At 41.9% G+C, this 123,383-nt stretch overlaps 2 protein-coding genes across 2 annotated transcripts; one reads left to right on the top strand and one right to left on the bottom strand.

Moving 5' to 3' along the window:
• The first annotated feature begins 8,207 nt into the window (after nt 1-8,207).
• Nucleotides 8,208-69,000, top strand: BCAS4 (breast carcinoma amplified sequence 4). Its single transcript, XM_065415003.1, has 5 exons — nt 8,208-8,336; nt 21,795-21,866; nt 33,112-33,213; nt 36,559-36,693; nt 68,860-69,000. Exons 1-5 carry the CDS (start codon nt 8,208-8,210, stop codon nt 68,962-68,964), a joined length of 543 nt encoding a protein of 180 aa, XP_065271075.1. The 3' UTR covers nt 68,965-69,000.
• Nucleotides 69,001-77,315: 8,315 nt separating this feature from the next.
• On the bottom strand, nt 77,316-105,671 carry ADNP (activity dependent neuroprotector homeobox). Its single transcript, XM_065414481.1, has 4 exons — nt 105,574-105,671; nt 85,774-85,886; nt 84,180-84,272; nt 77,316-81,526 (listed from the first exon to the last, which is right to left on the bottom strand). The coding sequence occupies exons 1-4, from the start codon at nt 105,608-105,610 to the stop codon at nt 78,386-78,388; spliced, it is 3,384 nt and encodes a 1,127-aa protein (XP_065270553.1). The 5' UTR covers nt 105,611-105,671; the 3' UTR covers nt 77,316-78,385.
• Between the last annotated feature and the right edge of the window lie 17,712 nt (nt 105,672-123,383).

Genomic DNA, 123,383 nt, shown 5'->3' with positions numbered 1-123,383 from the left:
ATAAGCAAAGATGTGTGCTACATGTCTCATTAAAACACTGCACTACACCTAGGAGAGATCTTCATTGCAGAGTTAGCTTGGACTCTTAACCAGATATTGCCTCTAACCAATCTCCTTCCTATCCACATGCCCTCTCACCTGGGCTTAGTGGTGAGAGCTGGCCGGTCTGGGGATATGGGTTAGAGCCGGGATCTACTTTCACCTGGGCTGGCAACCTGCCTACTTTGCAGTAAGGATGCAGACTAAATCATTGTGGTGCTGACAGTCTTCCAGTGTCGTGCTACATCCCGGCCTGTGTGCCCAGAAGGACAGAGCAATTCTTCCACAATTTGGTAAGAGAGAATCACAGAGCGGTTCAGCTTTCTGCAGCACAAAGAACCATAGCATTCATCCCCAGAAGTCCTAGCAACATACTGAGTTGAATGCAACACCATTGAAGTCACAGTAATTTGGGTATGGCTTTGCAGTGTGGCTGTTCTCACCTGGGTGCTCGTCTCCTGGGCTAACTGTAGTGAAGACACTCTTAGATTCTTGTCCGAGGCACGTGCCAGGAGGGAAAAACATCCACTCCCCAGAATGTGATCGATAGAAGCAGCTGAATTGTACACATACATATAGCAGAACTGATTAAACAAAGTGTGTACTTTTTCTGCAGTCACAATAGTGGAATCTCTTTCATGTAGGTTGAGAAACCGAATCCTAAAGGAAGATAAAAGCACGTCACTCATCACTACAGCCACCTCTAGGGTGGAACACAGCTGTTGAGTACATAGCAACACTGTGCAACAGATAAGAGAAGGGAGGGCGGGGGAAGTATCAAACCAAAACTGCAGGGGGAATTTAAGCCTCTCTGTTTATAAGATAGTACAAGGATATTTCCAATGACAGTGGTCAATATCTCTCTTTTATATATATGCTGAGATTAGTCTCACAGCCCCCTGTTTTTCTAGACCCTACAACATGAGGTTACAGGGCCATCCAGCTACGAAGAGCCCTTAACTGTTAAGATTCCCAAATCTACATCCTTCTCATGACTCCATGTGGATGTGAAGATTCTGCACCTACAGTGGATTTTACATCTCGCATGACAAACTTCCATTCAAGGGAAGAGTGCCATGTATTGTATCATCAATATCCATTACTGCTTATTCTTCCCTCCAAATAGCAATTGAACTCACCCAGGCTTAGTATGAGATGACATGATCACACTGAGATATAGGATTCAAAGTTTTATATGGTAAGTCTGCAGATATGCAAACTTATTAGGATTTTCAGAACTTGTCAATGTTGGCCTAATTCTATTCCCATCTGAAGTCAATAGGAGAGCTATTAACTTTAGTGGGAGATATCTGTGTTAGCCTATAATATTAGCATGAAGAAATACATTATGTAATAAAGATGTTATGTTCTTGGCTAGTAGTTGGAGTAGATTAATAACCAGGTATATGAGGTAGCATAGTTGAGTGCTTAGAGTATGATATGCTAGCCAAGACCTCAGAACTCTAATCCCTTATTGTGCAGCCTTGGGCAAGTAATTTATTTTGGTTCCCCATCTGTGAAATGGGAGATAAAATCTGTCTCACAGGGGGTTGAGGTTGAGCAGTGATTGTATAGTGCTTTGGAAATGTGAAGTGCTGAAATTTAGAAAAGTGGTGTATTATCTCATTAGCCCAATACAGTTATAACATAGAGAATTTTTTCACTTCAAGGTCCCAGAAACAAAGGCAAGGTTTTCATCTCGAGGCCAAAAGACCAAAAACATCAAGACACTTGATCACGGCCTTGGATAGACCAAGAGACTACCTACACTTGACCAGAGCTCGGAGAGCAGAAACTTTACTAATACCATATTACCTCCAGATCCTATGCAGTTACCTCAATGCCTGAAAGCACAAGGAAATTGCATGCATTTCTTCAGGGGCTTGGATAGTGACTAAGGCCTGGAGCATGTTCTACATAACCTTAAGTACAAAGCTTATATAACACAGTGTATACATTGCACCCATGTTTGGTTTCCACATGAAAACACTTGCTGTCCTTTCCCTTGCACTGTGTAATGACGTGTTCGTTACATTTTCTTTTGAACACCCAGCTGCTGCTATGAAAACTGTTTTGTTTTGCTTCATTTACATAGTCACAAACTTCTAATGACTCATATGCAAACAACTGAAATTCCTCTCTTCCTCTCCTCTCCAGTTACTTTGGGAATAGGGTGTGTGGGAAGGAGCTGGGGATGGGAGGTGATGAGAATGGAGAGAAAAGACAGGGCCATTGCTTCACAGTAAACACATAGCCATATCAATCAAATGTTTTTAGGTAGTAGGCAAATCTTGTGTACCTAACAGGCAGGAATGCCAAGCAAAGCTAAATCTGCAGGCGTGTCCTTTCAGACCTCCAGAGAGGCTGGGCCAGTTGTGGGGGCAACTAAGCAAACAGAAGATAAATGTGGAACAGTAAAGAAAGTGAGACGGAAACAGAATAGGGGAAAGGATGATAATGGGGAACACAACAGACCCACTAGGGCTGACACTGAGAAACTACCAAATCTATTATTGACCATTCCTGTCTCTGCTATCCTAATAAAAGCTGCACACTTATATCCTCTCCTTCAGCTGGGGATCACAAAGCGCTTGACTATCCAACCTTACTAGATCTCTGCAAGTTAGGTACTAACCATTGCACAGGCAGGTAGACTGATCTGACTTGCCCAACGTCACACAATAAGTGCATGAGAGAGCTGGTACTAGAACCAAGTAGTTCCAACTCCTAGTCCTCTGTTCTAGCCATTAGACCACATTCCTTCCTTCGCTTCCATGACAAAGTAAAAATGCAAAGAATCCAAACAAATAACCTTTTGCATGTTTAAATGTAATTTAGTTTCTAAAAGTCTAGTGCTAAAACTATTAAAGACTAATTTGGACTTATTCTGTAAGGGGGGGAAATTCTGACATCTTTTCAAAAGAAACTAACAACTTTTCAGGTAGTCATTGCATGAGACCAATGTATGATAGAAAACAACAGATGGTTTAGGTCCCATATGCAAAATAAAATTACGCTAAGTCAGTCACTGAACTAAAATGACACTTTGCACTTCTGCTGCATAGGATTCTTCAGCCTAGGATTTGATTGTGCTTTATAGATACTAATCAAATATTACTCGTGATAGTGAGGGTAGAAGTATATCCCAGTTTTACAGAAGAGGAAATTGAGACACAGGGAGGTTATGACTTGCCCAAAATCTTAAAACCAGTCAGTAACATACATGGGAACAGAACTCAGATCTCCTGACTCCCAGTCCTGTGCTTCAACAACAAGCTCACACTGTCACTAGAGAAGAATAAAAAGTCAGGACTGAGTTACTCTCACAAGCAACTATTCATGTGATCAAGCTTTTGCTGCTGATGGAAAGATGCGATGGGCTGCAGGAAGTAATCAGTCCAGAGAAATGTGCTTGATGTGAATGACATGTAGATCAGTTAAAATAGCACTTAGGTTATGCTGGATAGTGACTAGGGTGGGCAGGCAAGCAGAATGTGGTGTTGTATGAGGTCACATTTACTGCACAGTGCAGATGCCTAAACTTCATAAGCCTTATCAGCAAGGAGCAGAAACTGATCCAGAATGATAGTCTTCTGGTTAGGGCCCTACCAAATTCACAGTTATGAAAAACACATCACAGACCATGAAATCTGGTCTGCTGTGAAATCTGTATAGTATACGGTAAAAGCACACAAAAGACCAGATTTCATGGGGGAGACCCAAAAGGGAGTTGCGGGGGGGGAGGGGTGTCACACGGTTATTTTAAGGAGGTTGCAGTATTGCTACCCTTACTTCTGCGCTGCCTTCAAAGCCGGACAGCGGGATAGTGGCGGCTGTTAGCCGGGCGCCCAGCTCTGAAGACAGTGTCCCGCCAGCAGCAGCACAGAAGTAAGGGTGATAATACCATACCAGGCCACCCTTACTTCTGTGCTGTGGCCTTCAGAGCTGGACAGCCAGAGAGTGGCGGCAGCTGAGGGCCCAGCTCTGCAGGCAGCAGCGCAGAAGTAAGGGTGACAATACCATACTATGCCATCCTTCCTTCTGCGCTGTGCTGGCAGCGGCTCTGCCTTCAGAGCTAGGCTCCCAGCCAGCAGCCGCTGCTCTCCTGCTGCCCAGCTCTGAAGGCAGCGCCGCTGCCAGCAGCAGCGCAAAAGTAAGGGGAGCAGTACTGCACACCTCCAACTCCTTTTTAGGTCAGGGCCCCTACAATTACAACACCATGAAATTTCAATTTAAATAGCTGAAATCATGAAATTTATTATTTTTAAAATCCCATGACCGTGAAATTGACCAAAATGGACCATGAATTTAGTAGGACCCTACATATGGTGAATTAAAGTGTGATGCAGAGATGAATTCTGGGGGTGAGGGTGTTCTCTCCTTGGTACTAAGTTTGACATTTGGATTTTTAAATATTGTAAAAGCATACAAAGCAATGTGGATGGTCACTTATTGTATGCTTCTAATCTAAATTAGTGATCCCTGGTTTACAGAATGGTTGGTTAGTGTGCTGACCCAGTCAATATTTCTTATTATATGCACAAAACTGAACTTAAAGCTGGGCCAGATAGGTGTTATTTTCTTTCATTAAAAGTAAAGTTCCTGGAAGTTATAAATGAAGATCTGTTAGGTAAACTGATTAGATGATCTTATCAATGCATGACTGTTCCCTACAGTTGACTGTCAAGGGTGTTTGTTCAGTGTAGCTTTAAATAATTCAAGCAGTGAGGCTTCAATTTCCCTTGGGGGACTACTCCACAATCTAATAGATGTCACTATTAATAAGCTTTTTCTTATACTCAGACTAACTTTTTTTCTTTTGTCTTCCTATTTTCCCTCTAAACACCTCCTCTTCCTATCTTATATATGCTGCTATGACACAAAGCTACTTAGGAGCTGAATCTGTGAGATTCACAGCAGAGGGGGAAAAAGGTATTTCCCTAGGTGTTTTTTAAAGCTTCCCACTTAACAGTTCCAAATCTCAGCCAAAGTTGACAGAATCAGTCTTGGATAAGTATATACACAATTGCTGCCCATAGTTTCCCCATTTCATAGAGCTGCTGCCTGTATAAAAGGGATCTTTTCTCATTTTGAAAAGATGGCAAACTCAAGGGTGATGCAAATTAATTTCAAGCTAATTTATCTGCATTCTAGACAGCAGCACAATCTATAACAGAAGTCAGAAACTGTCTGGTCTCTTTCAACACACTAAAAGCTAAATTGTACCTCCAAGTAAACATGAGTTAACAAGTGTACCTTAGAAGTGAAACATCTGTAAAATGGGACAAAGAACTATTTATATTACAGTAACACCTAGAGGCCCCAACTAAGATTGCCTTTACTGTTATTGTTACCTGTGCTAGCTCAGGTAGACTAGCCCTGTGCACAGTACTAGCACACAGCACTTTGTGAAACATTGCATGCTTTCCTCTTTTGAGCCCTTTTTAACTGACAGGGCACCACACTGTATCAAATTTGTGGCTCAGCAATGCCTTCCCCCTTGGACCTCTGCCAGAACACTGCTTACCACCTGAAACTGATCATACCTATTGCCAGTTCTGAGCACTCCTAGCCTGTTCCGGCTGATATTGAGTCATCAGATGGACAGTACTCCTTTCATCATGTAGTGTAGAGAATGTGGTTGGAGAAAACAGCAGGACAGGCTCACCCTGTAAGTGGTTCTTTGTGGCACATTTGTAACTGTGTCTCAGTCTTCAGCCTTCAATCTGATAGCATGTCAGGTCAAGACTGCACCTCAAAGGAGTCTGATGCCAATGTGAGCAAAACTGCATTTACCTTTAAAGCTGAACAAATAACTGTTCTCTTTAGAAATGGAAGCATCCAGTACAGAGAGAGAGAGAGTGTGTGTGTGTTGGTTTTTTTGTTTTGTTTTGATTTTTGTGTGTGTGTGCAACAATCCAAGTTAATTGCAGGCTTCCAAATAAATTCTCTTATATTTGCCCTCACTGTGATGTAAGAGGGATGAAAGGGTGCTTTGTGACTTAAAACACAGGTCTGAGACTCAGGAGATATGGGTTCTAGTTTTGTCTCTATCACTGACTTTGACAACTCACTTACCTGTGCAGTGCCTCAGTTTCCCTATCTGTATATTTAGCTTAATATTGCTCTACTTTGGAGGGTTTTATGAGGCAGCCCACCTGCATACGCTGTCTCCACAATCTTTTGAGGTCATGGAAGGGATCATACTATAGATGTGTGTTAGTGTTCTATTTAGTTTCATGTTATATTGCTTTAAGCTAGTTTATAGTGTGTGCATGTTAAATTTGACCAAATACACAGTATATTTGTAGGGGGTCATGGAATTCACAGCCTTATGCTGGCATTTTCATAATAATTACAATTTAACACCTCACAAAGTGTTGTTACAAATATTAACTGAATGCTGAAAGCACTCCTCTGTGGTAGACAACATCCCCTTTTCTCAGGTGAGGAAACTGAAACAGAGGTTAAGGAGCAGCTTTAATCAAGGGCTGCCTTTGAAAATGACTTGCTTAAGGGCATGCAGAGATGGTGGTGGGGCAGGGATTAGAATGTGGAATATTTTAACTCCTTGGTACTCCAGGCCACATTATACTATTAAAAAGGAGAGATACTATTAGAAAAATAGGATTACATTTAAAAAAAAAATACTAGCAAGGAAATGGTGTGTTTGTGCCTTGTGCTAACACAAGAAATACTGTGTTAATTATCCACATTCCTATAGAGCAAGAAATTCTGCAACAAAGTTATGTGGCAACTTCTTTAGTCTTAAGAATCAAATTACTTTGAAGAAAGCAGTTTAACTCTTATCAGGAGAAGGGTTTTCTGTATGATGCCCAATTAAATTTCTTGTGCTATGAGTCATGGGTTGGATAGAAGTAGTGGATGTTTCACCAATGTTTTCACCTCCTCCCAGGCAAACACCATTAGAGCTGGTTGAACATTTTCCATGGAAATGTTTTTGACAGAAAATTATTCTTTCTACAAAACAGAAATGTTAATGAAATGTCCATTGTTGTGGGGAGTTTTTGGTTGCCAAAACAGCCTTGTCAGGAAATGAATCTATATTAACGCATTATATTTTATACCTCCCCATACAGGAACCATCTTTAACATAAAGCCAGCCACCCTTATACCTTAGATGCATCAGGTATGAGGAGACTGGTCTTTCCAGGTGTGTGCGTCTTCAGTCTCATTTTAACTGGAAAGTTGGGAGTGAATCTTTAGGAAGGCTGTCCTGTCTCATGCGGGATCGCTACGCCTTGGAGTTAAAGAAGGGTTAATCCTCCCCCCAACTCAAACAAACTGGCTGACTCCGGGCCCTTCCCCAGCTCAGTTTTCCTGACGTTGTAATTTCACTGCTACTCCAGCTCTCGGCCGAAGCGCCTTCTCCCAGGTGGACAAGCCCTGAATGTCTAATGTAACCAGGCAAGCAGAAGAACCTCCCTCCCTCCCTCAGCCGCTTCATGCTTTTACACGGCAACAAATCTGCCAGCGGGGCAGCCCCAGGTCCGAAAGCGGCACGGAAGCCCTGGTCCACGCTCTCCCTCCAAGCGAGGCGAGCCGGGCTCGAAGACGCTCGCTTCTGTGGGTCTCTTGCAGGGGAGTGGGTGGGTGATAGCAAGGGGGGCTGCGGGAGGGGGGGCTCCCCTTTGCCAGAACAATTAAACAAGGTTTCCAACCCCCTCCCCCAGCCTGGGGGCGCTCCCGGAGCTGCAGCAGGAGGGCGGCGGTAGGGCAACGCACCAGCCTATGTGGCGGCGGCCCCCGTCAGGCATCCGTGGCTGCACTGAACTAGCTGCCCGGCCATGGAAGCATGAACTAGCTGCGCGGGGCGGGAAGCGCCTCCCAGCGGCCTGCGTGAAGCCAGGGCGGGGGGAGGGCACGTTCGCGTTAGCCGGGGCCGGGGCCCAGCTCTAGGCCTGCGGGCAGCGGGCTCCTGCCCCCAGGGGTAGCTCAGGCGCAGCCGGTGGTTACAGTTCCCGCCTCGCCCCGCTAGGTGGCGCCCCGAGCTCGGTTGCGGGGCTCTAGAGCGGCCGCAGCTGGAGGCTGCCCCGGCAGCTCGGAGGCAGCGGCTGGGCGCGTCCGGGCAGCCTGGCTGAGGGAAGCGCTCGGGCGGCGCTCGCTGTGCAGCCACCGGGCCTGGGCGGGGAGGAGCCGGGGCTGCCATGAGCGCAGGCGGGGGCCGGGAGGAGGGAGCCGCCGCCGTGCTGCAGCTGCTCCGGGAGCAACCGGAGCCCCAGGCGGAGGAGAGCGGGGCTCAGCGCTTCGCCCTCTGCCTGCCCCCTGGGGAGGAGGTAGGCGCGGGCCGGGCGGTCTCGGCGGGGCGGGGAGGCAGTGGGGTGTTAGGTTGCAGGGGCCCTGGCGGGGATTGGGGGCGTCCCCGGCAGCCTGGGGGCACTAGGGGGCTGGGTAGCGTGGGGGGTAGGATGGTGGAGGGGAGGGGTCCCCAGGTGCTCGGGGAGGATGCTGAGGGCACGTCCCTGCCTTTTCTTTGCCCCCCACTTTCAGCGGAGGGAGGGGAATAGCTCGCTCTGCGGCAGGCGTGGGAGGAGCGGAGGTGACTGAGGGTAGCTCCCCTCTGGCCTGTAGCTAGCTCCCACCAGCTAGCGCAGGGGTGGGCAAACTTTTTGGCCCGAGGGCCACATCGGGGTGCGAAACGGTATGGAGGGCCGGGTAGGGAAGTCTGTGCCCCCTAAACAGCCATGCCCCCTAAACAGCCTGGCCCCCGCCCCCTCCCACTTTCCGCCCCCTGACTGCCCCCCTCAGAACCCTGCCCCCATCCAACCCCCCCAGCTCCTTGTCCCCTGACCGCCCCCTTCCAGGACCCTCACCCTAACTGCCCCCTGGGACCCCCCCATCCAACCACCCCCCTCCCTGTCCCCTGACTGCCCCGACCCCTATCCACACCTCCACCCTCTGACAGGCCCCCTGGGACCACACCCTCTATCCAATCCCCCCTGTTCCCCATCCCCTGCCCCTCCCCCCGAACCTCTGCCCCATCCAATCGCCCCCCTGCTCCTTGTCCCCTGACTGCCCCCCAGGACTCCCTGCCCCATATCCAACCCCCCTCGGCCCCCTTTACCATGCCACTCAGAGCAGCATGTCTGGAGCTGCGCCTCCCGGCCAGAGTCAAACACATTGACGCGCTGCCCTGCATGAGTGCGCAGCCCAGCCGCCCAGAGCGCTGCAGCGGTGTGGCTGCGGGGGAGGTGGGACAGCAGGGAAGGGGGCTATCTGCCCGGCCAGGATGGTCCCGCAGGCCAGATGTGGCTCGCGGCCCGTAGTTTGCCCACCTCTGCGCTAGCGGGTCTGGATGTGATGGGGGGTGACTCTCTTCTGTTCCTTGGCTCTGGACGTTGTCCCCAGGCCAGGCAAGATGCTTAAAGTTGTCCCCTGACATGGGAAAATCTGCCCCTGGATCATTTCTCCTACTATGCCAGCTCCTCTTCCTCTTTCCTCTGTTGGCAGTACAGTTCCCTGCTTATTTATTATCTAGGTCGGAGGTAGTGGTGGGGAGCCAGGGGATTCTTTACACTGCTCTAATTGTTCAAACACGTCCCAAGCCAAAAAGTGTAGTATCCCCTGTCACCCCCCCCCCCCCCCCCCCGTGTGCGTTTTTTTCACCCTCTGACTTCTCCTCACCACTTCCTTCTCATCCCCTTTCATCTCCCCAGGTATTTTTCTCTGTACTGTGCATTTAACCAGGCTACTTAGCTGAGCCCACAGCTTTGAGATCTTTGCATGGCTTCCCCTCTGTAACTATTCAAGGAGATAAATCCATGCAGTTTCCCCATCACCGAGATCCCCAAAGAATTTCCACTCTTATTGTACCATTGAGACCAGTTATCAGATCCAGAATTTGATTAGCTGAATTCTTCAAAGCTGTTTAAGTGTACATGGGGTAAGCATATTTTTAATAATACAACCTACAAATACATAAACAACAGTGGAGGGAATTCTGCCTAAAATGCAAAATAAGATGTTCTGAAACTTGACTAGCTATCCACTTTTGGTGTTTTGTGCTATCAGTCTCAGAGCCATTCATTGCAGAAATAAGTTTTATTGCAGTAAGAACAGGAGTACTTGTGGCACCTTAGAGACTAACAAATTTATTAGAGCATAAGCTTTCGTGGGCTACAGCCCACTTCTTCGGAAGGTGCCACAAGTACTCCTGTTCTTTTTGCGGATACAGACTAACACGGCTGCTACTCTGAAACCTTTTATTGCAGTGTTACTTTGAGTGTAAACTCTTTGGAGCAGGAACTCCGTCTTTATCTGTCTTGCAAAGCACCATAAGTAATACTTACTAAAACCCTAATATGTAAGACTAGAACAGGGGTTCTCAAACTTCATTGCACCGTGACCCCCTTCTGACAACAAAAATTGCTACATGGCCCCAGGAGGGGGAACTGAAGTCTGAGCCTGCCCAAGCCCTGCCATCCTGGGGGGGGAAGTGTCAAAGCCAAAGCCCCAAGGAGGGGAAGGAGCCAAAGCCCAAGGGCTTCAGCCCCAGGCAAGGGCCTGTAATCTGAACCCCACTGCCCAAGGCTGAAGCCCTCAGGCTTCGGCCCCAGTCAGTGGAGCTCGGGCTTTGGCTTCGGCCCCTGGCCCCAGCAAGTCTCAGCCAGCCCTGGCAACCCCATTAAAATGGGGTCGGGACCCACTTTGGGGTCCCGACCCACAGTTTGAGAACCGCTGGACTAGAATATTGACTATCCCACATTGAAATTGGCTACATCTTCCAAGTTGCAGCTGAGCACACAAGCTGTTTGGTCCTATAGGAATATAAAAACAACATATGATCTTTTTTACCTGTAAGTAACTTTCCGTCCTGCCTCTCCAAGTGAAATTAACCATTTATTTTAGCACTGTTCTCTGTGTGCTCTTGCACACTCTTGTATCCTGTTCAATATAGATGATATGACAGAAGAATCCAATCTATATTTACAAATTAACTATGGCATGTGTGGGATATTCTTAAATGTTTCTTTCCAGAGGGGCTTGCCCTTGCTAGCTCAGCTCTATGCTCTGTCATCATCATCAGCAAGCATTGAATTTAAACTCAAAACACCCAGTAAACACCAGCAACCATCTAAAACTCATGCTATTACATCTCAACCTCGATATAACGCTGTCCTCGGGAGCCAAAAAATCTTACCGCGTTATAGGTGAAACCGCGTTATATTGAACTTGCTTTGATCCACCGGAGAGCGCAGCCCCTCCTCCCCCCCCGGAGCGCTGCTTTACTGCGTTATATCGGGTCGCGTTATATCAGGGTAAAAAAATAGAAGGAAAAGTTAACATACAACACATGCAGATAATTTTAAATTATGTTCATTGACTGGTCATGGTAATTGAAACATATGATGCTGGATGAAGAATGAACCTATAGAAGCATGACAAAAGCATTGTGGAAGAGCATTTAACAAACCCAAAGTTACATCAGACTCTAAGGTGTGACTGCTAGACCCATGCTCCATGGGAGTAAATAACTTTATCTGGTCCAAATGTATCCTCTAGAGTTGCAAGAGACTCTGATTTATTTTTTGGTTTTGATCTAAAGAAATCTACTTGTCTCATTTACACAATTCTGGGCTCTTGTTTCCTGTTCTGTTTTGAATGTTTTTCCCCCCTCTTTACGGTTTTCTTCTTGCAATATCCTGAACCTGACATTGGAGGGCATCTTACTGAAGAACCAGTTAATTTCCAGAAACATTGGAATGTTTCTGTGTGCACTTACAGTATTTTTTAGAGATGTGTAGTTCTTCAGTTCAATTATTTTGAAGAGTCATCTGTTTCATTTGGTCTCCATTAACTTCCCAGGGAGTCCTTCAGGTACTGACAAAGGAAGTTTAACTTTTGAGTGGGAGATAAGAGCTTGGAGGAAAACCTTGTAGAAGAAACTTGATATTGTTTCTTAATATTCCCCATTGTAAATTAATATTAGTAATATTACCTGCTGTAAATTAACATGGCACTTTACAAACATTCCCTGCCCTGAAATGGTTACAGGCTAAGATACACCAGACCCAGGACAGCAGTTTGTGTAAAGGAGGGAGTGGTTACTGATGTGGAGCGCAAGGAAGACAAGCTTCCTGGAAGAAGAGTGTTTTAAAGAAGAGATAGAGAGGGCTCTTGAAGCACGAGAACTAGAAAATGGTTCAGGGATGAATAGGGGCATAGTGCTGAACCTGGGAGTAAATGAATGATGTTTAGGCAGGGCTGAGATTATATAGGACTTTGAAGGAGAGGAGGAGGAGTTTGAACTTGATGTGGTGAGAAACAGGAAGCCAGTGAAGGGGTTCACAGGGGAGTGGCAAGAGAGGAAAGTGGCTTTAAATAGGTGGGAGAAGTGCAGAGAAGAGAGAACCAAGTTGCAGAAAATGTTTCAGGCCTTGTGTTTTGGTCAGTGGTTTTGAATGAAGGAATAAGCAGAAAGGAAAACTCCTCTCAAGGCCAGACCCCACATGTATTTTTTTCATCTTAGGCTGAGAAGTGAAACAGTGATTGTTTTCATTTCACTTTTATTTCTTTACAACAAAGAGCATTGAGAACTTCAGAGGTCTTTATTTATTAAACACTTCAAGTTAAATATGATTGCAGTCCCAAAAGGGGACAGAGGTGCACTAACATGCCAACCTGAACTGGTGCTCTTGTGCCTTAGTTAAGAATCAAATGCCACCCTGTGTTGTTTCATAGCTCTGAAATGTTCTGAGTGGGTTTTCTCTCAGACCCTTAATGCTGAGATGCTTTGGGTGTCTGTCATATAAATGTGATAATTTCCATAATCACCTGAAAGGAGCTTGTTACGGTCTGCTCAGTAAGTGCTTAATTACAGGTGGTTGAAAATGAGTGTGATTTATGCTGCAGTTTGTTATAGGCCCCTCTGAGCCGTTACAGAAAGTGCAGTAAATACATAATTAGGGGCTCAGTTTACTTTTTCCTGTTTTCACAATTGCTATGAAACAGTTGAACACATGCAGCTGAGTCCAGTGTAAAAACAGGATGTTGGCTTTGTCAAAGCCTGCTTTGCCATCCTATTGGGGTATTTTAAAAAGACAGTGTCAAGTAATCTCTTAGAGTTTGTATCTCTTCTCTTTTTTTATTACGTCCTCATATGGAGTGCACATTGGTAAGTAATGCTTCCAACAGTAAAGCATTAAATAATGTCAGTCTGGCTGGAATTGGCTTAAGCTATTTTTTAATGAACATAAACATCACTGTCGATAAACATCACTCCTGTCCTGTATCCTTTCTTATTCCAGTCCTTGTGACCAAAGACTGCCAGTCACGGGAGCGTTAGTGATGTTGACAAATGCCCTCTCCTGGGGTGCCTGGTAGACTTTGGGCTGGTCTACAATACCTCTTAAGTTGATACAACTTACGTCGCTCAGGGGGTTGAAAAAGACACCACCCTGAGCAATGTAAATTACATCGACTTAAGCGCTGTCCACACCGCGCTATGTTGGCGGGAGACGCTCTCCCGCCAACATAGCTTCTGCCTCTTGCAGAGGTGGAGTAATTATGCTGACGGGAGAGCGCTCTCCCGTCGGCATAGCGCATCTTCACCAGATGCGCTGCAGAGGGGCTGATATAGCACAATAGTGTAGACTTGCCCTTAGTCAAAGCAGGACAGGAGCCAGGGGGCCAAATGCAGTTTCAGTACATGGATGCAGCTTCCACTGAAGTTGGTGGAATGACACTTACTTTGGTTTTCCTGTGTCTCAGTTGCTAGTGTGTTAACCTTTACTGCTTATACTCTAAAATGTACTACACCTCTTACCCCTATATAATGCGACCCGATATAACACGAATTCGGATATAACGCGGTAAAGCAGCGCTCCGGGGGGTCGGGGCTGTGCAGTCCGTCGGATCAAAGCAAGTTCGTTATAACGCGGTAAGATTTTTTTGGCTCCCGAGGACAGAGTTATATTGGAGTAGAGGTGTATTTGCAAACAGGCTAGAAATTGTGTGGCCCCACCATTCCTGGTAAGCTATAACTGGATGCATGCTGGGAAAAATAGATGAGTGTGACTTTTTTGAATCCCTTACAGAGCTTTAGTACAAGAAATAAAATTCTCATGAATTAAATGCGCACACATATCCACATGCTAAATGTGTCCTTTAGTAGTGTGAGCTCACGGGGAACAGCTGTAGTCTTTATTTGAAGAGAATACGCTGTGGTTTCCCCCCCCCAGCAGTGGCCTTCTCCAGTGCTATCATGCACAGAGCCTGCCGAGGGGAAACATTTCTCCCCTCTCTTCTGGAATAGAGAGTTCCACCTCATTGTGGTAAAAGTTATGCTAGGGAATTGCACTGCAAAAATCCTTACCTTATGATGGACATGATGGGCCAGATCATCAGCAGGTGTAAATTGACATCGTTCCCCTGACATCATTATGCCAGTTTACAGCAGCTGAAAATCTGTTCTGGTAAGTCTGAGAGAGACAATGTGGGTGGGGTAATATTTTTTTATTGGACCAACTTCTGTTGGGGTGAGAGACAAGTTTTCGAGCCACACAGAGCTCTTCTTCAGGGCTGCACTGCCTACTGATAAGTCCTGTTGGAATCTTTACCGTGATTCCTCAAAGAGTCCACAGGGCTGTGACTCCTCTTGGAGCGTCTCCTCCTATCCAAAAGGGAAAGAGAAAGAGGCTGTAGTATAGAAATATTTTTAATCTCTGTCTGCAGCTGGGCAGAAGATCCTTCTGATTGAGACAACTACCATTTAGACATTTAGGGCCAGGTTTTTAGCATTCTTTGGGCAAAACTTGTATGTGCGAATAGTGTGATGGCCTATGCCATCACAGAGATTTCACACACAATTCAGAAAATCTAGGACTTGATGCGTGACTATACTTAAATGGCTACTTGGCTGTTACGTGACTGTGTCGCAGATTTACAAGTAGAAACAATAAGCGCATGTTACCCGAAATTGGGCCAGCTAGTAAGCTTAGGGAGGACTAATGACCCACCAGAGTTTGGCAGAAAGCAGCACTTTTATTATACTGATAGCTAAGCTCAAAAGAAGATGCGGGAGGTCACACTCACATTTGCATACTCACGCTCCCAGGACATGCACAGCACTGGAGATGACAGGATTCTTCAAGGTAAATGTCCCGCAGCACAGCGATGGATGGTGCGATGAAGGTAAGTCTTCCCGAGGCACGATGGAATGCAATGCGGCGAACCACTGGCCAGGTGGTCTGGGCGAAGGGTCTTCACGGGAGGTACAATCTTGTGAGTGCACTCCTGAGCACATGGCCCCCTTCCCCTTTTAAGGACCTGCTCCTCATGGCCTGTGACTAGAGATGACTTGGCCTCGTCTGGTTGGTCACACTCCACCTCGGGCAGTGTCCATGCACTGGGTGTGTGAGCGCTGCCTAATTAGAGTCCCAGACACCTTGTCTACCTGAGCTCTTCTGATCTTCCAGCTGTTCAAGTAGCCCATTCATTCCACAAGCATTCCAGGAGGGAGGCGGAGGGGGAAAGCCACTTCACAGGTATTCAGAGAGGGAGAAGGAGACAAAAGGGGGAGGGGGAAGTGTAACAGACCTTTTGAGCATACATAGCATACAGATCACTGGTGCTCCTACAACAGTGCACACTCAGTAATTGCTCAAACAGATGATTTATCTGTTTGCATGTGCAATTATTGTCATCCACAACCATGCAAATCACATTAGGAAATAAAGTGTACAAATCTGCAAGTGCAATTCTGAGACCTGCCCATATTTATATGTGCATGTAGATAGGGCCATGTGATGTTGATGGGAGTTGTGCACTTAAATCTTTCCTTCTGTGCTTTGAAAATGCAGGGTGCCTCTCTCATGAATCAAGTTATTAGCTTATGAGGAGAGGAGGTTTTTGCTGCTGGCAGTGCTGCAAGACTGTGGAACGGTAAAGCTCCATTCTGTAATCTTGTGTATCTTCCTCAAAATTCCCTGCTGAATTTGGATTCCATGATCTTTATTACTGGTGGCACTTTCTCAAGTGGATAAAAAACAGCTTGGTTTCCAGACACCAGGTTGAGCCTGTAAGTGCTGAGACTTAGAAAATTTCTGCCCTGACTTGTAAACTGAACAAATCTGATCATTAAATAAATTGGTGAGGTGATCTAGAGCATTCAAGTTGCTGCTGTTGTATTATTTTATTAATTGTATGTTCATATTGCAGTAATATCTAGAGGCCTTGATCAGAATCAGGATCCCTTTGTCCTAGGTGCTGTACAAGCACAGAAGACGACATCGTTTCAGGCCCAAAGAGTTTGCCATCTAAGAAGGCAAGCAACATACAGAGGGTGAGGGGAGGGATACAATCAAACATACGGGCTTATGTGTACATTTGCTTTTTATATATAAATACATAAATATTGTGTCTCTCCAACTGCCTCTAGATGTCATTAGCCAGCTGGCTACTTGTCTCCTTTGTACAGTCACTTTTCTGACTGTTGCTGAGGCTTTCTAAAGATAGCCAAATTTCCTTCCATTCTTCCTTCCTGTTACAGTGCTTGGTCTATGGAGGAGGTGGAAGCTCTAGGGCAAGGGTAGGCAACCTATGGCACGCGTGCCGAAGGCGGCACGCGAGCTGATTTTCAGTGGCACTCACACTGCCCAGGTCCTGGCCACCGGTCCGGGGGGCTCTGCATTTTAATTTAATTTTAAATGAAGCTTCTTAAACATTTTAAAAACCTTATTTACTTTACATACAACAATAGTTTAGTTATATATTATAGACTTCTAGAAAGAGACCTTCTAAAAACGTTAAAATGTATTACTGGCATGCGAAACCTTAAATTAGAGTGAATAAATGAAGACTCGGCACACCACTTCTGAAAGGTTGCCGACCCCTGCTCTAGGGACACATTACAGGTTAAGCATATCAAAGACCTACAAAATATGGGGATATTTGTGACCAGAGTGTATCTCATTTATTGTGGCCTTTATACTTTAGCCTTCCCTTCAAAGCAATAGTATCTTAAGAATAAAGCAACTGTGGAACCTCCAATATGCATCTAACAAAAGAAACACGTGATCTTATTAGTAGCACGAGTCCTGCTTGTTTTCTCCAGCCTTACTTGCCAAATGCTTATCTTCTGTTGTCATGCAATGTCATAGGGTTGGTCTTCTTCCTGTTGAAGTCCATGGCAAAACTTCCACTGATGCCAATGGGAGGGGAATCAGGGCCCTTAGAAAGTAAGCTAAGGTAGGGATTCTGTCTCTCCTTTGCCAGGTCTGTTCATAGTGTTGTATGAACAATACACTTATTTCACAAAATTATGGAAATGTAGGGCTGGAAGAGACCTCAACAAGTCATTATGTCCAGCCCATGCGGAGGCAGGACCAAATAAACCTAGACCATACCTGACAGATGTTTGTACAACCTGTTCTTAAAAACCTACAATGATAGGGATTACACAACCTCCCTTGGAAGTCTATTCCAGAACTTAACTGTCCTTACAATTAGAAAGTTTTAACAGCTCTTAACATATGTGAAGATTTTTATCAGGTCCTCTCTCAGTTGTCTTTTCTAAAGACTATACATGCACCGTTTTTTTTAACCTTGCCTCATTGGTCAGTGAAATAAAACTAAGACGTTTTTGGCGGAACTTCATATACAATATCTGACCAAGAACCCACACCACTCAGTAAATGGTACATATACATTTCCTGTGCAAATACACACTGCATCCCGTCCCTCCTCTGGTAATACTGCCATGACTGAGTTCTTTTGCCAAAGCTTTGGTCTTACCGGCTGGGTAGGTGTATAAGTCTTAGATTCCTTCCATAAACTTGAGCAGGTGCCTGAGAGGTCTCCTACTGCCTTAGTGCCACAGACTCACTGTGTGCTTTAAGACAAGTCATTCTGCTACTCTGTGGCTCAGTTTAACCATCTGTAAAATGGAGGTGGGGTTTGAAGCTTAATTTCTTAATGTTTGCAAAGAGTGAGATATCACTGAGATGCAAAATATTACCATTAGTAAGGTGTGTGTTTGAAGGTTGAATTGATCTTGTTCATTTGTGCAGCTTATTGTGGTGTTGCTGCTCTTGTGAAAACAGATGTCCGGTTTATTTCCTGCCTCCATGTGCTTGGTGCCTTGTTCTGCTCCTCCCCTCCACCCATTTTGTGATTTCATGGTTTTCCCTTCATGGCCTCTGAGGGTATGTCTACACTACGGGATTAATCCGAATTTATATAATTCGAATTTAGAAAACCGATTTTATAAATTCGAATGTATTCGGCCACACTAGGCACCATTAATTCGGTGGTGTGCGTCCAAGCTACCGTAGTAGCATCGATTTCCAGAGCGTTGCATTGTGGGTAGCCAATAACATTGAATTGCCAATAACATCGAATTGCGGCCACACTAACCTTAATTCGGATTAACAATACCGATTTTGACGCTACTCCTCTCGTCGAGGAGGAGTACAGAAATCGAATTAAAGGGCTCTTTAATTCGAATTAAATGGCTTCGTTGTGTGGACGGGTCAAGCGTTAATTCGAATTAAAGCAGCTAAATCCGAATTAAAGTCGTAGTGTAGACCAGGCCTGAGTGTTGCTCTCCTGAACTTTTCCCCTCCTACTCCTCCTTAGCTGCTGCCGCCCTTGCATTCCATCCAGACTGCGTTCTCTTCCCTTAGCCACTGATCTGCTCCTGCCTTCAGTAGTAATCTTGCTCTAGCTGCATAAAGACTCTCATTAGTTCATGGGTTCTCAGATGGAGGGGGGGTCATGACACCCTGTCCTTCCCATGTTGCTAAATGGGAAGGGTCCTGCTATAGAATAGGTTGAGAAGTACTGCAGTAGTATTTGTTTGCTTTATTAATTATGTCTTTTGCGATAGTGCCTAGGAGCCCCTGCCATGGGAAGTGAATTTACCTTACACACTTGTAGTTTTTAGTGTGAATGGGGTCAAAATCTTTAATCCAGAGTGTGTTGTAATTTTCTGCTGCTAAGATTATACAGTTATGTTGACCTTTTCTCTTCTGCTTATCCACATGTGTAGCAAGCGAGCTGGTGCTGCCTAAATATTATCCTCACTCCATAGGAAGCAAGTTTCCTATCCATGTCTGGATATACTCAAACTATTAATTAACAATGTGAATCTTTGTTAATTAACAATGTTATTAATTATTAATTATTATTAATTAACAATTAACTTTATTAATTAACAATGTGAATCTTTTGGTGAAATGCAGATACCCAAGAAGGCCATAGTCTGGATTAGTGGCCACAGTTACAAGGAGGGTTTGTTCCACTGAATGCATGTAGTCCTGTTGTCTATCCTTGGGCTGCTTCCAGTGGCAGACCCTCCCCGAGTACTAAGAATGCAGAGCTGATGTTTGTGCAGCCCTTGTCTTTCCTTTCTTCCTCTCCCTCACACTTGTGGCATTAGGCTTTCCCCCTTCCTTCCATGCAATCTTATCACTGTTGGTGCAGGAGCTGTCTCCTCTGCAACTCCTGACATCTGGAACAAACTCCCTGCCTCACTCTGCTGCCCTGGCTGTTTCACTATCAATCTCAACTGCAAATTGCTCTTATACTTCCGAAGGCCTTTGACCTTTTGCTGGGATATTGAGTCAAACTATGTGAAGTATTTCGGTTGTACTGTTTGTATAAATGACATTTTGCAAAGTAAAACTGGATGATGAATTGCACGGCATGGAACCCACCTTCAGTCCATTCAAAACAGCCTCCAAGATCATCTTCCTTGCCTGTTTCCCTGACCACATCACCCCCTTCCATTGGCACCTGCTCCTCCACCATATCAAGCTACTGTATTTTATTCTATTAATAAAAACAAAGTCTGTACTCCACCATGCTGTGCACTAGCCCTCACTAAAAAATGTCATTGTTATTACCCCATCCTTCCTCCTCCAACCCACTCTCTTCCATCTTGTACCTTTCCTTTATTATGTAGTATCTGATATTAGCATGTAAGCTCCCTGGGACAGGGATTTTCTTATCTGTATTGTCAGGCACCGGTACGCTGTTGAGTGTTGTATTGATATCTACCCAATCTGAAGCTCATGGTGGCAACTTAAATTAATCTTCTTTTCTCCAGGCAAAATAATAGTAAATTTAGGATAAAAGCTGAACAAATCATTGTTAGTATGAGTTAGAATGATAAAGGACCCTACTTAGACACCTTTACTCTTGTTTCTCTCTTTAGTTGGCTTTCTCAAAGAACATTTAAGCAAACTAAACTTAACAAATGGGATAATTTCCCTTTGATCTGTAAAACTTTCTTCAGTTGCAGTATTTTCATGGTGTGGATTGTGTGGGGAGAACTGAGGCTGTGTTAGAAATCACCTGTTCACTGCATGTCCCAAGACAGAGGCAGAAGGTTGGATCCAGGATTCAAAAACTGATTAAATTTGAGGGACAAATTGTACTGAAAATACACTTTTTCTGTTTACAATCTCTCTATTTTTAATATCCCGATGATTTAATTTATTTTTGAAAATATTACCAGAATGAATTTTCAGGCTATGGATAGTCCTGTCTGCCTTATAGGTCACATCACTTTACTGAGATCTTCTATGATCACAGCTTTTTACTGACAGATTTCATATAAATAGCAACAATTCGGCAGGTTTCCTGTCTCTCTGCAAACAGAGGGTATGTTGAGTGTCTTGGCTTCAGACAGCCACACGCGTAACTCTTCTGTTGAGATCTGCAGTATTTCTGAATTTTTGCTTCATCCTTGATAAATTTATGAGAAAACAGTAAAGCGACCCTCCTGAAAAATGTATTCCAAGATTTTTTGGCTTTTCTTCAAGTGAGTTGTGCATTAATATATTCAAAGTGTTTTTTTCTAGGTATGTCATGTAGGTCTTTTAATGGATTTTTTTTTTAAATTCTGTCAGTAAAAATAACATGGGCTATAACAGGTGTTTGAGTTTTAAATCACACTTTGGTATTATTTATATCCAAGTGTTAGTGATGGTTTTGGAATGGAGTGATTTATTCTGTCTTTGAAACACAGGCTGAGCTTTTAAACAGTAAGGGCTATTCCTGCAACGAGCCATCTCTGGGTGGACTGCCATTAAAATCTGTGGAGTGATACAGAGAACTTATTGCAGGATCAGAACCTTAAAACACCTATTACATGTGCAATGGAGTCATCTTACATAGTGGTATACCCAGAAGATACCAGGCTTGGAAGAGAATCTGGCTGATTGCATTGTTGCCAGCTCTTATGTCATTATCTCAAGTTTTGTGATTTTTGGAGCTTTTCATGAAGCCCCAGTTCCTGGAATCTTCTTGTATGAGAGATCTTACTTTTTTTTTAATAAATGAAAGTCAAGGTAAGTATCAGGACCTCCTGACTGAGGAAGTAAGTTTGAAAACATGAAACCCAAAAGCTCAAAAAGCAAATAAAAAAAGAACCTAAAATTATTTAAAATCTCATGATTTTTAAAACAATCCCATGATTTTGGGCACCCAACTCATGGTTTTTGAACTCTTGGATTTGGCTAGACTGTGGTTGCTTGAAAATTCCTCAGGTTGACCTAGATTCTATATTTCTGAGTAGGAAATAACGATGTGCCATATCTTATGGATAACCTGAAATCAAAACATTTCCTTCCATTCCCAGACTTAGCTTTTGACAAACATACTTTTGATCAAAACAGGATTCGGCTCACACTGATGTTCATTCTGACAAGGCTGCACTGCCTTTAATTCACAAAAGCAACTAAATACATACATACGTACATATAATAAATATATATATTTTTGTTTTTCAGGTAAAAGAAGTAGAAGAAACCATAGAAGAGATGTTAATAAGGCTGGATGAGTTCTGTGGCATGACTGATGTGGTATGTGCTTAGCTTATAACTCTGATTCACTCCTACTGACACTATTATCAGCTCTCTCCAGTAGGTTTCTGAGGAGGCCATGTTGGTAGTGATTTAGAAACCATGCTGCTCAAACAGGGCAGCAGTCAGCAGTGGGGAGGGGAAAAAAACACACACAAGTATTTCCTGAGGCAGCCATCTTGATAACTCTTCCCTCCCCTGAGATGGTTTTATTACACAGAGCAGTGATGGTTGAGCCACAAGGTGGCAGTCTCCTGCACTAATATTTAAGACCCTAGAATGGAGCACTATATTTAACTTTCACAAGCTCCACTGTACAGGCATCTAGGAGATCTCCTGATCTGCTGTTATTTGTACATGTGAAAGTGCAACACGCACAACTTTTACTTTTTGCTTTTTTTTTTTTTTTTTAGTCCTTTCCCCAGCTTGGTTAGTATCATGCTATATTTTTCCCTCTGAGTTTGATAGATATAGTAAAATAAACCCTAATGACATATCAGAGATAGAATTGAATGGGTTTTTTTTCTTCAGAAGACTTTATTTCTCTTGGGAAGCTTCCCTTTATTTAAGAGGAGTTGTATGGAACATTCTTTGAAGACTCCATGCTCTAGTGTCTCAATATTTGGATCACTTCCAGGTGGTGGTGCCAGGCTGGCTGATGTGGGGGCAATGGCATCATTTATTTAATATTATTATTTACTGTTTGCACTATGGTAGCAGCCAGAGGCCCTGGTCAAGAATTAGGGCCTTTTTGTGCTAGGTGCTGTACAGACATAACAAAACCAATCCCTGCTCCAAAGAACTTGCTGTCCATGGGTAAAATGAGACACAACAGGGATGGGTGCAATAGACAAATCAGGGGAGAACAAGGTAACACAGGGATGATTATGATTGTGTGTTGAGCAGTGGTTGTACCATACAGCTCCCCAGCCATTGTCATTCCCTAATCATTTGTGATGAACTTGAGAACAGCAGGAGAGTGGATGAGATACGGTTGGACCAAGGAAGGATATTGCTTTGCTTCTCTGTGGTCTCCTGCTCTGAGAGATCCAGCTGCATGCAGGCTATTTGGAGGTAGTCATGATAAAGAAAACAATGTTATTTTTCAGACAACTTTGCCTCTTCCTTCCTCCCCCTGATGTGAAAGAGGGCAAACTGGCTAGGGCAATCCAAAGCTGCAGTGTGCATCTTCCTTACACATTAGAGGGTAGGACGCTATTTCAGGGGTTCTCTTACAGTTTCATAGTGTGGACCGTGTCTGAATAGAGGGATTGTCTCCCTTCCTATTCACTAATGTGCAGACCATCTCCCTGTTTGTTAGCAGCCACACACATTCCTTCTCCACACCCACTTGCACTACTGCATACATCCCTGTGGCAATTACATCAGTTGTTTACATGGGAAAGTGATATTGAGTAAGTGTTAAATGTACCTTTAACAATCTTGGTAAAGATATGTAGCAGCTGGAAAGCAGGAGGAGAGCCAGTTGCATCTGACCAGCCAACAAATTCTCCATGAACCAGAGCTTGGGGAACTGCTTCTGTATGTGATTCTTGGGAATTATGCAGCATAAATGGAAAGGGGCAGGAAAAAGTCCTCACCATCCAAGATCTCGTGTGATAATGAGGAGAGGCTATGGGAGGGTGGGGGGAATTAGAAGGTCAAGGTTGCTTGGGCAGTTGCAAAACAGATATTCCCCATTTTATATTTTCTTGAAGTGCAAGTGAAAGGTCTGACTGACAGCCCTGCAGAGTGAGTCGTCTGCTATCCACTTCTTCTTAGCATATGCACAACATGCCTCAGGTGTCATGTAACCAGGTTTCATCCCCGAATTTGGTTTGTTGGTTGGATCACTAGCTTCCCTGGCCTGGGCCGAGTACTCACACGGAGTGCGATGTGAACACTGATCGATGCACCCCCAAACAGATACCAATAGGCAGGTGTGTGAACTTCCTTCTGCTGCTCTGCCCATGAGTCTCATTGTTGTCCTGGAGGGAATGTCATTTCTAAGGGCAAGAGGATAATTCTGTCTCCAAACCATTTGGTCCTTTGCTTTCACAGTGGAATGACCAGTCCTGGCGGCAGGCTTCTTGAGGAGAATGCCCACTTCAAAACTTTAGTACTGAGAATTTTCAGAAGCTTCCTGCAAACTGGATACTGGAGCACTGTATCCAGTTGCCACTCCTTTTCCTACTCCCACTCAACACTGAATGTAGCTGTGTCAGGGGCATAGTCATTTGTCATGAAGAGAAAGTATCATTACTTTCGGAAGAAGAGATTTTGCATGTTGATAAACAGAGAGAGGTCTTCCCGGGTTTCTGAGGAGTTCAGAGGAGAAACATCTTGAAAGTACAGTTGAGCATTAATGGGCATTCACGCAGTCCTGTTTCCATTCTGCTTTTGACAAAAATAGCTGTAAAGGAGCATATGAAACTCAGAAGTCTGAGTATCTTGGCACCTATGTATAAGTTTAAGATGCTCTAATATGGCATTTATAGTCTGTCCAAAATGTAGTATATTCTGACCGCTGAGAGAAGTCACTCAGGTTTCAGGACCAAAAAGCCGTCTGAGGTCTCTTGTAAGATGAGGACTGTTTCAATTCTATGTCAGGAGCTGCTCAAGCCAAGTGATTAGACTTGGTGACTCTGCACTGCTGGTGGTTTTATAGCCGATGAAATAAAGGACAACCAAAGAAATAGTCCATCTCTCATCTGGATTTGTCCTGTGGGAGATTTTCATTAAAGCTTCTGTGAGCATTGAATCCTTCTGCCTGTTGGTCAGGAGCACACCTTACGCTGTTGGCTGAATCCTGTAGGAAATCATATCTTGCTTAGGTGAGGGGTCTGTGAGCTTTCAGAGCTCCCATGAGACTTTCCGTCTTTCCAACCTCCTCTACAGCAAACACTAACCTAGTTTCCATGTTTCATCTTTGCTTTACTCATGAAAACATTTTTCCACAACCTGCAGGCTATGAATAATTAGCTTGTATACAGATTATTGACCTTATCTGGGACTGGGAACATCAAAGAGCTGCACTTTGTGTGCTGATTTTGTGCCTTGCAATGCAGTACCTGCAGTGACAGGTTCCTTGCAACAACACATTAAACAGTATCTGAGAATCTGATAACCATCATGTAATCTTTGGATTGACTCCAACTTTTGTATTTAACAATAATTTGGCCTTTTAACATGCCAACAAGAGGCAAGGGGAATTTTTTGTGTGTTTCAATCAGGTGTTCCGTAAAGCATTTACATAAGGGTAATTTTTTTTTCTGCTTTGAGCATGCTGCTTGTCTTCACCAGTAAGTGCTCTTGACACACAGGTTCTAATAGTAAAGTAGTAAGAGGCGTAGATCCAGCCACAGGAAGATGTAGTATATGAGACCTTCCATCTTAGGACCACAGATGGTGTACCTTGGGAGGTATAGTACTTTAACCAAGAAAACTGAACTCTTCTATTTATCTGTAGAGCAGGTAACATGGGCAGAGCAAGGTTCTCACAACATAATTTTTGGTGGCCTCAGAGTGTGGCCAGTCTCGCAGTCCTTGCCTCTCGTGGCCCTTCAGCGAGAGCCTGCCTCAGGGACAGTGGGTCGGGAACTCACCAGCCACCCATGGAGTCCCAGGCTCCCCGTGCCCTGGCCAGGCAGGAGCGAGTGAGCTGCCCCAGGGAGCGTCCCAGCGACCATACGCCGCAGCCGCCTCCAGCGCTGTGCACATTAGCCCCACGTGTCTCCAGAGGTGCTACCTGGAGCCCCCGAGGAGGCTGCGTGGTGCAGGGCACCAATCCCTGCTGGCAGCGCCAGCACAAACACCAATGCAGCACATCTCGCTGCCCTTGGTAACAGCTGTTTAGGAGCAACAGCTGGGTGCTGCAAGGAAAGGCTGCCGCTTTGCCCCCCAATCTCCTTCCATGCTTTGGAGGCTGTCGTGGCAGCAAAAAAAATCTGCTGCTGGCCGCAATTAAGAAACACACACTTCGTTGTTCTTCAAATCTGCCTTGAACACATCGGAGTGGAGGGTTAGACAGTCTTTGGTCTCCCTCTGGGACTGCCAGCATGGGTGCCAGTTGTGGAGCTGTTTTTTTTTTTTTTTTAATGTACAACTGTCCCGTACCACATGGACTTGGACCCAGCAAATTAATTTCACAGCCAGCCAAGTATAATTAACAAGTTCTGAGTTGGTCCAGATTTGAATTAGTGACCTAAGGGTGAAATGTTCATATCCTATAAACAATCTAATTCTACTCTCTTCATTTCCTTCTTGGAATTGCTGGGGTCTTTATACCCGCTGCCCTTCTCTCCTCTTAAAAACAATTAATCCTCCCCCAACCTACTAGCTTAGTCATATGTGAAAATTCACAACTTTGCTCTGATTTCTAATCCTTGAAAGGAATGCATGGACACCTGGAAATCTCTGCTGGTGTAATCTCTTGCAATGGGATATTTCCCATCAAGTAGAATATCTATTACCGTCCTCCAGAGCTGGATAGTCTTTCTTAGAAATAAAGTACAGACACTGAGATGTCACCACATGGGAGGCTCTGAAAGCAGAATACCCCAAAAGAGATGTGAGATGTTATAGCTGTATCTTTTCCCTATTTTATTGCCCCCACTTCTCTTTTTAGACCAGTGATACTCAAACTGAGGCTCGGGAGCTGCAAGTGGCTCTTCAATGTATCTCCTGCGGCTCTGCAGCACATGATATTAAAACACTGTGTGATTTAATTATTAACCTGTCTAAACTATTAACCAATCAGGATGCTTTTACTATGTTATTAACCAATGGTAGAATACTTGGTCAGTCATTTTGCTGTGAGAATAATATATGTAATTATATAAAAAAGGTAAATGAAACAAATTCACACTACTGTGGCTCTTTTGGGTAATGTTGATCACTAATTTGGCCGCTGAACCACTGAGATCTGAGTATCACTGCTTTAGACAGCTCTGTGCTGTGTTTAACCCTTCATACATGACAATGGCCACGTAAAGTGTTATATTAAAAAATAAAGTGAATAAATCACAGTGGTACGATGCACTTGAAGATTTTTGGATCAGGCTTAGAGGAGATTTCAGTGTTGTCTTAGCTTATGTGCTACTGAGGGTAGTTTTGTCCCTCATTGGGTGCAAATCCTGAGTTCTTCACAGGGCTCTTCTTGCAGACAGCTTTGCATTTTGTTCAAATTTCATTTGACTTTGTTCTCCACCCCACCCATTTCTAAGGATGCAGACTTCCTTCGGCAATTCTTTTGTCTTTCTCATTGTGTGCATTGATTCAGTATTGCATTACAGTCCACAGCAAACATTTTCTTTAGGTGTGTGTCTAACTGTATACCAGATCCATTTAGCTAATATCAAGAAGCACCTTTCAGAATTCTATAATGTGTTTCCAGCTGAGGTAAGATGTTTTGTTTATTGTGTGTCATTTCTGAGGATCTTGGCTTTTGTTTTTCAATAAATGACACCCCCAATAAAATGTGCTAAAATCTTATAACTAAAGATGGATAAGACTGAAATCTTATTTGGCCATTTCACTTGTGTTTTCATTGTTGAATTGTCATGAATTTGTTTTTTTAATAAGCATATTAGGCACACAACTATGCACTCACAATTTGTGTCTAGTGTGCTCATGCCATTACCATGATGTTATCCATAAATTTTGTGAGATCATGTGCAACTGGCTAATTGTGCATAGCTGCACACAATTACCTGGTTTAGCAGCACAGCAGTGGTAACTCTGCATGCAAATTAGGTGTGTGATTCAAAGACTCTAAGCATGAATTTGAGATAGGCTTGAATTCCAACTAGAATCTTGCTGGCAGGCTGTTGGTTTTTAACCTATAAAACCTAGATGTTTTGGGACCTGTTTTTGTGACAGATCCCCTTTTCCCCCCCAAGACTTATAGCCTCATTTGAAATTGGCAGAGGCTGCCAGGCTGGAATGTCCTTGATCTAAAGGAAAGGAAATCCATTCTTTCTGTGTTTGTTTGTTAGGACGGGGGCAACTTCTTTCAGAACTCACTCCCCTCATTGATCTTTCCAAACCTGCATTTGCTAACCTCCCAACTTTGCTCTCTCTTTTTTCCAGCAATTGGGGAGAAAGTAAACTGAGGGCTAGGGTGGCTATATTTATGGATAGTCCCTTTTGTGTTATTTTGTGTGTTTTAACCCATGGGTTGGGTGTCCAGAGCAGAGGATGGGAACCTACAGATATAGCTTCTAATTTCAAATAAATACATCTCTGGGATTACCAGATTTTGGACATAATCTTTGACTTCCAGTTATTGTTCCAGCCACACACATGGATTCTGTGTTGAATATGACTTCATTTATTAACTATAAATTTGTTTAAAAATATTAATATATCAAAAATCTATCCATATTTAATTGGCACCCTTTAAACTCCAGTGTGTGCTTTGGTTCTAAGGTTCCGACGTTGGCACAGTTCTTATTTAACTGATGCCACTAGAACTCCGCTGCATGTTTTGGTTCTAAGGCTTTGACCTTGATACAGAAGGCTCTCCCATTCAAGGATGCCATTTTATGTGCAGCATTAGGTTTTGCTGTGTCTGGATATCTGTCCTACTTGGAGCTTGCATGCCGTTCCTGGCTTGTGTTTTAGTTCTCCATTATTACTCGGTTTACTCTCTGTGTTAGGCTATTGCTCTCAGCCTGTTCCCTCCCTGAGATTAGTCTTGCTGACTTGAATGGTTGTTAAACAAAGCTCAAAACGTTTTAATCTTCCAAGTTAACATAGCAAAGCTTAGTAATGGGAATACAGATTTTTCCTATGGACCATTGTGCTCTGGTACTTCTGCTGAGCACCCAGTTTAATCTTCAATAAAGTAAAGTATAACAAATTGCATGTAGGAGAAATTAATCTTGTTTTATCATGTGGAATTTCCAGACCAGTCATGCTTTCTCTGGCTGGAAAAAGGTTACTATACCAAGAGAAGTACTTCCCTTCTTTGTTATGGGCTGACTCCTCTTGAACTCTTCTGTTGCTGTGGTTCTGCAGACGGCTGCAGAATGACTCTTCTTGAATCATATTTGCATATCATTTCCTTTCATCACTGACTGCTTGCTGGAAAATTTGCTCTCCTGCATCTTGTACTAGTGGTTTGTTTTTGCCCTCAAAGACAATTTAGATTTTATTCCATGGCTGCTTTGACCTTGCTGTGGCGATAATTTTTGCCCTCACTGTACATGGTCTGAATAACTTCTTAGTTGTTTTGGCTACATCCCCAAACTGTGTTTGTATGTATTGTAGTTATCTAGTGGTAGGCTCTCTAAGTGGTTTCTCCCCAGCTCCTTTTTAACCAACACTGGAAAAAACGGTTTGCTGCCTTATCTTGGATAATATGAGGGTCAATTTTCAATCTTACGCAAATTAAATGACTTACCCCAAACTTGTCACCAATCAGTGTTTTGTAAATATTGTGTAGCAGAGTGTTCTGTCTGCCCCTGGCCTAAAGGGCACTAACCAAACAATCCCCAGACTCCTCTGTATTAACTGTCCCATTCTGTATTTTTGTTTAACAGAAATACCCTTCTTTTAAAAAAGGAAATGAGAGAATCTGGTTCCCTTTTGAGGGGATCTCACTGTCTGGGCTGGTTTTCTGTCAGATATAATGTGCACAATATGTTGTTCTTATCCAAATGTGTACGTATGGATGCATACCATCATACCAGACCAAATGGTAAGACCATCGCATGCATAATGGACGCATGGATGCATACCATCATACCAGACCAAATGGTAAGACCATCGCATGCATAATGTTCTTATGTTCTTATAAGTGTTTATCCATGCAAAGAAAAGTCTTGATTTTAATTTGTCCACGTTAGGAGTTGTGCCAGTATAACTATTTTGTTAAATCACACCCTTCCCCAAAATAGTTCCACTTAAAAGTTTTTCCAGTATCCATCACCCCAGAAAGCACTGTGTAAGTTCCTTTACTGCAGGCACGTTTAAATTGGGGAAATCTCAAAATACACAGCAAACTCCTGCAGGGTCAGCCAGCACAGCTTCATTCCCTTATCACCTCAGCTGAAAGACCCCAATTCCACTCTAATCAGTTCCAATAAAACCTTGTTTGCCAGTGGTCTGAAAAGGGCCTGGGGGAGAAAAAAATCCTCAGCCTCTGGGACAAAACGTCTGCCAGAAAATGCCTCTGGGGAAGACTTCCCTGAGCTTCTAGAGTGAGGCAATTATAATTCTAGCCAGAGCCATGACAGCCCACAGGTTATGTAAACCCTCTTCTGCTCCATCCCACTTAGGCCCAACGAGATTCCTTATATAAGTAGGCCCAGCCGCCCTCTTTGTTCCTTTGGTTCATGTGTTGCTACTGTGCGCCGTTTATCTAATCTCATTGTTCGCTTGGGTGCTTTGCTGTTTTGTTTTTGTTAAATTAAGGCCAGAAGTTAACTGGAATTTCTTTAACACTCATATTCACTTAAAAGAAGCCACTTCTTTGCTGGACAGAAGTTAAAGCCGCTTTGAGAGAGTGCCATCAAGAGTCCTCTTCCACAGCACTGTTTCCTTTTGAATGAATGGCTTTGCAGCAGTTGTTTGGGGTGTCGCTTGTTGTGTTGGGCCCTTCATTTTTTGGTTCCTTTGCTGCTACTTTTGATGCTTCCATTGTTAATAATTTAGGAGGGGAGAAGTCAGCAGAAGCAGAGAAGCACTAATTACAGCCTCTTCACTGCTACTGTACAACCTTTCTGGAAGTGCTCGCAATCTTTTTTTATGGCAGAACCCATTAGCACACAGAAAGGGGCAGGTTTGCTCTGATACTTTAAAATGAAACAAGCATCATACTTTTAAGAATATGCTGCTGCCTGTACAAACCTCCACACTCTAATGGCTCAATCCAGCAGTCCTTACTCAGGCAAAACTCCCACTAATGACAGTTCAAGGTGTGGGGGGCTCTGCCTGAGTAAGGACTGCAGGGTCAGGTCCCTAATCTGCATAATAATATGAATGATTTGGCGCAGTGTACAATTTTGTAGATTCATTTTCTAATATACTAGTCAGAAATCATGGTACATTAGATCGTAGAAGTGAAGAGCAGGAGGAATAGCTGTTTCTCAATTCCTGCCTTATCCCTCACTTTATTTTGTATTCTCTGTACTGCTTGCGGTCCCAAAATTGGAGGACAGGTATGGTATCTGACTAGTTCTCACTAAGCTAATCACTGAAGGCTGTTTATATACCAAATAGGGTAATACTCAGTTTTCACTAACTTCATGCTTCGCAGAACTCCAAATAAGGATCAGGCATTTATATAGATGATGCCTCCAAAAAACTTGAAAACGATTAGGCCGCTGGTGCACTGATATCACTGCTGATCATGATGGCCAATACTGTGTCGTTTTCTTGTACTCCCCATCTCTCTGTATCCAGTTGCTGTCCCTTATCTTTCATACTTAGACAGTAAGGTCTTTGTAGCAGGGTCTCTCTTTTGTTTTGTGTTTGTACAGCACCTAACACAATGGGCCCCCGATCTCTGGCTGAGTCTCCTCGGCTCTACAGTATTACAAATAATATTAATACAAACAGCCACGGTTCCCATTAGATAAAATAAAAATGTATGTAAGGGGTATAAACCCTCCTGCTTCAGGGTACAAATTACCACTAACTGACAGGAGTTAGGAAGGAACTTCCTCTGTGCAGTTTATGCCATAATTGTGCATCATGGATAGTCTCGCTTCTTTAAAACATCTGATACAGCGCACTGTTACAGACAAAATACTGTACTAGATGGACCACAGGTCTGATCCAGGATGACAGTTCCTACATTTCTGTGCTTAGTGCCTGTCTACAGCACAAATCGAACAATGTTAGTTAAGTTTAAATGGTCTCTGCCTTTCTTATTGGGTTTGGTGATGGCCAAGGCACTGGGTCTACACTAGAAAATTAGGTCAGTTTACGTTTGTCAGGGGTGTGAAAAATCCACCCCCCTGCGCGGTTTAGGTAAACCGACCTAACTCCCTGCGTACACAGTGGTAGGTCAATGGAAGAATTCTGTCTCAGGGAGGTGGATTACCTACGCCAATTGGAGAACCCCTCCCGTCGGCGTAGGTAATGTCTGCACTGAAGAAATGCAATGGCGCAGCGTTTTAATTGTAGACAAGCTCTAAGAATCAACCTGTTTTTTTCATTAGCTACCAGGGCTGATAGCTGTAGGCTAAACTACAGGTTATCCTTATCAAAAACTATTTGAAATTGTATTCCGCCCAATATGAATCAACGCCTCTCAGATCAAATCAAAGTCAGGGGATGGAAGGAAAATAAATACATTTTTAACCATGGTTAGCTGTATTGACAGAACTGCTGAACAGAAAATGAAAAGCTCTCTTGAGAAAAGATTTGTGGGGAAGTAGTTGGGGTCTAGTGGTTAGATTGGGAGGGGGCAAGGGCTTGCACTCAGGATCATGGGTTCTACTCCTGGTTCTTCCACTGACTCCCTGAACGACTTGGGAAAGTCATATAACTTCAGTTTCCTTATTTGTATCCTGGGTAGAACAATAGCTGTTTCAATGGGGTGCTTTGTAATTTGCCTAATTAATCATAGAATCATAGAAATGTAGGGCTGGAAGGAACGTCAATAGGTCATCAAGCCCAGCCCCCTGCGGGGAACCAGGACCAAGTAAACCTAGAGTCCTAGACTATCCCTGACAGGTGTTTGTCCAACCTATTCTTAAAAACCTCTAATGATGGGGATTCCAAAACCTCCCTAGGAAACCTATTCCAGAACTTAACTACCCTGAGGCTAGGTCTACGCTACCCGCCTGAATTGGCAGGTAGAAATCGACCTCTCGGGGATCGAATTATCGCGTCTCGTCGGGACGCGACAATCGATCCCCGAATCGACGCTCTTACTCCACCAGCGGAGGTGGGAGTAAGCGCCGTCGACTGGGAGCCGCGGAGGTCGATTTTGCCGCCGTCCTCACAGCGGGGTAAGTCGGCTCCGATACGTCGAATTCAGTTACGCTATTTGCGTAGCTGAATTTGCGTATCTTAAATCGACCCCCCCCCCCCCCCGTAGTGAAGACCTGCCCTGAGAGTTAGAAAGTTTTTCCTAATATCTAACCTAAATCTCTCTTGCTGCAGATTAAGACCATTACTTGTCCTACTAAAGCTTGTGCTTTGAAATGGTCAGGTGAAAGTTGCTGTTGAGGTGCTGTGTATTTATCATGATGATGCTTTCTGCTGTGAGATACTTTCGTTTTCTGTGCAGATTAGAAGCGATACATCCCAGATCCTGGATGAGACCATTCCGCTCATTAAAGCCAAGGTGGTAGAAATGAACAACATCTATGCCAAAGTTGATAAATTAGAGGTTTGTTACATTGAGATTTGCATTCTTGGGGGGGGGGGGGGGAGAGTGGAATGTGCTTCTGAGGTTGCCCTTCCTCTGGAATTGTGCGGAGTGCTCACATATTTGCGACAAATTTTGTTCCATCAGGCAGTATGTTTTTTGTTTGCTTGTTTGTTTTAAATCAGTGGCCTAAAATACAGCACTTGTGTAAGTGCTTGCGGGATTGGGGCCTTAAAGAATAATTTATTTTCTAATTCACCAACTCCTAGTATTAGATTTAAGGTATCCATAATGATCAGGTCTTTGTGACTTGTAGGGGGATTTATGCCATGGTGTTTACGTTTTTTTTTTTTTTTTTAAAAAGGTCAGGTCTCATGTCCATCAGTTTCAGCTTGTTGATAATAGTCTTGTGTAATTTTGTAAAAGATATCTCTGTGCTCCCCTCTTCTGCAGCGTTTTAGTGTTTGGTGTATCCTGAATGAGGGAAGCCAGTACGATTCACTAAGATGATGTCCTCACCATATTTAGTAAGCAGTATATTAAAATTACAGTGTCAGCTCAGGGCAAGGTTGCCTCTGGGATGAATATAATTAAAACATGACAAGATAAATTACATAATGTTTAATATCACTTCTAACTGACTTGGAGAAGTGGAAGAAGCTAAATGTTCGTGGCATCAATTCCAGGTGGGCAGTTCACAAGCTTTGAGCTCTACCCCTGTACAAAGTAGCAAAATAACTCTCCCCGTCCCCTCCCCTCCCACAAGGTTTAGTGTTGAGGGCAGGAATGGCAATTGATTTAATTGTATTTAAAGCATTGTATTTTCCAGAGCAAATTTCTTTGCCCTTTTATGCCACCTTTCATCCAAGGGCTCTGAAGTATTTTATATCCAGCTACAGCACTGTGAAGCTGGTAGGTATTGTCCTATTTTACAGATGGGGAAACTGAGTCATGGAGCTTCAGGGCAAAATTTTCAAAAGTAAGAGTCTAACGCTAGGGTCCTAAGACAATTAGGTACCGCCCTGGTTTTCAAAAGTGCTGAGCATCCCAACCTCAATAAGAGCTATTGGGTTCTCAACACTTTTGAAAACCAGGGAGGTGCCTGAATATTGACGTAGGCACATTTTGAAAATCACACCCTAATGGATTTAGGTGCTCAAACGGACTGTGGGAGTCGGGTGCCTAATTCCTTTAGGCACTTTTGAAAATCCCACCCTAAGTTTATTTGGGCTTCTGTCTTAGCAAATCTTTGCTCTAGTGACATGCCTAAAATTATAAGCAAGTAAATGGCAAAGCCCCTGACTCCTACCTCCCCTTCTCTAACAGTGAGAGAACCCTCTTTCACCTACTATTTCTTTATCGATAGTTACTACTTCAGTGTTTAATTTGAATTGAAAATTATTTAAAAAACAAACTTGGATTACCACTTCTTATTTTTTGCCAAGGGCCACAATCTGAGATTTGTTTCTTGGCTAGCTGGGTCCTAGAAAACACTTTTCAAGCCAAATGGAGTATTTGATGCGGTTACTCTCAAGATGGACAGTAATTTTACACCCTGTTGATACCTGTGCTGCCTCTTATTTTATTTGATTCTACTGAGTAGGGATAAAACAATATCTCCATTTCATCACAGGGTCATTCTGTCTCGTATTATAACCAGTACTAAAAAATTCTGCAGGCCAGATTCTGTCCTCAGTGACACCTCTGCAACAACTTTGCCATCTGGGGTTTGCACAGGTGTAGCAGGACCACATTCTGTCCCTGGTAAATGGAACTGAATTGACAATTCTGTGGTTATACACAAGCAGGATTTAAACTCCACCTCTTTCTCCTGTAGCTCTGCAAGGCTAACTAGAGTAAAAAAGTAGAAAAAAATTCACTTTTGCCAGCAAAGTGAGTAGATCCAACTCAAAATACACATAGGATACAGATCTATTGAATAAGAAGGTGTCATTTGTACAAGATTTATTTTCAGACTAGAGCTACTCTTCAGAGCCTTGATTCAGCAAAGTAGAAAGTGGGTTCTGTAGAAAGATAAAATAAGAGAGTACCTGCCGTGGAGAGCTCACAATTAAGACAGTCCTATAAACTCTGCCTTGTAGCAATTTGTGTGTACGTGGGAGAGTATTACAGTGGAATTTGGGTTTTAGTGATCATTCTATTGTGATCATTTGGATACATGGATCAGTTTTTTTCCAAAAGCCAGTTTCAATGCGTGTCTGAAGCTTGTGCTGACCAGTGGGGGGCATTCAGCTGAAAGAATCATATGGGAAGTGATGTATTATTGTATTTGATGTTTACAAAAGTAGAAAAGAATTTCACACCTTTGAGTGTCACTCGGCTGCAGGTTAAAAAAAAAAAATGTTATAGTTGATGGGAGCTGTTTTTATCCTGACTGCCCTGATTTGGCATTCTAGGATGTCTAGTAGGACTCATGCTGTCCTTGCTAGATGGAGACTCTGTTTCTCTGCTTGTGATTGATTTGGCGTTTCACTGTTCTATGGATCTGGATGTAGTGATCATTCAGCTAGAACACTCCTGTGCCCAGCGCCTCTTACAACTGGATTCAACAAGAAATCAGAGGACGTCTTAGGCCAGAAGTTCAGAGACCTCCGTCTAGTCACTTAGGCTTGGTCTACACTAAACCCCCAAATCGAACTAAGGTACGCAACTTCAGCTACGTGAATAACGTAGCTGAAGTTCGAAGTACCTTAGTTCGAACTTACCTCGGTCCACACGCGGCAGGCAGGCTCCCCCGTCGACTCCGCGGTACTCCTCTCGTCTAGCTGGAGTACCGCAGTCGACGGCGAGCACTTCCTGGTTCGACTTATCGCGTCCAGACAAGACGCGATAAGTCGAACCCAGAACTTCGATTGCCAGCCGCCGAACTAGCGGCTGGGTGTAGACATACCCTAAGACTAATAATAATTTTGCTTCTGCCGTTTTCTACCCACAACCAATTATAAGTGCAAATGAATTTAGTCTTCTGACCACCAGTTTGCAAGTGCAAACAAATAATGTAGTTGGATGTCTATGGTCAGATTTTCAGCGAGTATGCAAGTGCTCATCTAGTCTGTTTGCAAACAAGGAGCAAAATTGTGCATTTGAAAATTTTTGTGTATTGGAAAAATTGGCGCTAAATCATTTCCCCCCGTGAGTAATTACTCATCTTACTGGCTATAGGTGGAAAATTAGAGTCCGGGTTTGAAAATGCATCCCTATTGCTACTCCTATTAATAATAGTGCATTCTGACATCTTGCTGAAGCCATTGATTTGACTCTGGATCAGTAGCCTGGATAGTATTGAAAACCAATGTGCCGATGCTAGTAATTCTCATTAGATTTTTTTTCTGTCCCCTCCCACAGGCATTTGTTAAAATGGTTGGACGCCATGTCTCTTTTCTAGAAGAACAAGTGCTTCAAGCGGAGGGGAACCACAGCACTGTGTCTCATGCTGTTCGCAAACTACTTCAGTCTGCAGCTATACCTTCTTTTAAAAATGTGAGTGTTTGAAAGCTGTTTATAGCACATGGAGAAAGTGTTGTCAGAAATACTCCACCCTCCCACCACCAGCATGGCCTAGACAGTAGGTTTGATATTTCCGGGGAGTGTTGTAAACATTACAATGGATAATTGATTGTAACTAACCAACACAACAGAAAAATTATTATTTCTTGTAGTGAAATTGAGTAGTTAAAGAAGTCCTTTTCTAAGCTGTTATGTGGTGTTGCTGTGGGTTAAATAGCTGTTGTGTTAAATCTGAGAGATGTCCACATTTGGTGGATGGTGAATGGAACTATTCCCCTGTGTGTGTATGTGTGTGCGCGCGCGTGCGCGCACACACACACACACATCTATAGTTTGTAGAATTTGTACATCATCTTGGGATGAAAGATGCTCTATAAGCATCTTGTGTTGAAATTACATCCTCTCCATAGACTTGTCATCCTCTGTGAACCAGCACTAGAGGGGGATGAGGCACATGCTCTTTGCCAGTGGGTTTCAGTAATATTTACTGACAACAGAGGAATGTTGAGACTCAGGAAGCTGGATTTCCTTTCCAGGCACCCTCTTCTCTCCTCCCCTCCAAACCTGTCTCTGTGCCAGTGCTGTCTTGCTCCTCTCTTTTCCTCTTCCCCCTCCAGCTCCTCATCCCAGTCTCCTCCCCTAGCTGGTCCCAGTCCTTCCCCCCCCCCCCCACTCTAGCTCCCAGTTTCCTTCCCCTGCTAGTTCCAGTCACCATCTCCATCCTCTTTGGCTCCTCATTTGATCTGTCCTCCCACGCCCCGCACGCTCGCAGTCCCTCCCTGTCCCAGTTCCCTCCCTCCAGCACCCAGTCTCCTTGTCAGCCTGTCCCAGTATCCCCTGCCCCCCCAGGCTTCCTCCATCAGGCTGCTTGTCCTAATCTGCTCCATCTACCTCGCCTCCTGGTCCAGTTTGTGTCCCCAGCAGAAAGGTTGCTTCCTCCTCCTCCTCCATGCTGCCTGTGTGTCAGCCAGGGCAGCACTGAGAGCACAAGAGGGACAATCTGCCTGCTTTCAGTTTCTGGGATCAGTGCCACAGCAGCCCCTGGCACCTGCAGTTACAGGGAAAGTCCTGCTTAGCCACTGCCACACTGGGATGGAGCATGCCCAATCACGCTGTGGGAATGGCATGTACACAGTCTGGTCAGCACATAGGAGCTCTCAGGGGACAGAGCATGCCAAACTCTAACGAGTCTCTGCTGAGCATGCGTGAACTGTGATTGTTCAGAGGATAACTTGATCAGAGTCTCACCGGAACATCCCTGACACCAGCACGACCCCCCGGCCAAATTTCAAATCCCTCCTCCAAAGCATGGAGGCACAAGAGCTTCTCAATGGTTCTAAGCATTTTTTTCACATGGGCAAAGCAACATCTTTTGCTCTGATTTCATTTGATGAAATGGACAAACCATTTTTGCTATTATTTCCCCCCCAAAAAATAAATAAATAAAATTCAGCCTGATGCAGATAAACAGCTTGGAAAATTTCAGTCCGAATGGTTAAAATTTGGTAAATTATAAGCAACTGGCAACAGGTTCTTATAATGGGAACTGTTGAGCAACCTTAACTATAGGTTCCACCTATAATAATGATATTAGTGGTAGGGAAACATGAACATTCAGCAAAATATACATAGCTGGGAAAACATTGAGGTTCTCTCTTTCTGCATCCAGAAGTCAAACTGGGCTGGGTCATGGCGAACTTGTTCTTTTATCTGGGCACTTTTTAAAAACATGAAAGCATACTCTAAATGAAAAGTCCCTCGCTTGCTTGTGGTTGCAAAGAAGACTTTCAAACTATGAAGTGAGAGTAACTGATGTAGTGATACCTGTTTGAGTTTGTAGACAGCTTGGAACAACAGGTTTGAGAACCATTTGGCTTATTTCAATGGGTTGTCTGTATAAAATAAATCACTTTGATTGAAGCATGCAGGAAAGGATAGGGACTGTCTTACTATGAAGATGAGCTGTCAGTGGAGTCTCGTTTTGGTGTCTCAAGTGGGAATTTCAGAGTACCACTTTTTTTTCCCACTTCGACCCTTGTCTGAAACCCAGGGCTCCAAACTGCCATTTCCTTCTTCCTGACCTTTAGCAGCTCCCCGTATCACTGCCACCTTCCGATGGTTCATCACTCCCTCTCGTCCATTCTGGAAGATCCCATTGCAGTGACCCAGCAAATTTGGCAGTTCTCTGTGCTGGGGGGCCTGTTGCCACTGAATGACAAATGTGCGTGATCTGGGATTACCACCTCCCCCTTTGTCCCCCACACCCACACTGAGTGAGACTTGAATCTTACAGCAGCCAAGGCACAACAGGGGAGCATCCTGAGTGGCTGAATCCTGTGATGAGACCTTCAAGGATAGAGAAGGTGGGATCCTGCAACGTGGGTGGGTGTCACAGGCAGGTTTAACGTGTTTGGCTGGTTCTGAAATGGCAGGCTGCCCAGATTTACTCTGACCCATGAAGAAAAAGAGAGGGGGTTGCACTGACGAAATTTTTCTAAAATAAAATCAGGCTTTTCCTCTTTCTCTGGGCTGGAATAGATGGTGCATTCCACCTATTGTTTCCCTACTTTTAAATTAAATATACACACTGTAAAGTGCAAGGAAAATCTCATTCTCGCTCTTTGCTACTATATCCCAAGATGCAGCAGCAGTAACAGTTTTGGTTCCTCTATGCATACTGTTAGTTTAGGCTCTCCCCTCCAGGACTGGTACCATTCGCTGCATGGCAACTTGTTAAATTGTTGGTCTGTGATTCTGCGTTTTGGGCATTGAATGGTTAGTTCCATAGCTGTCTATTCAGGGCCTTGTTGAGAAAAGTGTAAAATCTGTGGAAGAAATGGGCACTGATACAGTTCTCTCCTCATGTTAGGAACATGTAAGGGGTTGTTGGAGAGGAAGGGCGGCATGGCTAGGCAGGAAATGGGTGGAGACTTGCTGATTTATTCTGCCCCCCCCCCACCAGAAATGTGTGAGAACGTCTTAATTTCATGCATGTTATTGTCAGCACTTTGCAATGTAACTTGCACTGCAGGGACTTGCCTGGGGTGTTGCTAGTAACTGTGGTAGAACAGAGCTTCTGTATAGGTAGTGGGAGATAGAGATTCCTCTCCCTTTTTATAGGGATTTTATGGTTCCCATTACCATATTATTTGAGCCCTTCACAAATATTAATGAATTTATCCTCTCAGCATCACTGTTGAATAGAGAGGTCTCACTTTCCCTATTTCATAGGCTAGGAACTGATGCATAGAGAGGTTAAGTAACTTCCCAAGAATACACTGGCACAGCTGGAAATTGAACCCAGATCTTTGGAGTTCCAGTCTAGTGCCTTAAGCATGAGATTATCCTTCTTCTCCAGGAACAGGGACCTGTGTCTGGGTTGGAGCTGGAGGATGAGAGTAACAGCTGGGAGATAAGAATTTGTACCCGAGTTCTTTATAGGTGGGAAGAATGGGCAATCTGAGTTCTTGCCTGTATGGCATGTAAGAACTCTGCAGGTGTGTCGCTCTGGCCTGGCTGAACTGTTAAGCATCTCTATTGCCATAAGCTGAAAAGCTCTACAAGGACAGAGTTCTGGTCATAGAGTTAGGAGCAGTAGATGTTTGACTGAATACTAGTTTTTGTTACTGTTTTACAGGATTTATTATAATCCTTCCCTCTAAGCAGGATGAATATAGAAGCTGCTTCTTTATTTTTGCTTCATGAACCTTCAGAAAAAACAATCTGAAGCAATTTGTTTGTGACCCTAAGTATTTGTATGGAGTATTGGAGTCCTATATGTGCAGGTTCTTCTGAGTGGATAGTATCTCCAATGGCTGTGTCAAAAATGGAGTTAAAGTTGCTCCATTTTCTTTTCCTCTTTTACTGTGTTCTCTGGGTGTATATGTGCAATATCTCTCTCTCCCACAGTGTAGGAAATAGTTTTACTAGTGATTTCAGAACGTGTTAGAACACTTCCAAAATTTGCAGCACTCTTATTTGAGCAGTACTCTTAGTTCTTTGTGTTTCCCATTCCTTCTTTTTTCCTGCTTCTTTAAACTGTCCATTACGTATAATTTTCAATAGTTCTCCATTTAGCAATTTATAGAACATATCTTGCAGGCAACCGTGTAAACGATTTTACACCAATTATAAATATACATTGCTGTACAAAATTGACAGATTACAAAATATAATGTCACACCGAAAGAACTCACTCGGAAATTACAGAGCAAAAGAAATGCCTTCTCCTGTGAAGTCCATATACTCTGCAGAAGAAAAGCAGAGTTTGGGCTCTGTAAGGGAGAAGCTGGCTGGTTTTTGATACATTTCATACCTTTTATCCAAAGATTTAACCTGTGCCCTGGGCTGAATGGGTCTCTTCCACCATCCAGAGGAGACAGGAGAATTGTATTTTAGAAAATATCAGAGTTCTGGTTATAAAGAATCAATACCATCTCTTTCTTTCAGTGGATCAAAACCCTGTATTGCCAACTCTCACACTTTTATCAAGGATCTCGTGGTATTTGATGTCTTTCTAAAAGCCCTTGCTCCTGAATTCATTTGATTATGTGAGAATTACTTTTTTTTTTTTTTTTAAATGAAAGCTGTAAGTTTTGAGACTTTTTATGGTTGTAGAGAAAAGTTTGAAATTGTTACCCTAAAGGCCCCCAAACCTCAGTAGGCAAATATAAAGAAGACCAACACTTACTATTTTTTAAAATCTCAGGTTTTTAAGCCAATATTATTCTGGGGGGCTTGACTCATTATTTTTGAATGTTTGGGGTTGGCAATACTGAAAACCCTCTCCAACGTGTGATTCCATTAGTATCTGGCCTGCCAGAGCAATATTGTGGGAATTCAAAACCACACTACAGCCGCTAGAGCTTTGATAAAAATATATTCCTTCTCTCACAACCAAAACCACATTTAGCATGTGGAAACAAGGATAGAAGTGGTTTTGAAAATATATTGAAGGAAAGTAAAAGCCATTGGCTAAATATTTGCATTTGATGCAATTCCTTTATCACTCACACTTTAGAAAACCAAAACACACCTTTTTAAAGGGAAACTTCCATTCAGATTCAGCTTAATTGTAAAACAATTAAGAACATAAGAATAGCCCTTCTGGATCAGACCAGTGGTCCATCTAGCCCAGTGTCCTGTCTTCCGGCAGTGGCCAATGCCAGATGCTTCAGAGGGAATGAACAAAACACAGCAGTTTATTGAGTGATCCATTCTCTTCCATCCATGCCCAGCTTCTAGCAGTCAGAGGGTTAGGGATACCCAGAGCATGGGGTTGCATCCCTGACCATCTTGGCTAATAGCCATTGATGGACCTACTCTCCATGAACTTATCTAATTCTTTTTTGAACCCAGTTATACTTTTGGCCTTCACAACATCCCCTGTTGTCTATAAGATTTAAAACCAATAGAAATGTTTCCATGACTTTTTATTAAATTCCATGGAAACAGTTGCTTTTTAAAAAAACAGTAAATGCTCTCTTGTGTCCAAATATTGCAGCATTGGGAATCTGAAAGTGAAACCAACTATATATTTTTTTAAAAGTTAAATTAATTTGATGAATGTACATAGTCAAAGCTGAGACAAATGCAGAAAAGGAAAAAAGCATAAAATATTAGAAAGTAAATTGGATTTTAAAAATTCTTTCAATAGAATTGTGTGTTTTGTTAAGACCTATTAAACTCCAGTGTCTAACATTTTAGATAAATAAAGTTCTTGTTAAAGATCTGAGGCCGCCAGCCCTTTAGGCTGTAAGAGCTCTCCATTAACCTCCCAGAGGTCCTCCGTTAAAACCTGGGAAGATTGGAGTTGACATTCAGATATTTCTAAAGTTAAAAAAAAAAATTAAAAACTCCTGTCAGGATTTTATTATCCATCATAAAGAAGCAAAACAGGCACAAGCTCATTTAAAAATAATCCTTTACAAGTCATCTTTCATAATATACAGTTATGTTAATGACATTGTAAGCAAACATGTTTATCTGATTTTAGTTGATAGTGTCCCTTTAAAATATACAGAGAGGAACATTCCCATTTTTCCTTGCTTTCTTCTCACTTACTCATAACTCCATGCCTACAGCATCATTAGTATTTAGCTTTGCATTGCACTTTCAAGCAGTGAGTGCAGGTCCCTTGCAGGAATTAATGCTCTTTCATTTTCTTTGTAATAGCTTTCAAGTTAATATTAGAGATATATTTATGCCAGTTGTCAGGAGCATGATAATTATTGACGATGCTTTCCTTCTATGAATTATCAGAATTTCTCATTAGACTGGGTAGAATAAAATAGGTAGTTTCCTTTCCATTAGAATTGTAATGTTATCTCTAGAGCAGGAGCTGATTAACTTAGTCTTCATTCATCTGCTTCAACTGATGGGCTAACCAACTTTTTTCTGATGCCTAAGGGAGAGAATGGTTTTCTAAATGCCATTGTTGGAAAAGCAGCTCGGGGATTGATAATGGGAGATGAAGCTTACTTTGTGCTACAGCATCAGATCAAGCTCAGCCCACCTTGCTAGTGCCTACGAGTCATTGCCACTGCAATGATTTAAGTGTCTAAGATAGAGATCCCAGGGGTACAATTCTTTTTGTGGTTGCCTGTGTGAAATGGGTTGGTGGGCTCAGTCCAGATTCTGGCTGGCAAGTATCCAGAAAGGTAGTTACCAGTGGCAGTAATATGCTTCTTTGAACAGAAAGGCCACTGCTCAAATGGATCAGGAGATTGAGCTCTTCTGTCTGTCTAGGAGAGCTTTTTCCCCATGTCAGGACTGAGGTTCTGATTGATTTCCTGGGGAATTAATATTAACAAAAACAAGGTTATAAACTGCCGGAATAAGAAGTCCTTCCCCTATCAGTTGCTCACATTTCACCTCCTTGGTACTTGTCATGTCATAATCTTTGTAGATCTCCTTTAAAATGTAACTGGATGGTGTGTGTTTAATATATGTCAGGATCACATTTTTCCAATGTCCTTTCCCCTTCATACGAGACTCACAGGAGGCACGGTCTAAGTTAGGACTGGGAGTCGAGAGACTTGTGTTCTACCTCTGCTTTTGCCACTGACTCTCTGGGTATCCTGGGGCAAGACACTTCACTTCTTGTGCCCTAGTTTAATTTCTGAAGACAATGTTCCTGATCTCCTGGGAGATCTTTGGATGGAAGGGGCTAAGTATTGATGAATCTTTTTCCTTCATTTGTATTACATAGCATAGGGGAAAGGGGCACAGAGAGAGCAAGTAAGGCCAAGATTTTCTAAACTAGGACCCTAAAGTTAAGCTCCGATGTCCATATTTAGGCACCTGCCTGACTTTCAAAAATGCTAAGCACCCATCAGCTCTTACTGAAGCAACTGGATGTGTTGGGTGCTCAGCACTTTTGAAAAGCAGACAGGTGCCTAAATATGGATTTAGAAATTTAGCTTGAGGCTCCTAGTTTTGAAAAACTTAACCTAAAGGCCTGGACAGTTACTGTAGCAAAATGCAGGCACTAAAATATAATGAAGAAATAAAAACGGGTAGGAAAATTCTTATCTAGGTGAATGCTGTCCTGGTTAGCACCCTGCTCTGCTCTGTATTCAAGAAAGTCTTGAACTTCTGGCTACATATATAGCTTTTATGAGACTGATTAAAACAAACAAATAAGTATGATCTGTGCCAGAAGGTGGAAACCCCACCTCTGTACTTATTGAGTTCTGGAGGTGCTCTGTGTCAGTTAATCTATTGGTGTTTTTTGTTGAGCTTTAAATAGGCTTCACAGTGAGTGGTTTTCTAGGCTTTGATGATAATTTTTTGTGGGCTTATAAATTCCACTTAGAACATTGCTCTGTGCAGAATTAAAGTGAATTAGCTGCTGCTGCAGAGAAGAGACATAGCTGGTTCCAGGGAAAGTAAGAGGTGGGTATTCCCCCTTGCCTTGGGTTCCTATTGGCTGCTGCTGTAAGAAATGCAGCAAGCAGTGGCTACTGCTGCACTATTTACTAAGCATCTGCATGTTATACATTTCAGCTGTGCACATGCGTGCCTTCTGGGGGAAATAGAAGGTGGTGCCTTGAACTGTATCTGATTTCTCTTCTCCTCGCAGTTACATTTCCTCTCTTCATCTGGGGATCTACCCTCTATTTCCATTGTTAAATAGGCTAGATACTCTCTGCATTCTAAAACTATATAAAATACTCACTTAGCTCTTGCTTCTGTAATGGTTGAGTCTCCGACTCATGAAACCTGTTCTGCCCTACTTACTTAAAAAAAACCAAACAAAACCGGACTGCTGTGTCTTCAGTTTGAGTTCCCTCAGGGCAGAGAGCAGCATATTGAGAAGAGGTGCCGTTAAGTTAGGCTATGGCTACGCTACAGAGCTTGCAGCGGCACAGCTGCACCACAGTAGCGCTGCTAGAAAGAGCTCTTCTGTTGACTTCATTATGCCAACCCCGGCAAGCGGTGATAGCCATGTCGTCGGGAGAAGCTCTCCTGCTGGCGAACCACTGTCCACACCGGTGCTTAGGTTGGTGCAACTTATTTCGCTTAGGGAGTGATTTATTCACTCCCCTGAGCAGCATAATTTATACTGTACTGACATCAGCTAGAGTGTGTACATATTTATTACCTATAGTAGTAATCAACAGAATCCCATTTTAGTTATTCCCAGAAATAATTATGGGTATTTTTGCTGTACTAGAAATGGGATGTATATATCCACTATTTCTAGGTCTCTTGGGTTATTTCATTTTCCTTTATTAATTTCCACTCTTTTCCCTGGAGCCAGTTGCATCCTGGTCAAGTCTTGTTGACATGCAGAAACGTGCTGCAAATAGCACCTGAGATTTTTCACCCCAACATATTGTGTTATTGTTTACGGAGAGAACTTTCTTGCTAGTGGTGAACTTGTACGGAAACTTTGCTTTACCATATTTCTGTAGGTTATTTTCTTCTCAGCATGGAATATTCTACCAGTTCCTGTTACATTTTATAATGGAGTTTATAATGGAGTTATACAAAGGCATAATTTTAAGCGTGCCCAATTGATGTGTTTGCATAACTCTGAATGGGCACAAACTTTTCCCTTTTGAACTGATTGTCTGTCTGCTGATATTTCTAGATTATTATTATTATTAATTTTATTTTATTAATACTCTAGGGCCGGCCCCAACCAAGATAGCGGCCCTATTTTGTTAGGCACTGTATTTATTAACCCATAGTAAGGGATAGTCCCGGTCCCAAAGAGCATACAATATAAATAGACCAGAGAGACAAAAGATGAGAGAAGGGAAATGTTGTTATCCACCATGCAGATGAGGAATTGAGGCACAGAAAGATTAAGAGATTTGCCCCAGGTCACAAAAAAATCTATGGCAAAGCCTGGGATTAAACATGTATGTCCTAAATCTCAGTCTAGTACATTAGCTTCAAGATTCACCTTTCATGAGGCTTGTTGTCTGCCTGGCCCAATATATTGCCCTTTTCATCTGAGGATCTCTTACATTTTACAAACAATGAACAAGCTAAATACAGGAGCTTAGTGAAATAGGTGAATGTTCTACCCATTTTATAAATGAACTGAGATTAAGCCCTAGAAAACACTGAGTTAGTGGCAAAGCTGAGAATAAAATTGGGGATCCTAACTCTCAATATTCCATTTACAATAATTTCTATATTCAGACTTGGCATGATGCATTGAAGTAATGTTGAAATGGAACATCTGGTTTTATGTGACACTATCCTAAAGGCGTAGTTTGATTTCTGTATTTGGGGGGACAGTTCCACTCAGGCCAATGGGGCCACGTGTGGGGTCGGGGGTGGAGGGCAAATTCCGCCCCTGCCTCAGACTTGCAGTTTGGGTGGGCAATGCCCGCCTGCCCCGTCCAAATTACACCCATGCCTATATCATTCTAAAGTGATGTGCAAACAGAAGTGACTTCCTTTGTAAATCAGTTTATTTTCCCTGGCCACTTACTGGAAGTGTGGTTTTTGTTTTATAAGGAAGAATCATATATGAGGGAAACCTGAGAAAATAAGACTCTTATCCTCCATAAACACTTTCAAATGAAAGTAACTTTAAGCATGTGTATAGCTGGGACAGTGAAGTTACTCAGAAGGTCCTATTATTTGCAGGATCAGGCCCAAAATTTGAGCTCTCACAGTAGTAATTGATTTGGATATTTTTATAATTAAATATCATGAACATAAGACATAGCGTATAAGTCAGAGGGCATAGCTGTAATTAAGTACTGTACAAATCATGTATAGCCTGGTCCCCATAAAGAATGTAACTGAGATCCATTTTTAATGCAGGGTGATTACCGTCTTATGTTTGCTAATAATGTTACCCTCCAAAATGACTATTGGATTTATAAAGCATATGCTCTCAAAAACGGGCATACCATAAGACCAGAAAGACAAACAATGATAGGATATAACAAAACACAGACAACGCAGAGGTCAGCCACCTCCAGAGTTTCTTGCAGTTTAGGCTAAGGAGGGCAGCTATGCCAATAGAAGGATAATATAATCTCAACGCAGGTACGTTCTGGAGAATGTGGATTCTATAGCTTTGCTCCTAGTAAAGCTGGGCTCTTACTTTACTCCTGTGGCATGGTCTGGTTTATGGAGTTTTACAACCTTCCTGTCTCCCCTCCCCCTACCTCACACACGTCCAATTAACTCCCCACACACTATTTCCTCCATTTCCCAGTGGCTTAGCGCTACCACTTAGACATTCTGACTTTTCTTGGGCACACCCCCCCTTCTAAAGGCATTTTGTCAGTTTATTTCTGATTTCACTGGCTCTCAGTGGGAGGCTCTGGTGTAGACAGAGACACTGCTTTTCAGGTCCAGTCATCTCCTCTGTTGCTGAATTACTTGAATAATTGCTCCTGGTTTTCTGTATTTATTCATGCCTCGATCACTTTTAATTTTTGTTCAGGACCCAGATTTGGAAAATCGTTGTGTTCTTGTTTGTGAATGTAAGATATAGATATAGATATATATAAAATGACAAAGATACAGATGTGCATAGGTAGATAAGTAAATAAACAGGAAATCCATTTAAAAATGTGATTTTTACAATATTGTGGTGTCTGCCTTCTGAAGTAGAGTATCAGTGGTGGTGAAACTTTCCTGAAGAAGTTGTTTTAAAAAAAAAAAAAAAAAAATAGCCCTCCCCCCACTCAATACACACTGTTTGAATGCTGTTCTTTATAGTAATTGTTATGTGTTTGTTGCCGTTTAGATCATAACTATGGCTTTTCACCTTGTGTTCCATAGTGATTGTTTCTTTGAGTCAGTTTGCCTGGTAAAGGCTATAGCAGGGGTAGGCAACCTATGGCATGCGTGCCAAAGGCGACACGCGAGCTGATTTTCAGTGGCACTCACACTGCCCGGGTCCTGGCCACCGGTCCGGGGGGCTCTGCATTTTAATTTAATTTTAAATGAAGCTTCTTAAACATTTTAAAAACCTTATTTACTTTACATACAATAATAGTTTAGTTATGTATTATAGACTTATAGAAAGAGACCTTCTAACAACGTTAAAATGTATTATATTACTGGCACGTGAAACCTTAAATTAGAGTGAATAAATGAAGACTCGGCACACCACTTCTGAAAGGTTGCCGACCCCTGGGCTATAGCCTTGTTAAGAATGAAACATGAAATGACTCTAAAAGCAAAGAAAGATTATAGGCAACTGAATGGTTTAGTTTACCTTATAACCTGGGCCAAAATCATCCCTGTTGTAACTCCTTTAATATCAGGAGTTATACCTGGGATGAATTTGGCCCATTGTACTTCTGAAAATAGGACTTTTCTCTTTGTAATACGAAATATGTCCTGATTGGCTTTTCTCATTTCTCCTAGAATCAAAATTGTCCCCTGCGGAACAATCAATTTGCATAGTAAATTTTCAAAATTATGAAAGGGGTAACAAAATCAATTAGACTTCCCCCACCCCCCATACTGGCAAAGGGGTTCAGAAAACTCTGCCAGTCTAAAAATTAGGAAGAGGGCAATAAGGAGGGGACTAATATAAGATGACTTCTCTCAAGATCATAAACATCTGGAATCCACCAACAGTGAGGGTGATTGAAATGATGGAAACACTAAATGAGTTCAAGAGACACCTAAATTTTATTTGTGGAGAAGAAAGGTTATTGAGTGATCTGGTGTAGAAATAGGAAGCCTCTTCTACTTCCAAAAATGTCTTTGCATTCTAGCAATTGTAGTGTGAATAACATTCAGAAATTGTCCTCTTCTCTTTTTAGTCATTAGCATAGGCTGGCTTTTGCTTCCTTATTTTGGTGAGTACTATTTTGTTTTGTTTGCAAGATGTTATTTTGATGAACTTTTCCAGAAGTTCAGAGTAAGATCACAGATAAATGACATTTTATCAACATCTCATTTTGTGGTGGATAATATTTGAAATGATCATGTTTATGGAACACCATATAAATTAAGTTACTTTGCAGTCATATGGAGACCTGTAGGGTCCTGAGGACTGGTAATGGGATATAGAGTTTTTCAGCCATAGGTCACGGGTTCAAATTCCCTGCAGTGACTTTGTCACTACTGTCACAGTTTCAAGATAATGGCACCTGTATTTCCTCCTCCTTGGTCCCTTGAGGGCACCCACTTAAAGGTTTCTGGCTCCCAGCCATCACCTCTGCTGAGTGGAGATCCCCATCTCATGCCTTTGTGACTGGGGGTTTTAAGGCTTTACAGCTTCCTGATCTATACTGTGATATCCCCAGCAAGCCAGTCTGCCTAAAAGGTCAGTGCCTGTGCTTTGCTCTCTCACCAAAAGCTATGACCAGCGTATTGCCAGCAGTTACAATTTACCACACAGCTCTTTCTAAGCAAGCACATTTTTTCTGACAGTATAAAGCATTAACACAGAGAAGGCATATAAAAACAAAAGAACCTACATGCATGCTAAAAAGCTTACCACCGGTTTCCCTCAACTCCAACAGTCTTTCAAACCCCACAGTTGGGTTTCCCTTGTGGTTGCAAGCCCATATCAGTCTTTTAGATCAGGAACCAGAATGAAGGCCCCGAGTCAGTTTAAGCTTGGGCTAGTTATCCCCAAATCCCTTCTCCATCTGTTGGTCTCCGGAGAATCTGTTCTGAACCAGAACATACAAGCCTCCCCAGGAAGTGTTACCTCTCTGGAAGTGCTATAACCTGAGTGATTTGCCTTAATCATTCCCTTTTATTTTCAGAGTGCATATAATCCCAGCCCACAATGATACATAAACCATTCATACTCTTAATACAATATGGTCTCCCATAGATTTTGCAGGAATCTGCCCTGTCTGTCACAATTACCAAGCAGGGGAGTGTGTGGGACGTATGACATATCAGCTGTTCCATGGCGTGCAGGAGGCGCTGGGAGGGAAGGGGAGGAGCAGGCACGGGGTGTGTTTGGGGGAGGGGGTGGAACTGGGCAGGAAGAGGCGGGGTGGAGTGGGGGTGAGAAGAGGCGGGGCAGGGGTGGGGCGCGGCTGGGGCAGAGCGGGGGGGTTGAGCACCCCCGGGGCCCCAGAGGAAGCCCCCTGGTGTGGGAGCCAGGGTTGGTGTCCAGTGGTCATTCGGTGATTTGCATGAAAGGAGCTTGGTGGGTCATAATCCAACTTCCAGTGGATGAGCATCCACATCACAGAAACCACCACCATATATTGTGCTAGTTGTCCTCCTCGTTGGCAGCCAGTTACAGCAGAGAGGCATGTTTTAGAGGTGGTCTCTTCAGGTCAGGGTTATGGCCCATTGATAAGGGGAAGTTTACCCTGCTGCTGCCCATAATGCACCTGGCCTGTTGATAGAAAACTTCAGATTCCGGAACTGTCAGTCCAGAACTTTTATGAGCCACTCTTTAATATACACAGATTGTAGAAGGAATCAGAGTGTTTCGAAGGATTTTGTTGCTGGTAAGACATTATGAGAATCTCTCCTTGTGGCAGTTAACTTTAGGAATGTTTACTCCTTGATGAGCTCTGCATCTGATCTATCATTTTTCTATAGCGCCCATCACTCTGGCACCTAACTGCCTAAGTGTTTTAGAGGGAGATCAGCCTTGCAGAGTATTGACGATACTACACTCCATTCAGGTTTTGAAGTCCACGTAAAGTATGTTAAGCGTCAAAGGACATTTTTTGTTGAGATTAAAACCAGATTCATTCTTACCCTAATACTTTCCATGTCCTTGCCCACGCTACAGAGAGCAAGCACCTTGATGTATCATAGGGATAAGAAGTTTGACTGATATATTTCCTTAAAAAACAGAAAAGTTTCCCATTGTAGGAGTTGAAAAATTATTTAAAGTCTCCAGGCACCCAGAGAGGAGGAATGTTGTGTCTGCTGGAATCTGCTCTTGGCTGGGGATTATGGCCATTTTCTGTGGTCTGCAAGCAGTTCTGCCTATGATGTAATGTTGTTGCAGGAAAGGTGTTTGCTCTGCTTCAGCCTGTAGGAGTCGTAATGCCTAGCAATTCTCTCCCCCGCCTCCGACGCGCGCACATACACACACTCTGTCTCTCCCAGAAAGTTGCCCTTCCCCCACCCCTTTTCACAGTGCTGATCTCCCTGAGGCAAATTTCTTGCTGTCTGGAGTATCAAGCATGCACGGGTGCTTTCCTTTTTCTTTCTCCTTTTTTGAATTCTCCTGTGTAGTTATTATAAAGCAGCAATAGCTGAAAAGACAGTTTCACCCTGGTTCTTTTCTCCAGTTGTGTGTGTGTGTGTCTGCGTGTGTGTGTAAAATAAATAAATAGATGAGAGGCCAAGTTTGGGTTTTTTTAAGTGCCTTTCCTCAACATTCATCATTTTTTCTTGTGGTAAAGATACAACATAAGCAGATGGCAAATATTAACACACAATATAGTGCCTGCTAGAAGTGATTTAACAATGCTCTAGGTTTCTGTGCCTTTCAGTTAGTTAAGTCATGTTTACAAGTTAATGAATTTGTTCCACTTGAAATATTTGATGGTATGTACTGAGGTTCAGCGGTAAAGGGATCCTTTAGGAGTAATCGAGGAACGTTGTGTGTTTCTAGGCACTGTGGTTATGGGTGACCTATTTTTTTTCTTTGATCAATTTTAGCATTTTCCCTATGGTGCTGAAAAGAGGATCAGAATGAGCAGTATTATTAGGTAATAGTACACGGCTTTTCTTTAACTTCAGTGATGCTGCTATGAACCTGGAAGTGATACCATGCATCATTGCAACCCCATCCTATGCTATAGAGTTTGCTCTTGTATTTGTATTGGATGTCCATAAGCCTTAGGCGAGGATTTGAAGAACAAATGCAATTTTGGGTAGCAAATTGGGCAACATACTGTGTTTTTGAGTAGCCTGTTTTCTTGTTTTGGAACTATGAATGCAAAATATTAAATAGGATGTCTCATATAAGTTAGCTTGCATTTTGCAGCAAAGGTGCTTGGAAGGGCATGATATAACTCAATATATTCCAGACCCCGTGTAAGGTTTCTTGCTAACATGCTACCTGTTATGTACTTAGCACAAAAATCTAAGCCTTCTTCTGCAGTTGTACTCACGTTGGGAAACAAAAAAATCTGTTTATATCTATCAGAGGGGTAGCCGTGTTAGTCTGAATCTGTAAAAAGCAACAGAGGGTCCTGTGGCACCTTTAAGACTAACAGAAGTATTGGGAGCATAAGCTTTCTTGGGTAAGAACCTCACTTCTTCAGCTGCAAGACGTCTGAAGAAGTGAGGTTCTTACCCACGAAAGCTTATGCTCCCAATACTTCTGTTAGTCTTAAAGGTGCCACAGGACCCTCTGTTGCTGTTTATATCTAGAAGCTGAGGGTCTTGTATTATAGAAAGAGGACTGGTTGCAAGCTATGGTGCAAACCTTGTGCGATTAATATTTTACTGGAATTCTCCAGTCATGCAGTAACCATGTAAATGTGTTTGCACTTGGAATATGTAATGTAGGTGTAATTGTGTCAGTCCCAGGATATTAGAGAGACCTGAAGAAGAGTTCTGTGTGGCTCGAAAGCTTGTGTCTCTCACCCACATTAGTTGGTCCAGTAAAAGATATTACCTCACCCACCTTGTCTCTACTTGGAATATGCAGTCTATCAAAACTCCTGAAGCTGCAATCGCAGACAGTCCTCCTAAACAGTACGTTGACTGGCAACCTGTAAGCCTCACTGCAATTAAAGAGTTAATGCCATTCACTATTATTTGACCACTTGGGACCAAAAAAAAAGTTTTTAAAAGGATTTAATTGATGGCTCTGGCACAAGCCCTTCCTATGGTAGGATTCTCAAAGTGTAGGTTTGTCTTTTCGTAGGGCTTTTTTTAAAAAATGCATTGCTTGGTTTAATAATACCTTTATTCAATAAGAAGTGAAAATGCACAGAATCTGTTTCCCATTTGAAGAGGTACAGTACCTAGCTCAGGGGTTCTCAAACTGGGGGTCGGGACCCCGCAGGAGGTCACAAGGTTATTACATGGGGGGTCGTGAGCTATCAACCTCCACTCCAAACCCCGCTTTGCCTCCAGCATTTATAATGGTGTTAAATATATAAACAAGTGTTTTTAATTCATAAGGGGGGGGGTCGCACTCAGAGGCTTGCTATGTGAAAGGGGTCACCAGTAAAAAAGTTTGAGAACCACTGATAGCTCATCATTGACTTTACACAGGATGCCATACCAGGCAAAGCTAAGTTGCTTAAGATGTGCCTGTGTATATCTTTCATAACTTAAATTTGACAACGATTTAACATATCCTTAAGTAAGGCTTCCCTCAGCAGAAACAAACAGTGAATAATTAAGCAATAAGGCAGGCCAGTGTGAGTGCATTTCTGCATGACAATAGTAAGCTTGCATGGCGTTAGGGTTTGAGGTCAAATGACTTTAACTACCTGAGAAGCGCTATAATTAATCTGCAATATGTTTCCTGGAGTGTCACGGATACTCTTATTACCTGGAATTTATATGCAGAAATTAGACTAGTTAACCCGTATTTTACCAGGCATTATGGATGTCTTATATCATTGGGAGCCAATCAGAAAGCTCTCTCTAGGGCAGAGTTTTAAAAGCCATTTCATAATATATTTATATTCAGTGCATATACACTTTTTTTTGGTAACATTCATTTTGCCGCAGAGTCCAAGTGTCAATGTGGTTTGAAAATGCATGAAAAATAATTTATTCGCTCTTGGTTTTTAATTCAATTGTGCCCCTAAATGCTCTAGGAAGCACAGCTGGTACACTTGGGGAAAAAAGTTATTGTGTAGTGATTGTATTTCTGCAATAGCAGTATTGCTGCAAGCTCATCTTTGGGGGTGGTTAATCCCTCTTCGCCACATTGCTTCTGTTCAGATGCCCCCTAACCTGCAAATATTTCTAAAGTGGCTTCTGAAACAGTCTGGTTTGCCAACAACAAAAATACCAAGATAGTCTCCAGAAAAAAAGAGAGAGAGCGTGTGTGTGTGTATTTGTGTGTGCGCACACGCCTCTAGCCAATAGAAATAAAGGATTCTTCCTGGCCTGCCTGGAAAATTCTAGTCCTTTCTCTCTGGTTTAGCTGATTGCAGTTGCTGTGTCTCTGGCAGTTGCTGTTACACAGCGTTTCAGTGTAGTTTACCCAGTAGAGCTCAGCCTGCAGGAGTCGCCGCGATTACTGCAGCTTCTCGTCTAGCTGCCCATCCCCCAACCATACTGCAGTGCCAGTTCCATGGTGTGTGTGTGTGTGTTTTCTTTCACATAGGCACACACAGACTATTTTTATCCTTCATTAGCAGGCAGAACTTTGCCATATTGAACAGGAACTTTCAGGCCCTATTCACTAATATTGAATGTTCCAAAAAAGTCTAGTTAACACCTCCCTAATCACCAGGTTTTGTGTAACTCTTCCATTGCCAGAGTGCACCTTCCATCCTGTAAGCATATGGGTTTGTTTGGGGTTTTTTGACCACAGTAATTTTCAGGCCACATTAATGACCCTTTGATATCAATTTTTATCAGACAAGACCTATATTTCTTTTTGTAGCAATGTCTCTGTGATGGGACCACCCATCTCATTGCAGCTGGGCAGGCATGAGTACCTAAGCACTGCATCTAGGCCTCTGCTCCACACTTAACAGGCCACGTTCCCAAATGGATGGGATATGGGGGCCTGGCTGGAGGATGAGTGGTAAGAACTGGCTTCATTAGCCTGTTACTATTGACAACAGCTACCTCTAAAGTGCTCCCTGCCAGAGGAAGGGTGTGGAGGAGGGTTTTCATCTTTATGCCAGCTGATTCCAGCAGGGCCAGAGATCCAGGTGCTCAAAACCTGCCACATCTCCCCTCATGCTACCATGGGACAGGCCACAGCCACTGACTTGAAGTTTACACTTGTGCCAAATCTCAGCTCACTTTACTTCCTGCCATGTCGTACCAGAAGCTTGTACGCAGTTTACTGTCTGCTCTTGCCTTGGGTGTCTCTCTCTCTCTCTCTCACTGCTATCCCAGAACCTCCCTCCCATTGACCATCAGTGTTCAGAGTATTATTGGACTTTTCCCAGGCTGAATCTTATTTTTCTCATTTTGACCTATCATTTCTGATCAGTGTGGGGGCTTAATCCTGCAAGGAACATGAGTGCCCCCAACCCCCATTGCCTTTGGTGGGAATTGAGTGGATTGCTCTGCACTGTGCCCTATGCCCCTTTATATTATTTCTTAGCCAATGTTGTTTTTTGGCAACCTATCCCAGTTTAGTATAATTATTATTATGTTTGGAACCCTGAACATCATCAGAAATTCACATGAAAACCAAAAATGTTCCTAAGAAACCCTGATTTTTTTACAAAGTTCTGGCATGTCCCTAGGACCGGAATCAAATCCTGGTACAATCTGTAAACACTTTTTTTTTATAGTATGTTTTTTAACTAGTTTTTAAGTTGTACTACACACACGTGGTCTTGTGCTGTAGCATGCCTTAATATAACATTACTAAAAATAAACTCTGTACACTTCCCCTTTTCTTAGTTTATCAAGAGAAAAATTTGGTTATATATAAGTATGACATAATTTACTCATCTGTCCGAATACTGTATATCTTCTTAAATATACCAGAATACTAGTTTTGGGGTGTTTGCAAGGGGCATCTATTTTACTTTTACACATACACATATTCTGCACAGATGGCCGCTAGAAAATGCAGATGGTAAATTAACACAATCCATATTTTATACTAAAGCCTTTTCCAAAGTGTCCCCATTTTACAGATGGCAAACTTGAGGCACAGAGAAGTGAAGGGTCTTGCTCAAGGTCATAAAGTGAATCACTGGCAGAGTCAGAACTAGAACCCAGGAGTCCTGTCTTGTTGTGCTGTGCCTGTCCACTGGGCCACTTACTTATTAGGGAGCTGATCCAACTCCCATTAGTCAATGTGAGTCTGTCCTGAGTAATGCTGCTTCATATTTCAAATGGGTTTTATTATTTTGTTTAGCTTTTGATTGTGACACTGCTGCAGAAAGACCTATAATGGGGGGCAAATTATTTCATGTCTGCCTGTTGTATGGGGTGCTTACATATTCCTGTGAATCATCTTGTTCTGGCCACAATTAGAGACCAGGATACTGGACTACAGCGACCTTAGGTCTGATCCAGTCTGGCAGTTCCTATGTTCACAAAGCAGAGTGAACACCTTACAGCTTGAATGCTTTCAGAAGTTTGGATCGTCTTATTTTTTGTGAAGTAGAGGGATGGTACGTGGAAAACATCCCTGGGGAAGGTTTTTTCAAGCATAATTGTAATCTATAGCTCACTTTTATGCTACTTTTATACATAGTCTCAAAGCATTTAATAAAAGAGGGTCAGCATCATTGTCTGTATTTTACAGATGGGGAAACAGAGGCACAGGAAAGTGACTTGTCCACATTCACACAGTAATTCAGTGGCAGAGCTATGAGTAGAACCCAGATCGCCTGAATGTGGGAAGCAAAGGAAGCTTATACATTGTATAGAGCAGGTGGCCTTCTAGAGAGATTACAAGGGGCAGAGTAATGTACAGCTTTGAAAGTGAAGCTATACTAGATTCTATTCCTTGGGCTCAAAGTCCAAATGCTCAATCGTTTGGCTTCCTTGCTCCCACTAAAGGATAAATGAGGTTGTCTGTTCCTTGTCTCATTATATCTGTGTGGGCATGTGGTCCTAAGTGAGCATGTAAGCCAGGTGTTGTCTTCTGCATAGCTCTTCAGGCAGATGGGCCTTCTGCTTCTTTCAAATGCAAAGCTGTGGGTCTGTAACTCAAACAAGGTTATCAGCAAAATTGCCCTGACGTAATAAACGTTGCTTTGCTTTTAATCTCCCACGTCTTGAATATATGTATAAAAAAGTGTGCTCGGTTGGTGCAAATTATAGACTTCAATGGAGGTAAGAGGTAAGGGTGCGTAGTCTCTGGTCACAGTTCTGCAAACCCACCCTTGAAATGTTCATTTTGCCAAAATCAAAAATGCAAGCACAACCCCATTTTATCTCACAATCCAGGGACAGTCTGAATTGACAGGTGCTCATCCTTGAATTTCTGTGGCTGCAAATATTAGACAAAGCCACCTGTTGTCACGCCTCTTTTCAAACCTCTTGGCTCTTTTCAAACCATTACATTCAAGCTTATTATCCTTACCAGGCACATCTCTGTTCCTGCCTATACCTCAGCGCTTAGACCTTCCTTCATGCATTAACTTATGCCATGCTCCTGCTGAAACATCTCTTCATTCCTCATTGTGGTCTTTGCAGTTTGCCCCATAGCTGTGATAGTGTCTGTTTCCTCATTCAGAGCTTTGAATTCACTTTTCCTGCTGTGCCTGTTAACCTATAATTTTCCTCTGAAACTCGATTTCACTACAGAAATTTAAGAAGCCACCTACGATGTCACCAGATATATTCCCTTTTTTTGTCTTCGCCCTGCAAGGGCTGTATCCCCTTCCTTTTATTTGCCTTTGTGCTTTCTGTGTTGTTCTTTCATTATTTCCTCAGTCTTAATTGTAAGTGTCAGGTGGTAGGGAACCTCCTCTTTACATTTACCTGCAAAGTGCTGTGTGTGCGTGTAGCACCATAAAAAAATAATTTGAAAGAGGCGTGGGTTCTGATTTTAATCTTGGCTCTGCCACTGACTTGCTTGTGTCTGGAACAAACCACTTAACCCTTTTGCCTCAGTTTCCTCAGCTGTGAAATGGGGGCTGTAGTACTTACCTACTTGCAGAGGTGGTGTTGGGATCAATCTTCAAAGTGCTTTGCGGATATTAACTCATGTCCCTGGTTAAATCCCTTTTGTGCAGCTCCAGAAGCACAAAGGGGAGTAAAGTTGCCTTAATCAGGCAGCTGAGGATTCTCCCCCATATGCTAGGAGACATTCTGAGCCATGTCTTCAGGAGAGGTGGGAGCTGTAGCCTTCCACCCAGAAGCCCTATGATGCCACTAGCCTCTAGCATGGAGAAAGGTACTGGGCATAGTTGAGGAGCCAGCTCCGTAACTGTGACATGAAAATTAGTCAGAGCAAACTTAAGGAGAAGTGTTTCTAGACATGGTGCTGCTGCATTTAGGACCCCTTTGTACACTTCTCAAAGGAGCCATATTAACTGAACTCCTTGGTATACACTCGCAGTTTGTCTGATGAAAGATGGTAGGTCTCAAAGCTTTAGAAGGGCTGCAGACAAGACTCTCATGATTCCATTTGTGGTATAGATTTTTTTTTTTTTTTTTTTTTTTTTTTTAAGTGTGAGACTGTCCCAGGGAGGTTGCAGAATCTTGGTATTGGTGTGTTTGATGTTGAGAATAATGTGTTCTGGGTAGAGGGGACAGATGAGAGAAAAATCAAATTATTTCAGGCAGGGTGAAAGATCATGAGAATTCCTGTTATCCAGAACTTGTCAGTGATGAAGTGTGTATGAGACACCATGGAAATCTGGACAACAGAAATATTCCCCTAGTTTAAAAAAAAATAATAATTATCCGGTGTGTTGAAGACAAATTTAGATGTGTTGAAGATTCATACCATAGAGTCCTTGTTGCTTGATGAAGGCAATTGGACTGAATGTCTCTGGCCTGTAGTCAGGGGTGGCCATACTTACTGACCCTCTGAGCCACCTACGACAATCTTCAGAAGTTTGAGAGCCAGGGCACACCTGCTGGGGCTCAGGGCTTCAGCCCTGCGGGGAGGGTCTCAGGGCCCTCCTCCCCGCTAGGCAGAAGCAGAGGTGATGTGTATGTTTGGGGTCACATGCCCCACCCTTCCCCCCCCAATTTTTGCCAGGGTTTGCTGGCTCCCACTCTCAGGAGGCACCAGTCATCTCTGGCAGAAGCCCCTGGCCCCAGCACCCTACCGCAGGGCAGAAGCCCTGAGCTCCCCTCTCCCCAGTCTGGTAGGAGGAGAAAGGAGAGGGCGTTGGAGGCGCTGTAAGGGTACGTCTATACTTACCTCCGGGTTCAGTGGTAAGCAATCGATCTTCTAGGATCGATTTATCGCGTCTTGTCTAGATGCGATAAATCGATCCCGGAAGTGCTCGCCGTCGACACCGGTACTCCTGCTCCGCGAGAGGAGTACGCGGAGTCGACGGGGGAGCCTGCCTGTCGCGTGTGGACCCGCGGTAAGTACCTTGTAGTTCGAACTAAGATACTTCATATCTTAGTTCAAACTGGGGGTTAGTGTGGACCAGCCCTAAGACGCACTTTAAAGAGCCACATGTCACCTTTGAGCCACGGTTTGGCTACCCCGTGCTATAGCAAAGCCTATTGTCATCCAACCACTAGTCTAGTATTCAGTACGACAGCGACCAGAACCAGATGCTTCAGGGGAAGGTGCAAACAGCCCTATGGTGGATAATTAAAAAATCTCTCTCCATAAGGAAATTGTATTTCAGTGTTCTCTAGATGAAATATTTCAGTGGTTCTGAATTAAAAATGTTCAAAATTTTCATTGTGTGGGAAATTTAGAAATTTCAGTATTTCATTCCAATTCATAACAATTTTTAAAATTTTTTTAGCATTTCACATGGAACAGAAACTCCAGTCTTTGACCAGCTCTACTCAGAGCTGTACTTCATCAAATACATGTGAAAATGATCAAGTGCTGGGAATAATTAGCCCCACCAAATATCACTTACCGATCCCTCCTTAGTGCTGACCCTGTCCTCTTACCTGAATATCAGATTACTCTTTTTCCTAAGTGGGTCACCTCCAGTCCCTCATGTCCTTGGAGTTCAGACCTCTGTAGTGCACATGTCTCTCTGGAACAGAGTTTCTGAACCTCTTTGTTTTCTTTGCCTGCTTGCAATAGTGCTGATACTCCCATGAAGGCTTTGAAGGCTTCTCTTAGTGTAATAGGCAGGAGCAAAACTGTCAGTGGGGGCTGAGGGGAAGGTGCATTAGTGCTAGTTCAGGTGGGTGGAAAAGTAAATGGATTCAGGAGCTCTGGGAACATGAGCAGCGCTGCAGGCCAAGGCAACAGCAGGATCTAGTATGGATCTGCATTAGGGGCAAGATATTTTATTACTTCTTTTTTAGCTTTGAAATTGTTGTGTGGGACAGGAACTTTATCTGAGGGATAATTGACCCAATATAGTTCCTGTTAATACATCTGAGATGAGGCACAAAATCCTGAAATTGGCTAGGCTCACAGGGAACCTACTTTGCAGGAATCCAGATCTGGGGTGATGATTGATTGGTTCAGAGAAAGAAAACTGTTTGGTGGCTGCAAGACTTTGGTTTAAGTTTCACTTGTGTACCGGGAAACTCCATTTCCAATGGGGAGGAGGTTACATGCTTCATTCCCTGTATGAAGTATGTTCTTCCTCCCTCTTTGCTCGGGGCCTACCTGTTCTTTCAGTGTTTGGAAGTAGTTCACCATTATGTGACACGGATAAATAGCTATACTGCGAGTTACTTATGAAAACAAATAGTTTGGAATTGGACAGGAAGGCCTTATAATAACAGCAGTAAATGCAGAACCCTGGTCTGTGCCTGGGGACAGAGTGGGTTATTGGGTCATTCCGATGAAGTGGGTTTTAGCCCACGAAAGCTTATGCCCAAATAAATTTGTTAGTCTCTGAGATGCCACAAGTACTCCTCGTTCTTTAGGCTGGCTTAAGTTTACTATGTGCAGTGTGGCTTTGGAACATGCACACGCTTCTCCCCCCTCCCTATTTGATGAAAAGTAAAATCTGAGTGATTGTGGATTAAGCTGCCCAGAGGGGATAGTTTCCTGAGCAGAACACACAACCTACAAGTGCTCAGCTTGTGACTGAGTTATGCTGTTCTAGTGCTGAGTTGCAGTTGTCAAGAATACTACTACTGTATTCACATCTGTGGGTCACACTCATGTTGCTTTCACGTTTCCTTTAGCTATCTAAGACAGTATTTGGGGTATATTTCTCAAGTAGAGGGCCCCAGTGCTTCAAAAACAAAGCCACAGAGCTCCTCTCCCTAGATAACTTGGCCTCCTGATAAGGTTTAACTTACTGAAGTCTCTAAAGCTGCCACCAGAGATTTTAATCCTTCAGGCATGATTCTACATGCCATTCCTTTGAATTTTCTTGTAAGTACAGAATGCTGCATGTGCTTCACTTTGCAAAAGGTCGTCTAAAATTCTAATGTTTTTGTTTCAAACCATAAATATCCCGTCTAGTTTATATGGGCCCATGTTTCCTGCTACAGAATGTTGAGTTCCCCTTAACTTTTTCATCTTTCACTTCCTCAGCTAATCACTGTTTATGGGATCTTTCCACTGAAAGGTGTAAGTTAATAAATAGTTCCCTAAATTGGGAGCAGGGTTGGGGAGTGGATCCCACTTCAAATCTGTCTACAGATGGCTCTAGTAGTTTCTCCACTTGCAGTGTTCCCCTTCAGGAATTCCAGAGCACCTCTGTCTCTCTCTGTTCTTTAAGTGTATCACACATGATGACTAGACTGCAGCTGGAGTCTGTGTGCATACTTTGTGCCTTTATTACTGTCGTGCTGAGTATTGTCTGAAGGGCTTTTAATGTATCTGAATAATGCTGCTAGCATTCCTAGACAGCTGTCACTGATCTGGTAAGCCACCTCCCTTGCCTTATAGTACTTTACATAGCCTTATATTTTCAGTTTTGAGATTTGGTGTGGAGGGATTTGTTTTGTTTTAAGTGCTCTCAGTGCTGGTGAAAGGTGTCAGACTGATGTCCGGAGAGGCTGAAATCCTCTGCCAACAATTCTCATACAGTACAGGCAGAAACAGTGCAAGCTACTGTCCTACCCTATGCCCTGTCTAAGGAAGCACTAATAGAAGTGACAAGGAGTTACTTATAAAGTGCTATAGGTGTGCACAGAACTGTAGAAGCCTTGGCTTGAGGACCTTATAGTCTAGATTAGACATAAACAGAGTTCATTCTTCTGGCTGATTTGGTCTTTGGCTAGCTGCTGATACTCACTGACAGGGCCAGCGCCACTTGTGGTATCTTTTGTGGCAATGGATGCCATCCCGCTGGGAATTGGACTGAAGGCTCCTAGTTTGAAAGACATCAAACAGCCATGGTACAGCAACATCCTCTGCGCTTTACTAATCTGCACCAGATGTGAACCAAGTGATCTAGGGCAAAAGGCTCCATATCCTGTTACTTGAACCTTTCCCTTTTGATTTCTCCTGTAGTTTTGGATATTCAGACTCTCCCAGTTTTTTTGTTTGTTTGTGTTTTTTCTCCCTGGCATGGAGCTATTGCTTTTCCTTTGGGTTTCACTGTAGCTTGAACACAGAAGAGCCATTTCATCCCTTGAGTGCATAACATGCATAGAATAGAGATTCCTCATATCCTGGCATCTCTGTTACCTCCATATCTTATTTGTACAGTTGTCCAAGAATCCTTTCCTGTGAACTGCTCCTCCTGAAGCACTGTCCTCTGGATAGTTATCTTTGTCTCAGTAGTTGGCATGGATTCCGCAGCTGCACCAGAAGATTCTGAACAGACTAGAGCAATCCTTTTTTAACATCATCTGAGAACTAGAGGGGAGCCTTGATTAAAGTTAATTGCAGGTAGATTTAAAACCGACAGAATCCTTTTGACAATTATTCACAGCACGATTACACAACATTAGTCAGCCAGAGGAATTAATTGTATCAGGAGGTCATAAGAAACATACATTAATAGGGATTAGGAGGGGATGGGATAACTTTGTAGTTGTAGTTTAGCATGGTAAGGGAAAGACAGGTATACAGATCTTATACTTCAAGGCATCAGTTGATCACTGCAGGGGTTAGGAAGGAATTCTTCTCTCACCCTAGTGTACAGCATTACATAACTAACCTGCTGCATCATAAATTCTTCTTCTTCTTCTTTCTTTTTAAGTATCTAGTATTGGCCAGTCAGATGCTGGATACTGAACTAAGTTGGCCAATGATCTGATCTGGTATGGCAAATCCTCTGTTCAGGCCCGTTGTCAGTTAAATAAATAAATAAATTAATGGAGATATCCTATCTCCTAGAACTGGAAGGGACCTTGAAAGGTCATCAAGTCCAGCCCCCTGCCTTCACTAGCAGGACCAAGTACTGATTTTTGCCCCAGATCCCTAAGTGGCCCCCTCAAGGATTGAACTCACAACCCTGGGTTTAGCAGGCCAATGCTCAAACCACTGAGCTATCCCTCCCCCCCCACTGAGCTATCCCTAACTTAAAATTTCATAACTTAAGTTTCATAACTTAAGTTTCACTGCTGACATTTATGGTAGTATTGTTTCTTTTAAGATGTTTTAAATCAGTGTTATCAACCACTGGCAGTGATTTCTCTGGAGTGAAGGGCAAATGATTTTACTTTGAAAAGCCAGAGTGTTTTCTGTCTCTCTTTATTTCTGATTTTATCCACGTTCTCTGTAAAACCACCAAAACTCTCAACTTTCCACTTGGACTGCATTCTTCATCTACTGCTTTCGCTTCTCTGCAGGGTTATTGCACCTTGTCACTGGCAACTGTTCCAAGAACTACGTGGCTTGCTGGTTTAGTATCCGCCTGGCCTTATTCAGAGCTGGGACTGATGACCATCTGCTTTTGCTGTCACCATTTATTTTTTCTACTACTACTACTACTTTTATATTTAATTTTTTGCAACTTTTTGCTGTGTTAAAGGTGCCTATCCCTCCTTCCCTCACAGGTCTGTATACACACAGGCACTCTAAAACAACATGATCATTGATGTGAGTGGCTTACTGGTCCAGGCCTATTCCTATAACCACCCTCCTCCAGCCTGTGTAGATTAGCGGCTTCGAGGGCAGTTCAGAGAATGTGCTGCCACTTATCCCAGATGTGCAAACCAAGGGAGTGTCAGCAGAACTGCCCCAACTCATTTCATCTGCAGGGTGAAGAGGAGGGAGGGGCATCTTAGGAAGCCAGTACCTAAGCCATAGAGGGCTTTATAAATCAATACACCACCTCGAATTGCCTCAAGAAGCAGACAGAGAGTAAGGATACTCTGGGGAATTATGTAGTAAGTTCCCCATACTCCAAAACAAGCACACAGCTTCCTTCGGAGAGCTACCGCAATTAACTGTAAGTAAATAGATTAATCAAGAGCATGCTAGTTGTGTTATGATCTCATCTAACCAACAGTCTATATCCTTGAAATACTTTGAATTGAGGGCCTGACTTTGTGAGTTGCTGAGGGCACTCAGTCCCATGGAGGATAGTTTCTTAATTTCCCTTTTGGTGTATCTACACTGCACCCTAAAGCCACCTCTGAATCAGATTAGTGCCCAAGCTGCCCTTTCATCCACACACAGACACCAGTTTGATTCAGGTTAGTAAGCATCCAGGACTGGGGCTCACGGGGCTGTAAAATTGCAGTGTAGATGTTTGAGCCTGGGCTCCCTCCCCCCTCTTGCCTACAGTGCAATTTTATAGCCCCAGGAGACCCCCGTAGGGGGGTGGGTCAGAGCCCCAGTCCCTCTGTGACTTGGGTCCAAGCCCTGTCATTTTGCAATGTGAATGCAGCTCAAGCTGTAGACCCGACTCACAAGACCTCTGTAGTGCAGCATGGACATGTTAGCATGGTTGAGACACGTGGGTTCAGCAATTGTAAATCCAGGTTTACAATGGATGCTCAAGCACGGGCTTGGAAACACTGAGTCCACAAGCCTTTGTTTCACAGACCTGGGTTTACAACGCATTATAGACATACCCTGAGAGACCTTGGTTCTCGGGGTGGGGTTAAGGTCTTCACTGTGGCAGAGAAGCAAGTGTGGTCTCTTGAGTGTTACCTTGCAGAATGGGTAGCTCAGCTTATTCTTATGTTGTTTGAATTGTTACTTTTTCAGCCTGACAGTTTCTTCTCTACTTGGGCATTTTCTGCAATGTTACTACCTCTGTTTGCAATTCCTTTCTGTTAACTTTCCCTCACACCTCTCTCTGTTTTCTGCTGCTGAGCATAAGTTAGGGTGCTCTCCAAAAAGATTATGAGAATAGGGGACTCCAGGTAGGTTTAACTTTGGCAGTTTGTACACTTGATTAGTTCTAGGGTAAGATTTTTAAAACCTAAGACCCATTGGCTTTCAAAGAGATTTAGGCTCCCAAGGGCCAGATTTTTCAGGGTATTTAGGCACCCAACTCCCATTGAATTCTCAGAGTTAAATACTTTGAAAAAATGGATGCAAGTGCTTAAGATACTCCGGAGAATGGGACTTCAGCATCTAAATTGCTTTGGTGCTTTTGAAAAATTTATCCCTGGTCAATTTTGTCTTCTTGAGCTGGTCAGAATGTGAATGTAAATCTGTTTAACAAAATTTTTAAAAAGCACTTACACCCATGAGGTCAGATGGCTATGGCATCATGTTAGACTCTGAGCTCTTTAGGGCAGGGACTGTCTATTATTGGGGTCTGCACTGTCCCTAGCACTATGGGCCCAACCTGGTTGTAGCCTTTAGGTGTAACTGCAGTAGAAACGTTGTGATGTCATTTATCTGTGACTCACCACATAACTGGTGATTGTAAAGTAGACTCTAGCTGATTTTTCCCAGTTACAGACTAAATGCATCTTTCTCCCACCCCTGCGCCTTTCTGGTGCTAATGATCTCACTACCCCTTCCCTCGCTTTAGCCTCTCATCAAGGCATCTCCCTTGCCCCACACTGAATCCTAATCCTCATAATACTGCGTTGTCCATAAAACTCTTCTAAACTCCAGCTTTCCTTTCTGTGCAGTCTCCTAAACTGTTCAAGCCCTCAACATCTCCTGTCCTGAGTACTGCAGCTTCCCCTCTGACCTTCACCATCCCCATTGCTTTCCTTTGGTCTATCCAAACTGCAGTTACTAAGGTGATATTCCTTGCCCAATTCCTCTAACCACACCCATATGTGCCTTTTTTCCTCTGGATCCCTGTTTTCTACTGAATCAAGTTCAAGCTTCTCATCCTCACTGTCAGGGCTCCTCATTTCTCTGATATCCTTGGCCAAAAAAGAGAACTCTTATGAAAAGTGTCAGGGAATCTTTAGCATTTATAAGGGCTCAGTCAAAAGGCAACCACATGCAGTAATTCCTAATTTTATCTACTTCTTAAGCACTAGGAGCTGAACCTGCCCTGCTAGGATGCTAAATTTTGCACATCTGAATTTAGACCATTGAGCTAATCCCCTCAGCATCTAGTAGAAGAGGGGTGCACAACTGGTTGAAAAACAGCATTCAGAATAGTTATCAATGGTTCACAGTCAAGCTGGAAGAGCAGATTGAGTGGGGACCCGCAGGGATCTGTCCTGGGTCTGGTTCTATTCTATATCGTCAAATGTTTTCGATAATGGCATAGACTTAAAAAGTTTGGGATAATACCAAGCTGAAAGGGGTTGCAAGCACTTTGGAGGACAGGATTACAATTCAAAATGATCTTGACAAACTGGAGAAATGGTCTAAAAATAAATAGAATGAAATTCAATAAAGACAAATGCAAAATACTACACTTAGGAATGAAGTAACTTTTCCACTTGCTACAGCACTGTGTCCCGTTCTGGACACCACACTTTAGGAAAGATGTGGACGAACTGGAGAAAGTGTAGAGAAGATCAACAAAAATGATTAAAGGTCTAGAAACCATGAACTGCAAGGAAAGATGGGAAAAAACTGGGTTTATTAATCTGGCAAAGAGAAGACAGAGGGGGGACCTAAGTCTTCAAATATGTAAGAGACTGTTATAAACAGGAGGCTGATAAACTGTTCTCCTTATCCACTGAGGACCGGACAAGAAGTAATGGGCTTAAATTTTAGTAAGGGAGATTTATGTTACAATTAAGTTTTTCCTAATGTCTAAGGATAGTTAAGCACTGAAACAAATTACCTAAGGAGGTTGTGAAATCTCCATCACTGGAGGTTTTTAAGAACAGGTTAGACAAACAACTCTCAGGGATGGTCTAGATCAGTGATACTCAGACCTTAGTGCTCAACATTACCCAAAAGAGCCAAAGTAGTGTGAATTCATTGTTTCATTTACTATAGTACTATATATATCTATGTATCTATCTCACAGCAAGATGACAGACCAAGTATTATTTTTATCAACTACAATTGGTTAATAACATAGTAAAACCATCCTGATTGGTTGGTAACTTAGATTGGTAAATAATTAAATCATACATTGTTTTAATGTGTGCTGCAAAGAGCTGCAGGAGACACATTAAAGAGGCACCTGCGGCTGATGAACCTCCATCTAAGTTTCACTGGTCTAGATACTATTTAGTCCTGCCTCAGTGCAGGCGACTGGACTAGATGATCTATCAAGGTCCCTTCCAGTCCTACATTTCCATGATTCTAAATATGCAGTATTGAAAAAATGTTAACAGCAGGCTTTTAGTTGCAGGCACAAGACCTTAACGTGTAAAGAGAGAAAGTGGTCTAGATTGAAGTAGGATTACTAGAGAGAGAACAACCCCCAGGAGTGAATAGTTACAAGACCAGACCTATGAGGAAGCCTGCTGGGTGAGTGATGGGTTGGGTTGATACTTCAATTTGGTAGTAGATAAGGAACATGCAATGGAGGTGATATGGTGAAGCTGTCAGTTTTTTGGAGCCCTGGAAGTTAGTCTGGATTGCAAGAAAGGGCAAGGGAGGGAATTTGAATAGTCAAGATAATTTCCACAGGTCGCTACTGCTGCACATTAGTTCCAGATGCTTTTGACTATTTTTGAATGGCCTGTTTGGTGGAATAATGAAAATACAAATCACTGCAAGAGAATAGCTTTGAATGAAGGAGCAAATTCACTAAAAATGGCAATTTGGGGAAGTTAGGAACTCTGCATGCACATTTTAAGACCAGGAGACTCTATGTGAAATAAATTGCATTAATGGCACATTAACTCCTAACAATGAGACATGAAGGCTAGGAAATTTGACCAAAAACTGCACGGACAATGATTTGCCCAAAACACAAGAAAAAGAATAAAGTCTCCAAGTCTTTTAAGAGCTTTCTAATGCTGGGCATCAGTGTCCACCATGATCTGGAATGGAATGTGAACTGAGAATTCCTAGCGGCAGAGCCTAAAGGTTCTTAAAGGTTTGAGAACAAAAGTGTTGGGATTCAAAGAGTTCTGGTGGGGAAATGTGGTGATAGAAAATGACCTGTACCCTAGTGGTAGCCTGATGCATTTTCTGTTTCAGTACCAATACAAACAAGAGAAGATGTGGGAATCAAATTCAGATGTGGTTTAATAGAGGAGAGCTGCACTGCAAGACCGCAGCATGGTCACGGCTGACTGGGGCTCACGGGGCTGTAAAATTGCAGTGTAGATGTTCGAGCCTGGGCTCTCTCCCCCCCTCTTGCCTACAGTGCAATTTTATAGCCCCATGAGCCCCAGTCAGCTGACCGGTGCTCTGAGACTCAGTGCTAAGTATTTACCACCACCTAGACAGACCCAAGATGTACAACTTCACTGGGAGCTGCACCAGCTCAGGCCACACCTTCTCATTCTTCCCTGATAGAGGGACAAACACTCCGGGAAACCATTTAAGTTTTAGTCTTTCCCCAGGCATTGTGTGGGGGAGGGGGAAATGTTCTCCCAGTGTTTGGTACATAATATACACTGAGGTATGTGTAAGATAATGTTGACAAATTGCAACATCCCACATATGCCCAGTTAAACATATTACCAATTAAATTCTTTTCAACAGTAAAGTTAATTTTTCTCCCATTTTTTTCATTTCAGAAGCATACTCCATCAGCACAGCATACATATGACCTGCCTAAACTCTACAGAACTGAAGATTATTTTCCTAGGAACTATGTAGGTACAAAGTATCAAAGCCACTAGTAGCTGACTTCATCTTATAAGCAGCTTTTTAGGGAAATGTTGCTTGAAGTTTTTTCATGTCTGACTTTTGTTTTTGATTCATGTTTTGTCCTAATAAAAACTTGAGAATTCTGCTAAAAGGTAAATGTATAGCAGTGATGGGGAAGGAGTGGCCTATGGGTTTATTATATATGCAGTTAGCTCCCTTATTTTAAGGGGAGCCTAAATAGTATGCATAGGGAAGAAATGTAAATATAGTTCAGAATAGATTTGTTCACAATGGTTTTAAGTATGGAGCTGTTTTATGCTATTGCTGGGAAAAAAATATAAAAACTCATTTTGTTTACGGTGACATTTTAGAAACCAGTTTGTTTACATATTTGATCAGAAGGTTGCAGATTGCTGTATGTATAGCATATTAAAAGTATTTCATGTTGTGTGATTTTCCTCCCACATTTGATATGTTACATTATAGATATTAACCACAGTCTTTTGGTGATATTTCATACCAAAAGCCTCCCACTGTTTTGAATTTACAAGATAAATCTTGAACCTCTCAAATCAATGTGATACAATTTTGGAAATTCAGTAAGTTACACATGGCTGACTTTCACAGAAACTTGGATCAGCTTCAAAAGCGGTTGTATAATGTAACTTGAATTGTGTAAATAAATTTCTGCAAAGCTACTATGGACCCTTTGATGTGAAGTTTTATATTGAAGCTTCTACTTAGCCAGGGCCGAAAGTTTGCCATCTTTCTTCTTTCCCCCAACATAAGTCTACAGAAACAAAATATAAGCAGTTGGCTAGGAAGAGTATTTGTGACTGGTGTATACTTGAAGAGGTGGTCAGAAATTTAGGCTAGCCAGGTATATGGAAAGTTTCACAGTTGCAGAAATGGGGGAGGACAGGGAATGTATCAAATCAGATGTCACTTCTGAATTGCAAGTTATTTGTTTCTTCACATGTACTGCACCTTACAATGAAAAAGTTGCTATACCCAATTCCTGTATCAGATCTAGTATTTGAACACAACTAATACTAAAGATGGAGGGTAGAATAAAAGTCCATATTTACATACACCTTACACTGTAAGTGAAACTACACGCACCTGAACAACTATCAACGCCTCTGCTTTTGGTGGGAGTAGGAATTTAAGTCACCTCACTACTCCATATTGGTTAGTGGAACTAGTGAGGAGATGTTTCAGAGTAGCAGCCGTGTTAGTCTGTATCTGCAAAAAGAACAGGAGTACTTGTGGCACCTTAGAGACTAACAAATTTATTTGAGCATAAGCTTTCCTGGGCTACAGCCCACTTCATCAGATGTTACAGTACTGCAGCACATATCCAAAAGGACTAAGTGTCATGCAATCAAAGTCGATGCCTCTGTAAGCCTGTTGTAGAGGATGTATCAAGTTCCTATACTGGTACTACCAAGAAGCAGAGTATCATATTTGTAATAGGGCTGTCAAGCAATTTAAAAAATTAATCAATTAATCAGGCTGTTAAATAATAGAATACCATTTATTTAAATATCTTTGAATGTTTTCTACATTTTGATATATATTATTTCAATTATAACAATACAAAGTGTACAGTGCTCACTTTATATTTTTTAATTCACCTAATACAAGTACTGTAGTGCATCTCTCATGAAAGTTGAACTTACAATTGTAGAATTATGTACAAAAAATAAAACAATGTAAAACTTTACAGCCTATAAGTCCACTCAGTGCTGCTACTTGTTCAGCCATTTGCTCAGATAAACAAGTTTGTTTACATTTGCAGGAGATAATGCGGACCGCTTCTTGTTTACAATGTCACCTGAAAGTGAGAACATGCTGATGGTTCTGCTTGATAACAATCCAAAGCGATGCGGACTGACGCATGTTCATTTTCATCATCTGAGTCAGATGCCACCAGCAGAAGGTTGATTTTCTTTTTTGGTGGTTCGGGTTCTGTAGTTTCTGCATTGGAATGTTTAACAAATTTAATTAACGCATTATTTTTTTACCGAGCTTCATCAGCATAGAAGCATGTCCTTTGGAATGGTGGCCAAAGCATGAAGGGGCATATGAATGTTTAGTAGATCGGGTACATAAATACCTTGCAATGCTGGCTATAAAAGTGCCATGCAAATGCCTGTTCTCACTTTCAGGTGACATTGTAAATAAGAAGCGGGCAACATTATCTCCTGTAAATGTAAACAAACTTGATTGGCTGAACAAGAAGTAGGACTGAGTGGGCTTGGAGGCACTAACTTTTTTAATTGTTTTGTTTTTGAGTGCAGTTATGTAACAAAAAAATTCTACATTTGTAAGTTGCACATTCACCATAGAGATTGAACTACAGTACTTGTATGAAGTGAACTAAAAAATACCATTTGTTATTTTTACAGTGCAAGTACTTGTAATCAAAATAAGATAAAGTGAGCACTGTACACTTTCTATTGTGTTAATTGAAATTAATATATTTGAACATGTAGAAAATATTTAATAAATTTGAATTGATATTCTATTGCTTAATAGTGTGATTAAGTGCGATTAATCAACAGCCCTAATTAACAAGACTGATGTTTGGATAAAAACTGTCAAAAGCAATGTTCAGTACACCCAAAAGCCAATCTCTCTACTGTAATTTTTTTAAAATTGAGATATCAGCTTTGATCTAATAGTTATTTGAAATATTAGCATTATAAAATGCATATTGTAGCCTTTGACATACCTCAATGTTGAAACACTGGTCTGGTTAGGGTATGAAAACATCTGGGCCAAAAAAATTCATGTTACCCTAAACCTATTAAATCTGATGACAAGGAGTAGTGTTTTAGATGCTTGCTACAAGAGGATGTTCAGATACCTATGCTCTGTTTCAAAGATGAGTTAGAGGGTCAAACAATTTAATTCACAATTAGAGTATTATAGTTACACACTAATTGTAAGAGCTAAATCCTACCATCCATAACGTACAAATTTGTGTTCCAAATGCCAATCATAGCTGTATTTACGGCTGTAATGGCAAAAGCCTGACTTGAAACAGGCCAAACTCTAGCAATCAGGTATCTTATTTTATAGGCCATGGTAGGTAATACCTTTTGTAGCGAGAAGACAGAAGAAGTCCAAGTGTTCACAGAGTTTTCCCTTTTCATTTTAGCGCACACTTTTTAGTAAGATGATGTTGGCAGGTCATAAAGACCTCTTTCAGGAAAAGTCCTGTCACCTAGCATAAGGGCTTTGGATTAAGCCAAATTGCACAAAGGCACTCTTAGTGGGGAGTAAGTGGTCTGTCCCCACAGGGAGCTGGTAGAGAATAGTTATTGTACTTTAAATTCACACCCTAGTTTATTCTGTACTAAAAGACAAGCCCAAAATCTCAAGTCATTATTTCTCAACTACCCACCCTGTAGTGCCCCGTCAAGTAATGGCTTAATATTAAGGCTGTTCTAGTCCTATTTTCATCAGGCCAAATCCTTGTCTCCTACCCTCCAATCAAGGGCAAGCTTTCCACTAATACAATGGGACTAAGATTTGGTCCTTTAAAGGAAAACATTCCATTTACCAAAACAACAAGGTGTCCGGTGGCACCTTAAAGACTAACAGATTTATTTGGGCATAAGCTTTTGTGGGTAAAAAACCTCACTTCTTCAGATGCACCTGAAGAAGTGAGGTTTTTTACCCACGAAAGCTTATGCCCAAATAAATCTGTTAGTCTTTGAGGTGCCACCGGACACCTTGTTGTTTTTGTGGATACAGACTAACAAGGCTACTCCCGATATTCAATTTACCAAACATCTTTTAGTAGTTTCAAGTACTGCATGTGCCTTTAAGTTTGATTATTTTCTTTTTAAATAGAGTGGCACTCTCCTAGTGCTCTTTTTGTAAAAAAAACACAAAAAAACAACAACAAAAACTACTATGCCCCTGCAGCTGTATGAACTGGGAAAACAGTCACCATTTATCCTGTCCAGTTAGCACTTTAGTCTGTTTAAGCCATCAAGTGTACACTAAATAAACGAGAGATTTCTCTCTAATCTTTGTTAGAAGATTTGGGTGTTAAACAACAGTAGGTAAAATATTATTTAAAATTTATAACAACTTTCCAATGACCTTTGTAATGTGCTGCACTTTGAACAAGAGTGGGGCTCTAGAATACTTCCATTCCCAAAGTTCAACTTTCTGCAATTGCAAATGACAGTTTTGCTTTAGCCATGAGTAGAATGCTACCCCACTATATACACCACCAGCAAGTCAGTACAGTTTGTAGCATGAACAAACAAATATTGGGGTTAATGGGTGGGTGTTATGGTACATCACATTGCTAGGAAGCTATTATGCATACTATAGCAATTCCTCTCAGAAAATTAATCTAGCACAAATGAAATCTTAAATCTCCAAATATGCACCTATAACCTCACTGGTCTTTGATTAAGTGAAAAGCCAAGAATCACAATGAATGTGAGCATTAAATCTTGTCTAAGCTTTCAGTGGTATCAATAGCCTGTTAAAGAAGTTAAACTGCAGTTCATATATTTCTGAAACAGCATATAAAAGTGTTCAGTTTGCACATGTGAAACTAGAGAGATACTTAAAGTTTAATGCACAACACTCAAAGGAAAAAAAATGTACTAAGACTGGCAAATGTGCCATGAATGGAAGTGTAGCCCACACTTCTTTGCTGGAAAGGAATGGTTCAGTTACGGCCAACAAGCTTTCATCCAAACCCCACTCCAGGGAGAGGGAGTTAAAAACTAACATTTTATAGCACCTCTTCAATGCATTTTTAATGTGGGCTCAATGTAGATCAGTGCCCCATATAGGGATCTTCAAAAAATGAGGTATTACACACATCCATGAACACAAGTGGAATATTAAAACAGGACCATACAAATTGCTAGTGGCCCCAAAATCACTGGCTTTTATTTCATTACTAATTATTCAACCACAAAAAGGACAAGTACTGGTCAAAAGTAAACTTAGGAGTTGTACCTGCTCTTACTAGATTCCAAGTTATGCAGCCTTGTATCAGACATCTTCTGTTTGCAGTCATTAGCACAGACATTTCTTAAATTGCATCTAAACAGTGAATTGTTTTACGGGAAAAATAAACTTAACCTGTTTAAGAATCAAAACTAACGATGCTTAGGTTGACCCTTTGGACAAATGTCTTAGTAATCTTTCTGAACCCCTCTGGTGGGTATAAAGCTAGGGCAGATTCATGCACAGATTGAGGTGGTACTAAGATAGTCATGGAGCTCTCTCTTCCCCCTTTCTTCCTGGGATCCCAGTAGGCAGAGTTCACTTTCAAGTGTCAACCTCCCAACATGCCTGCTCTACAAGCAAAGCTGTAATGTTAGTAAGTAACATTCTGCCACACTGTGACAGCATTTTTATATATATATATATATATATAAACTATATATATATAGTTTGCTAGCTAGAGTAGAATTAACTTAAGTCCATTCTGAACATTCCTCTCTAATATTAATTTTATTGGTCCATTTCCTCCTGCCTCTAGATTTCTCAAAGATGAGTAAAACCTTGTAAAGAACAAACAAATCTTGAGATCAGCTTCAACTGTCTCCTAATGTCTAAAGTAGCCTTCAGGTTTCCCCCTCTTCTCCAACCAAATACAACTTGATTACAGAGCATTGGAATGTCAATCATTAAGAGGTAAGTATCATAATATCCCTCTCTCCGCTAAAGCTAACAAATCATTACTATTCCTTTTGATAAGTCAAGTCATACAATTTTGAATACAGGGGTTTTATCTAATCACTACAAAAAGTTAGCTATACTACACAGCTTTCTGCAAATGGAGCAATTCTAAATATTTCAATTTCTAGTCAACCTTGGCTGGCTAGAAATGGCAACTCAGATAATGAGGCTGTCTCAGATCTTCAAGCCCTGTTAGCTATAAATTCTTATTTAAATGGACATCAGCTTAGAATCACACATTAAAGATGAATCAGTTAAAGACACTGCATCACTCAGGGCTTGTCTACACTACCACGCAGGGTCGATCTAAGATACGCAACTTCAGCTATGTGAATAGCATAGCTGAAGTCGACATATTTACATCTACTTACCTTAGTGTCTTCCCTGCAGTAAGTCGACAGCTGACGCTTTCCCGTCGACTCTGGTGGCGTACTGGAGTCAACGGGAGAGCGCTCATAAAAGAGACGCAATAAATCGACCCCAGCTGGATCGCTGCCCACCGATCCGGCAGGTAGTGTAGACAAGCCCTAAGTGTGGCGAACACGTTCAGAAGATACATATCACAGAACCTGCCTGAAACCAACTGAAGAGAATATGAAACTCAAAAGAGGTATTGTCAACCTGTTTAAAACAAACAAAATATCCAGTCCACTAATCATCTTTAAAAATATCTGTCCTGCCTGTTTCTGCTGGAGCTGGTGGGAGCAAACATAACTGCAGCCTCTTGTGCATAGTGGCCCTTGGAAGGGAAAGAGAAAATGAGAAAACCTATGCCACCCATTGTCCAATCAAAAGTCTTCACTCTGAAACAGTCATCACTTCCGCTTCTATTGATCAACCCATCATCCACGTGAAAGCTCACTCTGAGAAGCTAAGAGGATGTCTACACAGCAATAAAAGTACAGCTGACTCAGGGTTGTGGTGCTTGGGCTGCAGGGCTACAAAATTGCAGTCCAGGCATCTGGGCACCAAGTCCCAGAGCCAGGCTCCAGCCCAACCATCTACACTGCAATTTTATAGTTCTGCAAGCCTGGGTCAGCTGACCCTGTTAGCCACAGGTGTTTTATTGTAGTGTAGATGTTCCCTAAGACAGGGATCGGCAACTTTTGGCACGCGGCTCGCCAGGGTAAGCACCCTGGCGGGCCCGGCTGGCTTGTTTACCTGCCACATCCGCATCGGCGATCGTGGCTCCCACTGACCGCAGTCCGCCGCTCCAGGCCAATGAGGGTGGCGGGAAGCGGCGGCCAGCACATCCCTCGGCCTGCGCTGCTTCCCGCAGCCCCCGTTGGCCTGGAGCGGCAAACCGCGGCCAGTGGGAGCTGTGATCGGCCAAACCTGTGGACGGGGCAGGTAAACAAGCCAGCCCGGCCGCTTACCCTGGCGAGCCGCATGCCAAAGGTTGCCGATCCCTGCCCTCAGAAGTCAGTGTGACCAAAAATTGCGGAAGGGGTAGAATACATTTTAAATACATAGACCATATTAATACTTTCAGCTTAGGCTTGCGCGGCTCACTTATTCATTATACCAGTGCTTTTCTAGATCTACCCACTTACTATGTAGATATACGCAAGTTTCTGCCCAAAATGCTTTCAAAATTCAGAACCATTTCAGAATGGGGATTTAAAAATATTTCCTTTAGTTACACTACTGTGAAAAGCTTCCACATAGGTTAAGCTAACTACAGTTTTTCTATTAGTAAAGCAGTGATGGCTTTTGTTTCCTATGCACATCTTATCATATCCTAATCAACTTTCATCTGCTATCTATCACTGGTTGTAAATGTCTGCCAATATATCCTGATTATACCCTTCTGGCTTAACAGCAAATTGTGTTAACGTAAAATCCTGAAAAGGTACAAGAAATTCAAAACCACAGTATTTTAGGATATATACTTTCAGCAAATCAAGCTTTCATTTCCTCTTATATGCAAAACTCTTGCTCTGATCACATCCGAATTTTTCTTAAAGGAAAGATTACATGAATGAATTCTGAGGACAAGAGGCAAATCTTTGTTATGTTCTTGCCCCACTACTGGAAGACTGGTTTGACCCCCTCCACTCAAAATGACTAACATTAACTACTAAACTGTATATGGGATTTATTCTGTTTCTGAAAAACTAAAGAACAGCTGCATTTTTCCAAAAGAGTGTTCCATATGACAGGAAAATCTGTGTTTTAAGTAGTCAGTACTTCCCTACTACCCATCCTTCTAAATAAATAATATATATATATGTGATACCTGATACCTCAGAAAAAGGCTTGAAACATTCTAGATCGAAAAGATTCTTCCAGTATGCTTGAACTTTAACTTAATTGATTACTAAGAACAAGGAATGAAAAATCATGACTATGGCGGTGCCTTTAGATCCTGCAGCTTATGGAACTAGTGAAGCAATGCAAGTCTATTTATATGCTACTGTTCCTAGTAATAAGTAAAGGAGGAAGGTGAAAGCTATTAACTTACTGGTTAAGTTGATCTTAAATAGAAAATGTTTTAAAATTTCCCATAAGCAATCAGTAGATCTGAAACGACAGCATCACACAAACTTGCCATAGCAAATTCCCAGAGCTTCTTTCTACAGGGGTCAATGTAATGAAGCACAATTTAACAAACAGTGATATGGCACTAGTAATAAAGCAAATGTTTACATTAAGCACAATACAGCAATTTATTTAGATGCTTAAATGAAGAATACAAAGGGAAATAAAGATCACAAAATTATACATACTACAACAGTGTGTCATATATTAGATGGTATAAATGAATACAACACCTTGTTGGTGTTAACTAAAGATAAAACTAAATATCCAAAATGCAGCATTTTTATTTCTGTATGCTGCTTCAACACAATACACTTTTATACAGATCTAAAAGGTGTCAAAATTAGTAGCTGCAAACTTGTTTCTTGCATGTGATTTTTTTTCTTTTTTAGCTTAAAAGATTTCAGAAAATGGCTCTGAAATACATTTGTCATCAGTTGTAATGTCAAGGATATTCAGAACAAGAAAATTCTATAATACAATAGAGTCCAGATATAATTTTTTATGTTGCTGGCCTCAGTTTTGAGATTGTACAAGGTTATGTGCAAAAACTAAGTTTGTCAAAATTCATACTATAGCAGTTTCAAGCTTTTGCTAGGTAAACTAGATACAGCATTTATTACACAGCAGGGCAACACTAAAAAAGAGAAACAAATCTATGATGGGTACACAAGAACAATTTCATAAGCTTCACTTGAATAGGTCTAAAAGACTGTACAAATATACATTTCAACTATTCAGAATGATACATGAAAAAAATCAATTTCCCCATAGTCTACTATACACATTGAACTGGTAGCTCATGTTGGCCCTATACTACCATGTGAAAAAGGGTAATGTTTAAAAAGACATACAACTGAACATATCCAAGAGTGAAATAAATGTTGAAAATGCAGATAAAGAAAACCTCTGCTTTTCTTCGTGTGCATTCTGGAGCCACCAGCTTATCTGTTTTCACATTAAGTTACTGTGCTCATCACAGTAGGTATTCTCAAGCAAATTTAGCCAACAGCATACTCAGGAATAACCACTGGAATATTAGTGGCCACATCAACCACTAGCCAGATGACCTAGCACTCAAAAGGCAGTACCAGTTAGAATTAAACTTAGCAGTCATATTGAAATGAAAGTATTTAGACAGTTGTAGATTGAAGCACATTTACTCATGCTTCTGAATTGAGCAGCTTATGCTTGCTGGCTACTCAACTCTACACCAGTTAAGCTGCTATGCATTGGTTCTGCTACACCATCAGTCACATTGTCAAACTGATCTCCATCTTCGCTGTCAATTGTGCTATTCTGCCATTCCATCTGCTGATTTGACAAACTCTCCTCAATTTCTGATGCATTTTTCCATTGTGACTGGTCCTTAGACCAAAATTCTTCTACTTTTCCATAGGAACTATTCTTCCATTTTGATTGCTCTTCATCACTTTCAGATGCAACCCCTTTTATTTCTGCAGCTGGTTTACTACTACCAGCATCTTCGCTCTGGGATGATTCATCTGTCCAAACTTCTGGTTTCACCTCTGATGTATTGTCTTCAAAGTCAGAAACTTGCTGAGAGCCAGGTCCACTTTCAGACTGTGAAGCTCCATCTTTCCATTCAGCAGCATCATCTTGATCTTCTTGATCACCTTCACTATCTGAGGCATCACCTACCAGTTTAATTGGTTCCTTGGCAGAGTGAATCTCTTCATATTTTGAGCCTTCCTCCTGTTTTTGGTCTGATTTCTCTGGAGACTGTAAGGGATTTTCATCAGTAGTCTCCTTGGATATGCTGTCTTCTGGATTCTCTATTATGCTATCAATAGAGGTTTTACGACCAACATCTGAAATTGGTTGACCAAATGGACTATTGCTTTCATTAGATTCCTCTTCTATATTTTCATAACTGTCTGAAGAACTTTCATCATCTTTTTCTAGGTTTATTTTTTTATCAACAGTTTTACTAGCATTGACTCTGGAATTCTTTTCATCATGATTTTCAAACAGCCATTCAGCATCAAAATCCATTTCGTGTTTAACTTTGTTTAATTCTTTCATGTTAAAACCAAGCAGCACACCAGGCTTGTACTTTTCACAATCTCTAACACATTTCTTTCTTTTGTTGCTAAAATGTGAAGCAATATCTGATTTCCATAGCCATAAACTGGCAGCCAACTTTTCAATTTCTCTCCTACTGGGATAAGGTTGTTTATTGAAATATTTTGTAAGAAATGTTTTTCTGGCTTCATAAGAATCATCTTCATGACCTTTAGGGTCTAAAGCTAAAACTACAGGTTCTTCAGGCTTCTCTTCAAAGGCAGACGGCGAGTCATCATCATCCATTTTTCTTTTCTTCATCAGAGAGAATTCCATGTGTTCATAAGTACGTTTCACAGGTGCTACAGCTGGAGACTGATTTAGTCGAGATGGTGCATTAGCTTTGTCTTGGCCGTTTTGGGTCTTCCCAACCCCTCTGCAGTGAACAAGGTGTAGCGTTATAGTTGAGGCAGTCATATTACTGGTATACACACCAAGACAATGAATGCATTTATATGTTAGCTTTTTCTCAACTGGATGAACTGTTTGAATAACTTGATGCCTCTCCCTTAAGTGATGTGCGAGTGCATCAGATATGGGTCCTTTTAGGATTGAAAAGCAGAGAGGGCAGAGTGTTTTACCTACATCTTTTTTGTAGGGGACTGCTGCCTGAGGAGAACTTTTCACAGGTGTATCTGCCTTCTCCTGGATTTTCGGCTGTGGTTTTGGAGGAACAGGAGGAGTATTCTGAGCATGATAAGCTACAGATTCAGCAGGGGCATCTCTCAGATTGTAGGTGGTTACAAGTAGATGTATATTAGTGTGACTACCCTGCTGCAATGTCAAATCAAAGGTTAAAGTGGAATCAGTTTTAGGTCCCATTTCTTCATCAACATGAACCATTCGCATATGAGCAGCCATCTTTTCAACATCATTGAAAGTTGAACGGCAGTATGGACAAGACAGTCCATGGATTAACATATGATTAAGCAACGTATCAGTGGGTAAATAGCGATTACAGTATAAACATTTGCTAGTGAAATTGTGTATTTTCATTATATAGTTAGCTACTGCAGGCACCTTTTCAGCCTTGTGCTCCTTTTCAAAGTGAACACTGTACACGTTTTCAGGAAACAGCTCATTACAGATTGTACAAATTTTCCACTTTTGTGTTGATGAAGTATTGACAGCAGAAGGGCCTGTAGCAGCCACAGGAGGCTTTGAGCCAGACTGACCTAATACTCTTGATGCTGCCTGAGACTGAGATAATGACGTTTGTTTCAACTGGGCTGATGAAAGAGAAGAGGAATTGGCAGACTGAAGAGAGTACCTTGCTGGAGTCTGAGATCTCTGCTCCCCTCCAAGGGTATAAGGCCTTCCATTTCCACTCGGTGAAAACTGTTTCATTGTTTGAGACTGTTGTGGAATAGACACTGGTGCGTTACCACTTAAGTTTAGCCTTCCCCCCGGCTGTCCAACATAACTTGGTGGTACTGATTTGACTCCATAATTGTTCTGTTGTAGGTGAACATTTGACATCATATTCACTCCTGCAGAATTTAATGTAGGCTTTGGTATAGTGAGTCGATTCATCATCTGCTGTGATGGAAGAGATCGGACATTTCCAGGGGAAAGGGGACCCATCCTTTGAGGAAGTCCCATAGGCTTTTTATCCTGTGGTTTTGGAGCTATTAGCATCAAAGGTTTGGATCTTGGAACCACTACATTAGTGTGCCCTATCATTGCTGTAACCTGATATCCTATACGTTCATGGTCTTCAATAACATGCTGTACTAAAGCTTCATATGACTTCGGCATAAAAAGGCATCGTTTGCAGTGAATACTACCCTCCTCTCGGGTACTGGAACTTAAGGGAACTGCACCATTGAGTGACTTTTCACCTGCCTTTGCTACGTAAGGTGCAGCAACATGCTGAAAATGTTCCCTGTAAATGTGCTTTCTAACTATTTCATATAGAGGATCTCGGTAAGTGCACTTCTTACAATAATAAACAGCTTGTTCTACACTGTCAGCCTGCTTAGGTTTAAGGCTATCATGTTTGTTTTTATCCTTAAAAGTGCTGATGCCTCCACTCGGTGTATTGGCATTTGGAGCATGAAATATTTTAATGTGCGTTTCCAAAGTCTTTTTGTCCGCATTGAAAGTACAGTAGGGACAATTAAGAAGAATCCTATTTTCAAAGTCTTCACTATGAACATTCCGGAAGTGACTTTTATAGGCTGAAAAGAACTTCGACGAAAATGGACATGCACTGCAGCAAAAGGGTTTTGTCCGATAGTCCTTAAAACAAAGAACAAAACAAAAACTAGATATAAAAAACACTTTTTTTTTTAACAAGACATTTTGCACTAAGCAACATGGACAGTGTGGAATTTCAGCTCGTCTCAGAGACCATTACAATGGGCCAGACCAGCTTCAACTCTGCCATTAATTTGGCATTCACATTTTTTGGCCTGTAAACCAGGTAATTAGAAGTTTAATTACCAGACTGCACATGTAAAATGAAAGGTGCCAATTTAGAGGTCGCTTTGAAAGCATAGCCCCGTGTGTCATGTTTATGGTTAATTCATAAAGATATCACTCTTTCTTAGTAAGGGAATGGAAACAATGCTGCCTGTCAGGTTGCATGGAACAGAGAGTTTACCAACATCTTTTTCCAGAAGATGTGGGCTTGGCTGTTAGAACTGTAATGTACTATTAGTTGGCAAGCTCACAGAATGAGGTATTCAGGCCAAAAAAGGTCACTTCAGATCGAAGTATTTCACAAAATAATATTTTTAGATATTTCAATGTGCTTTAATCCAGTCATTAGCCACAATTAACAATTTTCTATTAATACTGTCCTCAAAAGCTTTCTAAATTTGTGCAGTATTTTGAAATAAGTATTTTTAACTGCCATTTCCAGTGATATGGCCACACAAGCCTAGTGCCTCTCTTTGTATTATAGTATCTTATTCACTTTTGAGAATGAAGCAGAACTGAGCAGTTTAGCTCCACAGTCCTGTTGCTTCTAGACAGATTAAAGCAACACTAATCAGGGCACAATTAAGACAATGTAACATAGGAGGTGGGGGATGTGCATGCAAACGATGATGCAGAAGGAATACTCTTCATGAAACATAAATCAGATCCAAAAGGGCCTTATTGTAATGTTTAATTTAGACACATAATCATCCTATCACCGATACTTGAGAAGTAGAGCTTCAAACAACCAACTTTTTCTACTGACCAAAGCTAAGTTGTAAATATTTCAAAACTCACCACGGATCAGAAAAAAAAAAAAAAGGCTTTTGAAAAATTCTGCTCTTTTATGTAATACCACCTAGCTCTTTCATAGCCCTCTTGCTCCCCCTGAATTGTAGCAGCTTTGAAAGGGTTGCTGATGCTGTGTCAACTGTTACAATTCAAACTGAAATTAAACTATCCAGGATTCATGTCTATCTTTGAAGTCAGCCTGGCATTTCAAAATAATTTAACATTAAATATAAAACACGACAAATTGAGATAACTATGAACAACATTCATAGCTATGCAAGTGAAGCTTCAAGGTGCAAGTGGATCCCCTGAAGTTAAGGAATGAATTACTCTCCCCCTCTGTATGAACAGGTGAGCTGTGTGTATTTCTGGCCACCTTCTGAAGCCTCAGCTACTGGCCATTGCTGGAAACAGGCCACAGAATTAAGAGTTGTCCGCTTTGATGTGACAAATCTTTTTGTTGAATATATTAGAAGCAGGGAGAACATACTGATGCAATGTCAGGGGCATAGCAATAAAGGGACTTTGGTTTTACAAATACCAGACCAGTGATCCATCAAATATAAGCATCCTGTTTCCAGGGGTGAGGAATACCTGATACTTATACCACCTGATTTTATAAGTGGAATGTTCACCTGTCATTGTTTCACTGCTTATTTTAGTATATATTACAGGCGAGTCTCATCTTACGCTGGGGTTACGTTCCGCTGTGAGCGTGTAAAGCGAAAATCGCGTATAGTCAAAATTACATTGAGTGTAATGGTGGGTGGAATCGCCCGCACTACAGGTACAGTATTGAAATTATAATTTTTCTCTCTCTCTCTTTTTTTTTTTTGCTGACCGCTAAAGCTGAATTTGCGCATGTTAAATGCGCGTAAGATGAGACTCGCCTGTATACTAAAAGTGGAGGCTATCATAGAATTAAAGTGAAGGGCTTCTGTTAAATTTCTTTAGTCAGTGGAATAAGACAGAAATCACCATCACAGTTACATTCTTTTCCTCCATTTCTCCTAGCTCAGTTCAAACCTCCTTAGCTTTACAGTCAATTCAGAAACATCTAGAAAAGAATAAATAAGATTTCCAACAACACTGCCACTCCATTCTGCTGTACTAAACTGAACAGGCTCTGACACAGATGGGTTATCACCAAGTCCTCAGAGATGTAGCAGACAGCTGAAAGCTATGACAGTGGAGAAAGCAGCAGTTGGATCTATTTTGCTTAATATTTTTCTGAATTCATCATGAAAACAGATGGTGGAACTGAATTAGGGAGAGGTGAAGCAAATCTTGTAGAAATAATCTGTACAAATAGTTATACTTTTAACTAGAGGGATGGTGAGTTTGTGCTGAGCTGGAAAACAAGGATGGCAATTTTTTTTTTTTTAAATGAAGTTTGGCACTTAAGGTGCAATAATAGAACAGGTGCTTAAAGTTTCTCAACAGTGAAGTTTCTCATTCGAATAACTGGCCCTCAGCATCTGTTTAACCCAGTCAAGACTAGGATTATTACTTGTACAACAAAAGCACCCTTCTAATAATCCTTTAAGTAGAAGATTACAAAAACCACCATTAAAGCTGGTAAAATACAACAAAAGAAATTGGTATAATTGTGCAAAACACCATTTGAAAGTTACTGCCTGCAGGATCTGAGGTGATATTATGTGGAACCATTACTAACCTGATTTTTTGTAAGCGATGGATCCCACAATCCTACATCTTCCCATGTAGTGTTTTTCAAATAAAAGTCATTAGGTTCAAACTGCTTAAAATCCTGGAAAAGGGTGGATGGGAAAACAGAGAAACATCAAAAACAAAAACTGATTGCTCCCCATTAATTACTCATGAAGACACCCACACAGCCCTCTGTCCACCAAGAACTACCCACAAGTAGTACAAGGGATCATTAACCCAAGGGAAAATTTCCCCTCATGAAAATCATAAAAATGCATCTTTTACATTTATTTCAACTGAAGTTTCCCTTGACAAAAAAAGGTGGGTTCCCAAGGAATTAGCGGTTCCAAATAAGCAATTCTGAAAAGTACAGGCTCAAAGACACTAAATAACCGAGAGCCAAGATTTTCAAAAATAAAATCCTTAAAAGTCAATCCAAGTCTGACTTTCAAGATTTTCGAAAGTGTTCAGCACCTGACAGCTCCCACTGAGATCAATGTTGAGTATTTTTTTAAATCCGATGTGTGTTTAAATATGGACTTCAGCTTCTATTTTTTTAAATTTTGGCATAGGGACGTAGGTGAAGTTTTTAACAGCAGGTTAAGTCCCATTTTTGAAAGCACCTAAGGTACTCTGAATCCCAAAGTCAATGGGACTCAGACCTAAATCACTTTTGAAATCTGGATTCAAACTCCTTTGGAAATTTTACCCTGAAGCCCATTATTCAACCCACACTTATTCAAAGCAATTGACCCCAAACCAAAAGGGATGAACACTCATTTTATTTGGAAATGATCTGGAACAATAACATGAAGAAGAGGAGCCAGTTTAAAACTAGAACAAAACACAGAAGACTACTATCTATAGGGTGCTGAAGAGCCAAAGAGCAGATGAGTGGAAAGGTGATCGTACCGGGTATTCACTTCAGGAAAAAAGGTTTTTGATAAGCAATATTTTAAAGTTTGTCAGTAAGATTAATAGCAGAATATGTCTGAGATATCAACTTGAGCCGTTCTAGAAGGCAGTCCTTAAGTCCAGAGTCCTATTGTTCTGCACTGAAATACCTGTAAAAATCTCAGTTCATCTCTTGGCCCCTAGGAGAGCAGGCTCTAAGGCCTTGTCTAGACTAGGATTTAAAGGCGTCATTTTACTATAACAGCCAGCACCTGCTAACACATTTTAAAAGTCTAGCATAGACAAAGCCCACTGCCTTCAACACATGCCAAACCAGTCAAGTTAAAGCCTAAGCACATTAGCTAACACTACACCTTTAAATCCCAGTTTAGATGAGGCTTAAAAGTGTGTAACTTGCTACAGTAGCAACTCCTGGTAACCATTTAAGAATGACTCTTCTAGATGGCAGTAATTCTCTAACAGAACCCCATACAACTCATTCTCATCTGAAGATTACAACTCCAGAGGAAAAGTGAAGGGGTAAAATTAAAGGTCCTTAAAGGTCTATCAAAAACGTATGGATCTGATGTCATGGAAGCTAATACAATGTTTTTATGAAATCTCAATAAGAAATATCACCTTCAGCAGAAAATTGAATCAAAGTGCCTCAATTCAAACCAGAAAGCTACGTCAGATGTCATACTTACTTCTATATGTTCTTTACAGTATTCCAAACCAATGTCACTAAGTATTTTTTTCACAGTTTTCCGGGCTTTTCTTAAACTGCCAAGGTTGTTGACAGGAAGTTGGAACATAGTTTCTATTGAAAAAGAAAGTAATAAGGGGAAAAGAAGTTTAAGTCAAAATATGTTTTGTCTCATGAAGAGCTGCACTTTTAATTCTCAGTAATATGTTCTTACTTCACCCACATCATGGAACATAAAGAGCTGTCACCATTTCTTAAGAAAAACTAGTACATTTTCTGTCTGGTTTGTTCTTAAAATGAGGTGGGCTGTGAAAACTAGATGTTGTCAAACTTTAAAGTGAACACTCAACAGAAGAGCTGATGCAATGACTACCGAAAAGAAAAAAAAAGTCTACTCAAGCAGCACCTAGGGATAACTTTAAAAAATGTATTTTCATTTAGTTCAAAATGTACCTACTGTGTCAAAGCTCTTACAAATTCAGTCCACTCTTTTGTGCATATGGATTCTAGCTCATCTGGAAGTTGATAAATCAGGGCTCCAAGGAATTTTGTTTTTTGAGAGACTTCTTTTAAAATCAACCTATAGCAGTTTTCTTAGCTGTATATCCAACAGCAGGGAAGTGAACTGGTTATATGTTCAATGACATTTCGCTCAAGATTTTGGGTAGCCCACACTGCGCTCTTTTAAGTCTATCACATCACCACCACATTGCGATAGGCTGTCAGGGAAAGAACCTCTGTTCTCACAGAAGTTTCTGGTGCAGAATATTTAACAGAGTTCTTTTCAGAGTGCTATTTCAAGAGCACATTGGGTTCAATGCTACTCCATTTTCCATATTTCTGAGTTTGATTTGATTTGAGTGGTTGACAAGCAATTAAAGATGCCAGTAAAGACTTCAGTCAGCACACTTGTTTACCACTAAAATGTGCACTGAAGACTTTACTTAGCCAGAGTCCATTTCATGGTTCTATGTTTCTCTTTCAACAGCTGATGAGGTCAAACACTGAGGGGGAGACAGAGAGCCCTACACTGAGGTTGTCATAGGTAAATAAGGGAGAAGCTATTCGTAAATTAATTCTAATAAAGGAGAAACTATTTGTAAATTAATTCTAAGTCCACTGTCTGTTACTGACTGGGAAAGTTTATGAACTAATTTACAGTTCAACTGTAAAGGAATGGCTAAATTCGGTACTTTTGAAGCTACAGAGATTCCTGAATTCCCTAACAACCAGAATTAAGATCTAATCCAACCCACAAGGCAAAAGTTAGATCCACAGCCCTGGCAGGTTTGTGGATATTAGAATCCTCCGTTTATGTGCTGTTGCTACCACTGTAACAGCAATGGATTGCACAACCATTAAGTCATATCTTGAAGTACAACAATGGGGCATTTGCACTGGAGGATGGTAGTGGTTGAGGTGGTAGAAATCTGAAAAATGTCTCTTTTCTTCAGACATTATAGATACCTTTTCCGGGCACTAGAGATTAAAGGAAGCACAGACCGCCCCACCCCCCTTTTCTTTACTTTAAGAAAAGAGAATTTCATTTTACTTAAGCACCAAGGAATTATAAGAGGTGAAGAGTGAACTGTAACAGTAATGTTTGTTGTGACTGGAATACTTTAGAGGGCTAGCAGGTTGCACTGTTGGTAGCTATTTTATCTAGATACGCTGTGTGATTAAAAAGTGGAAAACAATTCAATAAAATCTTATTTTGTTTGAATGATACAAATTTTTGCTCTTGTAAACTAATAATCCCATCATAGGACCAAAATCTATCCCAGCTCAACTAAAAAAAGGCAGTGTCTTTTTTAACCATGTCATTTGGCTTTTGATACATCTGTAGATATAGTTTTAACTCTTGCTAATCTTTACTTAAGTGTCATCTCTGGAATTTGAGATGATTAATAAGTACGGCTAAATTTTTGTCTTGGATATTTTTAGTAAAAGGTCAGGGACAGGTCACAGGCAATAATGAAAAATTCACAGAAGCCCATGACCTGTCCTTGACATTTACTAAAAATACCCATGACAAAAGGGGTAGCTTGGGGGAGGGGGAGGGAGGGGCTGGGAGCTCCAGGGTCCCCCTCAGCTGGCAGCTCCAAACTGCAGGGGTCCCCAATGCTGCCCGTGGGGGCGGAGAGCAGCGTATCCCCCTGCTGCCTGTGGGGGCTGGGAGAAGTGTCTGGAAGCTACGGGGCTCCCCACTGCCACCCACGGAGGCCGGGAGCTGCAGGGGTACCCCACAGTTCCCTGCCTCCACAGGTGGCAGGGGACCCTGCAGCTCCCCACCAGCGCTGGCTGAAGTCAGGGAGATATTTTGAAGTTATGGATTCTGTGACTTCCGTGACTAAATCGTAGCCTTATTAATAAGACATCTATAAAAACACTATTTTGGTATGTGAAAATACATAAAATATAGGTCCTCTTTTAATTCTATCATAAGATCAGTACCAATTTCTCTTAAGTTATAACAAGACTGACAATGACAGTTTCCTAAACTACAAATGTGGACTGTGAATACAGAATTATAGTTAGGTATCTGACAACTTCCCCCCCCTCACACACACAACCCTCACCACACACTCCTTCCAAAGTTTGCTTCTTTTGACTGTCTACATACTGGCCTTTTCAGAAAAATGTCCTGGTATTTACAGATGTTAAACCAAAGTCCAGACAGCCTCTAGCAATCTTGCCTACACTTGGGCTCCCACTGTTAACAACACTGTTGGTGGAGCTGAATTTGGCATTAGCAACGGTGGGAAGTTTTTCAGAAAATAAACCTAGAATAGACAAGATTTCCAAATATATAAGTGCTAGTACAGGTCACTGAAATCAATTTCACAAGCTGCAAACATTACTGGCAGCAAGTGCTGCTAGCCAATAACTGCCTCATTCTTAATGAATTCAAAAATGGCTCCCAAGAAAAAGCTCTGGATTGTCACACTATGGAAGTTTCCTATTACTATGATTTACAGATTATGTGGGAACCAGACCCAATTCACAGAAACCTCTATGGTAAAATTTTCAAAAGGGTCTAAACCATGGGAAGTGGAAACATTTTCATTCAAAAACTAATATAAATAACCCATTATATTAAAAGGTAAAAAAGCAAGGACATTTAGTGTAAAGATGTTCGCCTGAATCTTTCTACTGTGTTTAAAATGTTTCAGGGATGACAGAGTTAACTCACTTGTAAACAGTATTAGCAACAATGGAATGACAAGGACAGAATGCAAACTTAATACCGATGGTCTATTTTCAAACCACAAACAAGGAAATTCAAAGATACTGCAATAGACTTTTGTATTTAATTTCCTCTAAGTAACATTTAAAGAAAACCCCAGTAATAGTACTACCACAAACATCATGACTTGTTTGATGTAGATACTATGTAAATTCAAGTGTATCAACTGAATGCTATACAAGTTAAGATTATTGATGTAGCTTTAGAAGATTTAAATTTGAATGAGACTAAAGTACTAAAACAATTTCACTAAAGTACTTATGTATCCACAGCTACTTTTCAGAAAGTATGTTTATTTTAAAAAAAAAACAACACTAATACTTTGCCCTTACATAGCACTTTAATTTTAAGGTCTCAAAACACTTTACAAACATTTAGTGACAGCATCCTGAAGTACATCTATTTTACAACTGAGGAAACTAGAGAGCCAGAGGTTAAGTGACGTACCGATGGTTTCAACAATTTAGTTACCAAGTTGGGAATGGAAGATGGGTGCACTAACTAACCTATAATAACTAGGCAATATTGCCTCCCATTAAAATCAAAACCTTTCCCATTATAATTACCCAGTTAGATTATCCTAGTCCATTCCTCATAGAAGAAGATGCACACCGAAATAACTGCATTGCTACTGGCATCTTTGATTAGAAGCCAAGGACAGAGTGGACCATGAACTACTGTTTCCTAGTCCTTCCACAAGAGTGCTGAGACACTCTGCGGTGGAAGGGGGGGTGGAGGAGAGTGAGAGTCCAGAAGAGAATCTTGAACTATTGCCTGTACTGTACCTGTTCTGAACAGGGGATTTCAGTTGCCCACTGTTGTAAATCCAGCATCTTTCATGAGCAAGAAATTTACTTGTAATTTAAAGAAACAATTTTTTTTTCAGTGGAGTGTATCTGTCACACTAAGAGGGATTCTGACCATTCAAAAATTAATTGCTCAAATAACTTAAGTCAGCCTTGGTGAATTCTATTCACCCTTTTGCAATTTTTTTTTAATCATGGTAAAGGCGAAGAAAATAATTTTGTGCCTCGGTTGGTAAATTTTCATTACTATTTTACAAGACCGATTCAAACTAAGTAGTTCTTGAACAGAAGTCTGCATTCAAACCCTTGATTCATTTATTACTTGTTCAAGTAAATTCCAAGTTGGTCCACAAGGCCCTTTCCTCTTTCAGGTCCCTCCTTAAGACCCACTTCTACAAAGAGACACAAGAAATAAGTTAACCATAACATTCAGCTATTTTTTAAAAATATAAGAGTATCTTGCACCATTATGCTGTGCATTAGGCTTTGCTGAATAACCACATCATGTTTTGATATTCTCCCATCTCTTCTCTCCCCCCTCCCGCAACATAAAGGCTGCCCCCTTTTTGTAGCACCATGTCCCAGTTTTTAAACTCTTCTGGACAGAGACTGTGTCCTCTTATTTGTATTGTGAAATGCTTAGCACATTTTTGGGTGCTGTAAGATTATGCAACTTAGGCCAAGATATAAACCCATAAAAAGAATGGTAAGTAATGTTTCATAGTGGAAATGGACATTGGCCGTCTAGGTAGAGCTCTGTAAATGAAACATGGTAATAGAATATATATTTGAGAACTCATGCAATCTATTTAATATTAAAAGTAGCATTACATGTAGTTACTTCCACAGATGAAACAGAAGTAAAATCATAACTAAAAGTCCTAGGTGTTTAAGATATGTAATGTGACAACAACTATATTTTTTATATTATCACTGAAGCAAAATTCCTAATATGGCTCAGCTTTGAGCCAGTTATATTAACAAATAAATATTTTCCATGAGCTATTCAAATTTTAGACTTGTAATTTATACCAATAGGTCCAAGAAATGAAGTGACACTCATTTTGGTAAGAACTGTAAAGTGTGAGAATTAGCAAAATTCTACTGTAATTGTTTTCAAAGTAGACTAAGATTGATGGCAATTTTTCCAAGTGGAAAAAATAAGCTGTTACCCAAGAATTTCAACTAGATCAGTGGTTTTCAATCTTTTTTCATTTGCGGACCCTTAAAACATTTCAAATAGAGGTGCGGACCCCTTTGGAAATCTTAGACATAGTCTGCGGACTGCCAGGGGTCCACAGACCACAGGTTGAAAACCACTTAACTAGATTAAGTAGTTGGTTGACTAAAGCTAATGGTTAGTAGGGTCATATCTCATTTCTAATTTCCCCATTTCCTACATTTCCCCCCTTATTTTTAGTCTTTGGTTGAGTGAATTAAGTGAACTCTAACATTCCTAAAAGAAATGGAAACTCTGATTTGCAATGCATTCCCTTGGCAGAGTTGTAGGAAACACCTATAGGCAGAGCCTTTTTACATAACCTGCCTCGTAATGGACCTTACATTTGGTAGGACAACTCCCACCTTTTCAGGGTGGGTGGGTGTGTGTCCTTACTATATGTTCCATTCTATGCATCCGATGAAGTGGGCTGTATCCCACGAAAGCTTATGCTCAAATAAATTTGTTAGTCTCTAAGGTGCCACAAGTACTCCTGTTCTTTTTAAAGAAATACCATTAGCTGGAATGCAAGGAGGCATTTCATTTTATTTTTCAAAAATTAAATATGGCTAGAGAGATCACCACTAACATTTTTGAGGAGTTCAAATTGAATGGGACAGAGAAGAGAAGCTGTACCTTCAGGACAGGAATGCACTAAAAAAAACATGGGTTCTACGAAGTCCAAAGTCCCTTTCCCTCCCATACTCTGCCAAAGAAGTCAGAAAGCATGATTTTCAATACTAATATACTGCAATTTAAAAAAAAAATGAAGACCAGACTTACAATACTATTTCATACAAGGGTGAGAACAGGTTATTGTGCTTATAATGCATGTATATTTCCAAAGCAAAGCAATGTTATCCTTTGCTTAAACTGAATAAATTGTCCTCTCTCTGTACCCAGAGTTCTCATTAACTGCACTTGTTAAGGCAAAAAATGATGAAAAAGCAGTCTGAATTTGATCAAGAAATTACACATGGCTCCAACAGCTTTTTCCCATAAAAAGAATCAAATGGAAATAAAGCAATACTGCTCTTGGCAGAGTCACTAGATATAGTGCACATATCTACTTTCCAGCAGCTTCTTCATACAGTTAGATGTCTGCACAGTCTGCATCATACACACCAAAGAATAAATGAAGTAGCATATAGTAGGACACAGGTAGGATTTGATTGACCAAAACTGACTCTGAATTTCAAATCCAGACAGATGAAATCTTAGTAGTAACTTTACCCCATGATTCAAGATCAATGAGTATCTGAGTTACATCTGTAAGGACAGCAGACACTTGAGGGCATTAAAACCCCATGGATTTACACTTTCACAAATTTTGTTGTATTGTCTAGAAGCTAAGATTTCATTTAAAGAGCTTCTAGTCCTGACTGCAAAGAATTTTTTTTCACAATGTAAAACAACTACTGTAGAGTCTGCTGTCAGGCAGTGAGACAAACAGCAAAAAGGGGTAAACTTTATTTGTTAATAGGGCATTTATTTTGAAGCTTAATTACAATCATTTGAATGCCAAGCATTGTTAACTGCTTCAATTCTAAGGAGATCAGCTATACTAAATTAGTCTGCAAATGCCAATTAGCAGAAAGTATATCCTGCTCCAAGAGCATGAAGTAATTGAAAACTGGTACTAGTTATGGGTGGGAGGAACAATTAAGAGATCTTCGTACCGCTTGAACCCTCTTTCTGTCAAGGTTACTAGTGAAATCCAATGGATATAAAAAAAATTGTTCACTCAGAATTCTACAACTCATCTCCAAGAATACAGAAATCTCATCAGGTCTCTCAGATCTGAACTGACTTCCTTTTACAAGGAAGACCAAGTGTGCCCAAACCAGAGAAGTCCACCTCTACTACCTGAAAAAACAAAATTTGTAATAGTCATATTTGCTGTGAAAAGGCTCCCCTCTTGGAAAAGGATGTAGAAACTCTTCTACCAGAAAGTCTGCTTTGCTCAGTGAATTGCCTTAGAAAGCTGAACCCACCTGATCCTTAAAAAAAAACCTCCTTAAAAATGGAAAGCCACTGCATTTCACTTAGTTTGAAAAATCTCCAGGCTCTGGTCTAAATGAAAGGACACTAAGGCCTGGTCTACACTAAAAAGTTTTGTCGGCAAAAGGCAGCTTTTGTAGACAAAACAGTGAAGGTGTACACAGTACAATACTCCTCCAGGTGTACAATACTCCTCCTAGGACTGCAGCGGCAGGCAGGCAGGGCAGGCTGCTGCTTGGCGGGGTGTAGGAAGAGACTCATGTTGTGCTGTTCAGAGCCAAGGAGGAAGGCGGGGGCTGATGTCTGAGTGTCCACCTCCCCCTGCTGGTGAGCTTGGGGGGGGGGGGGAAGGGGAGAGGAGACGGACAGGATGACACCAGTTGTCTGTGCACCAGCTTCTGCCACAGGATTGGTTGCTTCCGGCTGGTGTTTGAACTTAAAGCCTGGTCTACACTGGGAGGGTGGGAAATTGATCTAAGTTATGCAACTTCAGCTATGTGAATAACGTAGCTGAAGTCAACATACTTAGATCTACTTACCGCGGTATCTTCACTACAGTGAGTCGACAGCTGACATTCCCCTGTCGACTCCGCCTACGCTTGTCACTCTGATGGAGTAACGGAGTCGACGGGAGAGCACTCGGCGGTCAATTTATCGCGTCTTCACTAGACACGATAAATTGACCCCCGCTGAATCGATCACTCCGGAGGTAAGTGTAGACATGCCCAAAGAGACAGTGTGCCAACACACTCACTCTCCCCACCAACATACACACAGATACTCTCCCAACACACACTCCCCCCTACCCACCCCCTCTTAAATTGAAAAGCCGCTGGCAATCTAGTGCCCATGGAACGATGGGATTGCGAAACCATCACGTTACGCTGTACCTGCCCCCATGAGGCACTGCAAACCCTTCCCAAAACACTCTGCGGCCAGTTGCATAGTGGAACAGCTACCCACAGTACACTGCTCTCTGGGTCAATGCAAGAGCTGCTATTGTGGATGCACTCCACCAACACAAGGAGCATAGTGTGGACATGCAACAGCGGTTTAATTACAGTGGTGGCTGTATGTCAGCATAACTTGCGAGCACTGAAGCACCAACATTAGTGGAGAGCCACAAGGAACCTCATACTGTTAAGGCCCATGATTGCTGAGAAAACTTACTCAAGCAGCTTCAGTGACTAGATCACTCCATGCTCTTCTTGCACAGCCTTGAGATGAGAAGGCATAAATGGTGAGGGTTCAGAATGAATCTTACCAAGTTGCTGTTCGCCTGGCATGTGGGTGGTGGAAACTGTCCTTTACTGCCCTTGTAGAGCCTAGATCTGAATGATTCTTTTACCAGGAAGCTCTACTATAGACTGCATTGACCGGTAATGGTGAAGCAGCCTGGTACTTTGATCTGCCAACAGAAGCCAGCACTGTATCTTGACATTCTGGGCTGTTATCCCAGTAAGAGCAGAAGATACCCACAATGAAGGCTCATATTGTGCCACAGCAGCTGTTGCACTTGGGCAACACCCCCCTCCTTCTCGCTTATCATTTTAGAAGTCAAAAGAACTGGAGGGGAAAAGAACATTAAAAAACTGCACTGAAATGCCAAAAATGAGAGAGATTGCCTTTGCTGCTTTCCTCTTCAGCAAAGGAGGAGCAGGACTGAGGAGACAAATAAGGAGGAGTGCTGACTGGATAGAAGTAGCAGAGACTTTACACATTCATTGGATTGCCAATCCCTACTGGTTAAGAAGGAAAAACTATTTAGCTAATAATAAATAATAATATGCTTGTAAACAGAACTCTTCATCTATAGAACTCAAAGTGATTTACAAAGATAAGTAACATTACTCCTCCCATTTTTACGATGGGGAAATTAAGTACAGAGGTGAAGTGATTCACCCAAGGTCATAGAACAGCTGCGAACAGAACCTCCAGTCCACATTCGATGGACCACACTGCTTCTCCATTTTACCCTGTTTTAGTGGCAAGCAGGATGCAGAATAGATTTTGCCTGTCTCCTGCATATTTTCACACTGATCCTAGTTATACATGCACAATAAATCACAATGTGGTAAGTAAATATTTAATTCAGTGATCCTCTTTGTATTGAAATACCATGTACCCCTTATGCACACACACAAAATGTGTAGGGTCAAGGAGAGCCAGTAAAAATCTGCTGAAACAATTTTACAGAAAGAGTCCCTGAACATTTCTATCATCCCTAGTCATCAACCACAACAGTGAGATTTGCCCATAGGCCAACCTATTTAAGTTTATATTCATGATTTAACTTGGAATTTGTGCCAGGTCCTCCATTGCTTTTTTCTCTGCCTGTTCTAGATTTCTGTCCCACCAACAAGCACATTGAGAAATCCATACTGATGAATTCCAGTTCCACTAAGTTTGCCTTGAGGGAACCAAGTTACACTAAAATCCACATTTAAAGGCTGTGCAGAACACTCCAGACCGAAAAAAAATTGATGCTTAAACAGCAGAATGATTTTACTTTCCTTCTGGCAGTACCTTTACTGATATCTCCTGGTAAAACCTATATTACCCCCCAAAAGACCCTGACAACCCTCTCTCTACAAAATCTTGAATATTAATGAAACTAAGTGGTTTGGTGACAAACACATATTGATCTGCATTGTGTTTCATACACATGTAGGGTTGCCAACTCTGACTGAAGCTATTCCGGGAGATTATTTCCCCCCCCAACATGACGTAATGTCATTTTCTTAAAATATCCTATTAAAATCTCCCAGATTGCTTTCAATAGTCACCGGGAGATCAATGCTGATTCTGGGAGACTTCAGGCCAATCCTGGAGGGTTGGCAACCCTATGCACCAGTCATAGGTCTACTATACATTTTTGCAAGTGTAACTTTCAAGTTACTCTTCCATGGTCAAACAACAGGCTGTGACAGAATGGGATGTGTCTACCAAATTGTGAACTCCATTTTGTATTTCAACCTTCATTTAATAATGTACCCTCCATTTTGGATTAGAACATCCATTTTGTATTAGGGACAATGGCTGAGAAGCCATCACAGGGAAATCTAGGGCCATCAACTTTGATGGTTTTGAACTGGTAGTTGAGAGACTATATGACAATGGACTCTCTACACTGAAGCCTGACTGGGGGCTGGTCTACAATGGGAACCAACATCAGCATAGCTCTCTCTCTCAGGGGTATGAAAAATCCACAACACTAAGGGTAGGTCTACACTTACCCGGTAGTTCGGCGGCGAGCGATCAAACTTCAGGGTTCGACTTATTGCGTCTTGTCTGGACGCGATAAGTCGAACCCGGAAGTGCTCGCCGTCGACTGCGGTACTCCTGTTTGGCGAGAGGAGTACCGCGGAGTCGACGGGGGAGCCTGCCTGCCGCGTGTGGACCGAAGTTAAGTTCGAACTAAGGTACTTCGAACTTCAGCTACGTTATTCACGTAGCTGAAGTTGTGTACCTTAGTTCGAATTGGGGGGTTAGTGTAGACCTGCCCTAAGACGTAGCTATGCTGATCTAACCTCCGATGTCTACAGTGCTAGGCTTATGGAATAATTCTTTTGTCGACCTAACTACCACCTCTCGGGGAGGTGAACTGCCTACGCTGACAGCAAAACTCCTCCCTTTGGTGTAGGTAGTATCTACATTGAAGCACTACAGCAGTGCAGCTGGAATGCTGCAACGGTGCGGCTGTAGCAGTTTAAGGGTAGACATACCCTGGAGGAAGGCTGGAATTTCCCAGCTGGAGCATATGGGCAAAAAAGGGCAGTAGCTACTGCGGTGAGGGTCTCTCTCTGAGCAAGAGGGTCATTCACTACCACATGCTGGAAGACCAGGCTGGAGAGAGAAGAGGATGCAGAAAGGTCTGCCTAGCCTGAAAGACTGATCAGACTGGACTCAGAAAGGGTTAGATCATATTTTTATTGCGGGGGAGAGGGCGGGGAAGGAGTATCTCAGGGCTAGTTGGGATTTTGCAACAATCACTAACTCTAGTACTTTAAGAGTGACTATGGCTAATCAATCCTTTGATAAGCCTGTATTCCTTGCTTACCTGACACATTGTCCCTGAAGGAGTTGATCAAGAAGCTGAGCATGCCTACAACGAAATGGAACTCTGAGGGAGCATGTATAAGCAACTGGAGTTGCTGGTTTTGGAATTTATAGCAGCCAGGCTGGGGAGCCCCACATCCCAAGGAAGGGTGGTAGACATAGAGTCTGAACCTGGAAGTGTCCCATAAGAGACCTAGAGCTAAGAACAGCGATTCTGGGGGCTTAGAAAAACATGGGATCCAGTGGCTCAGTCTATTCACAACAATCTGGTGTCTGTCCAGCAAGGGAAACTGGGCCAGACTGTGACACTGGGTGAATTGTTTAGCTATAAATTAGTTATTTCTGCTTTTCAAGGTGGCACCCAAAACTACTGACTACACTTAGCTAATGGTTGCAATAAAGTCAACTGATATTGGGGCTAATACAAAGCCTGCTGTCCTCAATGGGAGCCTTTCCACTGCCTTCAAAGGGCTTTAGACCAGACCTGTTGTAACCCTAAACAGACCTCAATGGAGAATTACTTTTGCTTCACTGCAAAGTGACCTTAAATATAAACTTCACACAATGCAGCATTTGGGGTACAATTCCTAGCTATCTGCTCTTACTGTTTTATAAGCTTGCCAACCAAACTAGATCAGAAAAATTATGAAAATGGTGTGAAAAATATTGCATAACACTTTTGAATACTTCCTGGATCACGGGGAGGTGTGTACACTAGGGTTCTGAACAAAAACAGAATTGTAAAAATTGTGGAAGAGTTTTGCTTAATTGCCAGAGGAATTAACAGTATGAATACCCTAGATGCAAGAGACCATAAAGTTACTCCACTTTCTACAGACACATGACAAGAGCAAAAAAGAAAAAAGCTTGTAGTAGGCAAACTGAGTTTACTCAAAAGAGGAATTTTAAACCAGTCCTGTACTCTTCATGATACTGGCAGCTCAAATTCCTCATTTAAGTATTCCAGTATTTAGATCTACTCACTCTTCTGCAAACAGACCCCAAGTGACCGTCAGCTCCGCTTCCTGGCTCTTTAAATTCCAGATGAAGAGGCAGCTGCAGACACACAGTGGCCATTTTAAAAATAATCTAACTGTTGCAGATTGCACAGCCTCCTCTATTAAGTTAATTTCCTTTTCTTTGTCCGGTAACTTAAACCATATCTTAGCCTTTAACAAGAATAATCACCTTCACTGTACGGTATAAAACTGTGAGTTTCACACCTCCAAGCTAAGGTAGCCATGTAATCCAATCTCCCTAGCAAACCAGCTACCATGTGACAGTCAGCAACCCAGACAATCACTTCAAAGCAATGGAAAAATAGAGGGTTTTTGTAAGACTACTAGGAAAAATACTATGTATTAGAAAATGTTAACACACACTATGTGTTAACATTCAGTATAGACAAGGACTGAAAAGTCAATGTTTTACACAGTATTAGAAAATGCTAATGGTATGCATTTTCTTAATCTAGACAATACCTTGGAAGGTAAAAGTCCTTTGCTTAATACCTAGAGCCCCATTTTCCACAAATTCAGAACAAAACAACATATAAAACTAAAAATGAAAAACTCATCCATCAGCAGCAGCTCCTGTCCCCTGGGGCTTTGTCCAGCTCCCCACTCCAGGCGTGGCAACATGGTGCATGGGGTCACAGCACTACTCAGGTTTGGCCCAGCTGCCTCTGTCATGACAGGGGGTAGTCAGACAAAATGTAAGTGATTGGCATTGCAACCTGGTGACAGAGGGACAGCTGGGCCAAACCTGAGCACAGCTGCAATGCATGCGCCAGGCTGCAACACCCAGAGCAGGGAGCTGGGCCCAGCCCCATAGAACTGCTACTGCTGTGGAGTGAGTGTGGGTCAGGTTCACTCTGCAACAGCCCCCAGGACCTCCCAACCCCCTTGGGTGTCAGCACTCTCCCCTCCCCCGACTGGGGGTAGGAACCAACACCCTGCATGGATAAAACAAAGTAACAAAATTCCCCCCATATATAGGCTATTTTTAGAGCCTCATGACATTTTCTTTTATATATACATATATGACACTCTTGACACACACACACATATGTAAAAAAGAGTGTCATGAGGCTCTAAAAATAGCCAATATTCACAACTAGAAAGGTAAGAACCCACAGGAATGCATGTGTCCAGGGAATGTACTCCAAGTCACCACAGGTGCTTGTCTTTCTCACTCAAAGGAGAAGAGGAAAGAGGAAGCTCCACCACACACCCTCTTGCTAAGAAGCTTCCCTCTTAATTTAATCCCAGAATGAACTAGTTTCTACTCCAGAATGAGTAAAGACCCACTTTCCAGCTAGTCTACAATAACTAGACCTTTTACAGAGCAGAATCTCTGACTCCATCATCTCTATTACTCCTGTACAGTCATTTTATAAACTCTGAATATAATCAAATTGAACACAGTTTCTCGATTTTATAAGAAAATTTGCCCCTTGAGGTTGAAAAGTGACTATTCAGAGAATACTACTACACTTCTGACACTGAGCAAATTTTGTCACTTTTTAAAAGAGGACAATATTTTCCTCTGAACTGAGAGCTTCACCCAGTCAGATGTACCTGAAAAACAGAAGCATGAGAGATTGACATTTTTGACAGTTATTCAAAAGATTAACTTAATAGTCGTTTGATGATCCAGGGCTTCATTGCCCTTAAAGGATAAGACATTTTATATGACTACTGTTCTATACAAATGAACACAGTAAATTATTAGTGTCCATAATTCCACAATCTTTTTAGAAATGTTGTGGTAAGACCTATAGTCAAAGGGATAATTTTACAAGGAACCATTGCTGCACAAAGGAACCAAGATAACCCAAGTTTTTCCTCATGGTGAAACTATCACTTCATCAAAGCATTACTAATCCAAAATTTTACCATCTCCTTATTAATAAGAAGTCCGTTTATGCCATTTGGAAGCCCTACAATTACCAGCATATTTGGAATTGCCAGATAAGCTTCTACATGTATGAACCTAGACATTCCAGCAAGTTATCTGCACGTCAGGAACTTAATCTGCAAGGAGCTACTTCATGAAAGTGCACTTTTCCAAAACTAAAAGCCCTTTAAAGCACTATACAAAAATTGAATCTAAGAATATTTTATTTCTATTTAAAAATCTCAAACTTTGAAATACCAGTTAGATACCCCAATGCTTTTTAAAATGAACACTGAAGTATTTACCCAGTAGGGAACTAAACATGCTTTTTTAAAAAAAAAAGTAAGGTCAACATCACAGATAAGTTTTCACTCCTTTCTTGTGCAGCTCTCTTTGGCTGCCTCAATCCCTTTGTGATTTCTGTGCACCATAATTCTAAATTTCACTATACAGCTGCCCATGGAGCACAGAATAAACTGGCTGGAAAAGAGAGTTAATCAAGAAAAGGAAGATAACAAGGAAGTGCTGTTCTGGCATAAGAAACCAGAATAGGAAGGAAGAATGAGAAAGAAATAAAAAGAGAGCAAAGGGAAGCAACAGAATGAAAGCAAATACATGAAAATAAATGTAGGTTGAGTACATTTGTTAATTCATAGTGGTACTGAGTTTTCCTGGCAGATGGCTCCCAGAGCTGTGCATTTGTTGTGCAGGGAAAGCATTCAGAGTGGGGGGTTGGCAAGGTGTCAGAGAAAAGTAGTGTTAGGGCAGAATATTGCCAATTAGCTAAAGAAACAAGTATTTTTCAAGTCAGTTGTCACAGCAAGCAACTTTCCTTACCCTACCCCTACCACTCAAAAAAATTCAAGCTCTCTAACTCCTTAGCTCAGGGGTGGGCAAAGTACGGGCCATGAGCCGTTTTAAGCCGGCCCACAAGCTCCAGCTGGGGAGTGGGGTCTGGGGTTTGCTCCTCTCCAGCGCTCCATCTGGGGGCTGCACCATGAGGCTCGGCCCCGCTCCGGCACTCCAGCCAGGGCGCTGGGTCAGGGGCCGCACCACGCGGCTCAGACCCGCTCCGGCACTCCAGCCGGGGCTGCACCACGTGGCTCCCGGAAGCAGCTGCATGGCCCTGCTCCAAGGGTCGGGGGCCACTCTGCACGTAGGAGCCGGAGAAGGGACATGCTTCCGGGAGCCGCTTGAGGTAAGCGCCGCTCAGAGCCTGCACCTGAGCCTCTCCCCATGCCCCAACCCTGATCTCCCTCCCACTCTCCAAGCCCCTTGATCCCAGCCCAGAGCACCCTCCTGAACCCCAAACCTCTCATCCCCAGCCCCAACCCCGAGCCCGCACCCCCAGCCAGAACCTGCACCCCAGCCCCAGCCCTGATCCCCCTCCTGCCCTCTGAACCCTTCAGTCCCAGCCCAGAGCACCCTCCTACACCCCAAACTCATCTCCAGCCCCACCCCAGAGCCTGCACCCTCTCCCGCACCCCCCAACCCCAATTTTGTGAGCATTCATGGCCCGACACACAATTTCTATTCCCCAATGTGGCCCTCAGGCCAAAAAGTTTGCCCACCCCTGCCTTAGCTAGTTTATCTGGAAATATCGAATGCTATAATAAAATGTTCTGTATAAGTTAAAACTAGTATGGTACCATATTTAAGGAAAAACACAACAATGCAACGTAACAGCAATAATACTATGGTTTCTCACCTACTTATGAGTTATCTCAAACATTAAAGCACAAATAAAAATTAAAGGCAATCACTGATTTGGACATTAGGGCTGAGGTTTTCAAAGCTGCCTACATAATTTGGATGCCTAGCCACCACTAATTTTAACTGGAATTGGATGTCAAGATCCTTTAGGTGGCTTTGAAAATCTGAGCCTAAATTTTCAGCCCTAAGTCAATTACTGTGAAGACAGAAAATTGGAAGAAAATGAGATGGAATTTAATTCATTTCTGACTTCCTATCTTTCCAAACTATCACTGCTGTGTTACTATTTACTATCAGTTCAGAAAGAGTATTGTTCCATGGATGACACATTAACGTGAGCCCTCCTGAAAAGTGTTTTCTGTTGTCAGTATCCCCTAAGTAGCACAGAAGCCCACCAGTCCTGCAACAATAAACACAGCAACATCCCAAGCTGTAAAAATGAGAGCAAACAAACATCAAACTTACACATGGTACCATTCCTTTATCAAAGGGCTCTATATTTTGAAACAGCAGAGGACTTAAACTGATTTGAGTATCAAACTGAGCACTCCAGAGGGCCAGATTCTCCTCAAACTCAATTCTTTTGCCAGCTCACAAGTGCACAGTTGGGATTTTATTAACGTTGCAAGTCATTTTTGTAATACTGGCTAGAAAGAAAAAAATCACACGAGACTTGAAAAATGTGATTTTAAACAAGAGGGAAGCAATTTCTTGCTTATCTACTGTGCATTGCTATTTATTTCTACCAATTAAATGGCTATTTTATGAGACACTGCAACACTTCTTAGACTTACCATTTAAAAATACTGACCCTCTTAGATAATTTTTTTTTTAAGTGTACAACGGTAACTTCACACTAATTTTTATAAGGACAACTTCCCTAAAATGCTATTTTCCCTCCGAAAAATTGAGGTTGCAACATGAAAACCAATAACTATGCTTCTGGGTGACATTACAAATTATATGTATATAATTTTGACTCTTTCTATGAACATATTTGGTTGATCCTTCCTCTCTATACTGTGATTATTTTACTCTTGTACATATGGAAACTTGAGAGACTTTGAGCATTTCAATGACTTGGAATAGTGCGATGAACTGCACAAGAAAGTATCAGATCTATGTGTATACAAGAGATGGGCAAGTTTGCAAGCACTTGTATGCCCTAATAGTCTTCTCTGCCCAACTGTGCTTTTTGGGAATAATGCAAAGAGTAATCTGTATGCACCTGTACTCCAACAGTCAAACTTGTACACCCTATTAATGTAAAGAAGACTTAGTCTGAGTTGGAATAAATCCCACCTTATTTACCTAAGAAAACATGTTTCTATAAGCAAGTTACTGAGTAACACAGGAAAAACAAATCTGACATTTCCCTGGGATGCACTATGACATCAAGCTATTTTTGACAATAAGAGGCACCACTATAACCTAACTTTTTGAACAGATGGATTTTTATTTGGAAGCTTGTCTCCCAGCTTCACATCTAACATATTCGCAAATATTTTAACACCTGCATTATAAAAGGTCAGAACAGCAAGAGAGACCACAGAGAGAATTTATACTACTACAGCTATAATAAAAAGACCTTGCTCTAAATCTTTACACATTTTGAAAAAGGTCTCGGTTTGCTTTTCTAGTTGCAACTCTTCAGCTCCAAAATCCAGCTGTGGCCTCAATATTCAGTGAAAACATTCTAGCAGGTAAGACAAGTGAATTACTAAATTCAACATTGGATGCCCAAAGTTAAGGCCCAAAACTAAGTGCAACTCATGCAGTTTAAAATGTAGTCTCTGAGACCCTCACCTTTAATATGGAGGTGCAGCCCATGGACACTATTGGTCTCATGCAATGTTCCATCTTGTTCCACAACCACTCCGACAGAGAAAACTTGACAATAGTCTATTATTTCATAACAGACCCTAAACTTGGAACACTTCCCCTTTCCTGTGCAAAAGTATCTTCCCTCTACTTAAAGTCCACTTTTCACTTATCCTTCCATCACTAACTTCTTATGAACCTGTCTGTGCTAAAATTCAGTCATCTAGAAGAGGTGTTATCTAGTTAAATCTGTCGTAAACTACTCAGGGCAGGAGCTTTTGCTGTGTCTGCAAAGTACAATGCAGACTATACCATCGCAATACAAACATTCAAAAGGTTATATACCCCAATTGATCTACTTTAGAGAAAGACCTCCAGATTTTTATAGTGAATTTTTAAAAAGCCTACCACTCTCTCACATATGTATTTAACATTATGTTGTCTTTTCCTGTCATCTCCACAACAGCAAATACATACTAATCCAGAGTCGGTGGGGGTTAATCAAAAATGCTAGTGACAAAGGTGTTTTAGCATACCAAGTCAAGCATAATTGAAATGGACTAGCCAATACATTACTGTATTTGTAGGATGTCTGTCTTGATGATCTACATAAAGTCTCATCTACATAAAAGCTGGTTTGCTGGGGCTTGTCTACACTACGCAGCTTTGTCAACACAGCCTTGTCGCTAAAAGTCAGCACGTATAAACGCTCTCTCGGTATTTTGTCGGCAAAATACTTCCAGCCCCGTGAGCAGCATTTGTGGCTTGCGTCGGCAAAACTTTTGTCTTTCGTGGGGGGACTTTTTTAAGTACCCGTGAAAGACAAAAGTTTTGTCAACAATGTCGCAGTGTAGACAAGCCCTTGTTAACATCTATAATAACTTCACTCAAATCAAGAAGTGGAGAGAGGTAATCTCTGTTTACCAAATTATGTGCATTTTTCTATTAACTGATTGTGTTACATTTCACTTTGCAGCACCCTCTCCTTTGAGTAGTTTCTCTGTTGGGTAGTTATTTCTCAAGAAATACTTAACAGCACAACCAGGATTCAATCAGCATACAGGACAAGCATCAGTGCAATTCTCAAACCGCAAATCTTTAAATCAGATTTAATTTCTCCATTGGCTGTAAACCAGCACTACATTATTGTTGTTTACTAATCCAAACTTTATTTATTCAATACAATTTTCAGTGTACATTATCTTTAGCATTTCATCAGTACTTTGATTTTATTCCAACAGATATTATGAAGAAACCTTAGACTAATCTAAATATTACACGAGACTGAATAAGGCTGCTGTAAAGGTTGGTAGAGTTAAAATTTTACTTTTTTCATTCTATCCGTTTAGAAAGCAATTCTTCCCCCCCCCCCCTTTAAATAAGTGACCTTCTTTCTTCCCCCTATCTTCCTCCCATTATACAGAGCCCAGCTACTCAACTAACTTTTCAGAGTAATTTATGTGCAAATGATTGAAAATGTTTTTAAACATTTCATTTACAAGCTTCCAAATGAGTTATAAACAATGAAGTTGTGATTTAAAAGTAACATATACCTTGTAAAACTCTAAGGAATAACTTCACTTAAAGGGACACTCAATCACATTTTTCTCAGGATTATTTTATCTACGCATTACAAGTGATAGCTAAGTTTACTATACAATTGAGACGAATATATTTCGTCCAGTTTTTTTTTTTTTTTTTTTACTTTGTCCACGACAGTACTTTGACATAATCAGTTTCACCATTTCCCTGTTTAATCAGCTTCCCCTTCTGTGTGTGTTTTTATACACAAGAAGGGAAAACATTTTTTAAAGTGCCAGTAAATTAACTATAAAACCAAGAAAACAGTCAGGGTGACTCAAACACAGGTGTAGTACCTGAAAATTTACTTTTTAAAAATGTATCTAGATTTCAAGTTGGTGTTCCTTTAAATGTAAAATTTCCAAATGCTACACATTCAGACCCATTCCCTCAATTTTTTTGCCCGTACTTCAAACTCTTCCCGTTTCTATTCAGTACATATTATGAGGCATTTACCTCCAAAATTAATGGTGCTTGGGTGTCTCAGACTCATTGGGCAAGTTTCATGCAAAAGCTTCCAAAAATAATTCTCCTTGCAGAACGCCCACCTCAGCGATTATATTACACCTACTGTGTGAGGCCAAAGCCCGGACATAGAAGGCTCATATCCTGCTGTACAAAACAAAGTGTTAAAGACAAGAGATAAGAATGTAATAAGGGTAAGTTTTACATTTATAAATTATGTTTCATCGTGAAGGACTAATGCTCATTATGAACCAAACGTACAGGTATCACTACTGAAATAGAGCAACTGCTGGAGTTTAACCCAGCTGCCTTCCTCCATTGGTAAGGTTACAAAACATTTTAGCAGGTTTTAATTTTAAGCAAAAAATTCCTCTAGTTGACACTATAGTAGAATATTTTGATCTTCAGAACTTAATTACCCAAATTGGAATTCCACCAGGATACAGAACTAACACTGCTAGTCACATGCCATCTTTTGATCTCACAAGCAGTTATGGCTTCCAGTTTTACATCTCATCTGAAATACAGCACCTTCAGCATGACAGTGCCCTCTACAGCCATGATGCATTCCTGATGAAGAGGTGAAGTGCCACCTATTGAGTAACCAACTGTACCTGTTTTCTCCTTGGAGGGTTTCCATCCAAATATAGACCCATCTTGCAATCTAGGGTCTTAGGAGATCATATAGCCCAAGGTAATACGGCTGTCAACCACAACTATGAGAAAATACATTCAGTATGGCAAGATTCAGATGAGAAGTCTCATTCAGGTTCGTATCTGCTGGTACTAAGACGTGAAGTAGATTATGCCGGGTGTTGGAATGCATTAGACTATGTTCTATAATCCATTTGCTGCACTTTAATTCATCTCACTCATTCATGTTAATAAAAGAATCAAGGTACTTCTATTTTAGGCAGGTTTTGAAGCAGAAGTAGTCAGGTAACTTCAGAGTAGGGAACCAGGAGTGAACAAATCCATCAAAGCTTCCAAAGTATCTTTTAGTTGACCATTAATTTATTAGAGCTTTTCAGACAGAGGATAAAAAGTTTACCAGATTTTCCTCAAGGAGTTGTTTGATTCAAGTGATAGTCTCATGGAGTTCAAAACTTTCTGATAACATCCACACCCTAATAAAGTACTGGCACCACTACAGAAACTGGATTAAGATTCTGGAAATTTGTGGACTAAATTTATTATAGAAATAAAACTTTAATGGGCTGATATGATACAACAATAAAGTTTAAAGCAAAGACTTAAAATTTAACTATTGTTTTAAAAACCTCAGAATTTACATTCTAAAGAAGAGATTTACATTACATACTAGAAAACTGGGCTATTGACTAAGATTGGAGGAACGGAGTTATTTTATTTGAAAAATATTTTTACTATGAACAATAAATTTATTTCCCTGCCATACTGGATTACTTTTCTGACAGAGGACTGGACAGAATGAATAGTCAGTCCTCTGCATTTCTGTCAAGTCCAGATCACCTCATATTCCTCTCTCCCACCTGAAGACCAATTATATAAACTACCTGCCTGGCTGAGGCCTGTTTGGAGCACATCAGTGACAATTACTACATCAACCTGAAGATGTGACCATTGAGCAAAGCAAGGCACTTCAACCTGTACCAGGGTCAAACAAGTCCAGCCCCAAAGACTGAAACTAGTTACCCTACATGGTACAAACCATGATCATCAAGCCTCTGGCATTTTTCTGAATTTTAAAAATCCTGAATAAAAGTTTTCTCCAATAGCAAAGTCTCATTTTACTGACATTTTATTACGAGTTAAAGGGAATTATTGGTTTAGATATAAAAAGTACAACACAACAGCATGTGTCAGAACTGTTTGCAGCTGCATGCTTCTTAGTTCAAAGCAGTAAAAAATGTTAGTTTCCTATAAGACTCCACTTTTTTCTTTTGCTTCGCTAGTCCATGTACATTTTAAATATGGTCTATTTCCAAAGAGCCACTTAGTTAATTATGCGCAAATAGCATGCTCTGAGAAGCCAGCCGTGAAAGTAGAATGAATAAAAGACTATATTAATACAACATTATGGTTGAGATTTTTGAACATACTATTCTGAAAATATTAAATTATGGCTCCCTGAGTAAGAGAAATGCAACCTCCTTGTGCCTATGGACTATTCAGACATGTATCCTATTGTGCTCTGCTCACCACAAGGTGAATGATGGGAGATGCCTGTTTACCAGGAAGGGGCTGGAACACTGGCACCTGAACGTTCCATAGCAGTTGAACCAAGCGGATTTGAGGAGCAGGCAGTGACAACACCAAGAGCCTGGGGGACAGCATGGAGCGAGATGGGAGAGAAAGCCAAGATAAAATAAGGAAAAAAACACAGCAGGGTCAGGGACAACACAGAGGAAAAAAACAGAGTGACAGAAGCCAGAGAGAAAAGTGGCAAAGAAAGAAAAGCCGACACAGAAACCTCCCTGAAAAGGTAAGTGTGGCTTCTGGATAGCCTTGTTCCTGCACTGAGAGGAATAAATAGTTCGAATCCTGACACAGCCACCATTTGTTTATATTAAATACTTCATTTTTCCTCTGTCAGACTACTCCTCACGTGGTAGTAAAACAGCTCCAACTGACTTTCAGAAGTACTGGGCACCCACAGCTCCCTGTGAAACCAATGGGATTTACTGGTGCACGCCACTTCCAGAAAGTCACAGCTAATGTTTCACTTTTCCAATAACAGCTATAAACCTATGAAGGAGATTGGTTTTCAATATAAAACACACTACACTCTTGGTAATTTCTTTATGGACAACAAAAACACCTATTTCACCCACTCTATCACAAACAACAGACACTGTACTCAGCTTGTCAGTTGGTAAGAGTTCAGTCATGGTAGATCTATCCTTGAACAAGGGCTTGCTTTCACTGCTACAGTTAACGAGTTACTCTACTCAAGCTAACCTAGCTCAAGAGTGGACACACTGTGAACCACATTGCACTCAAACTACACAGAGCAAATAGATTTGCAGAGTGAGGGGATTAGCAGATAATGAATTATACTAACTCCAGCTGTAGCCTGCAGCTGCATCCTCACTGCATTACCAGGTCAAACATCAGCAGCACTTGACTATCAACCCTGATGGGCCAGCTAGCTCAAGTAAAGCACGACTTAACTCAAACTAGAGATTTGTGTGTGTGGAGGGGAGTCAGGTTAAGGGTGACCTGAGTGATACCTCGAGTTAACACTATAGTGAAGCCCTGAGATTAGTTTGATGGTCCAAACTACATGTATATCTATGTTGCAATCAAAGATGTAATTGCAGTGCATTCAGACATACCCGAGCTACCTTTAATCTAGCTAGCACTGATACCAATAGCAGTGAATAGGCAGCACAGACTTCAGTGTGGGCTAGACACCCAAGTGCATACCTAGATTTGTATATGGGCAGGTAGGCCTCACTGAATCCCATGCTGCCATAGCTTCACTGCTATTGGCACCTGTGCAAACTAGATTCAAGCTAGCACGGTATGTCTAATCACACAATCCAAATGCAGTGTAGACATATCCTGTGCGCTCATAGGCTGTGTCCACAGTAGGACTGAGACTATGCTAGCAGCTTTTCTAGGATGACAACTTGAAAAAGACATCACATACCTTCTGAAAATTTTATATGTGCTACAGTTTCAATACCAAATATTACTATAACTGAACAAAGTAAGCAACAATTATTTCTCTATTTGTTCAGTTTGTTTACTTTGTACCATTTACTTCATTATGTACAGTCAGGTCCCACCTCCTCCCACCCAACTAAGTCACTACTGGAAAGTCCAACTCCTAAAAATAATTTTTTAAAAAAAATATTCAGAATATACTATTTAAGAAATGCTGCATCAGAAACTGGATATTTTAAATTAGCTAATCACAAAAATTCAGGTTGGCTGGCTCTCTAAACAAAATCACTGTTAGCACTGCTTCTCTGACCAATGTGAAGTTCTTCAGTTTCCCATTTTAACTGTTTATATAACCAAGTATATATTCTGGGGGGGGAGGGAGAGGGAGGGAGGGAGAGGGAGAAGAGATGGAGAGTTCATCTACAGCATGGTTTTACAGCACACCTATAAAAATCCCTGTGTAGGAAATTCTTATGCATTCTACATTTCCCTGCCTAAGACCACAGGAACAGCAATAATCAGCAAATGCTTGAGAAGTTCCCTGTTTGTCTCTGATCATTTTGGGCTCACAGTCCAGCCTCAGGTTGTCTGCTCTTGCATAAGGGTCTCCAGCTTCCCATCATACAAAAAGAACTCTCATGAAAGACAGCCAAGGTTCTAATGACCGAAGTATCAATAGTGCAGCTGAGATTTCTTCCTCTCCATTCCCCTTTTTAGGTTAAAAATCTCTCTCTCTTCCGCTGCCCATCAGACAGGGAGTCTAACTCAGTGGTTCTCAATCAGGGATCCAGGATCCATTGGGGGGCCGCGAGCAGGTTTCAGGGGGTCCGCCAAGCAGGGCTGGCATTAGACTTGCTGGGACCTAGGGCAGAAAGCCGATGCCTGAGCAACTTAGCTTCACAGGGCTCCCTGTGGCATGGGGACCCAGGCAATTACCCTGCTTGCTACCCCCTAACGCTGGCCCTGGCTTTTATACGCAGAAAAACAGTTGTTGTGGCACAGATGGATCATGGAATTTTTATAGCATGTTGGGAGGGGGCCTCAGAAAGAAAAAGGTTGAGAACTCCTGTTCTAACTCTCACTTTTCATTCTTTCTTGATTTCTGGAATTTTCCACTGGTGCCAGAAGCTCCACCTAGTGGGTGTGTACACTAACTGCACAGTTTGAACAGGAATTAACTATTTCCTTACCAACGGCTACATTTATTTGGGAACCGTAACTTTGAATTTGCTGACTTGTGTTTAAAATCTGAACTAAAATGTCACATTAATTTAGGTTTGTGATTTAAAAAAAAAAGTTGCTAATTTATTTATTTGACCATGCAAACATTTAAATAGGTCGATTCCTGCTTTGTGTTTTTGATGTGCCCTAGAAACTAATATCAAAAGTTGTCTGGTCTGTATGGCACAATATAATTAAGTGTACAGGAAGTCTAAACTGGAGGCACCAATGGCCGAGAAGATAGGCCACCACACCCAGTAGCCCCTTTAAAATGAGCATTTGAAATTGCCAAGGATATTTATTTAAATAAATAAATATATATGTACACACACACACACACACCCAATAGCTGCAGTGAAATCAGTATGTACTGCACATGCTCATTATACCATTCTCACTTGTCCATAGCTATTTCTTAAAGACTTTTGTGTTGAATGTAATAAAGCCTCAAAAGGAGTCATGATTTTCTTATACCATGATATACAGTTCAATGGGTGGAAAGAAAGGCTAAATGAATATTCCTCAAGATTTCAAAAGTAATTCTCCTCTGGGATGAAACTAAATATGAAAAATTCCAGAGCAAAATATATTGTTGGAAGCTTAATCATGTGTAGGGCCCTACCAAATTCATGGTTTATTTTGGTCAATTTCACGGTCATAGGATTTATAAAAAAACAAACAAACATAAATTTAATTATTTCAGCTATTTAAATCTGAAATTTCACAGTGTTGTAATTGTAGGGATCCTGGCCCCAAAAGGAGTTGTGGGGAGGGGAGGTGTTTAGGTTATTATAGGTTATTATAGGAGGAGTTGCGCTACCCTTACTTCTGCACTGCTGCTCACGGCTGCGCTGCCTTCAGAGCTGAGGTGCTGAAGAGCGGCGGCGGCTGGCCAGAGGCCCAGCTCTGAAGACAGAGCCGTCACCAGCAGCAGGACAGAAGTAAGGATGGCATGGTATGGTATTGCCACGCTTACTTCTGCGCTGCTGCTGGCGGGGTGCTGCCTTCAGAGCTGGGTGCCAGGCCAACAGCCGCCACACTCTGGCTGCCCAGCACTGAAGTCAGCGCAGAAGTAAGGTGGCAATACCATGATCCTCCTAAAATAACCTTGTGAACCCCTGCAACTCCCTTTTGGGTCAGAACCCTGAATTTGAGAAATGCTGGCCTCCCCCTTGAAATCTGTATAGTACAGGTTAAAAGCACACAAAAGACCGGATTTCACTGTCCGTGATGCATTTTTCATGGCTGTGAATTTGGTAGGGCCCTAATCAAGTGGAATCCTGAAGTGCTCTGACTTGCTGTTTGGAGCATTCCAAGAAGCATTCTGACACTTGATAAGAATCTAAAGAGCTTACAAAGAGACATTTATTACTGCACAAAGTGGCACAGAAGTCTTTCTAAATTTAAAATACAGAAACAAAACATGTAAGCTGTATACAGGTGATTTGATGTGCCAAAACCAGTAATACACATTGCTGGGGTGTGCTGGTGAATGATGAGTAGCAAAGCACTGCACAAGTGTGCATATATTGACATGCACTCCGGAACATGTTACAATCTACTCCAGCGGTTCTCAAACTGGACATGACTCAATTTTAATGGGGTCGCAAGGGCTGGCATTAAATTTGCTGAGGCCCGGGCCCAAAGTCGAAGCTTCACCGCCCGGGACTGAAGCCCGAGGGGCATGGTGGGGTCCAGGTTACAGGTCCCTGGCCTGAGGCTTAAGACCTTGGATTTCGACTTTGGCCCCTCCGCCCGGGGCAGGTTTTGGCTCTGGCCGGCTTCGGTCCCCCCCTCCTGGGGTCATGGAGTAATTTTTGTTGTCAGAAGAGGGTCGCAGTGCAGTGAAGTTTGAGAATCCCTGATCTAGTCAATACCCAAGCCAATGTGTGATATACTCCTCAGATAGTGGATGTATTATATATTACATTGATAAGACACTAGCCAGTTGGCTAGAGCTTAGCTAACAGGCTATTTTTACATTTTAACTAGTTAAATAAGTAACAACTGATTCAGCTTTTTCTCCCCCCACAATCCCTATATATATCCCAAACAAAAATGTAACTAGTCTGTGGGGTTGGACAAGACCTTATAAACTGACTTCTCTCTCCACATATTCTTACCTTCCTTCCCTTCTTTGCCCAGACAATTCCCAAGCACTCCAACTCCCTGACTAGATTCCAGCACTAATCCACCTCAGCTGCTGTCTTTGGGCTGGCTCATGGACCTTTGATATTCACAAGACTTCATGGTTGGAGCAGTGGGAATCAAAAATCATACAACACAGTTTTTAGGTATTTAGAGAAAAGCATTTTAAACTTTTCTCTATGTAACCAAGAGACTTGTTTTAAGGAGCTTTTTCATCTTTCTTGCTGCCACTGATCCACATCAATGCCAAAAAATGTTATTTGGCTCCACTGCAGCAGCAAAGAACTGCTAGCTCTGGAGTCATGTAAGGAATCAAGCAGCTTAAACAGAACAGGTAAAAATGGGTAAAGGCAAGAGAACAGCTGGAAGTCAGGAGACTGAAGGACAGGAGAACAGCTGAGAGAACTGAAAGGCCTTGGCTAAAAGCATGCCCCCCCATATTTAAAATGATTGGCCGAATGAGGCAGAACGACCCACTGAGAGTGTTAACTTTCAATGGTTGAGGTGGTTGGGTTTTTTTTATTTTTTTATTTTGTATTTTTTTAAATAATTAAAGTTTTAAACATTACCTTAGTAGTATTTTATCTTAAAAATACATATTTTGCCAGCTGACCCGTTCAATCAAGAACGTATAAGTCTGTTGTGTGCACTGGGACACAATTACACAAGTTTAGAACCCAACAGCCAAAATCAGTTTTCTTCCAAACCATTTTTAATGCCAAGTTTTTTTTTAAAGTAAGGATATAAATGGTTTAACTGACAGTGACTCACTGCAGAAGAATATGGCATTTGTTCCACTCTTATTTAAAACCAAAAAATGTCACACACATCCAAAAAATACCAATGTATGTGAGGTTAAAGTGATGCCCTCCAAATGTGGGCCTCCCACATTTGGGCTTCCAATCTCAACTGCAATGAAGGTGTCAACAGTATACATTTTTTTCTAAAAACATATGGCCTTTGGGCAGGTAAATAAAACAAACTGGTTTCCTTAATCTGATCTCAAGTACAGCTTTAGATATTTTATGTCAAGATGAAGATTCTCTTGAAAGTCCAGAATGAACAATTCCATTTTCCCCAAAAGGGTGGGTTTTTTACATCATGTTAGTCCTGTCAAGTTAAACTTTGTCTAAACACTATACTGGTATATTTAAAGTGATACAACCCTCCATGCTAGTGTGGACAGTTAGGTTATGTCTACACTGCAGAGCCTGTGTTGGCATAGTCCCCTAGTGCAGACATAGTACACTGACAGGATTTTTTCTGTTTCTGTAGGAACACCATCTCCCCAGACAATGTCAGGTATGTCAACAGAAGCACTCTTCCAGTGATACACCTGTGTCCATGCGGGGGATTTTGTAAGCATACCTATGTTGATCAGGGTCATGGTTCTCTCATATCCCTGACCAATGTAGCTGTGCTGATATAATGTAAGTGTGGACCATGCCTTAGGCCTTGTCCATACGTAAAACTTAGGTCAACACAGCTATGGCCATCCACTCCCCTGACTGACATAGTTATGCCAGCCTAACCCCCAGTGTAGACACTCATAGGTCAGCGGAAGAATGCTTCCGTCAACCTAACGACACCTCTACCTCAATATAACGCTGTCCTCGGGAGCCAAAAAATCTTACCGCTTTATAGGTGAAACCGCGTTATATTGAACTTGCTTTGATCCACCAGAGTGCGCAGCCCCGCCCCCCCGGAGCACTGCTTTACCGAGTTATATCCGAATTCATGTTATATCAGGTCACGTTATATCGAGGTAGAGGTGCACCATCACTCAGGAAGGTGGAGTTCCTACAGGAGCAGAAAAATATCTTCTGTTACTGTAGCCTGCATCAACTGGGTCACAGCAGCATACCTATGGCACTGTGGCTATGCCACTGTAGCACAGACATGGCCATATACCTGTATAAACATGCTTATATTCATATAGCTTATAACCTTTCCTGAATAGGAAAAGGTTATACCAATATAAATACACATATACTGGTATAACTGCGTCCACGCTAGGGGTTGTACTGGTATAACTATATCAGTCGGGAGGGAAAAAAAAAAAAAAAAAAAAAAATCACACCGGACAATTATACAAGTACAAAATCTATGCGTAGCCCAGGCCTTAGTTTAATATGATTTAAAAGCCCTAATGCTTGTTAAGATGTAGGCTAACATGTTTGAAAGCTGAAAGGCCAACTAACATGCCTTCAAACATATTAGCCTGCATCTTAATGAGCATTAAGAGGGCTCAACACAACTGAAATGCCAACTCGACTGAGCTAACAAACAGGGCACAAATATCCTAAGGGGCCAGTGACTACCAAAGGACATCTCTGGGTTGAGCACATAATAGGTGAAAAATTTCAATCAAATAGCTATTCACTACATTTCTCTTTTTTGGGATTTGATTTAAAGTATAAGTCCTAAAGACTTCAGATCCCGATGACGATGATCGTAGTCTAATCTTGATTTGTTCTCTCTCGCAACCTTTGTGCACAAATATTAATGTGAAGATAATTTTCTATTTTATTAATACATATAAATTGCTAATCTGACTGCTACAATTTGTTCATTTAGAGCTGCTCCAAAATAAGTACGTTAGAGTCTTTAGTTCTCGTGTCTTTTTCCTACCCAAATATTTATTCCAATTTCTTCCTTTACACTAATCAAGTCAGATGTCACCTTCCCCATTAAAAACAATAGTCATATAAAATTTATGGTTTAGGCTGCGTACACATTGTCTTAATTCCGACAATGCGCATGTCGCTGAGATACGGCTATGCATGTCAGAAGTGCTGCTTTATAACATTTTTAATAGTAATTTTCAAAGGTTGCAGTTATTCTCATGTACTAAAGCTGGGGGAATAGCCATCCCTTATTCATGCTGGTGTATGTTGGAAGCACAACTTACCTTGCACAGAGAGGGCTTGTATATGCACTTATTTAGAAATCTAGTTGGCATTCCCCTTCTAATTTAGGAGTCAGTTAATAAAGTGGAGGATCTAGCACAGTATAATATCATTGAATTACTTCTATGCTCAATTAAAATGCTCTTTTAAGGCACCATTGTAAGTTAATGCAAAATAATATATGAGAGTTGGCATCTTCTGACAATTGGTACCTTCAATCCTGCATGCAGCAAAACACTTCTCAGTTATTTGTGTCTCCCTGGATATCACATATAGTAACTTTAGCCATTTTGTTTGCATGCTCATAACCTGCTGAAGTTTAATGCTGCAGAGCACGCTTTTCAAAAGCAATTTAGAAGTTCTTCTAAAATAGGGCTCTCGGCCCCAAACATATTGAGTACCACCACATTCTGTTCTTAACCTACATGCCCCTTTTCTTAGAGCAAATACAAGCCACCTTTCATATTTTCCTCACACATATTCAAAACACTATTTACCTCCCAACATTTAAAAACAAATGCTCTTACATTAATTTTTTTTAAAAACTCTAATGCCTAAATGTGTGTTGGGTGAAGCTACTAAAGGTAAATTTAGGCATTATGGGGAAAAAATTTTGAAGTTGTTTTCTATAGTTCATTCTCATGTCACCAGGACCTGAAGTTATAAATGTGAGTCAGTATTTGAAACACTGGGTACTAAACAGTTAACTGTTTCAGACATGAAAGCAAGATTGCAATAGCTTCTTAAAGCTGACTGTAAACTCTGAAGAGGTTAAACATGTCAATCACTGTTAAAGCTGAAAAGCCAAATATAACATAAATAAAAGTTACTGTGGACAGGTCAAAATCACTTTTAGCAGAGAGAAGTTAAAACCTGTATAAAGCATAATAAATTCACAAGTATAAACAAGCTTAATATTCTGCTTAAATATTTCTATGTAGGGACATGTTATCAACTATGTGTCAAAAAAGAATCTCCATTCTAAGGCTTATCTTTATGTATACTGGAAGCATCTTCAGCAAAGATTTAACAACCATGTTACAATGAATCAGCCTCAAGTGGCAATTTTTAGTAGCAACAGAATATGTTTCTTTTCATTTCTGTATAATACTCCAACTTCACTACATACTGTAAGGAAGATATTGGTTGGATTTGGTACTCACTACCCAACATCTGTAAATATATATTACAAACTGTACAAGGCATTAATTGATCAAATTTTGTTTGTTTTGTTTTAAAAGCAACTGGTTTTAAGGGGATGGTTCATTTTCCTCATCCGGACGGATGGTAACTGTGATATGAAACCTTGGTAAATCTTCATAGCTGCGACAGTTACAGTTCTCCCCAAGTGAAAGTTCAGTTTTTCCAGATGGTCCAGCTGAGACCCAGGTTACTTGAATGGCACTGCTGCTACCAGGAGCCAGGCAATTCAATCTGAATGTATTTAAGTAGGCCATACTGTGCTGCACAAGTAGTGACAATACTTCCTCATCTAAACACATCCCCCCGCCCCATCAATGTTCAAATATTAATAAACAAAGTTAATGGAAACATCATGGCATAAACTAAGGAAAGTTCTGTCATATTTTTCTGAAAGATGCCAAAGCTCTTAAGCCTGTCAAATATTTTCGTTAAAACCAAGATCACGAGACAAAATTATAGAAGAATCCCAGTTGTCCAAGAAAGCATAGCTTACTCAGTCTACAGATAAAGCACTCAATGCTTTAGTAATGCACCATTTTTAAAGTTTCTACATCACTACTGCCATGCATTCAGAATGTGTGAAAAAGCCATGCAAGTTTGTAAAGCAGATGGCACCACAAGCCACAATCAAGTTTTCATACAATTATTACATTCTCCATGGAGGTCCATGTACAGCCTTGCAAAAGAGACAGAAGTCATCCACATGCTCTAGTTTTCTCATTTTCCCATTTAATCAGTGTGATCTCTGAACACAAGTATTCTGTCAACTTCAAAGGTGATCTCAGATTATTATAGTGGCACAGAGTTGATCAAAACCTATGAACTGAATGAAAGTATATAGTAGTAGTATCGGGAATGGCACTGAGAATTTTATGCCAAGAACACAATTTGGTCACTGTAGTTTCAAAAAAACATATTGAAGTGATCAGATTCTTCTCTAAATCACTGCTCTATTCACTAAATCCTTTACTATGCTGCTGTCAGCTCATAAGAGCAACTGAGCACTTAGTGATAGGCCCATTTTCCCAGGTCTGTAGAAGGCGCTGTGTGGCAGCTCCTCTCTATGCATCTGGGGCCCTTCCCCCTCTCTGCAGCAACCTTACCCAGTGTAGAGAATGCGCCCCCTACTGACTTGAACACTCATCTCTCCCTTCCACCGAATTGGCTGCGGTGCATTTTGGGTGGGAGCTGGTATTTTTCTTCCATGGCCATAAACCAGATGCAACAATATAGCTTTAATCCAACCCCAACACATACAAAAATGGGAGTCACATTCATGTTGGTGCTTTTTTAAAAAAAACCCACTTAGACTGCAAACACGAACGAAAAGCAACATGATGGGATGGGTGAGGAGGGTGCAACCTTCGAACGGCAGAGGCAGTAAGCAACATTTTATGGCTTAATTTCTCCTGCCTTTGTCTGAGAAATGGGTTACAGTTGCTATGACCCGGGATGGAGAGAGGAAGAGGAGGGTGAGTGGCTGGGTGAATGTTACTCCAGCCTGCAGCCACTGATCTGCTCAGGGGGACCAGTCATGAATCGCGCCTTTTCCAGCAGACAGACACCCCGGCTAGTGGGGGGGAGGCTGCTCTAGTCTCCATTCATTGCACCGCAGCCAGCACTGCTTTCCGGCCACTCTCCAGCGCCAACTCTGCCATTAGGGACCTTCACCAGGCAGGCGGCATGTTAAAGACAGCTCTGAGATGCTAGAGGTGATGGATCCATACATTCACTGATCCATCTCAGCCGCTTCACCCCACCATCCACCGCCGCCAGTGCAGAGCGTGCAATGAAAGCCACCCTCGAGGCACATCCATGTGCAGCCCCTGCCGCCGGGGGTGAGGAAGGACTGAGGGAGGAGGCTGGGGTTGCATCTGCCGTGCGGGCCCCGGGAAAGGCGAGGGGAAGCCGGTAGCGGTCCCTGCAGCCGGTTCAGGCGGGAGAACGGGCCAGAGCACAGAGAAAGAACTGGTCTCTTCAGTGCATGCAAGTCTTTGCCACATGTGTGCAGCTGCGGAGAGGGGTGGGAGCTGCCCGCAAACTCCGCAGCCCCCGCCTGCAGCGGGCATCGCGTTGGACACTGCACTGTGCGGGGCCGGCACGGGGCTCCTGCCCAGCGGCTGAGGAGAGAGCTGCACGGGGCTCTGCCCCGGTGCTTACGGGTAAAGGCAGCTGCACGGATCGGGGGGTGGGGATTTGCCCCCTCCCGGCTCGGACCCGCGGACTCACCTACCTGCCTGGGGCTCTCCTCAGCAGAGGAGGGCGGGCGCTCCCCCGGCACCTCTGGCTGGGGGTGGGGGTGCGCGGAGCTGCCTCCCTGGCGCCGCCCGGGTCCCTGGGCGGGCGGAGCGGAGCCGGCGGCGGCGCGGGGGAGACAAAGGGGGCTGGATGGTGGGGGGGTGAGTGTGTGTGGGGGTGGCCTATGGTGAGCAGGTCCCGGGGGGAGGGGGTGGTGGCGGCTCCACAGCGCTCGGTCCCCGGAGGGGGGGGTGTCAGGCTCCGGGCCGGGGGGGGCTCCCTGGGCGCCCTGCAGACAATACAGCCGGGTCCCTCCTGCCCAGAACCTGCCCTGGCCAAGATGGCGGCCGAGAAAGAGCGGAAGTGACGCGATACTCTCATTAGCATACGGGACTCATTGTCCAGCGGGAGGGGAGGGGGCCGCGCCCCGGGGGGGAGGGGGCCTGAGCCCCAATGGGGCCCTGTTCGCCTAGACCCCATCCCACTTCTGGGTGCGGGTCCTTTAAGGGGAGGGGGAGCAGGTTACATAACCCTGCCGATGGGGGGGGCTCTCGCGAGAGGGGGAGCCGGCGGCGGGATCTACCCCGGGCCCGCTAGGAGGCGCCGCGCCCTGCGGCTGGGGCCTCAGCGGGGTTTGGCGCCGCCTGCTTATCCTTCCGCCACCCCCCAGCCGGGACTACATCCTGCCCGGAGGGGAGGAGAGGGGCCTCGCCGCTGTGTCTGGAGCGGGGGCACGACTATAGTGAGCATACGCCCACGTGACACAGAAGTGACTACATCACGTGACCTCATAATAGTGAGCACACCACCTCGTGCCCTAGTGATGGTGCACACACCTTGCACCAGGGAGCTCTCCCCATGTCCACAAGTGGGAGCATCAGGCACAGGGGTTGGCCCCACAAAGACAGACGAAAGGGAGGCCAGAGATGGCTTTTGGGTATGGGGAGATGGGCCTCCTGTTTGCATCTCTGGCACATCATAGTGTTTGGAAGCACATCTGAAGCAAGCATTGCGCTGAGCAGCCACAATACAGACCAGGTTGTACAGCATGCATAGGTCAGTAATGTACAGCATACACCGAGCAGTAGTTATCACAAGTGAGCTGTGGTGACCATGTACAGAAGTAGCAATCACACCATGGACAGTGCAAGAGTGACCACACACAGCAATAACATTCACACCTCACACCATGGACAGCGCAATAGTGATCACACTGTGCACAGAGCAATAGTAACCACACCCTTTGTAAAGAGTACAGAATAGAGAAAGATGAGTAGCTAAAATCTTTTGAGAGAGTTGGGTGGTTTTGATATTTCTTTTACTGTATTGCAACAGTTACCCGTATTTTATCTGGCTTTGGAAAATAGCAACAACACCTTCTTGCAAACTATTCATTTGCCTTGACAGAACTTCCTTTTACACAGTTTGGACTTCTAGGAGTAGGTCACACTTTAGATTTGGATAATAAACCTCCCTACTTAAAATTGCTCCTCATGGAAAAAGCCCAGGGTTGACGCAGCTTAAGACTTAAGGTTAAATCATAGAGCTGTTTTAAACTGGGACAACTGAAAGAAGGAAGATTTAAAATTAAATTAAGGAAATTGTAAATGTGTTATTAACTACATATATTGCAATATCTTTCATTCTAAAAGAAAGAGAGACACTTTAAACATTGCTCTCTTTTTTTGCCACCACTTTCTAAAACTAATTGAGATTTGACAGGTTTTGATCTAACATACAGAAACCAAAGGCTTCTCTGAAACTAGATTAATATTACATCTCGTTTATTACTTAGCAGCTTTTACACACAAAAAAGTAAATAAATTTTATCTTAACAGTTTTTAGGTTATATTTCAAAACCATAGTTTCTTGTATTAAAACAAGTGTCCTCTCACAAACTAAGGCCCCAATTGGGGCTACTCATGGTGCATAAATTTAAGCTAAGCATATGCAAGGTCCCTTTGCAGGATTGAGGTCTAATTCAATAACAGTGCACAAAGTATCTTTAAATGCGATGGGCTGGGAACTTTTATTACATCAAAATACTGGGATATTTTATGGATACAATGTAGCTCAATTCATTCAGTTCTCAGTGTTCCAAAATGTGTTGATTCAGGATGATGTGTATAACTAGTACTGTACAAACAAAAGACTAAAGTTTTTCAAACCATGGCCTGAAGTTTAAGAGCAAGGAAAACTTGTAATAAATTACTTACACTTCACAAAAGTTAAATCCCAGATTTTCAAATAGCTCTAATCGGAAATACACACACCCTTTTTTTGGGTAGAATTTTGTGATATTTTGTAGAATTTTCTATTTTTTCTCTTGTTTAAGACTTTTACTTGTCCCTCAGATTTTAGAATTTATTCTTTGATTGTCATTGTTTGTGCAAACCATTCCAAACAACTATATGCATTTTCACAATAAATTCACTTTAGTGGTCATAAGAAACAGTAAGCCATGAAAACAATCCTTCATTTACAACGTCACTGAAACACAAAACTTACTGAACTGTACAAACAAACAAAACAAATTAGCCAGTGCTATTTACCATAAGAGGAACTTCTAGAAAGGTGATATCTAATTGTTCTTTAATTATGTGCCTTCTAGAAAACCTGACAATAATTACACAACTTTAAGCAAAGCAAAAAGCTATTTTAAGTTCTTATATAACTTTCATTTGCTTTACAAGGGTAGATATTTTCATTTTATAGTGCAATATAGGAAAAAATGCTGGAAAGTATTTGTGAAGCATAGATAAATGGGTACCATATTCTGAAGCTAACCAGTTGAAAGAAACATTCTACAATGTTTGCATCCCTACAGAGCCCATGGAGAAAAACACCCTTTCCTGAGATACTGCTAAATTGACTAAAATAACGAGGAGTCCTTGTGGCACCTTAAATTTATTTGGGCATAAGATTTCGTGGTCTACAACCCACTTCATCAGATGCATGAAGTGGAAAATACAGGAGCAGGTATAAATACATGGAAGGATGGGAGTTGCCTTACCAAGTCTGAGGTCAGTCTAACGAGACAATTCACTTAACAGCAGGATACCAAGGGAGGAAAAATAACTTTTGAATTGGTAATGAGAGTGGTCCACTTCAGACAGTTGACAAGAAGGTGTGAGTAACAGTAGGGGGAAATTAGTATTGGGGAAAATAGGTTTAGGTTTTGTAATGACCCCACCACTCCCAGTCTTTATTCAGGCCTAATCTGATGGTGTCCATTTTGCAAATTAATTCCAGTTCTGCAGTTTCACGTTGGAGTCTGTTCTTGAAGTTTTTTTGTTGAAGAATTGCCACTTTTAGGTCTGTTATTGAGTGACCAGAGAGACTGAAGTGTTCTCCTACTGGTTTTTGAATGTTATGATTCCTGATGTCAGATTTGTGTCCATTTATTCTTTTGCGTAGAGACTGTCCAGTTTGGCCAATGTACATGGCAGAGGGGCATTGCTGGCACATGATGGCATATATCACATTGGTAGATGTGCAGGTGAACGAGCCCCTGATGGTGTGGCTGATGTGATTAGGTCCTATGATGGTGTCCCTTGAATTGATATGTGGACAGAGTTGGCACCGGGGTTTGTTGCAGGGTTTGGTTCCTTGGTTGGTGTTTTTGTTGTGTGGTGTGTAGTTGCTGGTGAGTATTTGCTTCAGATTGCAGCCCGCCTCTGTAAGCGAGCACTGGCCTGTCTCCCAAGGTCTGTGAGAGTGAGGCATCTTGTGACTTTGTCCTCACCCACAACTATTTCAGATTTGGGGACAATTTATATCTTCAAGCAGGGCTTTGAGCTCCAGGCAAAAACCTGCAGCTCCACTGCTCCGGAGCTGCTCTGTGCTCCAGCTCCATGCTCCGCTCCAAAGCCCTGTCATCAAGCCAGTGGGACTGCTATGGGTACCCGCATGGTCCCACAGTATGCCAACATTTTTATGGCTGACATAGAACAACACTTGCTCAGCTCTCGTCCTCTCATGCCCCTACTCTACTTGCGCTACGTTGATGATATCTTCATCATCTGGACCCCTAAGAAGGAGGCCCTTGAGGAATTCCACCAAGATTTCAACAATTTCCACCCCACCATCAACCTCAGCCTGGACCAGTCCACACAAGAGGTCCACTTCCTAGACACTACAGTGCTAATAAGCGATGGTCACAAACACCATCCTATACCGGAAACCTACTGACCGCTTTACTTACCTACATGCCTCCAGCTTTCATCCAGACCACATCACATTATCCATTGTCTACAGCCAAGCTCTAAGATACAACCACATTTGCTCCGATCCCTCAGACAGAGACAAACACTTACAGGATCTCTATCAAGCGTTCTTAAAACTACAATACCCACCTGGTGAAATGAAGAAACAGACTGACAGAGTCAGAAGGGTACACAGAAGTCACCTACTACAAGACAAGCCCAACAA

The sequence above is a fragment of the Emys orbicularis genome, chromosome 12 (genome assembly GCF_028017835.1).
Source record: "Emys orbicularis isolate rEmyOrb1 chromosome 12, rEmyOrb1.hap1, whole genome shotgun sequence".
NCBI lineage: Eukaryota > Metazoa > Chordata > Testudines > Emydidae > Emys > Emys orbicularis.
This window is presented reverse-complemented; position numbering and strand designations above follow the sequence as displayed.

Bases quoted from the DNA above. Each gene is read 5' to 3' on its own strand.
- BCAS4 (XM_065415003.1), top strand. From the start codon at position 8,208: ATGAGCGCAGGCGGGGGCCGGGAGGAGGGAGCCGCCGCCGTGCTGCAG. The intron at 33,214-36,558 runs GTTTGTTACATT...CCCCTCCCACAG, and splicing joins CCAAAGTTGATAAATTAGAG to GCATTTGTTAAAATGGTTGG. The intron at 36,694-68,859 runs GTGAGTGTTTGA...TTTTCATTTCAG, and splicing joins CTATACCTTCTTTTAAAAAT to AAGCATACTCCATCAGCACA.
- ADNP (XM_065414481.1), bottom strand. From the start codon at position 105,610: ATGAGTCTGAGACACCCAAGCACCATTAATTTTGGAG. The intron at 85,887-105,573 runs GTAAATGCCTCA...CTTTTTCAATAG, and splicing joins AAGCACCATTAATTTTGGAG to AAACTATGTTCCAACTTCCT. The intron at 84,273-85,773 runs GTAAGTATGACA...ACCCTTTTCCAG, and splicing joins ACTGTAAAGAACATATAGAA to GATTTTAAGCAGTTTGAACC.